The sequence below is a fragment of the Rana temporaria genome, chromosome 6 (assembly GCF_905171775.1).
Source record: "Rana temporaria chromosome 6, aRanTem1.1, whole genome shotgun sequence".
NCBI lineage: Eukaryota > Metazoa > Chordata > Amphibia > Anura > Ranidae > Rana > Rana temporaria.
In genome coordinates, this window is record NC_053494.1 from 132,046,947 (window position 1) to 132,191,125 (window position 144,179).

Below are 144,179 nucleotides of genomic sequence, written 5' to 3' on the forward strand. Positions count from 1 at the left end.
AGTAATGCATCCTTAGTTATCTGTAAAAGCCAAGCTTGGCTATCTCCCCTGATGCCCTTCAAGCTTTTCTATCAGTTAGCAAAGAACAACTTTCTCATAAAAAAAGAAGACGCTGGAAGAGACCAAGAACAATATGACAAGGAATGGTGAATTATGGATTTAACCTCAGCTTCCTTTAAAACTACTGCTTTTTCCATATGGGATTTTAACGGACAGTTACCTTTATTTATGCATTTTATTAACCAAATGCTCAGTTTGTACCACCCAGGTTTATAACAGGTGTACATTAAAGCAACCCTAATCAGATAAACATTCTAATTAAAGGTATACAGTATGTATACCAATTAGTCAGGCTGGCTTAAATTTTTTTATTTCACTCCCCTTTCAGAAATAGACTTTATATTTTTAAGCACCCCAACATCTTTTAAGGAGTGGTGGAGGCTGTGCACTCAAGAGAGATCCAGCTGTCTCCCTTGTCAGTCCTGATATCAGCCAATTTTCTGTCAAGGGAAGCAAGGGGACAAGGGGTGAAGGAATTTGACTACCTTTACTCAACGTGTTGTTCTGGTATGGTATTGGCTGGGAGCAAAATAAAAATAAATGGATGTTTGAAGTCATATTGCATGGTTTAGATTCGTGTAGGATCACATCTGATTGCTAGGGTATTGAGAGTCTTAGGCCCCGTACACATGACCAAACATGTATGCTGAAACTGGTCCGCGGGCCAGTTTCAGCATACATGTTCGGTCGTGTGTGGGCGCGAGCGGGCCGAATTCCAGCAAACATTTGCCCGCCGGGCCTTTTCCCAGCAGACAAATATTCCTGGACGTGTTTTAAAACCGTCCGCTGGAATCCTGCCCGCTCGGACATGTACGGTCGTCAGTACAGACCTACCGTACATGTCCAGGCGCCCGCCGTCCCTCGCATGCGTCGAATGACTTCGACGCATGCGTGGAAGCCTTTAAATGGCAGGCCCGCCCACGTCTCCGCGTCATCGCCGCGTCATCGTCGCGGCGACGACGCGGACACGCCCCGCGTATTGTTTACGCGCGGACTTCTGTACGATGGTGTATACAACCATCGTACAGAAGCCCTCTGGCAGACATGTACGGTGAAAACGGTCCGACGGACCGCTTTCACCGTACATGTTTGTTCGTGTGTACCCGGCCTTATAGGAATTTTTAATTTTATTTAGATAATTTTCATTTGTACACATGTGGGTCATGAATGAAAAGGTGCGTAAAATGTAAATTCTCTCATTTAACAACCAACTAGATGGCCATCGTATCTTAACATATAAACATACTCCTAGTACAGTATCCTTAATGTATCCATCCTGTGCAGCTATAGTAAGCATAGCAGACTGCTGGAATGAATCAGAATGAATGCATATTTTTTTTTCCGTTTATAGTTTTTAGAAAAGGGGTTAATTTCAGGAAGTTCAAGACAAACATAAAGGCTACAGGACCAATTTTTATGTGGTTGTATTATACACACAAATATAATATTTAGGTTCACTATGTTTAGGGGTGGCTGTCAAGCCTTTTTCCCAACTGAAAAAGCCACAAACAAAAAAAGCAAATGAAAGGCGCTTCCAGACCACATGAAAGAAGAATAACTTGATAGCAGCATATGGAATGGCAAGATAGACTAAGAGCAAAAGTTTATACACAAAAGTAGAGGATTAAAAGTTATTTTTTTAACCAGTTTTGGTAAGCAGAGTCTGTGGTTATGTTCTCTCATAATGTGATACAGGAAAAATGCAGACGTTAGAATGAACATAAAGGTCAGTTCTCTATGCTGCATGAGTTTGTTGTTTTATCACAAAATATTTATTATCTGAACAATAATTTCACAAAAATATTATTTCTAAATGAAATAGCTAGCCACTGAAAGTCTTAATTTCCTATGAATCATTATTTTTTGTCTTTAAAACAGAGCCATGCAGAGCAATTTCTTGTGTTGGATATATTGGGTATGGATATTGCAATCAGGCCTCGTACACACGACCGGTCCATCTGATGAGAATAGTTTGACGGACCGTTTTCATCGGTTCACTGAAGCAGACTGATGGTCTGATGTGCGTACACACCATCAGTTAAAAAAACCGACCGGGTCAGAACGCGGTGACGTAAAACAGTGATCATCAACCCTGTCCTGCAGGGCCCACTAACAGGCCAGGTTTTATGTATTACCTTGGGGAGATGCAGTCTAGAATACTGCAATCACTGAGGAGCAAATGATATCAGCTGTGATGTATTTCAGTTATCTTGCAAACTGGCCTGTTAGCGGGCCCTGCAGGACAGGGTTGATGACCACTGACGTAAAAAAAACGATGTGCTGAAAAAAACAAAGTTCAATGCTTTCAAGTATGTGTTGACTTGATTCTGAGCATGCACAGGTTTTGAACCGATGCTTTTGTATACTAACCATCGGTTCGATTTTAAAGCAAGTTCTTTCATTTTTGTCCGAAGGACAACAGACCAATGGGCCGTACACACGGTCGGTTTGGACCGATGAAACTGAACTTCAGTCCGTTTTCATCAGTTTGCACCGGTCGTGTGTACACAGCCTTAGTGTTTCCACCAGGAAGTTTATCCTCAATTATTTTTCCTTGAGAGAAGCCGGTAGGTGAGAAAAAATCTTGACAAAGTGAGAGGAGATCTGACTGTTACTAAGCTGTTTTAGTGACAACTTTACTCACCTTACTTGCAGAGTCCAAAAGTACATTCAGAGACTTCTCTCCTGGAATAACAACAATAATGAAAGGTAGATAATTCTATCTTAGAAAGTTTCTTGTATTCAATAAAAAAAAGCTGTTTCAATTTCTTGTTAAGAAAGGAACTGCCCTGCTGTAATGAAAGGTATTGGACTTCATTTGAGTCATCTTTGACCAAGGAAGCAGAGGGCATGCCTGAACTGGAGCCCCATACCATAAATCCCTGCTAGAAAATGTCTCCTTTTAAAATGGATGTAAAGGCAGAAGTTTTTATTTTATTTTAATGCATTAAGATAAAATAAACTTTTAATGTGCAGCAGCCCCCCTAATACTTACCTGAGCCCCATCTCAATCCAGCGATGTTGCACAAGAGACTCAGATGCCCGGGACTCTCCCTCCTGAGCTGAGACAGCAGTGAAGGGCCATTGGCTCTTGCTGCTGTCAATCAAAGTCAATGAGCCAATGAGGAGAGAGAGGGGTGGGGCCGGGCCATGGCTCCATGTCTAAAGGCACACAGGGAGCTGTGGCTGGGCTTGGGTGCCCTCATAGCTGCTTGCTGTGGGGGCACTCAACAGGAGGCAGGGGCCAGGAGTGCTAAAGAGGGACCTGAGAAGTGGAGGATCTGAGCTGCTCTGTGCAATACCATTGCACAGGGCAGGTAAGTATAACAGAGAATTTAGTATTACTTTGGCTGAATGGTAATACCCATGGAGGTTTCAGCTTCATTCCTGACTTGGACTGTTATATTTAGGGGATACTCTTCATGACTGTAGCGAGTTGAAAACAAGTAAATATACACTTTTTGACACGGTTTAGTTAGCATATGTAGCAGGAGGGAGTAGGGGATATTTTAAAGGCTAGTTAGTGCTAGGCAGTAATTCTACCTTAAGTGAATGTAAACCCTCTTTTTTACCCAGTGAAGTGAATAGCCTCAGATGATACATTTAGCTAGATTCAGGATGGCGAGCGCATACTTGCGGCGGCGTAGCTTAAGGCATTTAAGCTACACCGCCGTAAGTTAGGGAGGCAAGTACATGATTCACAATGTACTTGCCTGCTAAGTTACGGCTGCGTAGCCTAAAGCGGGTGGGTGTAAGGGCGCCTAATTCAAATTTGTCTGAGGGGGCATGTTTTATGATAATGAGGCTTGACCCGACGTGTTCGCCTTTTTTTTTTAACTGCACAAATGCGCCGGGCGCCTACATTTCCCAGTGTGCATTGCGGCTAAGTCCGCCGCACGGGCCTATTGATTTTGACGTGGATGTAAACAACGTAAATCCTTATTCATGGACGACTTACGCAAACAACGTAAAATTTTCGAATTTCGAATCGGGAACGGCGGCCATACTTTACTATTCCATCTATTTGATGGAATAACTTTAGGCCGCTAATGCGTTACGTAAACGGCGTATTTGTACTGCGTTGGCCAGGCGTACGTTCGTGAATAGGCGTATCTACTGATTTACATATTCTATTCGACCGCAATGGAAGCGCCACCTATCGGTCAGCCTAAAAATTACACTTTAGGATACGAGGGTGTAAGACACTTACGCCGCTCGTATCTGAGCCTAATTTAAGCATATCTGGTAACAGAATACGCTTAAGTTGGCGCCGAAGCAAATTCAGACTTAGGCTGACGTATCTACTGATACGCCAGCCTAAGTCTCTCTGAATCTGGCTAATATAGATTAAACAAATCTTCCTATATAAGTTTTACATGTATATCTGCAGTCTTTCCCTTTCTATATTCTTTAGAACGTGCACATTGTTTTACAAATATTCTTCCTGTTTCAGCAGTGGGTAGGGAGTCTGGGCTTACACTGTGTGTGAGCTGATTGGAGAAAAGGGACCCCCCCCCCACATAAGCAGAGGAACAAAGAAACGTGCATAACTGTATTGTGAATAGACAAGCTATCTGCTTATCTATTTCAAAGCACCTTCTCCAACACATTTCCTCCAGTTGCTGTTATCTCGTGTGTCGGAGAACTTGCCAGAAATTATCACGCTAATAACAGAGGAACGGAGCAGCATAACGATTTGGGACTTGGAGCTTTGGAGAGAGATAAGTAAACAGTACAGATACACGTGCCTAGGTCAGATTTCATGAATGGGGTTTACAACCATTTTATAAAATAAGTATTTTTAGACAACATATTTGATGCAATATTTATAAGGTAGCTGAAAAGTCTTTGTATATGCTATGCTTTTTTTCTAAATATGTAAATACTGTCTTCAACATGAAGCCTTGATTAATCATTTTATCATTCTTTAGCCAAACTGATATAGCAGTTGTCAAAAGTTGCACTATATGGGCCAGATCCACAAAGAAGTTACGTCGGCGTATCTATTGATGCGCCACGTAACTTCTAGGATGCTCTTCCTCTAAATCCAGGCTCGGTTCCCGTCTGTAACCCGGAAATTGCGATGCCTACAATATGCTCCCTCACCTCCTTTCCCCTCTGTCTTTTTTCAGGGGTGGTGAGCAATCACCTCAGGAATGGGGGGAGGGTGGGTGCCTTCTACGCATCGGCGCCACACCTCCTGACTCACACATGACGTCACTAGTGGCGTCATGACGTGGGTCACGTGTTCTTCCATCTTAGCTGGTCCAGCTGGGGCATATGGGCTGTCTCCACACGCGGATTCCCCCGTGTGTTGGAGTCCCTCCCCACCGTGGCCACGCCTATGTGACGCTGGTACAAATCAGCGTGCACTTGTGCGGGTCAGCCGCATCCTGTCTTCTCCTACGCAGTCAGAGTGTTATACCTTCCAGTACAGGTATATCCTGCCGATACAGTCCAGTCTCTATTAGTTTGGCATGCAGGTAAGCCTTACCAGGCCCCCCAATCTCCCTCTTTAACAGCCAGTTTCTACACTGTTTTATTGTGCTTGAGCAATTAAGGATTGTCGTTCCCAATTGTTTATTTTTTGTGTTCATTACCTTACCCTCTGGCCATTTGGATATTATATACATGGTCATTTATTTTACCTGACTATTTAGATACCCCTATATCTTTATTATTTCCAAAATTGCTCATCCAATAACCAATTGTATCCCCCATATCTTGCCAGGATACTATGATATACTTATCATGTACTCTCCATTTTTTAGACACCCTTCAGGCATTCATGACTGGCGAAACACCATATCCAACTTTGTATTGTGGCACTCTTGGCTTGCGTTTTTGGAGGGGGTGAGGCTATGCGCCCCGCCAGCACACTGCTCTTTTGTACATCAGCTCCCGGGACAGGCAATCCTTTGGTCCAGGCTCTTTACTTGATACACCCCATTGCAGTTTTTCCATGTAAGTAATTTAGGTGGGGCTCTTCTGCCCTTTCCTATTATTATCCGTTACTACTATACTTACCTTATTCCAATTTTATTATAGACATCTCTGATTATCTGCCCCTGATGAGTGGTTTACACGAAACGCGTCGGGCAATTAAGGATATAGTATATAGAAGGGTGCAAACGAAACGGCCTAAAGTTGCACTTCCGGCGCCAAAGGACTAAGTAACTCAACCCGAGTGTGTTAGAGATGGAGACAAACAGATGTGGATAGTAAAAGCAAAGTATGCTGTGAAAAAGTTATGCCAGTGGTGTCAGATGGCACAAACTATGTGAGCAGCTATTTTTTAAAAAGGTAAAAACCTTTTGCAAGTATATAACTAGTAGAATCAATAAACGTGAACAGGTGTTCAAACTGATAAAAACAGCGCTAATATGTGGACAATCATCCAAATAAATAAATAAAGTGCTAAAACCTGAATGGTACTGATGGTGTGGAGGGTGATCTATAGCTGGTATAAGTGCACCTGGCACCAGATACTGCACCAATAATGTGGATAGGTCCCAAAGAATTAATGGGATATGTGCTTACCACAAAACAAACCTTCAGATCAAACTGGTACTATAAGGGTTAACACTCGAGCAGGGTCATATGTGGAGACAAAAAAACAATAGCATAATCATAGTACAGTATTGTCTACACAACAGCCCATTTGCCAAGTTGGATGACAAGTCTCTAGTGTATGCCCGTACAGTGATTATGAATAATAAAAACCAATACAAAACGAGTTCACCGCCTCTCACTGGCGTCCTCCCGTCCACAGGGGCCGCGCTGGTGCTGCGGATGCGATGGTAAGCCGTGTCCTGGATACGATTGGATGGCGGTGGAACGCACGTAGACTTCCTGTGTAGCGCTTTGTAGCCACGACCTGATGCGTTTCGTCACTTCCGACTTCAACTGAGGGCGTGGCTACGTGGCGCCGTCAATATCTCTTTATACCCATGTAGCTGTCGGCTATTGGATGAGTCATCACTGCCTGTTGGATCTGATTGGTGCTACTTAATCCGGATATCAGGCAGGACATCAGCCGAGCTACTAATGGGTTCAAAAGAGTGTATATCAAGGGAGTCTAAAATTATAAACTTTAATGCGATCAATGTAATCATATCTAACCTTATAGGGTAAAAAGAGATCAATAACCTCATTATTAAAAAACGTATTATTCACTATTTTTGTTTTAATAAAGCGGTATAGTAAAGTAGTACTGTGAGTTTGTTCTTTTTAAAAACCAAGCAAAATTGGAATATGTCAGCAAAGAAACTGACACGGAGCGAGTACTAAAAGTCAAATTGATAAGTGGTTAATTTAGCAATTCAATGTAAAGATAAAATTGTTATTTCCTTTATTATGGAACAACAAAGAAAGGAATATGAGGTTGGGGATGTCCAATCGCTAAAAGTGGGCGTGTCTAACAGCCCAAATTTTACATCACGGCAATAGCACTGGCAAATAGCGTAGAGCTTACTAGCGATATTTTAACGGGTGGACAGTACTTGTAAGTGCTAGCGAAAACAGGACATAAGACATCAAGTCAGTGCTATAGTGACGTTTGATGACACACGGGAATGTGCATCAATGATTGGGAGCATACTTAGGTGTACATGTACCATGCTGAATTGGTGTTCCCAAACTAATCATATCTATAGAAACAGCGGTTATTTTTTCTCATATCTTCAAAAACATGGATTTTCACAGAGGGTAGCTTCAAATGTATATCCAAGGAGGTTGCTTAATGACCCGGTTAGTCTTGTCGGGCGTGTATGGGTCATACATTTGTGTATAAGCATAAAGAGACATGTACACATATATATTTCTATAGATGAGTACTTAGAGGGGGTAGATATAAATATAGATAAATAAATAAATATATATATAGGTATGGGCATATGGTATGTATAAATATATAAGAAATATATATATATAAAGATATAAAAATATATATATATAAAAAATAAATACACATAAAAAATATATATATGTAAAAAATATATATATAAAAAATAGAGACATATATACGTATAAGAGAAGGGGTGGTGAGGAGATAATGGGACTTAAGCAATAATAGAAATATTAAAAATATTAAAAATATTAAAAATATTATTAAAGAAGCCACTCAATTAAATATAATAAAATACATATAAATATGTATAAAACTTCCTTGCTTAAAAAATATATATATAGATAAAAGGATAAAAAATCAATATATATTTTTCATTGAACTCTGCGCAAGGGGGAGTGGATGTGAGAGGGAGGAGGCTTATGTGGTCGTACTTAAACCATGCAGCATATAGAAGGGAATGTCACACTGTAGAAAAAGGAAGAAGGAGCCAATATCAATGATCACTGATGAAGCAGTTTATGTCCAATTCTATGTTTAACCCCTTTGGAGCCAGAGTCCCTACTGAATATATCCATTCCGTCTCACGTTTGGATAACTCCCTGACTTGATTACAGCCCCTCCAGGGTGGTTCGAGGTGGTCAACACCCCAAAATTTCAAGCCGGTAGGGTTCTGATTGTGGTGTAACTTAAAATGGAGTGAGACATTGTGATCTTTATATCCTATTTTGATATTGGCAATATGTTCGGCTAAACGGATTTTTAGCTTTCTCTTTGTTCTTCCAATATACATCAGGTGACAGGGACATTCGAGCATGTAAACGACATAGGTAGTATTACATGTAATAAAAGATTTTATTGGAAACTGGATATTATTAGACGTGGAGGTAAATGTGTCAATATGGTTCTTTGGTCTGGCAGCTTCTTTGCATGGAAGGCATTTTTTACAAGGAAAAAAGCCGTCTTTGTCCCAAAAAGTTGGGGTTTTTTTTGGGGGATCCAGGATCTTTTTTACTATTTTATCTCCAAAACTTACAGCTTTCCTGTATATGAACCCAGGTTTACTTGGTAGTACTGTGTTTAGTGTTTTGTCGAGAAACAAAATGTGCCAGTGATTTTTGAAAATAAGCTCAACTTCTTTATATTGACTATGGAATCCCGAAATAAAACTCCATTCGTGTACATTCTTCTTGTTTTGTGGTTGTCTTGTGGTGAGGTAAGAGTCCCGGGGTAAGAGTGCTAATTCTTCAATGACTTTGTCCAGGTCTCTGTTCGTGTATCCTTTTTCTAAGAACTTCCCTTTAAGTATGAGGGCCTGTGAACTGAAGTCTATGTCATTGCTACAATTGCGTCTAACTCGCATTAGTTGTCCCTTTGGAATGTTCCTCAACCACATTGGATGGTGGCCACTTTGGATGGGCAAGTAGCTGTTAGAGTCTGTCGGCTTAAAGTATACTTTTGTACCCAATTTATTCCCATCTCTAAAAATATTAAGGTCCAAAAAATGTATACTTTGTATGTTATATTCACTGGTCAAGTTTATGTTGTAATTATTTGAATTCAGATCCTTTAAAAACTCTTCTAATGTAAAAATGGAACCTGTCCAGATAAAAATTATCTATATTTATATCTACCCCCTCTAAGTACTCATCTATAGAAATATATATGTGTACATGTCTCTTTATGCTTATACACAAATGTATGACCCATACACGCCCGACAAGACTAACCGGGTCATTAAGCAACCTCCTTGGATATACATTTGAAGCTACCCTCTGTGAAAATCCATGTTTTTGAAGATATGAGAAAAAATAACCGCTGTTTCTATAGATATGATTAGTTTGGGAACACCAATTCAGCATGGTACATGTACACCTAAGTATGCTCCCAATCATTGATGCACATTCCCGTGTGTCATCAAACGTCACTATAGCACTGACTTGATGTCTTATGTCCTGTTTTCGCTAGCACTTACAAGTACTGTCCACCTGTGAAAATATTGCTAGTAAGCTCTACGCTATTTGCCAGTGCTATTGCCGTGATGTAAAATTTGGGCTGTTAGACACGCCCACTTTTAGCGATTGGACATCCCCAACCTCATATTCCTTTCTTTGTTGTTCCATAATAAAGGAAATAACAATTTTATAGTTACATTGAATTGCTAAATTAACCACTTATCAATTTGACTTTTAGTACTCGCTCCGTGTCAGTTTCTTTGCTGACATATTCCAATTTTGCTTGGTTTTTAAAAAGAACAAACTCACAGTACTACTTTACTATACCGCTTTATTAAAACAAAAATAGTGAATAATACGTTTTTTAATAATGAGGTTATTGATCTCTTTTTACCCTATAAGGTTAGATATGATTACATTGATCGCATTAAAGTTTATAATTTTAGACTCCCTTGATATACACTCTTTTGAACCCATTAGTAGCTCGGCTGATGTCCTGCCTGATATCCGGATTAAGTAGCACCAATCAGATCCAACAGGCAGTGATGACTCATCCAATAGCCGACAGCTACATGGGTATAAAGAGATATTGACGGCGCCACGTAGCCACGCCCTCAGTTGAAGTCGGAAGTGACGAAACGCGTCAGGGCGTGGCTACACAGCGCTACACAGGAAGTCTACGTGCGTTCCACCGCCATCCAATCGTATCCAGGACACGGCTTACCATCGCATCCGCAGCACCAGCGCGGCCCCTGTGGACGGGAGGACGCCAGTGAGAGGCGGTGAACTCGTTTTGTATTGGTTTTTATTATTCATAATCACTGTACGGGCATACACTAGAGACTTGTCATCCAACTTGGCAAATGGGCTGTTGTGTAGACAATACTGTACTATGATTATGCTATTGTTTTTTTGTCTCCACATATGACCCTGCTCGAGTGTTAACCCTTATAGTACCAGTTTGATCTGAAGGTTTGTTTTGTGGTAAGCACATATCCCATTAATTCTTTGGGACCTATCCACATTATTGGTGCAGTATCTGGTGCCAGGTGCACTTATACCAGCTATAGATCACCCTCCACACCATCAGTACCATTCAGGTTTTAGCACTTTATTTATTTATTTGGATGATTGTCCACATATTAGCGCTGTTTTTATCAGTTTGAACACCTGTTCACGTTTATTGATTCTACTAGTTATAATTAAGGATATAGACATGTGATTATAACATATCAACAATTCAGAACAATTATATCTACATATTTTGGTTTCACTGTCCCATATTCCTTCCCTCTGCATGTGCTGTCCTATTTTGCTATTTTTTATAACCCATGTACATATTATTATCTCTGTAACTGTATTTATATATCTACTGTGACCACTACGTGGCGCTAGGTTGCCATAAACTTGATGTACCTCTGTTGCCGATTTTTGCATATGCACATTACCATGTGGCTGTAAATCTTATGAAATTATATTTATTGTTATGTTTTTTCTACCAGTAGTTCTTGTCACTGATATATGCTGTATACTTTACTATGATTAATAAACTTGTAATTTTTTACCCTATACCCCCACCTTGTCCATGGCCTCAATCAAAGTCCCAAACTTCCTTTATTTCTCCAAATGAACCCAGGATGGAGTCACAATACAAATGTCTCATATAAAGTCCCAACTTTTTCCCCCCCAACTTTTAATCTATTTGAGGGATGGAGGTCAATGGACAGGATTGGCAGTGTTCCCCTGCCACCCACGTGGGAGGTACACAATAAACTTGTGTCCAAATGTTTAGCAGCACAATTGCTTTGTGCAACAATATGGATTTGGTTGGTTGTTCCTCTAAATCCAGGTCCGGTTCCCGTCTGTAACCCGGGAGTTGCGATGCCTACAATGTGCTCCCTCACCTCCTTTCCCCTCTGTCTTTTTTCAGGGGCGGTGAGCAATCACCTCAGGAATGGGGGGAGGGTTGGTGCCTTCTACGCATCGGCGCCACACCTCCTGACTCACACGTGACGTCACTAGTGGCGTCATGACGTGGGTCATGTGTTCTTCCATCTTAGCTGGTCCAGCTGGGGCATATAAGCGGTCTCCACACGCGGATTCCCCCGTGTGTTGGAGTCCCTCCCCACCGTGGCCAGGCCTATGTGACGCTGGTAAAAATCAGCGTGCACTTGTGCGAGTCAGCCGCATCCTGTCTTTTCCTACGCAGTCCGAGTGTTATACCTTCCAGTACAGGTGTATCCTGACGATACAGTCCAGTCTCTATTAGTTTGGCATGCAGGTAAGCCTTACTAGGCCCCCCAATCTCCCTCTTCAACAGCCAGTTTCTACCCTGTTTTATTGTGCTTGAGCAATTAAGGATTGTCGTTCCCAATTGTTTATTTTTTGGGTTCATTACCTTACCCTCTGGCCATTTGGATATTATATACATGGTCATTTATTTTACCCGACTATTTAGATACCCCCATATCTTTATTATTTCCAAAATTGCTCATCCAATAAACAATTGTATCCCCCATATCTTGCCAGGATACTTTGATATACTTATCATCTACTCTCCATTTTTTAGACACCCTTCAGGCATTCATGACTGGCGAAACACCATATCCAACTTTGTATTGTGGCACTCTGGGCTTGCGTTTTTGGAGGGGGTGAGGCTATGCGCCCCGCCAGCACACTGCTCTTTTGTACATCAGCTCCCGGGACAGGCAATCCTTTGGTCCAGGCTCTTTACTTGATACACCCCATTGCAGTTTTTCCATGTAAGTAATTTAGGTGGGGCTCTTCTGCCCTTTCCTATTATTATCCGTTACTACTATACTTACCTTATTCCAATTTTATTATAGACATCTCTGATTATCTGCCCCTGATGAGTGGTTTACACGAAACGCGTCGGGAAAATTAAGGATACAGACATGTGATTATAACATAGCAACAATTCAGAACAATTATATCTACATATTTTAGTTTCACTGTCCCATATTCCTTCCCTCTGCAAGTGCTGTCCTATTTTGCTATTTTTTATAACCCATGTACGGTACATATTATTATCTCTGTAACTGTATTTATATATCTACTGTGACCACTACGTGGCGCTAGGTTGCCATAAACTTGATGTACCTCTGTTGCCGATTTTTGCATATGCACATTACCATGTGGCTGTAAATCTTATGAAATTATATTTGTTGTTATGTTTTTTCTACCAGTAGTTCTTGATACTGATATATGCTGTATACTTTACTATGATTAATAAACTTGTAATTTTTTACCCTATACCCCCACCTTGTCCATGGCCTTAATCAAAGTCCCAAACTTCCTTTATTTCTCCAAATGAACCCGGGATGGAGTCACAATTAGTGTTGCTCACGAATATTCGTATTCGCGATATATTTCGAATTTTGCGGTGAATATTCGCTATTCCGGATATTCACATTTTTTCAATTTTATTTTTAAAACAGATCACATCCTATCGACGTCTAAAAGCATTGCTGGTATGATTAGAGACCCTGGGCCGAGTAGCTAAGCTGAGGCGATCCTTTTATGTTGCCGAATATAAAAAAAAAAAATTGCGAAATTTCGCTAATGCGAATGCGAAAATGATTGCGAATTTTCGATAACTGTGGTAGGAGAACTCTGATTGTCTCTGATGCAAAAGGGGGGGGCTTTGTGTATGTTTATGTTATGAATATTTGTATGTTTGATATTATTTTTTTTTGTAATAAGGAAAAAATTGCGCATACCTTAAAAAAAGGGGAGAATACAGCAGCAACTCAAAAATGTTATACAACATAAATTAATACAAGACAGAAAATGGAGTCGCTCTACAAGAATAAAAAATATGTCTAGTGACAAGACATGTGGGCAAATTATAAAATAAGCAAGCGCAAATAACTTGTGAAATACACAGTGAAACAAATATATAAAGAAATATAGTCCCAATAATAGAAAAATAATCTTTCATAAAAATTTCTTTGATATGTGAAGTGAAAAAAAGTCCAAAGCATGCAGCATGAACGTGTTCAATCTTCAAGGTGTTTGATTGACAAACGGCTGTGACAGATGGATAGAGTAAAGAATCACCACCAATGCAAAACACTTTTTATTTTCTATTGTAAAATATCACGAATATTCTGAGCCAATCAGAGTGCTCCTTCCGCATTTGCCGAATATTCGCAATTATTTTGTATTGTAAAATATCACGAATATTCTGAGCCAATCAGAGTGCTCCTTCCGCATTTGTCGAAATTTCGCAATTATTTTGTATTGTAAAATATCACGAATATTCTGAGCCAATCAGAGTGCTCCTTCCGAAATTTCGCCATCAATATCGCATTCGCATTTTGCGAAATTTCGATACAATATCACGAATATTCTGAGCCAATCAGAGTGCAAAATATCACAAATATTCTGAGCCAATCAGAGTGCTCCTTCCGCTGTTGTCGAAATTTCGCAATTATTTTTGCACTCGCAATAGCGAAATTTCGCAAAAATTTCATTTCGATAAAATATCACGAATATTCGAATTTAGCGAATATTTCTCGAATATTCGGCTATATATTCGTGATATATCGCGAAATCGAATATGGCGTATTCTGCTCAACACTAGTCACAATACGAATGTCTCATATAAAGTCCCAACTTTTATTCTAGGATGCTCCGGCATATCTTTGTTTTGTATCCACAAAACAAGATACGCCAGTATGGGGGCTAGATCTGACTGACGTACGTCTTAGTACGCCGTCGGATCTTAGGTGTATATTTACGCTGGCCGCTGGGTGGCGCTTCCGCTGATTTCCACGTAGAATATGCAAGTTAGCTAGATACGCCGATTCTCAGAACGTACGTCCCCCCGGCGCATTTTATTTCGTCTTTTCCGTAAGGCTTTTTCCGGCATATAGTTACCCCTGCTCTATGAGGCGTACGCAATGTTAAGTATGGACGTCAGGCCAGCATCAAATTTTCCGTTGTTTACGTCGTTTGCGTAAAACATTCGCGAAAAGGGCTTTGCGTAAATTACGTTCACGTCGTCTAGGCATTGAGCGGGCGTAAATTAATTTAAAAATTCGACGTGATACTGAGCATGCGCGCGCATGCGCCGTACGAAAAAACTTCATTTATGTGGGGTCATGCTTATTTTACATAAAACACGCCCCCCTGTTCCTCATTTGATTTAGGCGCGCTTACGCCGGCAGATTTACGCTACGCCGCCGTAACTTTAGAGGCAAGTGCTTTGTGAATACAGTACTTGCCTCTCAAAGTTGTGGCGGCGTATCGTTACTACGATACGCTATGCCCATTTAAAGGTACGCCTATCTACATGGATCTGGCCCTCTGACTACAGATCTCAGGACAAGCTGTAAAGATATAATTTTACACAGAATCCATCATGAACTGGAACACAGAGGTTTTGGTTTTGATTAAATGTTCTTTATAATCATTGGAAATATTCAAATGAAGCTTTACTGGATTCTCCAAAAAAAACGACTACAACATTTAATAAGTGAAGCAACCATTGGGATGCTGTACACTAAGCAGGACAAGACTGTAATAAATACTTTACAGCAGCAAGCTAAGTGCTTTGTTGGCAGATTGTCTTGCTCTATGTTGTCAACCAACATCATTTTAGTCAGGAATAGCTATGGATAATTACTTGCATGATTTCTGCATTACTTAGATATGTATCCAAACTGAATCACTAATGTCATGTTCAAGCTTCTGCTTGGATGGGATAAATAGCGCATTAAAAGCACATTAGAACTTTGAACAATGAAAATGAATGGAAGTGTTCACATCAGTGCTGTATTGACATTTTACCCCATTTATTGACCTATTTGCATTGTGCAAATGTGCTCTGCATTGTCACACTATAAAGTTTTCTGATGTATTCCTTGTCTACCTCTAACTTGCTATAGTGTTCAAGGCAGGCAGCAGTTTAATTCAGCAAGGAGTAAATAGGCATCTCTTTATACCATCTTCTCTGATTGGTATATGGTTCAATCAGTCTCGACCGGAGAAATCGCCTAGTGATCTTAGAATGCATCAAATAAAGGAGGCAAGAAAAGAATACTTTCCATTTCATGGCTTTTGTACAGTCTATTTCATTGGAGAGATCCATGGGAGAGGCGAGGTTTTCCTATGCAAAATAGGGGATGTAGTAAAGAAAGACCCGCCACAGGCTACCCTTGAACCAGTTTCTGTTTATACAACCTCAAGTGCTTGTAGCAATATTTCTCTTCAAATGACAACTTGATTCATACATTCATGTAAAGAGTTCACAGCCTTGCTGCTTTCCACATGGGTAAATCACAGACAAAGTGTAATAAAAAAAGAGCTCACTGGCATCATGCAGCCTATAAAAAAGATTTATTATATAAAATCAAATTGCACTCACAAACATTACAGTGTAAGTCACAGCATTATATACAATAAAATTTACATTGCTGCCACAGTGTACCAGGAACCATTAGGAGCACACAGCCTGGTCTGCTCTTCACCTACAGTCACTATGTTTAGTTGCTGCGGCAATGTGCGCCTACCATTGAACAAGAGGTCTTATTATAAAGGTCAGTCTATTGATCCTTAAAGTATAAGTTCACCTTTTCAGAAAAAAAGAATACCTTCTTGCAGGTAAAAAATGTGCATTTATTATTTTTTTGTTGCAGAAGCCTGTAAAACATTGAACCAGCGATTAGCAGACCGCTAGTGCCATGCAGGTCTCCTGCAGACCTGTTAGTGTATAGGCTTGCTCATACCTCGTACAAGGAAGCGGATACATGCTAACAGCGCCATGGTAGTTTATTGAAAACTACAGGCCAACAGCCGCAAGGGCTGCAAGACCTTGTAGTTTTCCACTGTGAATGAGGTTTTTTTAATAGCTAGCGGGTGGAGAAGATCCCTCTAAAGCTGGCAGAAAGCGGGAGAGCCTTAGCGGGAGATGCTGGGTCTAGTGCATTCATAACATGTTACATATTACACCCTGAATATGGGTGAAATGTGAATTATCATTTAACTACTTACCGACCACCGCACGAACATTTACGTTGGCAGAATGGCACAGGCAGGCAAATGGGCATACATGTAAGTTCCTTTAAATTTGGCCGGGAGCTCCATGATCGTGCCCACGGGACCAGCGGGCTCGATGTCCGCCAGTGTCCCACAATCGGGTCACGGAGCTGAAGAACGGGGAGATGTCAGTGTAAACACAACATCTCCCCGTTTTTCCTAGGGAGGACTTCTCTTTTTACCTGAAGTTGGGCTTTAACCACTTCAGCCTAGGAATGAAGTGGTTAAAGCCCAACTTCGGGTAAAAAGAAAAGTTTTCCTCTGCAGTGGGGCTGTGCTTGCGCTGCAAGGGTTAACTGCCTAATTTTGTCTAGGGGGTTGGAGATATACTTACCTTATCCTCCAATTCTCCTCGCACAAAACTGGTCCCTGTGACTCTTGGCCTGCTGTGGTCTAGCAGTCTTGTGCGGTGGACTGTTCCTAACATCATCAAGCCCTTAGACCTGCTCTGGATGTCAGTTGCAGCTTTGGAGCGTTTTGGAGCGTCGTTTGCTGGTGGAGTGGAGGAGCAGCTTTCTCCTCTCCCCTGGACAAAATAAACAGGCTACCTTTGCAGTGGACAGCTGAAAACTTTTTTTTTGGCTAAGTGTTGGTCTTTAAACTCAACTCAAACTTTTTCCCTTCAACTTCATTTAATTAAAGGGAATTTGTAGTTGTTTGTTACGAAATATTTTTGTTTATTATGGTTAAGATTTGGCAAATTTTTTAAATTGAATTTATTGTTTTGCTGGGTAAGTGTTAAAGCCCAATTGATAAAGATTAAGTTCACTTTTTCCAGAAAAAAAGCCTATGTAGTTAAGAAGGCTCCCATAGGTGTTCAAAAACTGTACAGCTTTGTAAAATGTTAATAGATCTAATCAGATTCTAATGCGCAGTGTATGATCAGTATAAAGTGATTGTAAAGCTTTTTTTTTTTTAAATAACAAACATGTTGTACTTAGACACCTCCTCTGTGGGTTTTGCACAGAGCGGTGCTAATTCTCCTTTTCTGGGGTCCCCCCACGGCCCTCCCGGCTCCTCCTCTTCTTGAGTGCCCTCACAGAGAGCTGCATTCGATGGGGGCACTCATGCGGGGGCACTCCTGAGTCCTGCCAATGGCTCCTGCTGCTATCAATCTATCCAATGAGGACCCCGAGACAGAGGCTGGAGCTGCTGTGCTCGTCCCCGTCACTGGAACGGTCGGGTTCAGGTAAGAAAAAGGGGGGGGGGGTGCTGCAGTACAAAAGCTTTTCACTTTAATACATAGATTGCATTAAAGGGACACTAAAAGTTATTTTTTTTAAATAACAAACATGTCATACTTACCTCCACTGTGCAGTTTGTTTTGCACAGAGTGGCCCCGAGCGTCCCAGAGCGGCTGTCTCGGCTCCTCCCTGCAAAGAGCTAACCCCCTCTGGGAAGCTCTCTCCCGAGGGGCTTAGCTTGCGGGCACGCTCCCGTGTAATACACTCTGCGTGCATAGCCGCTGAGTGTTTGACTCTGCCCTACACCCCTGGCGGCCGCGTCACTGGATTTAACTGACAGCAGCCGGAGCCAATGGCTGTGCTGCTATCAATCTATCCAATGAAGGGCCAACAAGACCTGGGGAAAGCAACGCAGGATCGTGCCCACAGAGATTAGGGGCTTAGGTAAGTAAACTGGGGGCTCGGGGGGGGCCAGAGAGTCCAAGGTGTTTTTTCACCTTAATGCATAGGATGCATTAAGGTGAAAAAACACAGAGCTTTACAACCCCTTTAAGGTGAAAAAAAACTTGAGGGTTTACAACCCCTTTAAAGTGAATGTATAACTAAACGTTTAAGAGATTTCCTCTCACACATGACAAAAAGCAAAGTAAAGGAAAAGGGTTTAACAACTTCCCTACTCTACAAAAAACTAAAAATATACTTACACTTTAACCACTTTAGCCCCGGAAGGATTTACCCCCCTTAATGACCAGGCCATTTCTTGCGATACGGCACTGCTTCGCTTTAACTGACAGTCATCGCACAGTCATCCGACGCTTTACCCAAACAAAATTTATGTCCCCCCCCCCCCCCACAAATAGACCTTTCTTTTGGTGGTATTTGATCACTTCTGTGGTTTTTATTTTTTGCGCTATAAACAAATAATAAATATCCAAAACAAATTTAAAAAAAGCTAATTTCTTCATCAGTTTAGGCCAATATGTATTCTTCTACATATTTTTGGTAAAAAAAATGCAATAAGCGTATATTGATTGGTTTGTGCAAAAGTTATAGAATCTACAAAATAGGGGATACATTTATGGCATTTTATTACAATTTATTTTTTTACTAATAATGGCCATGATCAGTGATTTTTAGCGGGACTGCGACATTGCTGTGGACAGATCGGACACTTTTGACACTTGTTTGGGACCAGTGACATTATTACAGTGATCAGAGATTAAAATAGCCACTGATCACTGCATAAATGACATTGGCAGGGAAGGGGTTAAAACTGGAGGGCGATCAAGGGTTTAAGTGTTCCCTAGTGAGGTGTTTCTAACTGGGGGGGGTCAAATAACTGGGAAAAGAGAGAGATCACTGTTCCTGATCACTAGCAACAGACTATGTCTCTCTACTCCCCTATCAGAACAGAAATTTGGTTGTTTACATTGACAGATTCCCATTCTGGCTCTCTGTGGATCGATTGACTAGTAGAAATCGTGGCAGCCGGCCACACGCATTGGCTCCGGCGATGCACCGCACGCCTGCTATAGCAATTAAAGGGACTGACGTACACCTACAGAGATTTGCGCAGCCAAGCCAACCTGCCACAGTATAACTGTGGCGACTGGTCTGCAAGCGGTTAATAAACAGGAATCTGAGAAGTTTAACTAGTCAGCAACCATATAAATCTGAAATATCACTTGCGGTGGCACTGGCTTAAAGTGACTGTAAACCCTCACATATACCTAGTGAAGTAAACAGTCTCAGGTGATACACAGGTGATACACAGAGATGAAACAAATTATCCTACTTAAGTTTTACTTGTATATCTGCTGTCTTCCCCTTTCTACACTTTTAGAAAAGTGCAGATCGTGTTAAAAATCTTTCTTCGTTATTCAGCAGTACTTGGGATTGGTGGAGAGACTTTATTTGCACTGTGGGAGAGCTGTTTGGAGGAAAGGGGCATGCCCCCCCCTCCACATAGGCAGAGGAATGAAGCGGGCATGCAGAGCTATATTCTGAATAGTCAAGCTCCCTGCTTATCTCCCTCTAAGATCCCTCCCCGACACAAATTTTTAGCTAACGTTATCTCTTGTGTCGGAGAATTTGTCAGAAGTGACAGAAGCACCAAAGAGAAACGGCACTTAAAGCTTTGGAGAGAGATAAGTTACATTACAGCTATATGTGCTTATATCAAATTACAACCACTTTAGTGGAAAAAAAATACTCTTTTGACAAAATTCCCTCTTATCCAACAGATTCTGGATTTTTAAATATTGGGCTATATACTCAACTAGGGATGAGCTTCACGTTGGAGTCGAACCCATGTTCGAGTCGAACCCATGTTCGACTCGAGGGCAAGACACTGCTGTCTCTTAGCATTATTCCAAAAGTTCTTTGGTGTGGGCCTTTTTTGAGACACCGCTGCTATTTGCAACATATGTCTCAAGCGTATCTCGCGTGGCCAAAACATCACCTGCTTGGGCACCACATGCTTGACCAGACATATGTCGACCTGCCATGCAGTTCGTTGTCAAGCGAACACCAAAGAACAAAGCGGACCTCTCCTTGCTCCTCATCAGCTGGGATCTCCAACCCACTATACCCTCAGTCCTCTCTGAAGCCTGCAATGATAGGACTGAAGGTGTAGAATTAGGTGTGTCACAGCCAAGTACTTGCGGGCAATCTACTATCGGTACACCGACGTCAGATTGTACCAGGCAAATTTCCCTGCCCCAGCTGCTGCAGCACCGAAAGAAGTTCTCTCCCAGTCATCCACATGCCCAGCGGTTGAATGCTAGCTTAGCTAAATTGCTAGCACTTCAATTGCTGCCTTTTCAGTTGGTAGATTCTGCCCCCTTCCGTGAGTTTGTGGAATGTGCGGAAACTCAGTGGCAAGTTTCCAAACACCACTTTTTCTCACGGAAGGCGATTCCGAAACATTGCCATAAAGGAAAACTTATACCTGGATGTTGATTACAGGCTTTATACCTACCATCATCTGGTGAGAGTTTAGCACATAAGTGGTGGTGGAATCACACAGGGGGTGAATAAGTCACGGAAGTCCAGACAAGAAAATTGGCACCGCATACATATATTTATTTTTTAGAAAAGTTATTTTGGGAGTTTCTTTGGAATTTTTTGATATTTGGAACATTGGACTATATATATATTTTTTGGTTTTGTATGGTTTTGGTTTAATTACCCACGACTGTATAATACGGGGCACATTTTGAGCATGTTGGTGTTATTGTATATTTAAATGGTTCATATTTAATTATTGATGTTTATGAAAGATTGAAAGTGTTATATGCACATAGGGGCTAAAATTAAATTTTGCATGGTATCAGCGCAGTAGTATATGTACAACATATACAAACACATATCACCAATATTATTACACCTCCTGGAGGTGTTTACAGGAACTGCAGCAGATATAAAAAAAAATCGAAAGATATCAGTTAGTATTCTAGAATACCCATGACTAAGTCACGTGACGAGTGACAATACATGTGGGGGAGAAGCCTACAGTGACAGACCATCGGGTGTCTATCCCGAGTGAGGAGTCCACTTAAACTGAGCGGCAACATACCCTGTCTATAACATAAGCAAGTATACGTGAGTGCACTAAGTGCAGCCTTTATCCACATCTATATGGTGCAATATTGCGCTATGTTTCCTTTTCCTCCTCTTTTGCATGTGACTGAATGAAACTGGAAACATCTGATCGATTGCTGGAGGTTGTTGTAACCTGATCACATTGAAGTGAGATCTTGGCAATTAGGGAAGGATCACTGCAGACTGGCTGATTTAATCATCAGGACTTTTTCATGATCTACTCACATATATTAAGAGTTTCTTCACCAGGTTTTTTTGCTTGATTGTATATGTACGATTCACATTGCACATGAGTTAATACAAGCGCATCAGTATTTATTCACATGCAGCAGAGGGCCATCAATGAGTATCTGTGCCAATATGGCAGCAGGACAGGGTCAGGGGAGCTTGGTTTTTTCCCCACGCCAGTGGGCCATGATCAGGGATGCATGCACTGTCCTGTCACCATTTGAGGAGGCCATGAGGATGGTGAGCAGTGACAGTGCATGCATCAGTGACACTGTCCCTCTTATCCATCTGTTGGAGCACACACTGCGTGGAATAATGGACAGGGCCCTTGAGGCAGAACAGAGGAAGGAAGAGGAGGACTTCCTTACCTCTCAAGGCCCCTTTTATCCAGACAGTGTTCCTGCTTGCCCTCCTATCACACAGGAAGAGGATGAGGAGGAGGATGAGGAGGATTGTGTCAGCATGGAGGTGGAGCCTAGCACTGAGCATCAGCAGCAGTCTTCAAGGGACCAATTAGAGTCCCAAGAAACCCACTGACTTGTAAGTGGCTGGTACGAGGTGGCTGCGGACTCCACACTGAATGCCTCAGCAAACCTACCCTGTATGGCCTCCCTGATCCTGCAAAGCCTGCGGAAGGATCCTCGTATTCGTGCTATCAAGGAGAGGGATCATTACAAGAGTAAGGTTTCGGACCTTATCTTGCCGGCGCAGAGGGAGCAGAAGATGAAACATTTTCGGAGGCCTTGCAGAAAGGTCTGTGCAACGCTTTCCCAGAGTCTGGGAGGATACAAAATCCTGGTCCTGGACAACGTGTTGCTGAGGCTTCGGTCAGTCACAGAAGGAGCGGTGAGAAGGTGGCCGTCTGACCGATACGTTCAGGCAATTTTTTTGTCCGCAGCCCCAAGGTATTACCGGCTCCAGCAACCATCGCCAGCGTCTGTTTTACATGGTGCGGGAATACCTAGGGGCAAGATCAGACTTGGACACCTTACCCACTGAAAATCCTCTGGCTTACTGGGTCTTGAGGATGGATCACTGGCCAGACCTTGCACAGTATGCAATTGAGCTACTGGCCTGTCCTGCATCCAGCGTTCTTTCGGAAATGCACATTCATTGCTGCTGGAGGCTTTGTAACCGATAATAGGGTGCGCCTTTCTACCGACTCGATCGATCGACTGACCTTCATAAAAATGGGCTTGGATCACCACCAGCTACCAAGCACTTGATGCTGATGTAACAGATTATTTTTTTTTGAAATGTCAGATCCCTTCAAGACTGCCTATGCTGATGCTGAGTGACTATCCTGTTATGTTGAGTGACTATCCTTTTCCCTCTCAATGTTCATGCTGATAGCTTGTAAGAACATTTTTGGTTCTGGGCACCGCCACCAGTCGCTAAGGCCCAATTTTTCTGCCCCTGTTTAACAGGGGCGTGTAATTACAATTTTTTATGCAATACTTTGCAGCGGGCTCATTCCTGCGCTCCAGAGTATCTGTGAGGGGTTGCAGTGTTGTGGCACCAGTGGCTAAGGCCCAATTTTTCTGCCCCTGTTTAACAGAGGCATGTAATTACAATTGTTGATGCAATACTTTGCAGCGGGCTCATTCCTGCGCTCCAACTAGAGTATCTGTAAGGGGTTGCAGTGTTGTGGCACCAGCACCAGTGCCTAAGGCCCAATTTCTCTGCCCCTGTTTAACAGGGGCATGTAATTACAATTTTTGATGCAATATTTTGCAGCGGGCTCATTCCTGTGCTCCAACTAGAGTATCTGTAAGGGGTTTCAGTGTTGTGGCACCAGCACCAGTGCCTAAGGCTCAATTTTTCTGCCCCTGTTCAACAGGGACATGTAATTACAATTCTTGATCTAATATTTCACAGCAGGGCCCATTCCTGCGCCCACCAAGAGTAACTGTGAGGGCTTACAGTGTTGTGGCCCCAGCACCACCACCACCACCACCAACAAAGGCCCAATTTTTCTGCCCCTGTTCAACAGGGGCATGTAATTGCAATTATTGTGCAATCTTCTGAACAGATGTGCACAGACTGCAAAACAAATGTTACTGTCACGTACCTGGTACAGAGCAGAGCCTGGCGTGCAGGGAATGGCAACTCTTGCTCCTCTGACTCTGGAACCCCTGGTAGAGCAGACAGGGAGCGCTAGAGTTCAGAGTCGCACAAGCGCCAGGAAGGTGCCGTGAAGGTCTGCGGTGGTCTCCTGAAGAGAGGAACTGCAGAGATGCTGGAGGGTAAGACAGCAGACAACAGGAGCTTGGTGCAGATGGCTGGAACAGGCAGCAGGTGGGAGGTGTGCTGTAGTACAGATGCTGGCAGAGTCAGGCAGGCCGGGTCAAACACAGGCGGGCAGATCAGGTACAGAGGGGAAGCCAAAGCAGAGTCGAAGTCCAAGCCGGATCAGTAACAGGCGGGCAGCAGACCGTTTGGAAGGAGGAGGCGGAAGCGAAGTCAGACAAGCCAAGGGTCAGGGCAGGCGGAGAACAGCAGGGTCAATGGTAAGCCAAGGTCACAGGAAACAGGAGCCAATCAGGTAACAGGTATCAGGTAGGGTAAACAGGAACGCTGTTGACTGAGCAGCAAGGGGCTATGAGGAGAGCCCCATTAAATAGCCTAAGTGGCGCCAAAATGGCGTCAGCACGTGCCTGTGCGCCGCTACTGCTATTGCGCGTGCCCGTGCGTGCCGACGTGCCGCGAACGCGCGCTCCCGTGCGTGCTAATGCGCTATTGCCGCTATTGCGCGCCGGTGCGCGATTAGCGCCACCTAGTGGTCTACCAAGTCCATGACATTGCCCCCCTCCAATGGGCAGCCTCCGGATGCCCAACTGAGACATCTTGAGTGGATGAGCGTTCTTGAAGGACCGAATCAAGCTCTTAGCGTGGATGTTACGTTCAGGTTCCCAGGAGTTTTCCTCAGGGCCGTAGCCCTTCCATTTCACCAGGAACTGAACCTGATTGCGCCTTTTTCTGCAGTCAAGGATAGACTCAATCTCGAATTCTTCCTCACCGTTAACCAAGACCGGTTCGGGTGGATCAGTGCTTCGCCCAGGAAAGGGGTTAGCGACGTCAGGCTTCAGGAGGGTGACATGAAAGACCGGATGGATGCGGAAAGACTCTGGTAATTCGAGTTCATAGGCCACACTATTGATCTTCCTTCTGATTGGAAATGGCCCCATAAACTTAGGCCCCAGTTTCTTAGATGGACAGGCAAGTCTCAAGTTCACAGTAGACAACCATACCAGATCCCCAGGTTCCAGGTTGAGTTCTCCTCTTCGCCTTTTATCAAATACCTCCTTATTATGCTCCTGAGTCTTTGCCATAGTTTCCTGGAGAAGCCTGTTGTTAGCGCTGAAGAAGTCTAATGTCTCTTGGACGGTGGGCACCGTACATTCCGGGACACGATTAGACAAAAATAGCGGGTGGTAGCCGTAATTTGCAAGAAAGGGGATTGTTTGGTAGCAGAGTGAATTGAATTATTATATGCAAATTCAGCCAGTGGAAGTAGAGAGACCCAATCTTCCTGGGAGAACGAAGAGAAACAGCGTAGGTATTGTTCTAAAGTTTGGTTTGTCCTCTCAGTTTGGCCATTTGATTGTGGGTGATAAGCAGATGAGAACGACAGCTCAATCTTGAGGGACTCGCAGAGCGCTCTCCAGAACCTGGAAGTAAACTGTACTCCACGATCTGACACGATATTTGCGGGGATGCCGTGTAACCGCACAATTTCCTTAATGAAGATTTTAGGAGTTTCGGGAGCAGAAGGTGTACCCCTCATGGGCAGAAAGTGTGCCATCTTGGATAGTCTGTCCACTGTCACAAAAATGGTGGTGAAACCCTCAGAAGGAGGGAGCTCAACAATAAAATCCATGGAGATCATTCTCCATGGTCTCTCTGGTACGGGCAAAGGCTTCAACAGTCCCCAGGCTCTGGATTTGCTCCCTTTACTTCGGATGCACGTGGTGCACGACTCCACATAACTCTTACAGTCTTTCATAAGCTGGGGCCACCAAAACGTGCGCTGCAAGAGTTTCCCGAGGTCTTCTGTACCCCAAAATGGCCAGCCAGCTCATGATCATGACAGAGACTCAGGACACTGACCCGTAAGACTTCCGGCACAAAAATCCTGTCCTCATGCCACAACAAACCATCTCTGAGTTGCAAATTTGTATCTGAAGAGGAGGCCATTTCTGCAGAGGCCTGTTTGATCCGTGACAATAGGTCATCCTGAAGCAACAGAAAATTTCCCGAAGATAAGATGGTGTCCGGAGGAGCAGGGTTTTCAGAATCGCAGTACATCCGGGAAAGAGCATCGGACTTGGTATTCTTCGACCCTGGCCTGTACGTTATTTGGAAAGTGAACCTGGTAAAAAAAAGCGCCCATCTGGCTTGACGTGGTCTTAGTCTCTTGGCTACTCTCAGGTATTCTAAGTTCTTGTGATCTGTATAGATCAAAATTGGGTGCGCTGCACCTTCCAATAAGTACCGCCACTCCTCCAGCGCTGCCTTGATCGCTAAAAGTTCTCGGTCACCCACGTCATAGTTCCGTTCCGCGTCAGATAGTTTGCGGGAAAAAAAAGCAACCGGGTGCAGAAGGGCCTTTGGCCCCTGTCTTTGGGAAAGCACTGCCCCGACTGCCGTCTCCGAAGCGTCCACCTCCAAGATATAGGGCAGGCTGGCATCTGGGTGTCTAAGGACCGGTGCAGACGTAAACAGTTTCTTCAACGCCTCAAAAGCTCCTTGGGCTTCAGGGGACCAACGGAACCGGACAGTTTGTTTGGTTAGGCCAGTTATGGGGGCGATGATGTTGGAAAACCCCCTAATGAACTTTCTGTAGAAATTGGCAAACCCGATAAAGCATTGGATGCCCTTTTTATCTGTGGGCGCAGGCCACTCAAGGATTGCCGTAACCTTCTGCGGGTCCATCTCGATGCCGTTGACAGAAATAACAAGTCCCAGGAACTGTATGCTTTCACATTCAAACTCACATTTTTCAGGCTTGGCGTATAATCCGTGTATTCGGAGTCGCTTAAGTACGCTTTTGACGTGTTCCCGATGTTTGACAACAGAAGGGGAAAAAATGAGGATGTCATCAAGGTAGACCACGACAAAGAGGTCAAGGTAGTCTTTAAAGATGTCATTCACGAAGTGCTGGAATGTGGCAGGCGCGTTGCAGAGCCCGAAGGGCATCACCAAGTATTCAAAGTGGCCGAAGCGGGTGCGGAAGGCAGTCTTCCATTCGTCGCCGTCCCGTATTCGTACCAAGTTATAGGCCCCCCGCAAGTCCAGTTTCGTGAAGATGACCGCTGCTCCCAGTCTTTGGAACAGTTCCGGCACCAGCGGGAGAGGGTATCGATTCTTTATTGTTACCTTATTAAGCTCGCGGTAATCCACGCAGGGGCGGAGAGAATGGTCCTTCTTCTCGACGAAGAAAATTCCTGCCCCTGCTGGTGAGGTAGAGGGGCGGATAAACCCCTTCTTGAGGTTATCGTTGACATAAGTCTTTAGATTTCCAAGTTCTAGTTCAGTTAGGGGGAAAATTCTTCCGAAAGGGATTTCGGCCCCAGGGAGGAGCTCAATCGGGCAGTCGTATGGCCGGTGAGGGGGAAGGGTGTCAGCCCCCTTTTTGCTGAAGACGTCCAGGAACTCGTGGTACACCTCGGGGACGGATTGGCGGATTTCAATGTCGGAGTCCATGCAAAGCAAAGAGGGGGGAGATGAGATTGCCTGCAAGCAGTGTTGTTGGCAGTAGGTGGAACAGAAGCAAATCTCACCGGTAGTCCAGTTTATCTGAGGGTTGTGAGCCTGGAGCCAGGGTATGCCCAGGATTATAGGGAACAGAGGGGATTCAATAACATCCAGGCATAAAAGTTCTCGATGACTGTCCGAGATGGTAGTGGCGATGGGCAAGGTTTCTTGGGTGACTGGCCCGGATTTCAAGATAGACCCATCGGCCAAATGTACAGACAGTCCAACAGCCCTTGGGCGCAACGGAATATGGTGATGAGTGGCAAAGGCAGAGTCCAGGAAACAGCTGCAGGCCCCGGAATCAAGTATGGCGCTGGTCCGTATATCCCTTCCTGGAAGCTGCAATAAAACGGGGACAGCCAGATGAGCAGATTTGTTGAAGACAATGGGTGAGGGGATAGATGACATGACGGTGCACTTACGGAATTTTGCTGGGCAGGTCCTCTCGTAGTGGCCGGACTCTCCGCAGTAGAGGCAAAGGTTGTTTGTCCGGCGTCAAAGTCGTTCCTCAGCAGTGAGGGAAGGGCGGATCAAACCCAGCTGCATGGGTTCTGGAATGTCTCTAGAGGCAGTGGTCAGGGCTGGAGGAATCGGGTTAGGGTACGCGGGTACCCGGGGCAGCATCCATGTTGGGCGATTCAGACCGGTGGCACGTTCAGTCCTGCGTTCCCTCAAGCGTCTGTCAATCTGGATGGTTAGGTTGATAAGAGCCTCCAAAGTGTCAGGGACCCCTACGCGTGCGAGTTCATCCTTAAGTGCTTCGGAGAGGCCCAAGCGGAACTGATAGCAAAGGGCCGAATTGTTCCAGTTAGTGTCCGCACTCCACCTTCTGAACTCGGCTACATAATCCTCAACGGGTCTGCGACCTTGCAGGAGGGCATGCAAAGCGGCTTCAGCGGTAGCGGCCTGATGAGGGTCTTCATACAACAAGCACATAGCCTGAAAGAACGTGTCCAACCGGTCAAGAGATAAGTCCTTTTGCTCCATCAGACGGTGGGCCCACGCCTGCGGTTCACCCGATAGGAGGGCCATAACAAAACCTACTTTGGTAGCTTCTAGTGAGAAAGTTCGTGGCTGAAGCGCAAAGTAGAGCTCACAAGCATTCCGGAACGCTAAACTTGCTTCGTTCTCCTGCAAATCTTTCAGGCATGGGCACTTTAGGTTCAGGAGGCAGCATAATAACTGAAGGTGACGTGGATGCGCCAGACGAAGAAGAAGTGGATGGAGTAGACAGTTCCTGGACACGATTTTCAAGTCGGGTATAGCCTTCCTGCAGGGCCCTGACTGCTTGGGTAAGACCATCCAGATGGCGACAAAGTTCCGTCATAGGGTCCATTCCCTGCGCAGGCTCAGACATGGCTGCTCAGTACTGTCACGTACCTGGTACAGAGCAGAGCCTGGCGTGCAGGGAATGGCAACTCTTGCTCCTCTGACTCCGGAACCCCTGGTAGAGCAGACAGGGAGCGCTAGAGTTCAGAGTCGCACAAGCGCCAGGAAGGTGCCGTGCAGGTCTGCGGTGGTCTCCTGAAGACTCCACAGATGCTGTGCAGGAACTGCAGAGATGCTGGAGGGTAAGACAGCAGACAACAGGAGCTTGGTGCAGATGGCTGGAACAGGCAGCAGGTGGGAGGTGCGCTGTAGTACAGATGCTGGCAGAGTCAGGCAGGCCGGGTCAAACACAGGCGGGCGGATCAGGTACAGAGGGGAAGCCAAAGCAGAGTCGAAGTCCAAGCCAGATCAGTAACAGGCGGGCAGCAGACCGTTTGGAAGGAGGAGGCGGAAGCGAAGTCAGACAAGCCAAGGGTCAGGGCAGGCGGAGAACAGCAGGGTCAATGGTAAGCCAAGGTCACAGGAAACAGGAGCCAATCAGGTAACAGGTATCAGGTAGGGTAAACAGGAACGCTGTTGACTGAGCAGCAAGGGGCTATGGGGAGAGCCCCATTAAATAGCCTAAGTGGCGCCAAAATGGCGTCAGCACGTGCCCGCGCGCCGCTATTGCCAAAATTACAAACAGATTCTACTTAACAACAAACCTACAGTCCCTGTCTTGTTTGCACTGCCTGTATACTGCTGTTCAAAGTATATAGGGCCAAAGGAGCTGGTAATGACCTGAGGTGAGGGGGAGAAACCCATGCCATTTTTCTCAATGATTTTCATCCATATTGCAGGGACCAGACATTACATAAAAGCCACAAGCAGTTTTAAATTATTTTTTCCTATTGTAATGTAATTTTGTGCAGGCAGGAACAGTTCTAAACACGCGCCACTTCACAGGCATACTATAGGTTGTTTTTAAAACGTATTTTTGCATTTATACACGTCCCCTGGGGCAAGACCCGGGTCCCCAGACCCGTTTTAAGACAATAACTTGCATATTAGCCTTTAAAATTAGCACTTTGATTTCGAACGTTCGAGTCCCATAGACTTCAATGGGGTTCTAAAGTTTGCGCGAACGTTCGGTCCGTTCGAAGGTTCTGGTGCGAACCGAACGGGGGGGCTGTTCGGCTCATCCCTATACTCAACCAATCATTGTTGCTTTGGGTTTTTGCTGATAAGAATCAGACTAATTAACTTGAGCTTTCCATGTTAATGATGAAATGGGCACTATTTAAGTTTTGCTTTTTGGTAGTAAACATATGAAAATGAAAACAGTACAGAAAATCAATGCCATTTTATTAGCTGCCACATCTTTTTCACTGGAATGTTGGATACTGGCACATCACCAGACCTTCAGTTTTCTCTATGGCCTTTGTTTACTTTTTTAGAGTCTCAGTGAAAAAAATCATTATCCAATTGATGTGGTTTAATCTAGGCAGCTGAAGGGGTAACATGAATTTATGAAGCAGAGATGGGGGTGTGGGGAGATGTAACCACAAAAAGAACCATAATGGAGACCTTCTGGCTGGGTTAATATATTCTGCTCTGGCATAATACTCTCCAAGCCATTACTAATACATACAGTAGTAGGCTGGGAACTCATAAATGCAATAACCACAAAATATGCCTGGTGTCCACCCTTAACCCAAACCCAGCTGATAATATATTCCTTGGAGACATACGCTGTTTCAAAACGGTGATATTTTATTGCTCATTGTGGAGGAGTATAATGTAATCGTCATGCTGGATCCCGTACTCTATCCTTCACTAAATATGATAATGATAATGCCTGCTGACATTGATAAGCAAGATTAAAAGATTGCTGACACACTTAATCAACAGATATCAAGGTTTGAGAGTATACATCTTGTGAGGTCAAAAAGGTCAATAGATATGATCAGTAATGTCTTACCATTCAGTCACCACAGTCATTTTATGTACATAGAGGAAATATGTAAGCCAATATTTTATTTGTATAATACACCAGCGCAAACAAATAAAGGTGTAGTGAGTGTTCTGGTGCTGACACAAAACAAGGGTTTACACCTCCACCCTTTATGGCTGTATCAAATTAAAAAAAATGGTGCCGCATAAAACCTCCTCCAGTCACTATACCTCCTATGGTATAATAATGTGTATTTTTTGGCGTATTACACTCACTTTTTTACCCTGAAAATAGGGAGTAAACTGTGCCTGCGTGTTATACGCAGGGTGCCGTGGAAAGTTTTTTTTCCCTGAAACTTCCCTCTTAAAGTTAGGGTGCGTGTTATACGCCTGTGCGTGTTATACGCCGATAAATACGGTATGTATATGAATCCTGATGTGCAAAGCAATATGTCACTATACACAGTGCAATCATGTGCGCCAATATCTTTTATGCAACCATACACAGAAAAATAAAAAAAAATTAATACAATTGCCAAACAAACTACTAAAGCAATAATTAACTTTGAAAAATGTTGTCTCTGTGCAAAAAAAGTTTATGTTAAAGAAGTTGATTCATAAATGTATATTTTCTCTAGTGTTTCCAGTCTCTAGTGTACTTTCACTGTATCTATGTCTGATAATATATTGGATAAAATAATTTTCACTAGTGAGAAATTTAATAATCCATGTGCTGAGTTGCTGATACATGTAGTGCTTCTCTCCTACCAACAACTTCACACCGCTCTCACCATGTGAGATGGACCCAATGTTAATCGGGTATAAACATTTATTCTCATAATATTCCTCTGTAGATCTCCTTAATTTGCAATTCAGGTGGTTAGATGTCAATTCATTGCTATCCTTCCTCATCCAGGCATATCCTCACATTCAATTTAAAAGAAAACCAACTTGTCTGTGCCTTTAGGCTTGCAGCCTCTATTTTCTCCTATGTGCCACCAACAAAATGTAATTTCGCTGACTTTCTGTAGCTGCATGACGTCATCGGCTCCTCTACCTTCCTACGTGTTACATCATTATGTCACATGTATTTCAGCTTTTTTAATTTGGTATGTAAATCAATATTGTAATAAATAAATATGCATCGTGTATTGTACTTTGTTATGAAGTCTTTATCAGATATCTAAAGTCTCCTCAACCCCTTTACTATCGCCCAACACATATGTAAAGTGACAAAAGGGTGGGCTTTAAGGCCCAAATGCTGCACATATACATAGCTGGGTGGCTGATTCGTTTAGAGTGTGCTCACTGGGTGTTCTCATCACAAAGACCGAGCTGCCCAAGACAGCTTTTGGTCCAGGGTAAAGATTGGTAACCTGGGCTGGTGGGAAGAGGTAACCTTTAAAAAAACACAATATAAACAAAGGTGTATTTTGGGTTAAAAAAATTTAAGATTTTCATTGGCAATCAAAATGATTCCTGTAACTACTGTAAATACTAGGAAAACCTCAGGCTTAGGTCTTCTAAATATAACAAAAATACTAATATGCTTCACTACTAGACCAAATGAAATGTTGGTTTACCTCCCCAGAAAACAAATTATGGATTACCATATTCTTCAAAAAAATAATCATACTGAACCTTCATAGCGTTAAAGCAACACTGATAGAATGGACACATATCCTATTCAAAATAAATTATACTGTTGCACATACCAAAGTTGCAATGCCGACAAGAGTTTTCAATTATTGTAATATTTGAAAGTCAGTAAGAGAATGATTTAATAAAGGCTACCTACCACGTTAAGAATGTAGCGATTAGTAAAATAAAAGAATGTACTCGACTGAAAGATCTTGATCCTAATGAGTATACTGATATCCCCACTGAAATATGGCAGTACTTTACACTCCAAAAATACCAGATGAAAAAAGGGATTACTTTATTCTAGAACCTTCTAGCATCTCCTCCTCCATTGTTCCTTTTTCTAAATTTCACAAAGGAACAATGGAAGAATGCTTTATTAATTACTAGTAAAGCTTCCTCCTGCACTGATCATTGGGATAATTCACAAAAAATCCTAAACAGGTGGTATTTGACCACTTACAAAATATCAAAGGTTTACCCAGCTACATCCCCCATATGTTGGAGGTGCATTGAGCAAATAGGTAACCTTTATCATACCTTATGATCATATAAAAATACCTACTCAGGCCCGGATTCTCAGTGGAGATACGACGGCGTATCTCCAGATACGCCGTGGTATCTCTGCGTTGCGCCGTCGTATCAATGTGCCTGATTCTTAGAATCAGTTACGCATAGATATCTGTTAGATCCGACAAGCGTAAGTCTCTTACGCCGTCGGATCGTAACTGCATTTTTACGCTGGCCGCTTGGTGGCGCTTCCGTCGAATTCCGTGTTGAGTATGCAAATTAGCTAGATGCGCGAATTCCCGAACTTACGCCCGGCCGACGCAGTAAAGTTACGCCGTTTATGTTAGGCTTTTCCCGGCGTATAGTTGCCCCTGCTATATGGTGGCATAAGTGCGGCGTAACAATGTTAAGTATGGCCGTCGTTCCCGCGTCGAAATTGGAAAAAGTTACGTCGTTTGCGTAAGTCGTCCGTGAATGGGGCTGGAGGTCATTTACGTTCACGTCGAAACCAATGACGTCCTTGCGGCGTACTTTGGAGCAATGCACACTGGGAAATTCCACGGACTCCGCATGCGCTGTTCGGGAAAAACGTCAATCGCGTCAGGTCACAGTACATTTATATAAAACACACCCCCTTGATCCAAATTTGAACTATGCGGGCTTACGCCGGCCGATTGACGCTACGCCGCCGCAACTTACGGAGCAAGTGCTTTGAGAATACAGCACTTGCCTGTCTAAGTTGCGGAGGCGTAACGTAAAGTGGATACTTTACACCCGCACAAAATTATGCCGCTGGACGAGAATCTGGCCCTCAGTTTTTGGAAATCAATTTTCTCATTTATAGATGCCCTAACTGGTGGCTTAAAAGAACTATCCCCCAAAATGACAGTATTTGGCATAAATCTTAAGATTTTTCCATTAATGTGGATGTAAATCCTCCATACACCCAGTGAAGTGAACAACCTCAGATGATATACAGGGATGAACCAAATCTTCCTACATAGGTTTTATCTGATGTCTTCACATTTATATACTGTTTAGAAAGTGCAGATCGTGTTAGGAAATTTTCTCTTCCTGATGCAGCTTTTACATAGTTACATAGTTAATCTGGTTGAAAAAAGACACAAGTATATCCAGTTCATACCAAAACACAAACAAATTGAAAACACAATCCTATACCCACAGTTCATCCAGATGAAGGCAAAAAAAAAAAAAAGCCTGAGCTCAAAATATGCCTGTAATCGTCCTAATGAGGATAACATTGAGCTGCTTCCACAGGCAGAACACAAAACTCCTGTAGAACCAGCGATTTTTAAGCAAATGTGCATGGACCCTTACTTTGAAGAAATTCACTACCAAGTTCACACCAAATTCACTATATGGACCACTTATGTATTTTTACATGTTGATTATATTGTCCTTAATCTCCTCTTCTCAAGAGAGTGAAATTTAGATCAGATAATCTTTCCTTATAGCTAAGCTCCTCTATGCCTCTCAGTTTGGTTGCTCTTCTCTGCACTTTCCCCAGTTCCCCAATATCCTTTTTATCATCTGGTGCCCAAAACTGAACTGCATATTCTAGATGAGGTCTTACCGATGAGATCTATATCTGGGGCAAAATGATCTATCTCTCTCTGCAGACTATACCAATTTTAATACAAGAAATTATTTAAAAAAAAAAATCAAAAAGGAAAGAAAGAATTTTGCTCACTTTTGGAGACCACAGCTTGGCATTGACTGTTATTATAAATCTTATAACGCACCAGAACACTCAAGTCTGTCTCGACTGTAATGCCCTGTACACACGATCGGTCCATCCGATGAGAACGGTCTGATGGACCGTTTTCATCGGTTAACCGATGAAGCTGACTGATGGTCAGTCGTGCCTACACACCATCAGTTAAAAAAACGATCGTGTCAGAACGCTGTGACGTAAAACACAACGATGTGCTGAAAAAAACGAAGTTCAATGCTTCCAAGCATGCGTCGACTTGATTCTGAGCATGCGTGGATTTTTAACCGATGGTTGTGCCTACTAACGATCATTTTTTTCTATCAGTTAGGTTTCCATCGGTTAAATTTAAAACAAGATTGCTTTTTTTTAACCTATGGATAAATAACCGATGGGGCCCACAAACGATCGGTTTGGTCTGATGAAAACGGTCCATAAGACCGTTTTCATCGGTTTGACCGATCGTGTGTATGCGGCATTAGCCAACGTTGAAGGATATTGTAGTCCGTCGACAAGCCTGACTGACAATAAAGGCTAAAAGTAACTGGTAGATTTGATGCGTGGGTCAATGCGACGGTCATCCAGCGGTGGGAGGTCCCCTTTTATATGAAGATGAGGCTGTGGCGGCTGCAACTCCCACATTATTGCAGATGAACGGTCTCCCCGGACCGTTCTCATCGGATGGACTGATCACGTGTACGCGGCCTCAGTGCCGTGAGGGCGTCAATAGACATCCTCTCATGATCACACTGCTTGCACACCCACTGTGGCATGTGGCTGGCATGCTCTGTAATCGTTGAGTCCTTCAGACTCGGCTGATCACAGAACAGGGTAAAGGGCCAATCACAGCAGCCCTTTACCACTTGCTAAAAGGGCCAATGACAATGGCCCTTTAACGATTGATCAGCTGTCAGCCAATGACAGCTGATCACAGAAGTAAACAGAATCTAGTAATCGTCTTTATTTCTCATCACAATCAGCACAAGGAGAGTAGAAGAAAGCCAGTAACTGGTTTCTGTTACAGCAACATCGGTCCCAATCTGTGTCCGCCAGTGCTGCTAATCAGTGCTAACCAGTTCCACCTATCAGTGCCCATCAGTGCCCCCTACCAGTTCCCACCAGTGTTTCCAATCAGCGCCCATCAGTGCTGCTTAACAATGTCTATCAGTGCCTATTAGTGCCACCTATCAGTGCTCAACAGTGCCATCTATCAGTGCCCATCAGTGCCAACTCTCAGTGCCCTTTAGTGCGGCCTATCAGAGCTCATCGGTGCCACCTATTAGTGCCTATCAGTGCCGCCTATCAGTGCAGGCTCATCAGTGCCTCCTCATCAGTGTCCACCAGTGCCACCTCATCATTGCCCACCAGTGCCACCTATCAGTGTCCATCATTTCTGCCTCATTGGTGCCTATTAGTGCACATCAGTGCAGCTTCATCAGTGCACATCAGTAAAGAAGAAAAAATACCTGTTTTCAAAATTTCAACAAACTATGAAAAAAAAAAATTTCTCCAAAGTCTTTTTTGTTTCTTTATAAAAAAAAAAAAAAAAAAAACACAGTGGTGATTAAATACCACCAAAAGAAAGCTCTGTTTGTGTGAAAAACATGATGAACATTTTGTTTGGGTACAGCATGAACGCACAATTGTCATTCAAATTGTGACAGCGCTGAAAGCTAAAAATTGGCCTAAGCAGAAAGGGGGTATAAGTACCCAGTAAGCAAGTGGATACATGTATTGCCCATAGGATTATAATTTGCAGTGTGCTCACATACAGTCATTATGAGGACAAAGAGACAACAGTAGGCAGATGTAGCAATGGACACAGAGAACAATTCCTTTGAAGTGATGGAAGAGGTGCAATGAGAGGGGTGAAAAGGGGGAAGAATTGCAGGCCTTTGGTTAATGACGGGTATCATTCATTAGCTGTTACCACCAAGCTTTTTGTTGTTCAGTAATGTTGTCTCCCATGTATCAAAATGACTAGATTTAGCACACTTCATGCACTGTACACTAGGGCACTATTGTGCTATCTGCAACACATATATGAAAGAAGACCCAGACTGCTAAGCCCTTTGTGTTTCCAGTAGCTTACACCCATGGAACAGTGCCATCCAGTAAAACAAAGTAGCTGCTGTGCCTTTACACCTTTACGAGCTGCCCCTGGATGACATCCTGTTTTGCTGATGTTGCGCCTCTTTTACTTTCCACCTCTACATTCTTGGACACCCTCCTCATTACTCAGGCTCACTTGGCAGTATGCTGCAGAAACATTGCCTATATTTGGTTCTCCCTGCCTGTTGTGCCCTCCCTTAATGCTAATTATGCTTTTTTCCCTCAACATCTGATAAAATAAATTGCTGGATATTCTCCTGCATCAAGTAAATGATGTTGTGTTCAAATAATTCAGCCGACTTCCCAATGGCAGTTTGCGGTTCAAAGGCAAGATTAGAAGTTTAAGAGGAAGAAGAAGGCTGGTGCTGAAGATACAGCACTAGTCTATTCCTTAGAGAAGGAGGCGGATGATAGAAGCTTAGTTATTCACTCCACCACCTCCTTTGTGTCTTGAGCTGTACAGCACAACCACTAACAGAAAAGAATGGCAGGCATGTTCTGCCTGTCTAAGGTGCAGCCATGCCAATGCTTTTGCCTGCAGATGGACAACCAGCTCACCCTCTACTAGTTGCACATGAAGAACTTGCCTCTCACTTTAGGCTTTTCCAGGCAATGGGAGATTGCCTAATTTTATTATATATTTTTTTGCAGCAACTAAAACACTGAGCTACAGCTAAACAAAAAAATATTTAAAAAAAACCTCCATAAAAAGAAAGGGAATAGGTCCTTGCATTCCTGTGCGGAATTTATATGGGCTTAATCACGACCCAGACTGATTTTTGACGGACTAACCCTACCCAAATTAAAAGGTGGCTTAGTGTCACAAACTATGGTGAATGAGAGTGAACCAGAAATGCGGTAAGTGAAAGATTTCAATACACCTCCCTATGTTATGTGAGATTTCAGCATTGGACCCCAGGCGTCACTCCAATCTGAGAACAGGAGTTTGGGGGTTCACTACATCATCTCTCTCACATATAGGAATGCGTTGAGCTACCAGGGTTGGAGACATTACAACATGCCTCCCATCGCATCGTGTTGAAAGAATACAATGCAGGTGAAGTTTTCCAATGCACTTCCCTATGTAGGTGATTATCAGTACGGGACCCCAGGCGTCACTCCAAACTGAGAACAGGAGTTTGGGGGTTCTCTACATCATATCACCTTACATAGAAGAATGCATTAGGCCACTAAGGGAGCAGGTATATAAAATACGCTGTGCGCTTAGCATAAAAAAGTTAAAGCGAACTTGTTCAGTAATTTAAGGCCTGAGGCCAATTCCATTTAACAACGAATGTCAAGCACACAATTTGAATTGGACAAAAAAGAACTTTGCGCTATGGAAAGATGATATAAAGAAAAATAAAATAAAGCTGCTCCCAAAAAAGTGCAAAGTGCAATCTTTAAATGTTGAAAGGTGTATGGAAATACAGGGGGCGCTAGTAAGTCTAATTGGCTATCCTATACCAATATAAAGTGCAAACCGTTAATTTGACAAATGTGCCACATATTAATTAGAAATAGCAGTAATAATGTGCAAATGCTGACCAGTGCAAAAAAGATCTTATAGAGTACTATGGTGAACAATAAGTGAATAATTCATCAAAAAAGAGTCTATATAAAAATAGTAATCCAACTTCAATTATGTGCACCTTCATATCACCCAGTGGAAAGTGAGTATAGAGCCTACTCACCAGACCACCATGACCCCTTTAATTACAAAGCAGGACAATAAGCGCAGTGGTAAAATAATCAGGAATCTTGCTGCTGTATCAATATGGCTGGGAATCTTATATATATCCACCAGAAAAGCATATTAAAAATAGATAAACAAGAGACCATAGCATAAAACTGTTTAATAATGAAAGTAAAAATACAAGATGCCAAATGGCCACTTACATTTGTTGGTGCCTAATCCTGGCACTTGGAATAAAACCTGTATCACCAGGCATGAAGTGTAGCTTCTGCTAATGGGTCTAGCGTGCGTTTCACCGCCGTGGTGTGCGAAACCAGAAGTGGCTGGAAGTGATGTGACAGGGTTGCGCCTCGACGTACGTTTTGTTCCTAGAACATCATCAGGAAGCTTCCCCAGGTATTGTACTTTATACAACACAAAATACATCCCCCGAACAGGGCTAAGGACCCTATTCGCCCCCCATCAACCTGAATAATATACCTTGCCTAGTGGACTCTATAGTCGACCTACCTATTCTCCAATGAGGTCCCCCTTACGAAGAATAAAAACCCTACCCAAGCAGCTTCCCTAAAGGACTCCCTACTCCTTCACCTTTGAGAGTCTTAGGCCCCTTTCACACTGAGGCAGGAGCCACGGTGGCGGTATAGCGCTGCCATACCATCGTAGTTGCCGCGGGATTCGGCCGCTAGCGGTGCGGTATTAACCCCCACTAGCGGCCGATAAAGGGTTAATACCGCCTGCAATGCGCCTCTGCAGAGGCGCATTGTGGGCGGTATTACCGCGGTTTCCCATTGTTTTAAATGGGCAGGAGCGGTGAAGGAGTGGTATACATACCGCTCCTCTCATCGCTCCAAAGATGCTGCTTGCAGGAGATTTTTTTCTCTCCTGCCAGTGCATCGCCTCAGTGTGAAAGCCCTCCGGCTTTCACATTGAGGTTGCTGGGCAGGAGTTTTTCAGGCGGTATAGTAATGATGAGATACTCAAAGTAGGGTTGAATATGCCGCAGTGGAAGAGAAACAAAAAAAGAGTTCCATAGTGCAGGCGTATAAAAATAAAGGGGATTTATTGATAACAATAAAATACAGACTCTCGTATTTGAACAAGAGGTGACAAAAAATCCTTGCAAGGAGATAAAACAAAAAGCTCAGTTTTGGCGTCAGTCCGCCTGTGGGGAAGAGAAAACGCGCATTCGCAATGCGTGTGCGTGTGTCACCGTATACATATGCTCAGTGTAATGTTTCTCAAAAATTTAAAAAAATCGGGAGAAAATGGATGGATGCTATGTGCCCTATCCATGTTTAATAATCAAAGCTGTGTATGTATAGAGCCCAGTGGGATGGTCTGTGATAAACTGATGCATTATTGATGCAACATACTGGTGCGTTAAAAATAAATGTTACTTTGTAGTGATTTGCCATATTTGTTGGTGCTAAAGTGTACAGTATGTACAAATTTTTCATATTTGGTATTGTGCTGCCCCCTGAGGCAAGGTTTTTCTTTTTTTTCTTTTGGCTTTTATTTTGTTTTGTTTTTCGGTTGTTATTAGAAAATCTTTTCCATAAATAAAATCTAATGAAAAAAAAAAGAAAAAAAACAACAACAGAAATTGTGCATGAGACAAGAGGTAGCCTCCGATGACATCAGATTTGACAAAACACGTAGGGCAGAGCTTACGCTCACGACGTAACCATGCTCATCAAAATCAGAAAGTGGCTGGATCGATTCTGGGGTGTTATATTAAGCGCTTGTATAGTTTAACATTGTGAGAGGCCACATATATATATATATATATATATATATATATATATATATATATATATATATATATATATATATATATATATATATATATATATTTTATTAAAACAATTATACAGTTTTACACTATGAGAGTTTCCCTGATTCTCTTTTATGGTATGGTTGACTACTCTTGGCTACTTGATGGGATACTACAGTATGCTGACCGTGTATGAAGATTTGGAAGCAATATCAGGTTCCCCACAGGTGATGCATTAAACCACATGTACATATGACTTTTATAAAGGGTCATGTTGTTCTGGTAAGAGTCCTCTTAACCTCAGGTGGCGGTACATATTAGTGTTGCAAGCAACCAGATTAAAGGATTTCTTTCATCTTCACGTTGGCTGATTTGGATATATTGGGACAGTCATTCAAAATTTTTCTTTTCACATTCATTGTATTATGACACAATATTTGGTTGCATGTTTTTTGTTATTATAATAAGTGTGGCAATGTGAATTTATATATATGTTCACAATTTATACAATTGTTTTTGCCAGCTGCTGACATTGGATCTGCCAGCACAATATCTGTTTTTCTATAATAAGAGAGGTAGCCCTAACAAGGTCAGTGAATTTGGAAGTGTACACCCCACACTCTGTACCCCACACTGAAATACACTGTAATGTAGCAGTGGTAATACAGTGCCTTGAAAAACTATTCATACCCCTTTACATTTTCCACATTTTGTCATGTTACAACCAAAAACGTAAATTCATTCTATTGGGATTTCTATGTGATAGACCAACACAAAGTGGCACATAACTGTGAAGTGGAAGTAAAATAATAAATGGTTTTCAACACTTTTTACAAATAAATATCCGAAAAGTGTGGCATGCATTTGTATTCATCCCCCTTTACTCTGATACCCCTAACTAAAATCTAGTGGAACCACTTGCCATCAGAAGTCACATAATTAGTAAATCCACCTGTGTGTAATTTAATCTCAGTAAAAATACAGCTGTTCTGTGAAGCCCTCAGAGGTTTGTTAGAGGACCTTAGTGAACAAACAGCATCATTGAGGCAAATGAATACACCATACAGGTCAGGGATCAAGTTGTGGAGATTTTAAAGCAGGGTTAGGTTATAAACAAATATCCCAAGCTTTGAAGATCTCACAGGGCACTGTTCAGTTCATCATCCAAAAATGGAAAGAGTATATCACAACCTCAAACCTAACAAGACATGGCCATCCACCTAAACTGACAGGCTGGGCAAGGAGATCATTAATCAGAGAAGTATCTAGGAGGCCCATGGTAACTCTAGAGTAGCTACAGAGATCCACATCTAGGTGGGAGAATCTGTCCACAGGACAACTATTAGTCGTACACTCCACAAATCTGGCCTTTATGGAAAATGGCAAGAAGAAAGCCATTGTTGAAAGAAAACAATAAGAAGTCCCGTTTTCAGTTTGCGAGAAGTCATGTGGGAAGCACAGAAAACATGTGGAAGATGGTGCTCTGGTCAGATGAGAAAATTTGCCTTTTTGGCCTAAAACCAAAACGCTATTTGTGGCGGAAAACTAACACCACACATCACCCTGAACACACCATCCCCAACGTGAAACATGGGGGTGGCAGCATCATGTTGTGAGGATGCTTTTCTTCAGGGACAGGGAAGCTGATCAGAGTTGATGGGAAGATGGATGGAGCCAAATACAGGAAAATCTTAGAAGAAAACCTGTTAGAGTCTGTAAAAGACTTGAGACTGGGACGGAGGTTCACCTTCAAGCCGGACAATGACCCTAAACATACATTTTCCAAGCCCTTTTTTTTGCCATACCCTGCCACCTAACCACAGTTCACAGTTCATGTAATGATTTGTGGGGGGTCGTGTTTGGCGCTCAGATGAACTACGAACAAGAAAAACCCAGACAAGACAAACCTGAACCTCATCCTGATTATCAAAAGGTTGTTGATGCCCATAGAAAATATCCTTAAAACAATAAAATTGTACATATATATATATATATATATATATATATATATATATATATATATATATATATATTTTAAGCTAAGCTTAAAATGTTGCATTTAAATTTTGCCAATGACCAGCAGCATGAAAAGCTATTTTTCTTACACTGGTATGAGAAGCTGTTCAAGAGTTTATTCAGCTGTGTCTGTGTGTAGTTTGATGGTAAGAGTGCAGAGATTGAAAGTTACATATTACCATCTGGCAGGAAAAAAGTCTTGTTTTTATACAAATCTCTTTACCACTTCCAAAAACGATGTCACAAAGCTTGGTGCCATCAGGAATGCCATCGCTAACCACAAAAAGCATTCACTATTATTTCTTGTTCGTATCCCACTAAACCCATTCAGGACGAAACTGTAAATTTAGAAAAAATGAAGGTATTTAATGATATATTTCAGCCTCATCTCTGTCTTTATGTTTTCTTTAATTTCTTCTTTTCTTCCTTATGTTTGTTTTTTCACTAATGCTAGAACCTTGTCTAGCATCCCCTTTGTCAAATCAGTTATTATATTGCCATAAATTATATATTACAGCACAGGGCAGATTGGAGAGGCGGAATAAGTGACATTCTCATCTGAGAAGAAAATAACAAGCGGGCATAGTGTGGGCACAGTACATGCTATTAACCCTTTAAATGCAGAGAGGTTTCTAAGTTACCAAAGTATAATAATACTATAATAACAAAGGAATAATATTCAAGTAAAGCATTTGTTTTTTTGTTTTTGTTTTTGCTAATAAAATTCATAGGCTTACAGTAATAGCACAACCCGGTCCACTTCAAATTCCTGGCACCATCTGAAGTTGTACAGAGATTTTGAAAGAAGAGAGTTGTGGTAACGCATGGTAAATATACGTGTTATGCTGCATGTTATTGCAGTCATATTCATTTTGAATGGCACCTCAATGCGCTTAGGCACGCCCAGTTTTTTTGTGCCATGTGATGTGTTTTTATGTGCCATGTTTAAATACTATATGTTAAGCATGCATTACAACAGCTCAGTTTGTATAAATGGGCCCTTAGGGCCAGATTCACAGAAAACTCCGGCGGCGTAACGTATTGTGTTTACGTTACACCGCCGCAAGTTTTCAGCGCAAGTGCCTGATTCACCAAGCACTTGCGTGTAAACCTACGGCGGTGTATCGTAAAGACGTCCGGCGCAAGCCGCTCATTTCAAATGGGGCGTGTAACATTTAAATTAGGCGCACTACCGCGCCGGACGTACTGCGCATGCTCCGTTTTGAAATTCCCGCCGTGCTTTGCGCGAAGTGACGTCATTTTTTTGAACGGCGACGTGCGTAACGTACTTCCGTATTCCCGGACGTCTTACACAAATAAAAAAAAAATTGAAATTCGACCCGGGAACGACGGCCATACTTTAACATGGCTCATCTAAAGTTAAGCCATGTTAAAGCAGCCTTAACTTTGCAACGGAAAAAAATTACTAGCGGCGACGTAACGAACGCGAAAACCTTTGTTTTCCAGCGTCGGTTATGCAAATGAGGTTTTACGGCGGTAAAACCTAATTTGCATACCCGACGCTGGAAAACGACGCAAACTCCACCCAGCGGCGGCCAAAGTATTGCATCCTAAGATCCGACGGTGTAAGTCAATTACACCTGTCGGATCTTAGGGCTATCTATGCGTAACTGATTCTATGAATCAGTCGCATAGATACACTCAGAGATACGACGGCGTATCAGGAGATACGCCGTCGTATCTCTTCTGTGAATCTAGCCCTTAGTTTCTACAAGCATCTTGGCTTAGGAATTTTGAATAGAAAATATAAAACAGTTTATTTTATACACTGTGCTCACTTATCTGTTCACCTATTTATTCTTTATATATAAGAAAATATCTGCAAATGTTCCAATATAGTATACTGTATAATGATTGTTAAAGTTAGTAAGACTTATTTTAACAATGTGACCAGGAAGTTGTACAGTGGAACCTTGGTTTACGAGTAACACAGTTAAAAAGCGTTTTGAATAACGAGCAACTTTTTTTTTTTAAATCCTGACTCGGTTTGCGAGACAACGCAAAACAAGCAGAATTCATCCTAATTGGGTGTGCAGTACCGCATTTGGCCAGAGGTGCGGGGACGCCGGTGACACTTGGAATAGTTTGGTGCCACTCGGAAAAACACAAAAAAATACACAGTTTGAGTGTTTCGGAACCAAGGGTTTCCGAGATCAGCCAAGCTGTCCCCAAATATTTCCGAGGCTCTCCGGTGTCCCCCCACCTCTGGCCACATGCGGTTTTGCATGCCATAGAAGTCAATGCGGAACAAATTATCTTTGTTTCCATTGACTTCTATGGAGAAACTCACTTTGATATGTGAGTGCTTTGGATTACAAGCATTCTCCTGGAAAGAATTATGCTCGTAATCCAAGGTTCCACTGTATTTTAATATCATCTCTAGAGGGAAAAGTAGAGTTAAGTCAAGTACAGGGGTGGCGCCCTTGTGATGCTGGATGAATGAGATTTGGTGGGTTAGTCTGCAAGAGTTCTCTCTTTCTATGCCCCATTGCATACAATTTAATTTAGCATGTGGTAAACAGAACAAAGCTATCACAGCACACAGACAGATATACTGTATATAGACTGGTGTTCCTAACATGACAATGCTTGGATCAGGCACACATTTTTCTAATATATATATATATATATATATATATATATATATATATATATTTTAATAGTAACTTTTCTGTCATGGTCTTAAACGCTACGAGATCCCAGGGAACTCAGAGAAAAACTTTTGCCATGCAGAAAAAAGATGAAAAACGTTGTAATAATTGCTTTATCTCGGAATTACCATTTTATTGCAAGATTGATGTTTCAAATAGAAAACCCTGAACAGTTTTGTACAGTTTATAGGGGAAAAGTAGGAGATCTGCCAAGCATAGAGGTAAAGGGGAAAGACATTTTTTTTTCATGCACTTTCGACAATGCAGACAATTAATACAATGGTGGTAGGTTATAATACAGGCAGAATAGGCATCTTCCTGAGGTCCCAGACCCCAGGTGGTGGGAAAAAAGGGTGGGACCATCAATTTCTGAACGTCAGTACTTTTAATACTTTTAATATTAAGTATTTTTCAGATTTGCAAGTGTTTAGAAGGTGGTCAACAAATTAGGAAAGACAGCCTCTATTTTGTGTGCAATAAATATTTATTTTAAGACTATTAAAGGACCATACGCAAAAAGTATACACACACAATTTACTTGATAGCATTGTTTCTGCATTGTGTCACCATCATATGAGTCATTTTCAGAGCATACTGTATTCAAAATCCTGCAGAAAATGCCTACTATCCCCCATCAGAAGCTATATAAATGTATGGATGATCCCAGCAAAGCAATCACATTGCTAAACTGGATGTTTGAATGCAAAGTGTTGCTGTAAAGAAAACAATACTAACCTCTCCTGTCTGTACCATCGAATACTGCTCTGGTAAAAATAAATCATCCCCTGAAGTCTATTCAGAAATGGACATTTGCAGAAAAGTTGCTCTTTTGGTACTTCACTACTCTCAGTGGTTTCTCTCACTGAACCCTATGTCACTACTGTGTCCTCTAGTGATGTAGGGGGTCACTGGAAGTAACCATTGAGCTCAGTGTGGGATCAGGAATCTGAAAGTGGCGTCTGCAGGATCTTCAGGCACCGATATCTCTTCAGTAGTGGTATTGAAGAGATATTGGTGTCTGAAGATCCTGCAGAAAGAGAAATTGGTGGCACAGACATAAAATGGGCTGCTATAAAGTTATTTTTTTTTCTTTTAGGGTCAGTTCACACTCTGCCCCTCCAGTGTTCATTGGAACGCCAGGCTGTGTGTGTTTGGGGGGTGGGGGTTAGGTTGCAGCTCGCTCTAGCTTGAGAAGCTGATCCAGCTGCAGGTCGGGCATCTGGGTGGATCCACCCATTATTGTCAGGATCCTTCCAGGGCCTGGACTGGCTCTGCTATTGTGGGTCATAGGAGTGCAGAAAAAAAGTGCATTCATGTGACCAAGAAAAGAAGTATGGCCAAAAAAGCTTTGACCATATTTCTCTTTGAAACACACAACAAACTAAATAACATAATAAAGTTATAAAGAAAACAATAAGAAAATATCTATTTCTGTGCTGGTATACTTAGAAGCTTTTTTGTGCACTCAATAATTAAGGTAACTCATGACTAGAACAGGCATTATTATAAATTCCTGGGACTTGTTTTCCACTAAATACTTGGGAAAATTAGAGAACTATATTATGGCAAGACATAAAAACACTAACCAGGCTGGCCAGTGCTATTTCTGTCTTATGTGAAACCTCAGTGAATATTTCAGTCTTTGGTTTTCACAATGTCTTTTTTTTTCTAATTTTATTTAGTGACTCATCACTTTATTGGTAAATCAGTGCTTCCTTTTGAATATCTGCTGTTAGCAAACAAATTCTTATTTTATTATTTTATGGCAGTGAGTGAATTTACTTTAAGTCTAACTACATAAATACTAGTTAAAAACAGCTATGTAAATTGAGACTTGTTAAATTTGTAAATGTATAGTATATGCATGAAGAACTGTTCATTCTGCAGATAATTGTATAATTGATAAATTTTTATAGTCTGGATTTCTTAATTGCTTGAATCTGTATGCATCGATTAGCACTACAGGTACATGGTAATATTTTTAGAGGGGGGCAGCTTAAAGCTAAAGAGATCATGATCTAGACAAAAAACAGCAGAGTGAACTGTAGACAAAAAATAATTAGGCTAGCCACAGCCTATAAGAGGCAGGCAGATATCCAGAAATGTTTAGAACATGTGAAGGGTTGTGGATCATTGTGTGTTAAGTAACCCTGCGCTGCCAGTAAGTGATGTAGCTGCTAACACGGCTAGTTGAAAAAAAGCAAAAAAGATATGTGATGTGTAAGTGTAGCGCTAAAAACAATACAATAAATGAAAAAATAATTGTATCCAAAATGGCATAAATAGTGATTACTCACTGTATGCAAACAGTGTATAAATAATACATAGTGATCTCTCACTGTGAAAAAACTGGTAAACAACATGTGAAAAAAAGTCCATAAACAAATTATTAGTGACCATAAATAAATAAAAAGTCCACCACGTGTCACACAAATGTCTGGAACTCAGACTTGGAAGTGATGCTTAGAATAAACGGGACTTCTTGTGTATAACGTATTAACCCTCCACCAATAGGATTGCAGGCTTACCAAAACATGTGGACTTAAAGAAATTGTAATCTCTTAGGCCTCGTACACATGACCGGACAGTCCACTGAAAACGGTCCGCCGGACTGTTTTCAGCAGACATGTCCGGTCGGAGATTTCTGTCTGATGGTTGTACACACCATCAGACAGAAATAAGAGAGACAATTCGCGCGGACAGACAGCGCGGTGATGTGTCTGCGCCGTCGCCGCGACGATGACGCGGCGACATGCACAACGCTGAAAGGTCAATGCTTCCACGCATGCGAGGGATGGCGGCCGGTTGGACATGTACGGTGAGTCTGTACAGACGACCGAACATGTCCGACGGACAGGATTCCAGCGGGCATGTTTCTTAGCATGCTAAGAAACATTTGTACGCTCCAAAACGGTCAGGGTGGACAAATGTGCGCTGGAAACCTGTCCGCTCGGCTGTACAGACGACCGAACATGTCTGCTGAAACTGGTCCGTGGACCAGTTTCAGCAGACATGTTCGGTCGTGTGTACGGGGCCTTATGAGTCAAACGGGCATAAAGAGGATATAAACGACAGGGGCATCCTTGAAGGCAATGGATCGATCACCCGATCATCAACAGAGGTGGATCGACAAAATGTAAGATAAGCAGTAGCGACAGTTGCACACAACCTCAGTGTGGTTCCATAATGGAAGGATATGGAGAAGGAGAGAGGAGGCAACATCATAACCCCATATGGAATAATAACATTTAATAAGCAATTGCACTTACATGGAGTTGAAGAAGGCAGCGCATGTATGTATACACAGATGACGTGTACTAACACGAAACGCGTCGGGAGGACTCCACTGCCGCCCCATTTGTATACATACATGCGCTGCATTCTTCAACTCCATGTAAGTGCAATTTCTTATTAAATTGTATTATTCCAAATGGGATTACGCTATGTTGCCTCCTCTCTCCTTCTCCATATCCTTCCATTATTGAACCACACTGAGGACAAGTTGTGTGCAACTGTCGCTACTGTTTATTTTACATTTTGTCGACCTGCCTCTGTTGATGATCGGGTGATTGATCCATTGCCTTCAAGGACGCCCCTGTTTATATCATCTTTATGCCTGTTTGACTCATAAGAGATTAAAAGTCACGTTTATTCCAAGCATCACTTCCAAGTCTGAGTTCCAGACATTTGTGTGACACGTGGTGGACTTTTTATTTATTTATGGTCACTAATAATTTGTTTATGGACTCATTTTTTTTCACATTTTGTTTACCATTTTTTTCAGTGAGAGATCACTATGTATTTGCGTTGCTAAGTAATTTTTTGGGAATTTGTTAATGATAGCAAGGAAGTCAGTAAAATAGATCTCCTGTAGCTAGCAACAATATGCCCCCTCCAGGAACCATAGATCTGTCCAGCAACAATAGGCTCCCAACAGCCAGCATCAATCCCCCCCCAACAATAAACTCAACAGTAGATTCCTCCCAGAAATAATTGTCCCTCAGCAACATAGGACCCCTCTCAGCAACAATATTACCCCCATCAGCAACAATAGACCTCCCCAGCAACAATAGACCCCAACGCAAAAAAAGATCCCCTCCAGCAACAAAAGATTTCCCACCAGCATCAATAGACCCTCCAGTGCACCCCCAGCACCCCTTGCCATTACATACATTCAGTGCTGGAGGTGTTGAGGTATTCCCGCTAAAAAAAGACCTAAGCAGAAGCAGATTGTTCTTTAAATGTTATAGCTATTGATAAGATTATTTACATCTAGCTAATTACATTCATGAATAAATACTTTTTTTTTTACATAAGTTTGCTTTTTATCTTAATTATCACCAAAGTTGTATTACAACAATCAAAATGCAATATATACCAAAAACAGTAAACTTCAGTATTCATTTTGTTAAGTGGTTTTACTCCATTCCTAAAAGACCAGTTTAATAAAACTTGAATCAAATGTTGTGACAAATTTACATTCTTTCTGTAAACAACTTCTGTACTTAAATAATATGTAAACTGCTTTTTAGAGGACATTCATTTTCCCATTATTCACCTAACATTTAATAATGTGAAATTGCTTAACAACATTTAGCACACATTCCAATCTCGGTGCACAGCATCAATTTACAAATTATTTTCATACTGCGTTGGAGGCGGAACAATGCAGGGGCTTGCTATCCCAAGGCCACTCAATATTCTTATTAGATCTTCCTCCGACAACCTCCTCTTTACAGGGCAGCTTCGTAAGCAATAATAATAATTAAGAAGATAATAGCAGCAATATTTCCATGCACTCTAAACCTCCAAAGTAAAAAACATATTTTTTCATCAGATAATGTATGTTCTTGTTTTGTTAGAGCTGAAAGGAATGCAGATCTATGGAGGGATAGCGTCCAATCTGTGTCCCTAATACAAAACAAAGCACGATGACCCAGCATTAAATGTATCTTTGATGTCGCACCTGTTTCCATAGAAACATATTAGGATGTCACACCTCAGTCTGTTTTCGCATTGAGGTGAAGGCCATTTAAAAGATAAAATAAGTAGACTAATGGGAGAAAACTGAAAGCATGTTAAAGGTAAATAAGACAATTTGAATATATAATCAAAAGTTAATCTTCACACGAATGCCTTGTTAGAGGCCTTGTGTTCTTGTAAAGAGCTGGGCTGATTATTAAGTCCAGCTAAGTGCTCACCTGAAGGTATTGAAATGAAATATTTTAAATTTTTTGCTCCTGTTGTTTGTCACATAGCAGAATTCCATTTTCTGTTTGTATTCATTTAATTCCCATTTGTACTAAGTAGGTGACCGTGATGGTGTCACTGGTCACTGCACGCATAGAATTCTTGCAGACAAAGCAAGCTTAAGGAGCTTTGTTCATTACAAGATGTTTTCTTCTTACACCTAGTCCCCCAATACAATGGAAAATGAGTACATTGGGGAAATTTTTTTTTTTACTATTGCACATATTTTCGAGAAAAGTCTATACCTAGGTAACAATAGGTAGGGGATAGTTGGGGCTTAGCAGAAGCACAACAAAAGCATACTTTTTATATTTGTATACTCATACAAATTTAGGATACAGAATTTACATGAGTAGCATGTACTTACACTTACAATCTCAGTGAAGTACACAGGAAAAACATCAACCTTACACCAACTGACTTGAAAAACGTTGTTTCTACAGGAGTTTTGTGTTCTGCCTGTAGGAGCATCTCAATGTTATCCTATGTGTCCATGCACATTAGGACGTTAAGAGGCATATTTTGAGTTTAACGTTTAGAGACAGAAAAAAATAACTTCTGGTTCGCGTTTCTGATTGGAGCTTGGAGGCAGAAAAAAATTAAAACTCTCTTAAACTCGTCTAAACTTTGTATAAAAAATGCTCTATATGAGCGTTTTTTACTCCCGAGAGAACAGACATTTTTTAAGGCCAGTTTGCATTGAGCCGAAAGAAAGAATTATACTTAAATTGTCAAAGAATGATGACAAGGACACTATTTCCAGGGACTGACTCTGTCCTTGTGCATACAGTCCCCTAATAATCACATCTTTGTCTGTTTTCATAACTTCTTCCAACAAAACACCTTGAAAACATAAAACTAGAAAGGACACAAGTTAGTATTGTGCACCAAGACAACTGGTTTCAACCAGTATAAACCCAGAATATTCAGTCTTAAATATATAATAACTTTACAGACATTTATATTAAGTTCGTGGGAATGCCCTGTTTGGGGGAATAAGTATAGGTATATAATATAGGCATATAATGAACACTGTAAATAAAGGAACAGCAAAACAATGTTTTTTTTGCTGAACAAATGTAGAAACAAACATGGGGTACATAATATCTAGTTCTATTTATTCTCAGTTGCGCAATACCAAAATCATAAAATTCATACAAGAGAAGGAATAGGTGAACCCATCAGATAACATGCTATCAAAAATACAGGTTTCATTTCTGAATTAAGTTATATAGAGTACTCTTAACTTGTATTATTTTATTTTCATTCATCTTGCTTTGATTACAGCATGCCCTATTCTTTTGTAGTTGAGCTGTTTTTGTTCTTCTATATAAGAAGACAAATGATAAAAACTTTGTAACTGTAATCCATTTTAGACTGAAAGATCCTAACTAAAGCATGTTTTTTTGTGGCTTAATTTACCTTTGTATTGTCTAACATCAGTGTGCAAAAGATACGACCATTTGGAGTTTAATGTATCTATTGCCTATGCATTTATGGGACTGTTCATACAAAAAAGTTTTTATACCCCTTGACATTTTCCAAATTTTGTCATTTACAACTAAAATCATAATTGTATTTTATTTTATTGGGATTTTATGTGATAGACAAACACAAAGTGGCACATAATTGTGAAGCAGGAAGAAAATTATAAATGGTTTTCATTTTTTTTTACAAATAAATATGTGAAAGTGTGGCGTGCATTTGTATTCAGCCCCCCAGAGTTAATACTTTGTAGTAGGGTTGTCCCGATACCACTTTTTTAGGACCGAGTACGAGTACCGATACTTTTTTTCAAGTAGTCGCCGATACCGAATACCGATACTTTTTTTTAAATGTGTCCCCAAATGCAGCGATGTCCCCCCACATATGCAGCCATTGTCTCCCCCCATGCAGCCATTGTCACCCCCCATGCAGCCATTGTCTCCCCCCATGCAGCAATGTATCCCCCCATCCAGCCATTGTCACCCCCCATCCAGCAATGTATTCCCCCATGCAGCCATTGTCACCCCCCATGCAGCCATTGTCTCCCCCATGCAGCAATGTATCCCCCCATCCAGCCATTGTCACCCCCCATCCAGCAATGTATTCCCCCATGCAGCCATTGTCACCCCCCATGCAGCCATTGTCACCCCCCATCCAGCCATTGTCTCCCCCCATCCAGCGTCTCCCCCCATGCAGCCATTGTCTCCCCCCATCCAGCCATTGTCACCCCCCATCCAGCCATTGTCACCCCCCATGCAGCCATTGTCACCCCCCATGCAGCCATTGTCACCCCCCATGCAGCCATTGTCTCCCCCCATCCAGCGTCTCCCCCCATGCAGCCATTGTCACCCCCCCATCCAGCCATTGTCACCCCCCATCCAGCCATTGTCACCCCCCATCCAGCCATGTCTCCCCCCATGCAGCCATTGTCTCCCCCCATCCAGCGTCTCCCCCCATGCAGCCATTGTCTCCCCCCATGCAGCCATTGTCTCCCCCCATCCAGCGTCTCCCCCCATCCATTGTCTCCCCCCATCCAGCGTCTCCCCCCATCCAGCGTCTCCCCCCATGTATCCAGCGTCTCCCCCCCATGTATCCAGCGTCTCCCCCCATCCAGCGTCTCCCCCCCATGTATCCAGCGTCTCTCCCCCATGTATCCATGTCCCACTTACCTGCATCCTCGCTGCCGCCAACTGTGTCATACGCCGGGAACATTACAACTTTGAATCGCTGTAATGATTGGCGCTGCGTATAGACACTCCCCCTCGCTCGGGATTGGACAGTTCACCCGAGCGAGGGGGAGTGTCTATGCGCGGCGCCAATCATTACAGCTATTCAAAGCTGTAATGTTCCCGGCGTATGACACAGTCGGCGGCAGCGGGGATGCGGCGAATGGCGGCGGGATGCGGCGTCACGGCGACGGCGGCGGCGGAGGGGGAGGGGGGGGGAAGTATTCTATTTGGGTATCGGGGGTATTTGCGGGAGTACGAGTACTCCCGCAAATACTCGGAATCGGTCCGGATACCGATACTAGTATCGGTATCGGGACAACCCTACTTTGTAGAACCACCTTTCGCTGCAATTACAGCTGCAAGTCTTTTTGGGGATGTCTCTACCAGCTTTGCACATCTAGAGGGTGATGTGCAGTGGTAGTTTTCCGCCACACATTGCGGGGTAGATTCACAAAGACTTACGACAGGCGTATCAGTAGATACGCCGTCGTAAATCCGAATCACCGCCGTCGTATATTTAAGCGTATTCTCAAACTGAGATACTCTTAAATATTGCTAAGATACGACCGGCGTAGGTCTCCTACGCCGTCGTATCTTAACTGCATATTTACGCTGGCCGCATGGGGCGTGTACGCTGATTTACGCCTAGAATATGTAAATCAGCTAGATATGCCTATTCACGAACATACGCCCGGCCGTTGCAGTAAAGATACGCCGTTTACGTAAGGGGTTTTCAGGCGTAAAGATAAACCACCAAAAACATGGCGGAACCGCGTCAAATTTTTCAAATTTTACGTTGTTTGCGTAACTCGTCCGTGAATGAGGCTGGCCGTAATTTACGTTCACGTCGAAAGCATGACGATTTGCCGACGTCATTTGGAGCATGCGCACTGGGATACATCCACGGACGGCGCATGCGCCGTTCGTTAAAAACGTCAAATACGAGGGGGTCACTAGTATTTTACATAGAACACGCCCCCAACCAGCCTATTTTGAATTAGGCGGGCTTACGCCGGCCCTGTTACACTGCGCCGCCGTAAGTTACAGCGCAAGTTCTTTGTGAATACAGGACCTGCGGCACAAACTTACGGCAGCGTAGTGTATCTGAGATACGCTACGCCGGCTGAAATCTACGTGAATCTAGCCCTACATATTTATTTTATGCCAAAAAGTTCATTTTTGGTCTCATCTGACCAGAGCACCTTGTTTCACATGTTTGCTGTTTCCCCCACATGGCTTCTTGCAAACTACAAATGGAACTTTCTTTCAACAATGGCTTTTTTCCCATTCCTCTTATGTAGCACTACCCCTGAAGGAGCTACTGGTTTGTTTTGGGTGGCATGTTACCTCATGGCTCCTCCGCCGTCTAGGGGTGCATGGTGAATGTTGCAGTAACGGAATATCTACGACAGGTGTCTTTTTCTGTGCTCTTTATTACCCAGCCGGGTAAAAACAATAAAATGTTGTGGTGATAGAAGAGTTGAAGTAAAAGGAGAAATAGCAGATTCAGGCGAAGCAATAGGGAAATAGTCCTGCTTCCAAAAACACTTAGGCCTCATACACACGGACGGACACCTAGCGGCCAGCGTAAATATGCACCCCAAGATACGACGGCATAGGAGACTTACGCCGCTCGTATCTTGGCCAAATCTATGCGTAACTGATTCTATGAATCAGGCGCATAGATACGACGGCGGCCATTCTGACTTACGACGGCGTATCTGGAGATACGCCGTCGTAAGTCTTTGTGAATCTGGGAATAGCGTACCTGGATAGGCCTCTCTCACTGACCTGGCAGCCAGAGTATCACTCGAAACTTAGAGGAAAAGTCTCTGCCACAGACCCTCCTTAGGATTGAGGTAGCGGAGGTAATCCTCCTTAACAGACTTTGGCCTGGATCTCCTTCAGGTAGTTTACAGGTTACCGACTGACAGGTGACCAATGTCCAGCCTTTCAGTAATCAGTTCCCTTGATCCCCGGTGGATTTTCGAGACCCTATTGGATTGCCAGCCTCTCTTGGCTCTCCTCAGATGGACTCCCCACCAAACAGCTTCCTCTCACTGGGAACACGCTTGGGATCTTCTCAGGATTGGGGACCCACAGCTTTAAATATTCCGTACCAACATGGTCCCGGAACCAGGAACACCGCGTGGCATGTGCACCCAGGCCTGGAAGACCATTTTGTCGGGGCGCCGTGATGCAGTCACCCTAAAGGTGGGTGCTGCACTTGAAGAAGAACCCAGACCAATGGCGTCTGTCCCATAAATACCCTCCCCCAGCATGCACAGCGAGGAGAAACCCTCCTGATAGGCTGCTGGGAAAAAGCACCTCAACCTCGACTCCACTACTGCCACCTATCGTCCTGGGGTGGGAATAGCACCCCAGGAACAACAGAATAAGCCCACAGTACAGCCAAGCTGAGACAGAGACCCAATTTGAACAGATTAACTGGATCAGAGCCAGCTAACTCTCTCATACCCCTCTAAATTTAACAAAGCACTGGTACTTGGAAGTAACCAGGCACTACACTTATATAAAGGCCATATTTGTGGAGTGGATGACTAACAGTGATTCTTCCACCTGAGCTGTGGATCTCTGTTTGCTTGTCTGATTAATGTTCCCTTTGCCGGCCTGTCAGTTTAGGTGGATGGCCAGGTCTTGGTAGGTTTGCAGTTGTGCCATACTCTTTTCATTTTCAGATGATGGATTGACCAGTGCTCCGTGAGATGTTCAAAGCTTTGTATATTTTTTTATAACCTAACCCTACTATAAACTTCTCCACAACTTTCTCCCTGACCTGTCTGGTGTGTTCCTTGGCCTTCATGATGCTGTTTGTTCACTAAGGTTCTCTAACAAACCTCTGAGGGCTTCACAGATCAGCTGTATTTATACTGAGATTAAATTACACACGGATGGACTCTATTTACAAATTAGGTGATTTGTGAAGGCAATCGGTTCCATTAGATTTTAGTTAGGGGGATCAGAGTAAAGGGGGCTGATTACAAATTCCACACTTTTCACATATTTATTTGTAAAAAATTGTGAAAACCATTTATCATTTTCCTTCCACTTCACAATTATGTGCCACTTTGTATTGGTCTATCACATAAAATGCCAAAAAAATAAATTTATGTTTTTGGTTGTAACATGAAAAAATGTGGAAAATTCCAAGATGTAGGAATTACTTATTCAATGCACCATATATCACATGACATAGAAATGTATTTGAAGTATCATATGGCCAAATTTAAAGTTACACTTATGTTAACAGTCTTACTTGGGAATATACTGATTGATAGGAGGACCAAGATGTTTATCCTACTCTGCGAATACAAGCTGCTTTGGGCTGGTCATGTCACTGCAAGCTGACATTTTGCCACATAAACTCAGCAACAGCAAGCTTAGGAAGGATGTTGATTGGTCAGCTATTCTTGATGACATTTTTGAAACTCTAAATTACCGGAATTTGAAAGAAAGTATTCCACTATGTGCCAAAAATATTTTCCTCTATCACTGCTGCCACCTTGAAAACATTAAATAACTTAATAAAATCAAATTAAAATAAAAAAAATCTGAACTTGAGGCTGTGCTATGATTTTCCTTCATCAAAATATAAATACCAATTCATACGAATACGAATAATTAACATAAATAACACCTTGTGTTCCCACTCGTGCAAACAAAAAAAATAAAGTCCAGATTAACCACTTGGCTTTTGGAAGGTTTACCCCCATTCATGACCAGGCCATGAAATCGAGGCGACAATAAAATCTCTGCCCAACGGGAAGAGTCCCGGTCCTGATGGATACACAAAGGCATACTATAGTACTTTCCTCCCCTTATTAATCGTCTTCTTGTGTAGTTACTTTAATTCTTTAGCTAAAGGAAATCCGATCCCCCTGAAGCTTTATTAGCCCACATTAAAAATCTTTCAATAAAAAGGCAAAGATCCTACTTTAGCGCAGAACTACGTTCAATATCACAATTGAACGTGGATGTAAATATTTTACCCCACATTGTACATCCCGACCAAATGGGCTTTATTTCAGGCTGAGAGGCACGCGCTAATTCCCTCAAGGCTATCCTACTCGTCCATTGGGCACGCTCTAGCTCAGCGTGGGGTGCTTAACTCGTCCTCTCCATGGACACGGAGAAGGCCTTTGACCGGGTGAACTGGTCCTTCTTAAGAGCGGTTTTGGAAACCCAGGGACTAGGCCCCTACATACTGACCTCTATCTTTGCCTTCTATTCCACCCCCTTGTGCCCAGGTCAAGGTGAATGGACTCTTCTCCTCCCGATAACCGATCAGGAATGGCATGAAACAGGGGTGCCCCTTTCGCCCCTCCTGTTCGCCCTCACTCTGGAACCACTGCTATGTAAGATACGGGCTAACCTGGACATTAAAGGGCTGACAGTTGGAAACATGGAACACAAATTATCGGCCTATGCAGACAATATACTGTTCCACTTAACGGAACCCCTGATCTCATTGCCGAAACCTCATGAAGGAACTTCATCAGTTTGGGGCACTCTCCAATTTTAAAATGAATTATTATAAATCAGAGATCTTGACAATAGTACTATCCCCTTCGCTTGTGGATAGCCTACGAGCGGCGTTCCCTTTTACGTGGGCTAAGTCCTCCATATAATACCTGAGTATTCAACTCACTGATCGCTTTGAGACTCTTTACCATAGTAACTACCCCTCTCTACTGGCAGCGGTTCACAATGATCTCAAACACTGGACCAAAACTGCCTTTACCTGGTTAGAGCGGGTGAACATTATTAAGATGAATATCCTCCCGCAAGTGCTCTTCTATTTGCAGATGTGCTGGTGCCTCTGCCAAGCACCTTTTCCTCAGCAATCACGGGCATGTTTTCTGAATTTGTGTGGAATGCAAAGAGACCCCACATAGCTATGCGAGTGCTGAAACGCTCAAAGAGGACGGAGGTTTAGGCATACTGGATATTAGGAGGTATTATAGGGCTATCGTTCTCCAGCAGATATTAAACTGATGTTTTCATACTCGATCCAGGCTCAGGGTGTCCCTGGAAAAATGCTTGGCAGGTAGAGACCTAGCTTATGCTCTGTGGCTGACTAAGGAACACAGGGGGTTGTCAGACGCTACCTCTCCCTTAATGGCTTAGGCTCTTAAGGTCTGGGACAGGATCAACAATTTATACTCACTGACCCCCCCTGTGTCCCGCTGGGGGGCTTTCGCTGGGTTCACCTAGGAGAAGAAATAGCATTCTTTAAGAAGTGGGCAGACGATCCGAACACAAGCTGTGGAGAATACCTGGAGAATGGTAGAGTCCCTACCCTTGAGTCCTTTAGGGCCTGCCATGGCAGCTTCCCTATGGATTTCTGGTGACATAAACAACTTTTTTGCTACGCAAGGTCAACCCATTAGAGACACCTCTAAGCATACACCCTTTGAGCTTCTCTTTGTTGCGGATGAACCTATCCCTCATATGATCTCCGAGTTATATCAACTATTGGTCTCAGCTGTTTCATGGACTAAGCCGGTTTATATTAGGGAATAGGAATGAGACTTAGGGATGGAGTTCTCTGGGGTGCAGATGGCTTACTTGTATCAGGTAACACATTCCAGCTCCATTGGGTCAAGAACTCAAGAAACTAATTATAAGATATTGACACACTGGTACAGGGTGCTGGCTGTCCTGTCCCGAATCTACCCCTCCATATCCGACCGCTGTTGGAGAGGCTGTGGCCACTGTGGTACATTACTACACTTGTGGTGAGAATGCCCGAAAGTCAGACCCTTCTAGGAAGAAATTACAACACAGATAAAGGACATATTGGTCATTGACATACCCTTTCTCTCCTTTGAACGTCCTCTTCCATATTTCTCCTATACTGGTGAGCCAATATAGGAAGAGCTTCTTGCCGCACTTCCTGAATGCTGCTTAACACAGGAAGGCAGTCTACTGGAAGCAGACTCATGTGCCTAGCCGAGAGGAATGGATTTGGAAGGTAAGGGAGATTAGGGAAGCAGAGGAATGGGTGGCAACCTGCAATGGCACTAGGGAACATTTCAAAACTATTTGGGCCCCTTGGCTAAAACACACCTCTGACCCGGAGTATATCTCTTCCAGCCTGGATGTCACATTATTGGAGCTTGCTGAGCCCTCCCTTCAGGAATGTCTAGGTCAGCATAGCTTACCCTCTTAGGTCTTTACCCTAGACCCGGCAGGATCACCATTTTCCATACACTTTACTCTCTTTTGCGGAGCTGATCTTTGGATGTGAGCAACTACCCGCATTTGTTAGTAGGCACATGGAGGCATGCCAGGAGGAGAGGGCTCAGCCTTCTCTTCCTTCCCTTTTCTCTAATTGTTCATGTCTTTTATTTTTTGGTTTATATGTTATGTTTTGGATTCGCACATGTTTGCCTAGACGAGGCTATCTGGCGGTGATTAGTTATTTTACTAACACTAGGTTCACTTCTTACAAAGGTTGGCGCTCCCTCTCCTTTCTGTAATGGAGACAGGGCTCATAATTGCGCAATGCCTTCCTCCTGCTTGTCCATGTACTAGATACTGTCTGGAGAGGGTCAGATAGAGGTTCTTAGAATACCCTCTCTTCACTGAGGACATGCAGCATAAGGCCTCTGTTGTACCCAGAAACCTAGAATTGCTACTCACTCCCAGATGTTATACATACCCACCTAAACACACACCTATTAGCCTAGGTAGCCTCTGGGCCAGCCAGGTAGTTTATCCCCTTAAGGGAAAGGTCAGTTTTGTATTGGTAAGGTGTTCACGACCTACTGCTGCTTGTATTAACCTGTGTAATTCATTCCTGCCTTCCAATATGTTACGAAAATCATTATGTGTATCCTCTTTATTTTTATTTTTTGTTTGTCATAGATAAAGATTACATAAAAAAAAAAAGGCTATAACTAAAACTTAATCGAAATTTGACATCAAAATTAATACTAGTTTTATATCACAACGGCTAAATCTGTGTCTGTAGTGTGTGTTTAAACCTTAATATCATAAATAATAACATGTTATTCGATTTTCATTCCAGGAGTATATAATGAGTTTTGAAATTCTAGAGAAATGCTTAAATATTGTATTACAATTTAAAAAAAAAACATAAGATTTTACTCAACTAAAATGTACTGGAGATTTTAGTAGACTAAAATGTACTGGAGATTAGTCGACTAAAATGTACTGGAGATTTTAGTAGACTTAAACAAGACTAAAATTTAAAAAATTTGGATGACTAAAATACAACTAAAACTAAAATGTAATTTAAGTCAATAGACTATGACTAAAACTAAATTGAAATTTGACGTCATTATTAACACTGCCTGTGATCTTGTGCATTTTTCCCTAAGAACAATAATAATAATGAACAACCGTTATTTTATTAATCTGTGTTTTGGTATTATAGTCCATATTCTTTATACAGAATGGCTAAATCATAGCAACGACAAAGACAAACTAAAATAATACCAACTACTGATATTCTAATGCAGGTTATACAGTTATAATTATTAGTTGCCATAGAGTTGAACGCTTCTCTTTATTATAATTATTATTATTATTATAATACAGTATTTATATAACGGCAACAGTTTACGTAGTGCTTTTCTTTTATTACAGGTTTTAGAAACAAGCTATTTGAATGTTCTCAAGTCAACATTCATTTTACCTGGCTATATTAAATAACCGTTTTAGCTGTTGTCATAAATGGCAATATGCACGTCAATGAAGAACACATCTATGAATGGTTTGAACTAAAATGGTCTGAACTCTTCAACAGGCTGTTGGCCCCTCTGGCATAATGTGGGTTAAGAAGTCTGCTAGAAGGAATTGTGCATCTTTAATTTGACTGTTAATTATACATTGAGCAATGTTGTGAATCGTGTTCTTCAAACCCAAGCACAGAAAAAGAGAGCAGATGCTCATTGCCAGGTTGGATTCGCTGGGGAATTGAACAGAGCATATTGGTTTATAATTAATGTAATTTTGTTGGATTATCTTTTGTGAAGAAGCTAAAGTAAACAATGTTGCAGTATTGTGACAAAACAGCAAGACACTGGAAGAGTCTGATGTATGAATACAAGTCTAGAACAATAAGGAGAACTCATTTAGCAAAGCACCAGCCAGAAAAGTATACATTATTACTCAGCTTGGCCCAGGAACCTGCTTTCTGGGGCCCTCTTCTTATCCCTAACCTTTTCTGTCTGGTCTGCTCAAGATAGAATATATATACCTTATTTTTTGGTTATCTGCTAACATTAAAAATAACCAAGAGCAGTTGTCTGAATCTTCCAAACTTTCAGGGTGAATTCATACAATTCACAATACTGCATTGTAAATGCCTGTCACTGCAAGAATACACAGAAAACAATTGCAGCACACTGTACAGAATTACATGGCACTGTATAGCGACATGAATGAAGTGTACTTTTGTACACTTCAAATAAAGTTTGTACAAAATAAAAAAGGGAGCTGTGTGTGATGCGCTGAATCGTGCACCACACTGCCCTCTACCACAGTCTACCAAGGAGAGGTAAAGTTCTCCAGCAGCTGTTTGTTCTTGTGTGATCCAACCCTTATGCCGCGTACACACGATCATTTTTTTGACGTTTTTCGGCATGTAGAAAAAACGTAGTTTTTTCCAACTTCATCATTAAAATGACGTTGCCCACACACAATCATTTTTAAAAAATGCTCTAGCAAAGCGCGGTGACGTACAACACGTACGACGGCACTATAAAGGGTAAGTTCCATGCGCATGATGCCACCCTTGGGGCTGCTTTAGCTGATTTCCTGATAGTAAAAGACGATTCGCGCTTTTCTGTTTGTTACAGCGTGATGAATGTGCTTACTCTAATACGAATGGTAGTTTTACCAGAACGAGCGCTCCCGTCTCATAACTTGCTTCTGAGCATGCTTGGGTTTTTAACGTCGTTTTAGCCTACGCACGGTCATTTTTTACAACCCGAAAAACGACATTTAAAACGTCGTTAAAAAATGCAGCATGTTCGAAAAAATAAATTGTCATTTTTTAGAACCCGAAAAATGATGTGAAGCCCACACACAATCATTTTAAATTAATTTTTTTTTAAACTTTGTAATATTTCTAGCCTTTTTGTGCCAGTATACTTTACATGTCAAAATCTGATGACACTGGGCCAGATTCATGAACAATGGTGCAGATTTGCACCGGCGTGGTGCATCATTTTTAGACTACACCGGTCCAGCGCGGAGAGGCAGTTAGGTGATTCAAGAAACTTTTTTTGTCTACGATGCCCCAGCGGGGCGGATTTTAGACGGCGTAAGGCGGGGTAAGGCCAACTGGGAGTCACCCTATGCTAATGAAGTGCCGACCGTGGCGCAGGGGTCACGCCGGGGCGCATCTTAGACCGCACATGCTCAGTGACATCCAGGGGTAAATGCCCCAATCAGCACATGCTCAGAACTGCGCCCCGGCGTGATCCCTGAGCTACGCCGACCCACTACCAAAGCCCAGTCCATGAATCAGCCCAGACTTCCGCCCTGCAGGTGCAAATGTACTGAAGCTTTTTTTTTCTAAGCTAGGTCGTTTGCATTGTGGTGGGGCAGTTATGGCTGATGAGGAATCCTCAGGTGGGCGGATGACCAATTTCAGCCCAGAGGAGAGGGCTGTAATTATTGAGGGCCTCTCCCAACATGGGGACCGCTTTTATGTGTTGTCCAGCAAGTGTTGTTGCTCAGTTCGTTTGTAACGCTGCTGCTTTAGCTGCTCTCCAGCTGACCTGTGCAAGTCTGGTGCAAAGTTACCCCTGCTTTTATGAGGTGTAACTTTGCACCGGAAATTTCAGCTCCGCTCACCGGGAGTAGCCTGCGCCGGTCAAGCTTAAGTTGATGAATCGGCCCAAAAACCTCATTTGCATATTTAAAACACAAAAACCATGGCCGCGCCAGATCCGACCAGCGTAAATCTGCGCCAACGCTGCGCCGGCGTGGAAAGGTTACACCGAGGCGATGAAGTCTATTTGGAGGCGTAATCTGGTTCTCTGGGTAAGGCGCAGCGATCCGCCGGCGCAAATCTGCACTTACGCCGTGCATCTACCAAAAAAACGGTGTAAGTGCTTCATGAATCTGGCCCAATGAGTGTATATTGGTAACTAAATACAAGTGGCAGGAAAAGTCTGAATTATTAAGTGAGGATTATGTAATACTCCTTGAATTGACAGCAACTATCAAAGAATAGAGAAGGCCCAAAAAATACACTTCAGTGTAAATCTATCTACACAACGGACATTAAAAATGGCATCCTTTGTGGTAGGAAGATCATAACCATGGACAGAAAGCACTCAGAATTATGAGGAGAAATTTCTTTATGTATTTTGTTGCATAGTGGACAGAACCGTAAAAATGATAATCATCAGTGACAGCAGGTGCTCCTATTTTTTATTTTTTTTGGGGGGGGGGGGCAAACAAATCAACCCTCGCCAGGTCCATACTTACCCCATCCAGGTCGCGGGTGTCTTCCTGGCTTCGGCGGCTTCTCCTCCCAGCCAGTCCGGCCTTAAGACCCATTTCCTGTCCTGATTGGCTGGGAGATGAAGCAGGAGGGCAATACGAATGCGTGCACTCACCCACTGTATCTATTACATGAAGCGCCATACCGGTACGGCGCTTGGCGCAATAGAGCCGACCTGCCGACGTATATCCGCAGAAGCTGGTCAGCAAGTGGTTAAAATGTAATGTGCTATTATTATAGGCTGAGGATAGAATTGTGTTGCTGATTTAGAAAAGGCCAGCAGAGGGTGCCAAAGAGATAGTGTGAATGAATGTAATATGTGGAACTGCATAGCAAAGGGAAAGGATTGATGGGCGCCAGTGTCTCTCAGCCAATACAGCTTGCAGGGGGCAGGGGCTTTAACAGACAGGCAGAGCTCTGAAGAAAGCGAAAGTTCAGGTGGGTAAACGTCCTCCCTTTTCATTCTGTTTTCGTTTGTTGATGAAAATTTAAATTTGTTTTTGTCAATTGACGTGATTACATTTTTTTTTAAAAAAAATGTTTCGTTCTTGTCCCTGAAAACATGCAGCTGATGAAAACTAAGATGAAAATATTTTCCACAACAGATTTAAAACTGAGTATTCGCTCATATACTTTTTGTAACTCACTGTACCTACAGTATCTCACAAAAGAGAGCACGTGCACTCAACTTCTTTGGTCGACCATGGTGAGGCCTGTTCTGAGTGGAACCTGTCCTGTGTTAAACCACTGTATGGTTCTTGCCTCCTTGCTGCAGCTCAGTTTCAGAGTCTTGGCAATCTTTTTATAGCCTAGGCCATCTTTATGTAGAGCAACAATTCTTTTTTTCAGATCCTCAGAGAGTTCTTTGCCATGTGGTGCCATGATGAACTTCCAGTGACCAGTATGAGAGAGTGAGAGCGATAACACCAAATTTAACAAACCTGCTCCCCATTTACACCTGAGACCTTGTAACACTAACGAGTCACATGACACCGGAGGGAAAATGGCTAATTTGGCCCAATTTTGTTATTTTCACTTAGGGGTGTACTCACTTTTGTTGCCAGCGGTTTAGACATTAATGGCTGTGTGTTGCGTTATTTTGAGGGGACAGCAAATTTACACTGTTATACACGATGTAAACTCACTTATTTACATTGTAGTAAATGTCATTTCTTTAGTGTTGTCAAATGAAAAGATACAGTATAATAAAATATTTACAAAAATGGGAGGGGGTGTACTCACTTTTGTGAGATACTGTATATGCATGCATGTATTTTGTTGCTGTAATTCAACAGTGGAGTATAACAGTGTAATGCCGCATACACACCATCACTTTATGTGATGAAAAAAAACGACACTTTCTGTGAAGTAAAAAATGACGTTTTTGAAACTTCAATTTTCAAAGACGAAGTTGCCTACACACCATCGTTTTCTCACAATGATCTTGCAAAGTGAGGTTACATTCTCACCACGTTTTACCATTGAAGCTTGCTTCTGGGCATGCGTGGATGAAAAAACGTCTTAGAAAACGACGTTTTTTGCTACACATGGTCAATTTCTGTGAAGTAAAAAGTGCACTTTTGAAAAACGACACATAAAATTGAAGCATGCTTCAATTTTTTTTGGTCGTTTTTTACAAGACATAAAACGACGTTTTCCCCCACACACAGTCAATTAAAGTGACGTTTTTAAAAACGTCATTTTTTTTCATCACATAAAGTGATGGTGTGTACGCGGCATAACAGTGTACAGTATATTGCTAATTCAAATTACTTCAAATTAATTCAAATTAACGTATTTATCGGCATATAACACACACTTTTTTACCCTGAAAACAGAGGGTAAATGGTGCCTTTTGGAAAGGCTGGTGTCTGTGGCCGGGTTTGAGGACATGGCATTGACATGGATGGCCTCATTCCTACAGAATAGGACTCAAAGGGTAAGACTAGGGACGTATTATTCAACTAACAGTTCCTTGTCCTGCGGGGTTCCTCAGGGTTCGGCGTTATCGCCGATATTATTTAATATCTACATAAGGCCGCTGTTGTATATTATTCGGCGCCATAATCTTAGCTTTCATGTTTATGCAGATGATACGCAGATTTATTTTAAGCTGCCTAAAAAGGAGGAAGTACAGGTGGATTTGGCATCGTGCCTGGAGGAGATACAGTCCTGGATGGGAGCCAATTATTTAAAGCTTAATGGCTCAAAAACAGAGGGTATTGTTATTAGCAATCAGAGCAAAACCAGTCTGAATGATTTTCCTTCTTGGCCGGTTTCGTTTATGCCATCCCCTACCCCGGATACCCAGGTTCGGGACTTGGGAATCATTTTGGATTCCAAATTGTCATTAAAATTGCAGGTGAATCAGGTGGTGAGCTTATGCTATTACCAACTGAAACTTCTGCGTTCTACACTGCATTTTATTGACGAGGTGGACAAAGTCCACCTGATTAATGCTTTTATTGGTAGTCGGCTGGACTACTGTAATGCGCTATACATGGGGTGTCCAAAAACCCTTCTGCATAAGTTTCAGCTGATCCAAAATGCCGCAGCTAGGTTATTAACTGGTGTGGGTCGTCGGGAGCATATTACACCATCTCTGAAAGCCCTGCATTGGCTACCGGTTGTTGAACGGGTTTTGTTCAAAGTGGGTTGCATCGTCCACAAAGCTATCCATAAGATAGGCCCAGGGTATCTACAAGAAAAATGTACCTGTTATGTTCCCAACAGAGTGTTGAGATCTGCTAATCAGGCTAATTTGACTGTCCCCAGGTTTAGAAGAACTAGATGTGGGGGGAGGACACTGGATGTGCAGGGATCAATATTCTGTAATTCTCTACCTCTATATATAAGATGTGAAAAGGATTTATTCAAATTTAGGAAGTTTTTAAAAACTTTTTTATTTTCTCAAGTGTATGGCCCTAATTAGGGTAAGATATTAGTACTTCAGTTTTTAAATGTTTAGTATGTGGTTTTATATCATTATCGTACAGTAATAAGAGATTTTGGTTGTATTTGTATATGTCGGTTCTATGAGCGCATCGAGGCCTTTGGGTAATGACTGCGCTCCCAATAAGCATTTTTATAAATAAATAAATAAATAAATACGCCGATATCTGTTTTTTTTTTTTTTTTACCAACAGGGGGGGGGATCGGGCCGTCCACCCAGAGTACCACCTATTGGGAGGGTGTCAGGCCGTCCGCCCCGCCTCTCCATCTCTCCTGGCCATGGGACAGCGTTGGCAGTAAACGTTGAAGTTCAGAAAACAATACTGCTATACACCATCATATACCTCTCCTCCTGTGTAACTTTCAATGTAAGCCTCTGAATCCCTTAATCAACGCTGCTCGTTGTGGCTGCTCTCCTCCTCCCGCTCTGCCATCTCCTAGTGTGTAGCTTTTGATTGGAGGAGGAGAGCGGTCACGTGACGTCAAAGAAAGAGAGGAGAACAGTCACATGACTGGGTTCACGAGATAGTCGCATCAATGGAGGTAATCTAAAGCTTTGCTTTACAATGAGAGTTACACAGAATGAGCGGTGTATGAGAAGGGGCTGATAGACTGACAGTGTGAAGTTTTCTTAACTTTTAAAGTATGCTGGTAGCGCTGTCCCTGTCCCAGTGCTGGGAGTGCAGGGGGGGAAGGGGGTGTCTTTATAATGAAAGGAGGCTGTGTTCTATGCAGGTGGTCCGTGTTCTATGCAAGTGGTCTGTGTTCTATGCAAGGGGTCCGTGTTCTATGCAGGTGGTCCGTGTTCTATGCAGGTGGTTCGTGTTCTATGCAGGGGTCCGTGTTCTATGCAGGTGGTCAATGTTCTATGCAGGTGGTTCGTGTTCTATGCAGGGGTCCGTGTTCTATGCAGGTGGTCCGTGTTCTATGCAGGTGGTCAATGTTCTATGCAGGTGGTTCGTGTTCTATGCAGGGGTCCGTGTTCTATGCAGGGGGTCCGTGTATTATGTGTAAAGTTTTATTATGTGTAAAGTTTTTTTCCTGAAATTTCCCTCTTAAAGTTAAGGTGCGTGTTATACGCCTATGCGTGTTATACGCTGATAAATACGGTAATTGCTAAAGCATTTTTGTTATGTGGTGTGTTTTCTCTATATATTTAAAATTATTGTACTAACAGATTTATACACTGTGGAAAGTTTTAAGCACCCTAAATATTAATCTAATATAGATTAATCAAATCTATAATCCCTGAGTGGTGTAGTTAACAGTGGTGTGCAGTCCTGTATTGCTAATTAAATTATTTGATTGTCTATTGGCCTTAAAAAAGACCATCATTTAGTATCATGATGTTCCCCATCTAGAATTCAATGGGGACCTATGCAAAGTTTGGGCTTGATGGACCTCAAGCAAAATTAAGTGTACCCCCTGCAAATTGAACACGATCAGTTGTCTGCAAAGGGCAGACAGTATCAAAAAGTGCAAAGAGAAGTATTAGTTTCAACAGCTGTGCAGATCAGGACCAAGATTGATGTTTGGCCCATTAAATAAGCAGTGGATACCTTTGCCAGGAGCATGGTTTATTTTGAGATACAGGTCTTTATTTTAAAACTTCACAGCATTTGGATACGTGACTTGCATAAGCTCTAAACTACTTAAAGTGTGTCAAGGTAGCCAGTAATGTTCCAGTCATCTTAGTGATTGCTCTACACAAGTAACAACAATGCAATGTTGGATTTTGAAGAACAGTTACTAAAGAAAAGTACACAGCACAAAGAATTTCAATGACAGTAAATAAAATAACAATTGATTCATGGTACAATACAGCATTTGTATAAGTAATATAAAGCTGTTTTAATATTGTATATAGCAATATTAAAGAAAAAAATTATAAAAATAGAAAGGTTAAATGAGTAAAAATTGTCAGAAAAGAAGGATAGTTTATCCCTATAAGTGTCATTTGTTCTAGCCACAGAGAGTTTGGCAATGGTAGTGTTCAGAGCTCCCAAAGCCAAAAATAAATGAAAATGCTGAATACTATTGTATAAGCTGAAAAAAGAAGACATTTGATGCCAATGTGCTAATCAGTGTAATAACTCACCATGATTGTGGGCCATTGGAGGAGAAAAAGCACATCAGTACTGCTGCCTATGAATAGGTAGCTACAGTATGTCCCCAGAACTTGCGGGCAAGGAGATACAGTATGTATAGATAAGTACAAATATTTCACATACACTACCTAATAGCCTCGTATTCTATTTTTTACTAAATTGTTTCTTATGCCGCGTATACACAGTCGGAATTTCCAACAACAAATTTTCGATGTGAGCTTTTCAAATGTTCAATGTGAGCCGGTTCTCAAGTTTTCGGACAACAAAAGTTCTTGTCGGAAATTCCGACCGTGTGTGCACAATTCAACGCACAAAAATCCTACGCATGCTCAGAATCATTGAACTTCATTTTTGTCGGCTTGTTGTAGTGTTGTACGTCACTGCGTTCTCGACGTTCGGAATTTCCGACAACATTTGTGTGACCATGTGTATGTTAGACAAGTTTGAGCGAACATCCGTCGGAAAAAAATCCACATTTTTGTTGTCGGAATGTCTGATTGTGTGTACGCGGCATTACTGTGCATTTTTCTGGCTCCTTGTAATATCCTTCATGAGCTCCTGAACACCTCCTTGCAAGGAAAGGCTTGCCAATAGATGAGATGACTACTCTGGGCGGACTTCTGTGCACTTTTGTGAGCGCAAGAATTGGGTACTGACTAATGCATACGCACATGCTCGCGTTCTCAGGATCAGTGCTGGTTTGTCTTCAGCCCCCTCTGTATCCTGTATGCTGATTCCAGTTGTTGACCTGGCTTGTCTTGATCACTCTCTGAGTGAGTTGACCCAAGACCTTCGCTTTTTCATTGGCTCCTGCTTCTGTACCCATTCCACCCTGCCTGTGTATGGCTCAGCCTGCCTGACTCTGCTACTCTGCCTGCTGTCATCGGTTTCCCACATACCACCCTGCTGTTTCAGCTGACCTACTATCTGCTACCAGAAAACCTCTTAGCTGCCCACTGTTACCCGTGCCAGCCTGCCTTAGTCTGCTGCCTACCAGCTTTATTTCTTAATGGAGCCTTTTCACCAGGGATGTGCAGTCAGGGGAGACAGGTGAGTTAGAGCCTCACCTGCCATGAACAATAAAAAAAAACAATCAAGCCTAAAATTTGGGGCTCCTGGGACCTATGGTTCCAGAGATACAGGGCTCCTTGTGCAGCCTATCACAAGCTACATACAGAGCAGCCAGTTTAAATTCAAGCTGGCACACTCTATTTGAGTTTGAGCTCACAGTGCCTCTCCTCACTTCTTGTCAGAGGCACTGAGCGCAATGGACAGATTGGAGCCTTGGACCAATGGTATCATTGGCCACAGCTGTCCAATTAAAAAGCTGAAGTGGAGGCACACCTCTCACTGCAGTGTCATAGAAGGGGGCATGTGTCCAAAAGACACATGCTCCCTTCCAGCCCAGCCCTCTTAACTACAAGAAATAAACATGGGTTTATGGGTATAACATGTATCCCATGTTTTTCTCACACAGTTAAGATGGAAAATAAGAATCTTCTACTGCTGAAAAGGTACTGTTTATTCAAGCTAAATCATATATTATTATACAATATGTTATAACAAAATAATTTATTTGTTATCTATTTACTGGGGAATTACTGGTTTAAAGTTAAAACTTCAAACTTCAGTAATTTGTCTGTTGAGCCACCTGTTTGAGTACAGTTTTTGAAAACATAGTAAATTATCTCAAAAAACTAATTTATAATAAATATTTGTAGATTACTTACTTATGGTAATTAACTCCTTTCCACCTGACACTTCTCTCCTACATGTAAAAATCATATTTTTTTTGCTAGAAAATTACTCAGAACCCCCAAACATTTTATATATTGTTTTATTAAATACCCTAGGGAATAAAATGGTGGTTATTGCAACTTGTTATGTTACATGGTAGTTGTGCAGAAATTTTTCAAACATGTTTTTTTGGAAAGAAACTGTTTGGCCCCGTACACACGACCGAACATGTCTGCTGAAACTGGTCCGCGGACCAGTTTCAACAGACATGTTCGGTCGTGTGTACGGCCGAGCGGACAGGTTTCCAGCGTACATTTGTCCGCCAGAACGTTTTCGAGCGGACAAATGTTTCTAAACATGTTTAGAAACATGCCCGCTGGAATCCTGTCCGTCGGACATGTTCGGTCGTCTGTACAGACTTACCGTACATGTCCGAGCGGCCGCCATCCCTCGCATGCGTCGAATGACTTCGACGCATGCGTGGAAGCATTGAACTTCCAGGGCCGCGCACGTCGCCGCGTCATCGTCGCGGCGACGGCGCGGCCTCATCACCGCGTATCGTGTACGCGCGGATTTCTGTATGATGGTGTGTACAGCCATCATACAGAAATCCCCGGGCGGGCATGTCCGCTGAAAACGGTCATTGGACATGTTTGCCCGTGTCCTTTGATGCAGAAAAAAAAACAGATACCCATCATGTTACGCTTTAAAATTGCGTACACACGTGGAATGGCGCCAAACTTCAGTTCTTACAAATCTCCTTAGGCGACGCTTTAATTTCTTTTACAGGTTACATATTTAGAGTTACAGAGGAGGTTTAGTGCTAGAATTATTGCTCTCAATCTAACGATTGTGGTGTATGTATCTGGCTCTAATACTAGCCAGTCCCTCACCAGCCACTGACCTCACTGCACGTCCCTGTTTCTGATTACTTCAGCTGCCCAGCGTGGAAACCCACCCTGCTGCTAGCAAAACTTACAGGCGCTCATGCTACTTTGCTACTTTGTACTCCTGCGCCTTCTGTCTACACCATCAGGGGCCCGAGTCAGAGATGAAAGAGAGGCCTTCCTCATTTTATCAGGCTCTGTTACCAGGAATTTGGTACTCCTTTTCCTTTTCACTTCCATTTGTTTGGAACACGCTGTGCACATTAGTTGTAGTCATGCGCACTGCTCAATGCACACTACAAATCTCATAGTCCATAAATTCTATTTTGGGAATGAGCAAGAAGGGGTGACTACATTAATAAAAATTTGGTGGGACCATAGAGAATGAACTTAGCCACCCTCTAACAGGAACTCGGATCACAGCAACAAAAAAAATATGGGGATTTGGAGTAGGCTGTGAGCGGTAGAAGGTACTTTTATGAGTTAGGCATTTTTAACCACTTGCTGACCGCCGCACGACTATTTACGTCGACAGAATGGCACGGGCAGGCAGATTGGCGTAAAGGTACGTCCCTTTAAATCTGACGCCCAGCGGGCGCACGCCTGCCACGTGCCTCGCAAGTGCGGCCGTGGGTCCCGGGAACTCAATGTTTCCGGGAGACTTGTGATTGTGGTCGGCAAGGGCAGAACAGGGGGATGCCTTTGTAAACAAGGCATTCCCCTATTCTGCCTAGTGACACTGTCACTGATGACCGTTCCCCATGATCAGGAATGGTCATCAGTGACGTGTCACATGTAGCTACGCCCCCTAGCAGTAGGAATCACTCTCTAGGGCACACTTAACCCCCGCAGCGCCACCTAGTGGTTAACCCCTTCACTGCCAGTGTCATTTTAACAGTAATCAGTGCATTTTTATAGCACTGATTGCTGTAAAAATGACAATGGTGTCAAAAGTGTCAGATGTGTCTGCCATAATGTGGCAGTCACGATAAAAATCGCTGTTTGCCACCATAACTAGTAAAAAAAAATATTAATAAAAATGCCATAAAACAATCCCCTATTTTGTAGAAGCTATAACTTTTGCGCAAATCAATAAATGCTTTTTGCGATTTTTATTTACCAAAAATATGCAAAAGAATACGTATTGGCCTAAACTGTGGGGAAAAAAATGATATAGTTTTGGGGGATATTTATTATAGCAAAAAGTAAAAAATATTGATTTTTTTTTTCAAAATTGTTGCTCTTTTTTGGTTTATAGCGCAAAAAAAAAAAAAAATTGGAGAGGTGATCAAATACCACCAAAGAAAGCTCTATTTGTGGGAAAAAGGACATCAATTTTGTTTGGGAACCACTAGTTGGTAGTGCATTAAGATGCTTTCCAGACTATGATGTCCACTGCTGCCTCCTAGCCAGCACTGGGAATATTCCGAGACAAGGTCAAATATTGAATACATTTGTGGGATGAAGGCCTCATTGCAAATTTCTGAATAACTAGATCTCTCCATGTGTAGTCACCTTTAAGGTCACTTCCTGTTCTTCTGTCTGTAACTACACACAGTAATGCAAGGCTTTCTCCCTGGTGTGGAATATCGTGCTCGTCCCCTCCCTTGGGCTACAGGAGAGTCAGGACACCCACTAACGCACAGCTCCTTTCTCTATCTGCAACGTAGAGAGCATCCTGACTCTCCTGTAGTCCAACTGAGGGGGCGAGCATGACACTCCACACCAGGAAGAAAGCCTTGCATTACTGTGTGGAGTTACAGACAGAAGAATAGGAAGTGAGGAATTCTCAGAAGAAATAAGGACATTTAAAAGCAAAATCAAAGGATGAGGTAAGTGAAGGAGGACTGCACTAAGGTGAAGGAAGCTATTTAGGAAAAAAAATTGTACCTTTACAACCCATTTAACTGAAGCCGGCAATCTGAATATAAAGATCAAATACTGGATTCTATAAATTTTAACCTTAGTAACATAGAGCCAGATTCAGATAGGAGATACGACGGCGTATCTCCTGATACGTCATCGTATCTCTAAGGCCGGCCGGTCTTCTCTATGGGACTGATTCAGAGAATCAGTTACGCATAGATATCCCTAAGATCCGACAGGTGTAACTGTGTTACACCGTCGGATCTTAGGCTGCAATTCCAGGCCTACCGCTAGGTGGCGCTTCCGTATCTTTTACGCGTCAAATATGCAAATGAGTAGTTACGCCGATTCAGAAACGAACGACCGCCCGGCGCATTTTTTTTACGTCGTTTGCATTCAGGTTTTTCCGGCGGAAAGTTACCCCTGCTATATGAGGGGTATGTGCGGCGTATCCTATGTTAAGTATGGCCGTCGTTCCCGCGCCGAGTTTTGAATTTTTTTCGGCGTTTGCGTAAGTCGTTCGGAATAAGAGTACGGCCGGACGTAGTTTACGTTAACATCGAAACCAATGACGACGTCATTTGGAGCAATGCACGCTGGAAAATTTTGCGGACTGCGCATGCGCAGTTCGTTCGGTGCGGGGAGGCGCCTGATTTTAATATTATACGCCCCCTACCCGCCAAATTGGAATTCGGCCGGGGGATTTACGCTACTCCACCGCAACTTTACAGGCAAGTGCTTTCTGAATAAAGCACTTGCCTCAAAAACTTGCGGCGGCGTAACGTAAATCAGATCTAAAGATCCGCTAACCTATCTGAATCCGGCCCACAATCTTTTACATCTTAGGTAAGCAGCAGAGTCTATATTTCCAAAAGGGCCATGAAAATCCAACAAGTGAAAAATATGGTTTGAAGTTCTGAAAGGATTCGAAAGATCCTGAACTTTATGCAACATAGGATGATATTAGGCATCCCTTCTAATGCTCCAACATGACCCTGTTCCCATCATTGTGCCATTTCTGTCTGCCTAACAGACACTAACTACTTCCAAAGTGTTTTGTTCAGTGTTAGCTTCCCTTTCACTCCAGAGAATGGGTGGAAATTCGTTCCAATCTAATCTAATAAAGGCACAAATGTTTACCGAAAATGTAATCAAGTCATAATTATTATTTGGTTTTATTTATTTGCTGCTAAAGGGATTCCCAAGCAGGCACAGGCTGATTATATAAAAAAGCAAAAAACTTCTCTTGGAGAGACACATGTCTATTGTTTACCGGATGCGTAATCAAGACAGCAACTTTTGTTTTCACCCGTGTGCCTTTCCCAAGGATTTGCAGCTGAAACTACTTAATAAAAAAGAAAGAGACTATATGTGTGTATAAAGCTGTATAATTTGTATTGAACATGTATTTTTTATGTATATCATATATACAATTTAAACAATTAGGGTTGATTGATTAATAGTTTAATTAAACTTGTTTTGTTTTTTGTTTGTTTTTTATCCCTATTGTGATATGCATTATGGTTTCAAAGAATAGCTATTACGTTGTGTAGATTCAAATAAAAGATTGGATGATAGAAAGATAGAAAGTCAGTGCTTTGATTTAATGGTACATCTGAGAAACCTATGTGTTTGTTCACCTTGATAAGGCAAACAATACAGACATACAAAACAAAATAGAAGCTCTTGGTGTTTAATTTTTACAGATTTACAAGAAGACTTATTAGCCTGAAATCTTCATCAACTTGATCACATTGATTGGTGGACACTTAATTGTGGTCAGATTGGACGGGTTATATCATCCATCTCTATATTAGTCATACATACATATTTTTAAATTATTTTACCTTGCATGATGTAGTTTTCATAGTAACTATGTTTGCTCCCTTTTCATTTTCTATATTATATAGTGCCAACATATTACCCAGCATTCTACCAAGTATCTTTTTAAATCCAATTACCCGTATATACTCAAGTATAAGCCAACCCGAAAATATAAGCTGAGACACTTAATTTTACCACAAACAATAGGAAAACTTATTGATTTGAGTATAAGCCTAGGGTGGGAAATGCAGCAGCAGCTGTAAGTGGAAAAAAGGGTCAACAATGCCCATCTGCAGCCTCACTGTGCCCATTTGCAGCCTCACTGTGCCCATCTGCAGCCTCACTGTGCTCACTGTGCCCATTTTCAGCCTCACTGTGCCCATTTTCAGCCTCACTGTACCCATCTGCATCCTCACTGTGCCCATCTGCAGCTTTACTGTGCCCATTTTCAGCCTCACTGTGCCCATCTGAAGCCTGACTGTGCCCATTTGCAGCTTTACTGTGCCCATTTGCAGCCTCACTGTGCCCATTTGCAGCCTCACTGTGCCCCTTTTCAGCCTCAATGTGTCCATTTGCAGCCTCACTGTGCCCATTTGCAGCCTTACTGTGCCTCACTGTGTCCACCTGCAGCCTCACTGTGCCCATTTGCAGCCTCACTGTGCCCATTTGCAGCCTCACTGTGCCCATCTGATCTCCCATGTATCTTTGATCTCCATGCTGTTGTAGTCGGCGGCCATCCACTGTAACAAAGCCCTGCCTCCTCCTCATCCATGGTATATAAAACACTAAACCCTGATCCCAGCATTGTATCAGTGTTCCGTCAAAAAATGTGCTGAAAAACTTGTCTTATATTCGAGTATATACAGTAGATCAGTCCATGTTTCCCAAGGGAGTTTACAATCTAATGTCCCTACCATACTCAAACACATAAAGGGCATTTATGGGAAAACACTCATAATCTTACAGGATTGTGGAAGGAAACGTTCAAAGACATAGGAAGAACAAATAGTTCTAAACAGATAAGGGTTGATTTACTAAAACTGAAGAGTGCAAAATCTGAAACAGCTGTGCATGGTAGCCAATCAGCTTCTAACTTTAGTTTGTTCAATTAAGCTTTGACATAAAACCGTGGAAGCTGATTGGTTTCTATGCACAGCTGCACCTGTGGTTGCAGGAAAAAAAAAAGCTTGATTCCCATAACAACACAGTCAGTGTTGATGTGGGAATCCTTCCTGCAGAGCTATTGTGTTCTCCTAGTGGTGAGTGTAGAAACCGGGCCAGCCTGGAGAACATTCAGTGATTATTGACAGCAGCTATAGCCACTGGCAATAATCTAATGAAAGATCCGACAGTCTGTTTGTACCCATGTTGATCGATCGATCAACTTGGGTAAAATCAGCCTGCCCATACATGGTTTGAATCTTGGCTGGTCCCTGCTGAACTGGCCAAGATTCTAACTGTCTATTGCCAGGTTTACTCTAGCCAGCCTAGTGGGCTGCCCCTGTTAGGGTCTGTATCAACAGGCTTTTCTTCACTTCAGAAAGCTTGAGATAACACATGGCTCTACCTCTCACATTATCACACTGGAAGAAGGGCTTAACCTTTTGCGACAAAGGGATGTTATCCTAAAAGTTCCTCCTGCTGCATACCGGTGACATTTCCCTTCTAAGGCAACTCTGGTTGGCAAACTGACGGCCAACTGTGTGACACTTAATACACTGTCGGGCTGGCTCGTTATATCTATTATGCACAGCAAGCTTATTTTATTACTAGCGGAAACTTTAACGTGGTGGTGAACCCTTCCTTGGACTCCACCTGAAAAGTCAGAGGGCATCGTCCTCTTCTCATCCAGACACTCTTCCTACTCATGAATATAGTACTACTCAATACATGACATCAAATGGTCTGACCATGCAGAAATTTCTCTGGTCATAGAGGAGAAGGATGCCTGCCCCCCCAATATATGTTTGGTCCTGCAACAATGCAGTCATTCAGAGTTCTGCTAATAAACAGCAGCTATCTCATTATATCTGCGACTATTTTCATAAAAATGACTTCCCTAATATGGGTATCTTTCCCTTATGGAATGCATATAGGGCTTATATGTAAGGGCTTGTTCTACAGATGTGTGTGAAAGCTAAACGCCTATATAATTGTAAACTTTCCTACCTACTTCAATGGATTTATGCACTTGAGGTTAAAAACAAGAATTCTCCTACTGAATCCATCTCAGCCTGGTTAAATTGTGATATGAGCTCTGGACCTTGTTATTAGACATGTGCCGAACGAAAAAAATTGTTTGGTTTTGTTTCGATATGTTATTTACGTAAATTCATTTAATTTGCTTTCAGAATTCACTCCGTTTATTCGAATTTGAATCAATTAGAATTTTTCAAATTCTATTTTGAACTGCAATCAAGTTCGAATCAAATTCCATTTGAATTCCATTCGAATTGTATTCAAATTTAGAAAAAGTGGTAAATCCGCGCTTAGGTAAAAAACAGATAGAGGTTGCAGCCCCCCTGAAAACTCCCTAAGGAGAATAAAGTATGAAAGGCAAAGAGGGGTAGTGGCGCTACCTCCCACTATGGTACCCTATATATACCCTATGGTATATCTGCTCACACTTATTATAGTTATTACTAGGCTCCACTGCATCATTGGTTAACTTAGAGACATTTGCACTTAACACTTTTAGTAGTGTCTACTGGTCTACAGATACAGCCTGTCTTCACCTAGACCCTTTGGTCTTCATAGTGGGAGGTAGCGCCACTACCCCTCTTTGCTTTTCATACTGTATTCAAATTTATTTCCATGCAAAATCAAATTTATTCTATTCAAAATTATAATTTTGGAAGATGGTTATATACTTGTTATTCCATTGTATTCTATTGTTTTTTTCTGTTCTGTTCTTTTAGTTTCTATTCTATTCTTTTATTTTCTATTATACTCTATTCTTTTCTATTCTATTCAAAATGTAATTTATTCTATTATTCTACTCTGTTCTTTTCAAATCTTTGCTATTTTATTCTATTCTTGTCTTGTATTTTCTATCCTATTCTAATGTATTCTTTTCTATTCAAATATAAATTTATTTTATTCAAATTTTAGGAAAAGGTTATATATTTTTCTATTCCTCATGTTTTTTTGCGGGAAGAATAGGGAGACTAGTCAGGATCGAGGGAAAGATGAATGCAGCAATGTACAGGGACATCCTTTATGAAAACCTGCTCCAGAGCGTTCTGGACCTCAGACTGGGGCAAAGGATCACCTACCAATGGGACAATGACCCTAAACACACAGCCAAGGTAACAAAGGAGTGGCTATGGGACAACCCCGTGGATGTCCTTGAGTGGCCCAGTCAGAGCCCATACTTGAACCTGATAGAACATCTTTGGAGAGATCTGAAAATGGCTGTGCACCGACGCTCCCCATCCAACCTGATGGAGCTTGAGAAGTCCTGCAAAGAAGAATGGGAGAAACCATCCTAAAACAGGTGTGCCAAGCTTGTAGCATAAAGTAATAAAATAAAGTAAAGGCCTCCAGTTATCCCCTGATGAAGTTACGTGACTGTAACGAACACGTTCGGCAGCGCAGGGCACCGGAAGTGATATTGGACGAGTTTGCGACTCGTTTTTGATATGCCTGTCTGGAACTTCACATTGTGAGTGCCTGTTTTTATTATTACTGCTGATTCCAATAAATGTTTTAAATACTACACTATCGAGCATCCCTCTTTACATTCCCCCATGCCCCAATGTGAGGCTATCTGATACAGGTACACCAGGGACACTTAAAGGGGACTTTGATGCCAAAGTAAAGATACATACCAGCGGAGCCTGAGATGTCAGGAGCCACCAGGAGATTGAAAGACACACTCATACGCTGTTACCTTTACAGCGGTAAGGTAAGGGGACACCCTACCCTAAGTTGCACGGAGAACCAGCAACCACCTATCGGTAGCACTTCATACCAGAGATTGACTACTAGCACCAGTACCTTCACCCTGATCACTGTGCACACACAGCCATCCAGCTTGCACCGTATGGACATTATCTGCACTGCGTTTTTTTTTTGTTTTTTTTTAATTCATTTTGATTTCATTTTATGGAATTTTAGTGTGAATATATTTATTTATAGTTGCACATGTCACATGATGATGCCATTTTAAAGATGTTATGAGTTTATTCTCACATCTATTTTGTGGTACACTTTTTACAGTATTTAGACACTTTATCATTTCATTGTTTATACCAGTGATGGCGAACCTTTTTGAGCTTGAGTGCCCAAACCGCGACGCAAAAACCAACTTATTTCTTTCAAAGTGCCAACACAGAATTAAACCTACCAGCGGCTCTGTACAGAGGATGGGACTGATCATCCCTCTGAATGAGTCCTAAGGGACCAAAAAGGTACGATTCTGCTTAGAAAAAGAAGGGTGTTTTTTTAAAGGAATGCATTCCGCTTAGAATGCAGGGATCAGGAGTGTGTTATGCTCAGAATGCTGGGATCAGGAGTGCGTTATGCTCAGAATGCTGGGATCAGGTGTGCGTTTACGCTCAGAATGCAGGTATGCATTTGCTGGGCATTGGGTATACCCAGTCATACATTCCATGGCAATATGGTTACTGCACGATTGTTTGGGTATGTGGATGCATAACGGTGCCTAGATGTTTTTTTTAAGATAACGTTGTCTTTTTAGAGCCGGTTCACACATGGGCGACCTGGGATCCGACTTGAAGTTGCCCCAAGTCGTCAGAAGTCGTGTGGTTGAGAAAATCAATGGAAGTGAATGGGGCCGTCTTAATACGCACTACTGAAGTCGCTCCGACTTCAGAAAAGGTTCCTGTACTACTTCAATCCGACTTCTAGGCAACTTGTAGGAAACTTGTACTCATTGATTTCAATGGAAGTTGCCTCAGAAGTCTGATCACTGTCTTAACTGAAGCAACAATACAGGAAGATAACATACATTTCTCAGGCAAACCCCTCCCTCCCACAGAGCTGATTGTTGTTTGATTGGCCACGGGAAAGCCTCCTGTCCTGGAGGCGACTTGAAGTTGCCTTGTACTGTCCTGGAGGCAACTTGAAGTTGCCTTGTAAGTTGCCTGATGATTCATACTCAAGTCGTGTCCAAGTTGCCTCCCAAAGTCGTGCTGGAAGTCGTGTTGCCCCTGTGTGAATGGGCTCTTAGATGGTTGTATGTGGAAAAGCATCTTTTTGTATTTGACCTGTTTTAATTAATACATTTTTGTCATTTAATTTTTCATCATTTTTGTGTTCTATTTTTTTTATTGCTATATCCCTGTGGCTCTATTTTGTGGCATCTTGACCGTTCTTGTATGCAGCTTTTTGGCCACTGAGCCCCACTTCCTTTTGGATAGTGAGTTGATGAGCTCTCAGTAATATTTGCATACCACAGTGTGGTTCCCAGTTTTCTATGTTTTGTGCATATACACCTCTCACCTGTCTCCAGTGTTCCCGATCTGGCAGCTCATTCCGACCCGCACATCACCCCTGATCGATCCCAGCCACGTGGGAGCCAGGTTCTCTTAGGCACGCCCACCCCAGACATGTCACTGCTGGCCCCAGAGATTTGTGGGAGCTGTAGTTTGATGGGTGCGGTGTGGACGAGACGATGTCTATGATCGGATTTGTGTGTGCGCGCATACGCACGTCACCCCTGGCCGTTTCTACTTTGTCACGCCCACTCTGACACGTTGCCTGATAGCCTAGGGACCTGTGGGAGTTGTAGTTTGCAGTGCCGTGTGGACCGATTTCAGTGTTTAAATGTATTTCTCCACTTTGCCTGGCGTGCCCACAGGGAGGGCTTGGTGTGCCACGGGTTCGCCATCACTGGTTTATACTGTCACAGCTGATTATTTAAATTTTATTATTGCTATTTTGACCATTCATTTATTGCCTTTCAAGTGTACCTGTCACATGAGCACATTTGGACAGTTTGCACTTATTTATGCACAGTGCAGCACTACTTCTACATTTAAGCTCGTAGCATCATACTCAAAAAGACTTGAAGTTGTAATTGGTGCCAAAGGTGCTTCAAAAAAGTATTGTGCAATGGCTGTGAATACTTATGTACATGTGATTTTTTTCATTTTTTATTTTTAATAAATTTGAAAAGTATTGCTAGTTGACTCATGGAAACCCTTTGATTAGTCACCTCTTGCCATTACTGTCAGGGCATCGCTTTTTTGAGCCTGTAAAGGCTTGGCTAGTTTCTGGCACAAGACCTTTCAAATACAGTAATATCTAAAATTACTGGAGTATTGACTAATCCTAATCCAGCTTTAGCACTATTAAATTTGGGTATTGAACAGTTCCCTAGGCAGTACCACACAATAGTAAAACATGTGTTTCTGGCTGCTAAATCGTTTCTTACCAGATTATAGAGGAAGGACTTGGCACCCAATGTCTCTGAACTTATTGTCTTGCTGAAACTACATTATGAATATGAAAAATCACTTGCCATTAGAGCTGAATCTCTTTTTAGATTTAAAAAAGCATGGAAATTCTGGGTTGACTGGATGTCTTCTTGATGCCAAATGACAATGTGTCTGTTTACATTTTGTTGTATCTGGCTATTGTACATTGAGACACATGTAGGGTTTTTGTCAGGTTCACTTAAGAGCTCCTGCTCCTCATTCCAGCATATGGCTTTTGGCTGTTGCATTCTGCCTGTTTGTGTCCACCTGCTGGGTGACGGATGTGGTCAGTCACCTGCGATAACTAAGTCAAACGCTCTGTTCTTTGCTTGTGATAGTGAATGATACCTGTTATTCCGAATCAAGCTCCCTGTATGTCTACCTTGCTTCACTAGTTTGGATTTCCTATTGTATGACTTCGGACCAGATTATTGGACTATTCCCGTAACTCAGCCTGCCTTTTACCTGGCCTGTCATTGAACCACTCTACAGCCCCGTACACAGGACCGGTTTTCCTGCCAGGAAAACTGCCAAAAGAGCTTTTGGCTGGGAAAACCAAACGTGTGTATGCTTCCTCGCAGTTTTCCTGACAGGAAAACAGCCGGGAATCCCGTCGGGAAAATAGAGAACCTGCTCTCTATTTTACCGTCGGGATTCCCAGCGTTTTTTTCCCACCAGATCTACTACTTTCCTATGGGAAACACTGCGAGGCAGTGACGATGGAGCATACACATGGCCGTTTTCCTGCCGGGTTCTCGCCTTTCCCTTCGGTTTTCTCGGCCGAGGAATCCAAGCGTGTGCACAGGGCTTACTAGTCTGCTAACTGCAAGTAGTCTGTTTGTTTGCTCAGTTCACATCTGCCCTGGTGTGGTGGCTAGACACTATAGCATTGTTTATATGTCCTGGAGGCAAACGAGTAACAGTAGGCTTTCTTGCCTTAAGGGAAAGAAGGTTGCTATAGGTGAAGCACACAGTAGCTAGCTATAGTGTCTGACCACCTGTGTTGCGGTAGACGTGACAGGTTTTTGCTCCAATTGCTGTGGACTTTTCTTATGTCACTAATTTTGGCATTTGTACATTTTGTACTTATGTTGTATGCGTGTTTGTTTCACCCTGCAATTTTTCATAAACTCAATAAAAATTATTGTTAAAAAAAACAATTAAAAAAAATAAAAATTGCCTCCCATTAATTAGGATGAGCTTCTCTGCAACACATTTGAGTAATATTTATTGCTGAAATCTGCCTGCTGTCTTCCGCCTTCAAAAATGTTGGTCTATCCAAAAAGTCCAAAAATATGTATTGAAATGACTTAAAGTGATTGTAAAGCTAAGTTTTTTGTTTTTTTTAATAACAACATTTTATACTTACCTCCACGGTGCAGTTTGTTTTGCACAGAGTGGCGCCGATCCTCGACTTCTGGGGTCCCTCGACAGCTCTCATGGCTCCTCCTCACATCGTATAACCCCCTAGGAAACGCTTTCTCCCACTTTCTTCCACGGGCTATTACCATTTCCCACATGGTTTGGGTTGACCTGTCTCAATGTGTGACTGGCGAGCCTTCTGAAAACATTAACCCCTTCTTATCCAGACATCATTTTGGTACCGTTCATTTTTAATACAATGTATTTGCATAGCCACATGCTTTTTACCATTTTCTGCCGTCTGTACCAGCACTAACAGCCTCTTGTAGTTGCTGGTTAATTGTCTATAGTGCAATAAACAAACTTTAAATGTATTCCATGGTTTACAAAATATATATATATATATTGGCTCCTACCCATAGAGCACTGCTTTCTTGTTTTTTAATAATTGGCAACTCACCTAGCTTGAAAAAGAGGCATCAGCTTCAAAACATGTTGCCACCCCCCAACATTACTTCTTGTCCTCGTCTGTGCTCCATCGATCCACACAAGCTGCTTCCTTTCCTGAGGCTGCCTGGTCACCCCGCCTACCACACTCCACTCCTTGCAACAACAGCTCCATTATGGGATCTTGGATGCCTTCTCCTCCCAGCTGCAGATGCACAAATGACTGTAATGCATGATATCATCCCCATCTGGGAATCCTTTTGAGAACCATGATAAGCATAATGTGTCTTACTTATGTGAGTTGCTAATGATCTTCCTTTAACAAACGTTTACATACCTACTATACTTAGTCTATGCACTTTGCTAATTTTGTCTGTTTGCCACTTAGAGATCTCTTCAGTCTCTTAGACGTTCTCCATTAAGTGTGCTGGATTGGATTCCTCAGCGGTTCATAAAGCCATAGGAGTTATCCTGAAGATTTGGACCACGCAATACTTTCCATCTATTTAGTTTGTCTCAGCCTAGGCTGCAGCCATCATGCCATTTTGACAATTTTTATCCATGGAAAGAAATAACCTCTTTTTCTTTTTCCTTCTTTTCTAGAAGATGCATTCAGCTTGTTGTTTGGGTGACATATAGCATTAGCAACCTGCCCAAACATGCTAAAAACTGTGGGGCTAATCTGTTAACATGTACCACTTTGATTCATTCTTGAAAAGAAAAAGGAACATGTGTTCTTATTTCTAGCTGCAATACACTTGCATTCAATCTCCAAAAGGGAATCCTTGCCAAAAAGGATTACAAGCTTAGCAGCAAATCTGTCATGTTTTCTTAATTCAGTCTGTGCTAATGTAATCTGCTTACCCCAGTGCCGATCCGCCCTATAGGCTCACTATGCAAGCCGCTTAGGGCCCTGCAAAGCTGCGGAGGGCCCCCCAAATTACTAGAGGCCCCGCCTGGTGAGAAGTCACCCATCACACCACCTCTCAACTCGCTGGCTGCATGGAAGAAGAGGCAAGAATTCAACACCCCCCCCCGCTTCTTGTCATTTCCGACAGCAGAACACCCCCTCCCTCCGCTTCTCAAATTTAATCTTTAATGCGACATGTCACTGTCGGCAGCACCCCCTTCTCAACTTTAATGTGACATGCAATTTTGCTTAGGGCCCCAGGGAGGTCAGGATCGGCACTGGCTTACCCTCTCCCTCAGAAATCGAGACCCATTTCAATGAAGGCTTGAAAGGTGTGGTGCAATTCTGTTCAATGTTTGTTCTCTCAATTGTACCTACTTTTTTGTTCCAGATGTAAAAGTAATATACTCCCTTTTTTAGTCTCTTAAATATGCCACAAATGTTGTTTAACTTCCAGGTGCAATGTGCTTGCTCTCTACTTTTTTTTCTGTCCAGATGCTATATGTCTACTCATTCACTTAGAAATTGCAGCCTTGACCATACAGGCCTAAAGTAGTTGTAAACCTCTGACATGAAAAATGACCAAAGCACGTCTATCTACCGTGTGTACTAGCCTTAATCCAAAGCACCAAGTGTTGTTCCTCTCTGACTCCTCTGCTACCTGCATGAGTCACTAAAAAGACTCAAAGCCAGTGGTTCTCAATCTCCTAGTGCCGTGACCCCTTGATAAAATTTCCCAAGTTGTGGGGACCCCTAACAGTAAAATTATTTTCACAGCAGGGGTTGAAAGCACCCAAGACAAGACAAGTAATTTGCGCCCGTAACCCGTGGACATTTAGCGCTCCCTTAGTGCTTTCCACTCGTACAGTATTAAAACCCCTTATAGTACATTTTAGGATGTACCTCTCTCAACTTTCTTTCCCTTTCATCTTTCTCTATCATAATTCCTTGTTTTTTTTACCCCATCACTCCCTCTAACTGTCTTTCTTGCTCTCTCTTTTTTTTCCTTTCTCTCTCCTTTTTCTTTATTCCTCCCCCTCTTATTATCTCCCTTCCTGGGAGAACAGTGCAGGCTTCAGGAACAGTCCAGGATTTGGTGACCCCTGGCAAATCATCATTTGACTCCCAGGTTGAGAACCACTTTTCTAAGCCAACACAACAGTCTAGAGAGAAACAGCCCACCCCCCTCCAGCACACAGCAGGTGACTTATCTCTTCCTCTTACATTGTTGACCTGGGGCCCAGTCTAACTGGCAACATATTCTCCAGCCACTGTGCCATATATTGGCTGTTGTCTCAGGGCACTGTAATTTGTTTAGTTCACCTTAACAACTGCCTCATCTGTGGAATGTGGGTTTGTGGTTTTGATGTGTTTTAGTGTACTCTGGGTTGTCGTTTTGTTAAACTTTGAACACAATACAGGGCAAGTACTGAAAAAAGGACCACAAACAACTATTTCACTTGTTTTGCTAGGGTTTGGCTATTTGAAGCATTAACTTTATATTTTTGTAAAGTATATAGTTTGCAAGAGAGCAATATTGGCCCTGCTACTGTCAGTGCTCAATTATGGTCTAACACTGTTATACCAAAATATTATTGTCTTTTTAAAAAAAAAAAAAAGAATAAAGTTTTTTTTTTTGTGGAAATCAGCTATATTAGGCTCCTGCTGTATGTACGTCAATGAATAATGTAAAAGCAAGCTAAATTATTAGACATACAATTTATGTGATGCCTCAATAGGATGTCACTGATGCTATCCTCGAGAACTGTAATTTTCTGTGAAACCACATACATGATTAAGGCATTATCTAAATATGTTATTTGAAGGATTTTTGTATTTTCCATGTTGCATGTTTATGTGGCAGGAAAAAACTCTCTCCCCACTGAACAAAAAATTAAAAACCATTATTTTCAATCAAGTATGTCCCATAGGCCACTGTCCAATTTCCCATGCCCTTTGTCTGACAATTCCTTGCCAAGTAGCCAATAAAATGGGCATTATAGATTTCTAAGATTTACGCCCTTTTGGCTTCAATGGGGTTTGAATCCCAGGTACAATCAACTCATCCTTAACCTAGAACAACACTAGGGTTATATGGGCTTTTAGGGTAACAGGCCTGGGAGACACAATCTGAGTGTTTTGGAACAGCCAGCAGCCAAGAGCATTTAAATCCACAAAGACCAGAAGGCTAATATAGTAGTTGCACACAAAAAGTTTTTCTGCTTTATGTACCTTTTTTCTTTAGTTTTCCTGAAGGCAGTGGTGACATACACACAGATGCCTGTAGTGCCACACAGTGCATGCACAAGATGAAGCGAAAGTGTGAAGAAAAAATCACAAGGATATAGGTCAGTATGATTGCTTAGTTCCGGGTTAATGGGCACTGTATATTGTGAGTGTAACATTTGGATTTTATGGCATATAATCATTGTGCGTAAATAAATACTGCATTATGAGAAAAAAAAATTGGGGCTGTGTCCTATCCTGAAAGAGATGAATGGTGGCAAGTTGGTGAAGGGCCAATAAAATGTAAGGCGACCTGGAACCAAGCCATTAGAGGGAATATCTATTTATTCAGAAAGTGTTGTTACCTTCCGTAATAAAACGTCATATGTTTTTGGCAAGTGCATATGTGTGGAGCACATGGTGGAGCAAATTTTTGAATTAAAGAAGAAAGTGTAAGGATACAGTAAGAATGTTATTTTAATAGCACGGTGCTGGAGAGTTCACATTTATTACATGTGAATATATAGATTAGTTTTGTCTGGTGTTGATGAAAATGTGAAGTATCTTACCTTTTCCATACTTTATTAATACATAAGGATTGCAGTTAGTACAGAGAAACTGATCCTTCAGATACCAACTGCCTACATGTGCATCCTGCTTTGTAAAGAAGGTGAACAACTTTGACCATTGGCGCTATTCCTCTGGTTGAGGCTGGGTTCACACTACTACACTACTTTCATCCTACTTTGCTCTGTGTTCAATGTTTCCCTATGAGAGCGTCTTGTAGCGTCCTACACAAGTCGGTCCGACTTTGAAAATGCTCCCTGTACTACTTTTGGTCCTACATTGATCCTACTTCAGGCCCATTGAATATCATTGAAGTCGGACCAAAGTAGTATCCTGTTCATGAAAGTAGGATGGATGTAGGACCAATGTAGGATAAATGTAGGACCAATGTAGCAGAGCAAAGTAGGATGAAAGTAGTGTAGTAGTGTGAACCCAGCCTTAGCCTAGGTTCACATGGGAGTAATTTGTAATGCGATTTGAGATATCAAATCGCATGACAAGTCACAGCCTATTGGTGGCAATGGCACTGTTCCAATCGGTGTGACATCGATTTTGCGGTGCCGATTTGCAAAAGTAGTTCCTGCACTACTTTTGTCGATTTTAGATGGGACTTCAATAGACATCTGTGTATGAAGCCACATAGATGTCTATCACGTAGCACCTAAACTCTAGACTCTTCCTTTGGTTGTATGTGCATGATCTGCCTACTATTTAATATCAATGTCAGCCCAAGTTAGAGCAATAATTACACCAGGGCTCGACGAAATCCGGGCGCTAGGTCGCAATTGCGGCAAGAAATTGTGAACTGGCACCCGCACCCGCCGGTAATTGAGGTGGGACCCTGTGTCTCCGTGCGCCCCCGACTCCCTCGCTGCGATCGCCAGAAATTGAGGCCGCGGCTTTGCGGCCTTGTGAAGTCCCAAGCTTCCTTCTGTGCAATACTTTCTGTCACGCCGTCTTACAAGCACACTTTTTTGGGGAAAAAATACACTTTTTTTAATTAAAAAATAAGACAACAGTAAAGTTATCCCAATTTTTTTTCTATTGTGAAAGACAATGTTACGCCGAGTAAATTAATACCCAACATGTCACGCTTCAAAATTGCGTCTGCTCGTGGAATGCCGACAAAGTTTTACCCTTTAAAATCTCCATAGGTGACGTTTAAAAAATTCTACAGGTTGCATGTTTTGAGTTACAGAGGAGGTCTATAGCTAGAATCATTGTTCTCGCTCTAACGATCACGGCGATACCTCACATGTGTGGTTTAAATACCATTTACATATGCGGGCGCGGCTCGCGTATGTGCTCGCTTCTGCGTGCGAGCTTGTCCGGACGGGCGCCTTTTCTGGCTCCTAACTTTTTTAGCTGGCTCCTAGATTCCGAACAAATTTTTCAAACCCTTGAATTACACTACTGTTTACATTTCCTGGGTTTGAAAGATGATGCAATGTGCAGTCATGCAAAAAGAAAAAGCAGGCTTACCTTTAAAGGCAATCAAGCTCTTCCTGAAGCTGTGATCCTATTGGCCTATTTATTGTTTACAATTTTCTGAACAAAGAGCTCAATATCTTCAAGAGCATGGCATTGTGTGGCAGCAAACATTTCTCTTACTGACAAAATCAAGGTGGACTGCTGGTTTTGATAGCAAAAGTTGAGATTTGACATGCTTTTTTTTTTTTTGCAGAAAGCCTGTCAAGCATATGTTGCCAAATCTTTATGCTTAATGTCATAGACCTAATGGCCCAGATTCAGAAAGTTGAGCGCATCTTTCTGCGGGCGTAACGTATCTCCGATACGTTACGTCGCTGTAACTTTGGGCGCAAGTTCCGTATGCAGAAAGAACTTGCGCCCTTAGTTACGGCGGCATAACGTATGTGTCTAATTCAAATGGGGATGTTGTGGGTGTGTTTTATTTAAATTTAAGTTGACCCCGTGTTTTTTACGTTTTTTTGAACGGTGAATGCGCCGTCCGTGAAATATCCCAGTGTTGCTCCAATGTACGTCGCAAGGACGTATTGGATTCGACGTGAACATAAATTATGTCCAGCCCTATTCGCGAACGACTTACGCAAACGACGCAAAATTTTCAAAACTCTGCGCGGGAACGACGTCCATACTTAACATTAGCTACGCCTCATATAGCAGGGGTAACTATACGCCGAAAAAAGCCAACGTAAACGACGTTAAAAAATGCGCCGGCGGGACGTACGTTTCTGAATCGGCGTAAATACCTAATTAGCATATTCCTCGCATAACTATACGGAAGCGCCACCTAGCGGCCAGCGTAAATATGCAGCCTAAGATACGACAGTGTAAGACACTTACGCCGGTCGGATCTTAGGGAAATCTATGCGTAACTGATTCTCTGAATCAGGCGCATAGATACGACGGCCCGCACTCTGAGATACGACGGCGTACCTGGAGATACGCCGTCGTATCTCACTTCTGAATCCGGGCCACTGTCGTATCTCTGAATCCGGGCCAATATGTCCATATTAGATCAATGATGTCACAAGCATCCCCACCCCAATTATGTACATCAGCTGTGGGACAGGGAATCAACTACCTGAAGGTCATTGGCCCAGCAATGACAGCTAACTTCTGAGTTCAGACCAATCCCAAGCAAAGACTCAACTGCAACAAGAACAGCTGCAGGCAATGACATGCTTGGTTCTGAAGACCGCAATCTGGGACAACAATGGTCATACTCTCTTAGCAGTGCTGTTCATTAGAGCACTGTGCAGGGGGGGCAGTTGTGTTGTTGGCTATTCAAACTGGTGTACTCAGTGTGAGAACAGTGGTTCAGATCTCCAAGTTACTGCCAGTGCACGGTAGCCTATTTACTAAAACTGGAGCATGCAAAATATGATGCAGCTCAGAAACCAATCAGCTTCCAGGTTTAATTGTCAAAGCTTGAATTGAACAATCTGGAGTAAGTAGCTGATTGGCTACCATGCACAGCTGCACCAGATTTTGAGTGCTCCAGAACATCAATTTAGAGTCACTGTCACAGGTCAGCTAGTCATTACTCAATGCCCACTATCTTAGTTATGTGCATAAGTGTCTGTTTGCATGTCTTTGCTGTTTGGTATTCCAGACTAAGGAAACAAACTCCATAAAAAGCAAAATGTGCCTGTATTATTTAGAAATTCTCTATAACCTCTTGGGTTACATGGGAAATGCTTGAATTATAATTAGGCATACCGTAATTACAGGTTTTGGTCATTTCCATGTGTTCAATTGGATTTAGAATAACAGCTGCAGTAAATATTATTTCTTAAAAATATTTTTATTTTATTTTATTGTAGAAATTTAGAGAGATGTCTCCACTCCAAGCATGGATGATCCCTCACTTCTGGAACTCCAGGTAGTCACCAAAGGGAGCCCAACCATCCAGTAGGAAAACAGGAAGTCACACACACTGATAATGCCATCCAACTTTATTTAAGCCAAACAAAACACACTGCAGCCCTGCCTAGCCCTGCTCTGCCTGGGACTTACCCTATTCATTGTTTTACTGAATATGGGCTTAATCACACAGAACTAGGATCAAAACAAACAAAAAAAGGCTGCAAAATATAGATGTGAGAAAAAAGCAGGCACATAGACTGATAAAGGGAGGGAAAATATTTTATAAAAAACATGTACCATGTTGTGAACTGTATGCTACGGTTATAATGCAATGTGTTTGAAATAAACTCAGTTAAGTTTGTTGGAAATATTTTTCACACTAAACTGAAATTTTGTGCTTTATTGCATTTGTATTATAACACATAAAAGCAATATGATAAAGTTTAGAAAAGAACTGTGTAGATTTTCGGTTCTGGGCACTAGGTGGAGGTAGAAACCCTAAAACCATACTGATATATTACAGTTCCCAGATATTAAGGTTAGATCTTTATTCCTGTACTCACCTGAACTAACAAATACGTTTGTAATAGGTTCCTATTTATAACAGTTTTTTTGTTTGTTAATTTTCGCTATAATACAACCAAGATATCTATATATATATATATATATATATATATATATATATATATATATATATATATATACAAGGAGATGCTGTATCCAAACTGAAGTAAAAAAAAATTACTCATTGATCGGTAAACCATCACAAAATGTACATATTAGTTAATATTATATTATTAGCATATATCGTAAATAATTTTGCATCAGTTTGGATACCACATCTTTTTTTTCTTAATATGATTTTGGTGGAATATTGGGAGCCTGTCTTGGGTGTGGAAGTCTGATGTTCAATATTACAAGTGATAAGTAACAAGCATGACTCACATTTTTCTATAGTCTGTTGTTTTCAATGATAAAACACTGGAGTTGGAGATTTTCTTTAAATACGTTTAAATAAAAAGGACTAAAAGGAAGTACGTACGGTATCTCACAAACCTCATATTTTTGTAAATATTTTATTATGTGACAAAACGGAAGAAATTACACTTTGCTACAATGTAAAGTAGTGAGTGTACAGCTTGTATAACAGTGTCAATTTGATGACCTCTCAAAATAACTCACACACAGCCATTAATGTCTAAACCACTGGCAACAAAAGTGAGTACACCCCTAAGTGAAAATGTTTAAATTAGCCATTTTCCCTCCGGTGTCATGTGACTCGTTAGTGTTACAAGGTCCCAGGTGTAAATGGGAAGCAGGTGTGTTAAATTTCGTGTTGTTGCTTTCACGCTCTTATACTGGTCACGGGAAGTTCAACATGGCACCTCATGGCAAAGAACTCTCCGAGTAGCTGAAAAAAAAATTGTTGCTCTACATAAAGATGGCCTAAGCTATAAGAAGATTGCCAAGACCCAGAAACTGAGCTTCAGCACGGTGGCCAAGACCATACAATGGTTTAACAGGACAGGTTCCACTCAGAACAGGCCTCACCATGGTCCACCAAAGAAGTTGAGTGCACATGCTCAGGGTCATAGCCAGAGGTAATCTTTGGGAAATAGACGTATGAGTCCTGCCAGCAATGCTTCAGAGGTTAAAAGCATGGGGGTCAGTCTGTCAGTGCTCAGACCATATGCTGCACACTGCATCAAATTGGTCTGCATGGCTGTCTTTCAAGAAGGAAGCCTCTTCTAAAGATGATGCACAAGAAAGCCCGCAAACAGTTTGCTGAAAACAAGCAGACTAAGAACATTGATTACTGGGACCATGTTGTGTGGTCTGATGAGACCAAGATAAACTTATTTGGTTCAGATGGGGTAAAGCTTGTGTGGCGGCAACCTACCTGGTTGTCACCACACACGCTTTACACCATCTGAACCAAAATAGGAGTACAAAGACAAGCGTGTTTTGCCTACAGTCAAGCATGGTGGTGGCAGCTGAATGAGTGCTTCCGGCACTGGGGAGCTACAGTTCATTGAGGAAACTTTGAATGCCAACACGTGCTGTGACATACTGAAGCAGAGCATGATCCCCCTCCCTTCGGAGACTGGGCCACAGGGCAGTATTCCTACATGATAACGACCCCAAACACACCTCCAAGACGACCGTTGCCTGTAAAGGTGATGGACTGACCAAGCATGTCTCTAGACCTAAACCCTATTGAGCATCTGTGGGGCATCCTCAACGGGATGAAGGAGGAGTGCAAGGTCTCTAACATCCACCAGCTCTGTGATGTCATCATGGAGGAGTGGAAGAGGACTCCAGTGGCAACATGTGAAGCTTTGGTGAACTCCATGCCCAAGTCGTTTTAAACAATGTCGTTTTTTGGGTTGTAAAAAATGATCGTGTATGGGCTAAAACGATGTTAAAAACCCTTACATGCTCAGAAGCAAGTTATGAGACAGGAGCGCTCGTTCTGGTAAAACTACCGTTCATAATGGAGTAAGCACATTCATTACGCTGTAACAGACAAAAAAGTGCGAATCGTCTTTTACTAACACGGAATCAGCAGCCCAAAGGCGAATGGAACTTCCCCTTTATAGTGCCGTTGTACATCACCACGCTTTGCTAGATCATTTTTTAAAAACGATGGTGTGTGGGCAACGTCGTTTTAATGATGAAGTTGGAAAAACGTTGTTTTTTTCAACATGCTGAAAAACAACATTTTTTTTCATGCTGAAAAATGAGGCATAAGGCCTCATACACACAGTTTGATTGTTGGACGACCGAGTGTCTGATTTTGGTCAAAAGTGCGTGTGCAGGATTTTTTTTCGACAAACACGAACATAGTTATGTAGAGAGTATAGAGAGGAATTACATTTCTCAAGCGCCACCCTTTGGGCCTCTTCTGCTAATTTCATGTTGGTAGAAGTTTGGTAAGCGTTGATTCATGATTTTCAGATCGTACAAAACAAATGCCTTTTAAATTACGTTTGGCATAACTACATCAGTATCACCAGCAAAGCAGCTTCATTAGTATCCCATTAAAGAAGATGACAATTTTGACATTTCATCAATTGCCAAGTCACAAATGTTAATTCTAGATTACGAACAGTAGTTTACAAGACCAAACTCTTCCCAGTCGTTCCTTGATTCCGAGCATGCATATTTGTACTTTCGACTTTTGTGTGACGGATTTCTGTACTGACCATTCGAAAATCAGACTTTGTGTTCACATCAGACAAAAATGTTATAGCCTGCACATCCAGCTTTTGTCTGATGTAAAAGTCAAATCGTCTGTCGAATGCACTATACTAACGATCTGAAAATCCACAGGCGGCTCGTCTTACGAATTTTCGTGTGTATGAGGTCTTATGCCGCGTACACACGATCATTATTCGGGTTGTAAAAAACAACGTTTTTCAGGCTCTTGAAAAAACAACGTTTTTTTCAACTTTATCATTAAAACATCCTTGCCTACACATGATCGTTAAAAAAAAATGCTCTAGCAAATCGCAGTGACGTACAACACGTACGACGGCACTAAAAAGGGGAAGTTCCATGCGGATAACGCCACCCTTGGGGCTGCTTTAGCTGATTCCGTGTTAGTAAAAGACGATTCACGCTTCTCTGTCTGTTACAGCGTGATGAATGTGCTTACTCCATTACTAACGGTAGTTTAACCAGAACGAGCGCTCCCGTCTCATAACTTGCTTCTGAGCATGCGCGGGTCTTTCACGTCGTTAAAGCCCACACACGATTATTTTTTACAACCCGAAAAACGACATTGTTTAAAACGTTGTGAAAAAATAGAGCATGTTCGAAAAAAAAAAATTGCCCGTTTTTCAGAACCCGAAAAATGCTCTGAAGCCCACACACAATCATTTTAAATTACATTTTTAAAAAACTTCGTTTTTTTACAACCCGAAAAATGATCGTGTGTACGCGGCATTAGTCTTTTGTTTGTAGTACTAAACTATCTCTCTTTAGATCATCAAATCCCTTAAATTATTCCTGTTACTCTGAGCTTAGTATATTTAAAGATCAGCTCTACTTTAGTTGGGTATAGGATTTTATATCTTCAATTGCATATTTTGTATTTTTTGTATCCACGACCATGTGTAATAATCTATGTATTTTTTCCTTATAAATTCAAATGATATTTTTATACTTAATTGTCTTGCTGGTAGTGCCCTAAAAATCCCACCCCTAGGGGCTCTCTTTCCATTGTAGGTATTTTAAGAAACTTTGTTGCAAATTCCTACCTTTTGTTATTCCGAAAAAATAGCTGTATGTGTCCATGTGGAAAGTAAATCTAATGGAAGTGATGTTATAATTATTAATCAGCTGCTGCACTTGCAGAGTTCTATTGATGAAAGTGTTAAGTTTTGCTTCCCTTTAGGTGTGATTTCCCTTTGAGGGTATCTCATCTAAAATCCCATTTTTGTTGCAGGGGATGCCCAAATTCTGACCTGTATCTTAGTGCAGACTTCTGGGAAAATTAGTATGCCAATCACACAAGTAGGAAATTACAAATCTGGCGCGCATTTTGTATTCTGTTCTTATATTGCATTGCATTTTACAGAAAATTATAGCACTGCAGACTGAAAATGAAAGATGAATTTTTAATATCACTGAGTTACAATCTGACAGGTGTAACAATTGTATGTTCTATATTTTTTTATTTTATTTGCTATTTCTTTCCCCTAAAGTGAAATTACCCTTTAGGACATAGTCTTTGATAGGTATCAATGAATTGCTTGAGAGTACCCTCTAGTTGCAGTACCTCAAGAAAGGTTGAGAAAGGCATGGTATGCAATCAACAGTTTTAGACCATAACTGACATTAAGCAGCAGTTCTTCTTTATCAGCTTCATAATTCTGGTGAACCTTCCAAGTTGGTTTAACCAAGTGTTCACCTTGTCTGCTTATTTCCTGATTGGGAAAAAAATGATGTCTCATGCTGTGTTTCAGCCTCCACAGAAATTGTAATGTCTTGCTGTGACATTGTGTTGACAATGAAAAAGTTGTCAGTCTCTGCTTAGCTCTGTCTCTGTTTGTACAGCACAGACTTTTCTGTCTCATTGGTTTGAGAAGGTATTATAAGCAGAAATCAGAATTGAATGTAGCAATGTAGGTAGCTTCTACCAAATACATGTATGATACACACATTGACATATAACAATCCCATTACAAAAATACTGGAATATTGTATTGCTCTCTTGTAGGCTGTAGACTGCTGTGATTAACTTGCAGGCATGTAAAGTAGGGTGCCCACGTGTCCCGGATTGCCCGGGACTGTCCCTTAATTGGCATCTGTGTCCCTGTTCCCGGATGCCTTCATTCCAGGACAATACAATGTCCCGGAATGAAGCACTGGGTAAAGTCATGATGAATTCGGCAGAGTCTGAGCCGCGGCAGTGCTGTCTGCGGCATGCAGAACCACCTCCACCTGACTTTCATTGTGCTCACTGGTTGCTACAGCCGCTTGGCGTGTAGCAACCAGTGACATCACGGCTGCAGTGCACCCCCTCTGTGTTCAGAACTGAAAGCGCGGGAGGATTTCACTTCCTCCTCTGCGCTTCTGCTCTGTCTGCCTCCTGGGACCCAAAGCAGCTGAGCTCCGAGGCTGCCCCCTGACACACCAGAGAGGGACAGTCTCACAGGCTGCATCTGATCTGAGAGGGAGAGCAGCAGCATCATCTGAGAACAACAGAGAGTGGTGGCCCCGGGGAGCAGCAGGAGGCTGACTGGAAGGAACAGCACGAGAGGAAGTGAGAGAAGACCTGAGCAGCAGTGACATCCTCCCAGAGCCTGCACACCTTCTCCCAACGTCTGCTCCAGCTGTGCCTGTCATCAAGGCTGACAGAGAGGACAAGGATGGTCTGGAGGTAGGTGCATCACACACACACCTACCCACAGCCAGGGGCTGGGACAGGGGGTACAGGAAGGACTGCAGGCCAGCTTAGGGGGTCAATTTCACTCACCACCCCCCCCCCCCTCTCTCTCTTCCATCCCCCTCTCTCTCCCACCCCTTCTCTCTCTCTCTCCCACCCCCTCTCTCTCTCTCTCTCTCTCTCCCACCCCTTCTCTCTCTCTCTCCCCCACCCCTTCTCTCTCTCTCTCTCCCACCCCTTCTCTCTCTCTCTCTCTCTCTCCCACCCCTTCTCTCTCTCTCCCACCCCCTCTCTCTCTCTCTCTCTCCCACCCCTTCTCTCTCTCTCTCTCTCCCCCACCCCTTCTCTCTCTCTCTCTCCCCCACCCCTTCTCTCTCTCTCTCTCCCACCCCTTCTCTCTCTCTCTCTCTCTCTCTCCCACCCCTTCTCTCTCTCTCCCACCCCCTCTCTCTCTCTCTCTCTCTCCCACCCCTTCTCTCTCTCTCTCTCTCCCACCCCTTCTCTCTCTCTCTCCCACCCCTTCTCTCTCTCTCTCCCACCCCTTCTCTCTCTCCCTCCCACCCCTTCTCTCTCTCTCTCTCCCACCCCTTCTCTCTCTCTCTCTCTCTCTCCCACCCCTTCTCTCTCTCTCTCCCACCCCTTCTCTCTCTCTCTCTCTCTCTCCCACCCCTTCTCTCTCTCTCCCACCCCTTCTCTCTCTCTCCCACCCCTTCTCTCTCTCTCTCTCTCTCTCTCTCTCCCACCCCTTCTCTCTCTCCCACCCCTTCTCTCTCTCTCTCTCTCTCTCTCTCTCTCCCACCCCTTCTCTCTCTCTCTCCCACCCCTTCTCTCTCTCTCTCCCCTTCTCTCTCTCTCTCCCTCACCCCTTCTCTCTCTCTCTCTCTCTCTCCCCCACCCCTTCTCTCTCTCTCTCTCTCTCTCTCCCCCACCCCTTCTCTCTCTCCCTCACCCCTTCTCTCTCTCTCTCCCACCCCTTCTCTCTCTCTCTCCCACCCCTTCTCTCTCTCTCCCACCCCTTCTCTCTCTCCCTCACCCCTTCTCTCTCTCCCTCACCCCTTCTCTCTCTCACCCCTTCTCTCTCTCCCTCACCCCTTCTCTCTCTCTCTCTCCCCTTCTCTCTCTCCCTCACCCCTTCTCTCTCTCTCTCCCCTTCTCTCTCTCTCTCTCTCCCTCCTCTCTCTCTCTCCCTCACCCCTTCTCTCTCTCTCTCTCCCACCCCTTCTCTCTCTCCCTCACCCCTTCTCTCTCTCTCTCCCCTTCTCTCTCTCTCGCTCTCTCCCACCCCTTCTCTCTCTCTCTCCCCTTCTCTCTCTCCCTCACCCCTTCTCTCTCTCTCCCCTTCTCTCTCTCCCTCACCCCTTCTCTCTCTCTCTCTCTCCCACCCCTTCTCTCTCTCTCCCACCCCTTCTCTCTCTCCCTCACCCCTTCTCTCTCTCTCTCCCGCACCCCTTCTCTCTCTCTCTCCCGCACCCCTTCTCTCTCTCTCCCGCACCCCTTCTCTCTCTCCCGCACCCCTTCTCTCTCTCGCGCACCCCTTCTCTCTCTCTCTCCCGCACCCCTTCTCTCTCTCCCGCACCCCTTCTCTCTCCCGCACCCCTTCTCTCTCCCGCACCCCTTCTCTCTCTCTCTCTCTCTCTCCCACCCCTTCTCTCTCTCTCTCACCTTCTCTCTCTCCCTCACCCCTTCTCTCTCTCTCTCTCCCCTTCTCTCTCTCCCTCACCCCTTCTCTCTCTCCCTCACCCCTTCTCTCTCTCCCTCACCCCTTCTCTCTCTCCCTCACCCCTTCTCTCTCTCGCGCACCCCTTCTCTCTCTCTCCCGCACCCCTTCTCTCTCTCTCCCGCACCCCTTCTCTCTCTCTCTCTCTCTCTCTCTCTCCCACCCCTTCTCTCTCTCTCCCTCACCCCTTCTCTCTCTCTCCCTCACCCCTTCTCTCTCTCTCTCTCTCTCTTTCTCCCACCCCTTCTCTCTCTCTCTCTCTCCCTCACCCCTTCTCTCTCTCTCCCTCACCCCTTCTCTCTCTCTCTCTCTCCCACCCCTTCTCTCTCTCTCTCTCCCCTTCTCTCTCTCTCTCTCCCACCCCTTCTCTCTCTCTCTCCCCTTCTCTCTCTCCCTCACCCATTCTCTCTCACCCCTTCTCTCTCTCCCTCACCCCTTCTCTCTCTCCCACCCCTTCTCTCTCTCTCTCCCACCCCTTCTCTCTCTCTCGCGCACCCATTCTCTCTCTCTCCCACCCCTTCTCTCTCTCTCTCCCGTACCCATTCTCTCTCTCTCCCGCACCCCTTCTCTCTCTCTCCCACCCTTTCTCTCTCTCTCCCACCCCTTCTCTCTCTCTCCCCCGCACCCCTTCTCTCTCTCTCTCTCCCACCCCTTCTCTCTCTCTCTCTCCCACCCCTTCTCTCTCTCTCTCTCTCCCACCCCTTCTCTCTCTCTCTCCCCCACCCCTTCTCTCTCTCTCTCTCTCTCCCACCCCTTCTCTCTCTCTCTCTCTCTCTCTCCCACCCCTTCTCTCTCTCTCTCTCCCACCCCTTCTCTCTCTCTCTCTCTCCCACCCCTTCTCTCTCTCTCTCTCTCCCACCCCTTCTCTCTCTCCCACCCCTTCTCTCTCTCTCTCTCTCCCACCCCTTCTCTCTCTCTCTCCCCCACCCCTTCTCTCTATCTCTCCCCCACCCCTTCTCTCTCTCCCACCCCTTCTCTCTCTCTCTCTTTCACCCCTTCTCTCTCTCTCTCCCACCCCTTCTCCCACCCTCACCAAGCCCCTCTCCCCTCCCAAATGGACACTAACAGGTGACAGCAAGTGAGAGTTAGTGATCCCATTCCTTCCCAAGCACTGCCACTTAACCCATGCCCCCAGCACTGCCAGTCTGCCACTGACCTCATCCTCCTAATGAAGGACTACAGGTCCCAGCATTAGTCCCTTAGAGCTGAGGATCTGACATGCTCCCCCAATGGACGGGGTAGGAATCGGGTAGGTCAGTGTAATGATCAGGTAGGTCAGTGTAGGAATCAGGTTAGTGTAGTGGTCAGGTATTTCAATGCAGCAATCAATTGGGTCAGTGTAGGGATCAGGAAGGTCAGTGTAGTGGTCAGGTAGGTCAGTGTAGTAGTCGGGTAGGTCAGTGTAGTAGTGGGGTAGGTCAGTGTATGTACAGTTTTTACCCCAGATCCCTTGTGTCATTTGTATTTCTTTTGTGGTATAAAGTACAGGGTTTTATATACAACTTTAGTGCCTTAGATATAAACAGCATTTGATGCTTAAATAGGTAAGGGGCGGGGCCTCTCGGCCACGTCATATGGCGGCACTGCCTCCTTGTGATGTCACCGACCGCTGCTTGCTGGGGGGGGGGTGTCCCTGAATGGCTGTATGGAAATGTGGTCACCCTAATGTAAAGCCTTGTATGACAATGGCTGTACTTTCCTAAGCTGCTTTATATATTACATTATACGATATTACATTTCACAGTGTTACATTTCCAGACATATAGATGATTTTTGACTGTAGCTAGAAAAGATTTTTTGACTGTTCTGCTTCAGCAATCTAAGAAGCATGATCTCTATAACTGATCCAGTTGTGGTGAGATAGCTTAACTTACAGTCTCAGCAGCTTGGCAGACAGTGACTTGATCCAAATGACAACTTGCAGATCGTACACTGATGGGCAGCACTGATGGGCACTGATGGACGGCACTAATAGGAGGCACTGATGAGGAGGCACTGACATGCATCAATGATGGGAACTGACAGGCAGCACTGATGGGCACTGATTGGCATAAATTATGGGCACTGATTGGCACCATTGATGGGCTAACTGGTGGGCCTTACTGGTGGGCACAGGTGGGTATCACTTGTGGGCATCACTGGGGGGCACTGGCAGGCATGACTAATGGGACTATGCTAGTAATCACTGCACTGATTATCAGTGCAGACCCCCCTGTCAGGAGAGCCACTTATTGGCTCTCCTCTACTCATGCCCTGTCAGCAGTGAATAGAGGAATGCCTATAACCCGCACTGCCTATTTACACTGTGATCAGCTGTGATTGGATAGGTCATAGGCTCTTCACCGTGATCAGAGATGTAGTGGGTCTAGGTGACACATCGCACCACTAATCGACGCACACCATGGCTTGTTCTAAAAAAATGTCACATGACGTCCAGTCAGGACAATGAAGCCCCTGCCCGGCCTATAGCATAATGATGGCCGGGGCGGGGCTCCATTGTCCTGACTGGACAAGGTGTTAAAGGCAAACAAACCACAATTCATGTGCAAGATGATATCGAAAGAGAATGACTCTGGCTCCAACTTCTGAGGCATCTTCTTGTAAAGTAAATGGGAGAGCTAGATCTAAGAGCCTTTTCACACTGTGCCGCCCCGAGCGTCGGCGGTAAAACGCTGCTATTTTTAGTTGCGCTTTACCGTTGGATTTGTGGTGCATTTTGGCCACCAACAGGGAGCTTTTGAACCCTGCTAGCGGCCGAAAAAGTGTTTGACCGGTGGTACGGCGGCACTGCCCATTGATTTCAATGGGCAGGAGGGAATTAGGAGCTCCTAATGCGCTCCAAAGAAGCTGCTGCCCTGCCAGCGCACCACTTTAGTGTGAAAGCCCTCTGGCTTTCACACTGGATTGAATGGAGCCGCTGTTTTAGGGCGCTTTGTAGGCGCTATTTTTAACGCTATAGCTCCTGCAAAAAGCCCTCAGTGTGAAAGGGGTCTAAGTGAGGGAGTACTGGAGCAGAAACATAAGCTTTTTCAGAGTTTTGAGGGTGAATACAGCTTATTGACTTCAACTAGAAGTACAGGGTCCTCTTTCAGTCAAATGTGGAATAGGTGCAATAATCATAGAATTTCCTGTAAAAAAAAATAGATTTTTTTTGAAGCACTGTATCACCAGTAAACCAGTAAATCAGCTTAGGAAGAATTTGCTCCCCATTTTTTGCGATTCGGCACTGCGTCGCTTTAACTAACAATTGCGCGGTCGTGCGACGCTGTACCCAAACAAAGTTACACACACACACGTCCCTGTTCTGCCTCTTGTGCCCGCGTTCGCTCGCGGCCGGCGGTCATCGCGATTGCTGGTCACGAGCATCAGCACCCCCGTGATGCAGCGGGTGCGCGTGCGCCTGCTATCCCGCTTAAAGCGTCTGACATACAGCTACGACGGTTCGCGGGATCGTGCCCACCTGCCGCCGTATAACGACGGTAGCTGGTCGGCAAGTGGTTAAAGGGTCACTAAAGGATTTTTTTTTAGCTAAATAGCTTCCTTTACCTTACTGTAGTCCTGGTTTCATGTCCTCATTGTTCGTTTTTGCTTTGATGTTGCTGTAATTCCTCTCTTTTCTGGACACTTCCTGGTTGTCTGTTTCCTGATCACCACAGTACTGGGAGATTTCTCTCTGTGGTCACTAATCAAGGAGGTGTGATTACTGTGTGTCTAAAACCCCTCAGCACCAATCCAGTTTCATTTTACAAACCATCACTGCCCTCTATTGGCTCTCTGGATCTGTACATCAGAGAGACAGGAAACAACAGCAAAAACAAAACTAGAACTGCAGGTACATTATATGATTGATTTTTATCTATTTTTAAAAGGAATCAGTTAACTATTATGGGCTAGATTCAGATAGCCCTGCGTAATGTTGTGCAGGCGTAACGTATCACCGATACGTTGCGCCGCCGTAAATTAGGGCGCAAGTTCCGTATTTAGAAAGAATGTGCGCCCTAAGTTACGGCGGCGTAACGTATGTGGGCCGGCGTAAGCCCGCCTAATTCAAATGGGGATGATGTGGGCGTGTTATATAAATGAATGGTGACCCCAAGTATTTTACGTTTTTTACGAACGGCGCATGCGCCGTTCGTGAAAGAATCCCAGTGCGCATGCTTGAGATTCCGCCGCAAATCGTCATTGCTTTCGACGTGAACGTAAATTACGTCCAGCCTTATTCGCGAACGACTTACGCAAACGACGTAAAATTTGAAGAGACAAGCTCCATTCCAGCATATGCGATCCAGTGATTTCTGCTTGACTAGATCCGTTAGGATCTTCCATTCTGGTAAGGGTCAGCAAGCTATAGTGATCATTGGACCCAGAGTTTTTCCTCACGTTTGCAGCAGTGTGCCAACACTCAGATTCGACACATTGTTGGACTATTAGTTTTTTATTTCAATTTAGTAATTTGTTTTACACTTTTGGATACTTATTGGATTCATACTCAGCCTTCATATTGATTTAGATGGCATATGAAGGCCTTTTCACTCTTTAGCGCTACTCCACCGTTTGTTCATGATTTGTATGTTTGTATAACATTTTTGAGTCAGCTGCTTTTATTTTTATTTTAATTTTTGGTAAGCGCACTTTATCACTTCTTTTATACCCTGTTGTATTCCCCAAACTTTGTGTGCCAGATCATCGGTGCATGTTGCATGCTGCACAACTTCGCAGTGAGAAGGGGCCTGGAGATTAACATATGTGATGACCTGACCCCCCAACCAGACATTCCCCCCCTGACCGAGGGTACCCCCTCTTCTGAGGGAACAGCAGCCAGGAGACGCCTCGCAGAAGGCATCTTTGCACAGTAAACACACACATTAAACATGGCACAATGAGAATGCATGCATGCACACCACTGTGGTCCCTAGCACACACACCCCACATCCTCATCGAATTGGATTAGACCGAAGTACCCCGCATGGTACTAGGGAGCAGCAACGCCCCGCCAAGGCTCCAATTATGTCACTGTGCATTCATACAACATTCACATGGACCTGGGATCACTTCTCCCTGATCCTGGGGATCCCTACTCCACCAAAAATGAGGGTGACACCCTTTTTTCATCAGGAATGTCACCCCCACATTCATACATCATTCACACAAATATAACAAATCATAATCACAGTAGAATTAAAAAAAAAAAAATCAAAAGTACACCCAAAATTAACAGCGGCGTGAGCTACGCCTGGGCCGGCCACGGCCAACCAGGGGAGACTCATGGGGGGAGAGCAGGGGAAGGAGGAGCCTCCCCTGGTGTCTGTACAACTGCTGGCCTGCCCTCCAAGGCCACGGCTATCCTGTTCAAGCACACAGTGAGGGCTGCCGTATTGGCCTGGACAGCCTGGGTATTGGCGTGGACAGCCTGGGTCAGGGCACTCACCTCCAGGGCCACGCCTGCTGTGGCGGTCTGCAGGTCACAAGAACAAGTTATGACCGCCAACGAGTTTGTGCTCAATTCAGTGACCGAGTCTTTTATGGAGCCCAGGCTGTCCTCCATCTGGGCCAAAGTCCGGGTGACCTGACCCAGATGTTGGGTCTGACGGGCCTGGTCCCTCTGCAGATTTGCAGGCAGGAACTCGGCCACCCCCCTGGTCTTCTGGGTGGCCTTCCTGCCTGCAGCTGAGGCTTGTGGCCTGGGAGGAGGGGAGGGGCTACCCCTGATGGAGGCCTGACTGCTGCCAGCCTCAGGGGGAGCCACATCCAAAAGGCCAAGGATTTCCCTGGCAAGGTCCATCCGATCAACCTCAACCCCCCCCTCATCCTCCTCCCCCTCAACCTCCTCCCCCTCAACCTCCTCCTGAGGTGAGGTGTGGCCACTCCCCTGCCCTGGGGACTCCTGCCTTTCTTGGGGCTCTTCAGCAGCCTGTTGTCCGGGGGATGGAGCAGACTGGCCTGATGGCCCAGCAACCTCCTGGCCATCTGTGGATGACACAAAACATACACAGGTTGGAGGATCCACACACTTGACACATATTCCCTCCCCCCCCACACATGCTACTCGCCAGATAGAGAAAAAACAAAAATAATTACCTGCCCTTACGGCCTCATCGGAGTCAAAGCCAGGCAGGCCCACCACTTGCTGGCTGTGGAAGCACAGGGCCACTGCACGCTCCTCATCTGTCCACCTGACGGTGCAAGGTGGGCCCCCGCCAGTGCCCCTGGCATGAGCATTTATCTTGGCCAGCTTGTCACGGACCAGTTTTCTCAGATCATTGATCTTCTTTGCGATCCCACTGGTGGTCCTCGTCTCACCCCCCGCATTGATCTCATTAGTAATCTGCTGAAGGATCGCCCTCTTCCTGGCCGGGGGGATGTCCCGGCTCTCAGGGCCATGCATATATCGCCCATATCGGGTGATCGCCCTAGCAAGGATTTGCTTTTCATGCACCGAGAAGTTGAGCTTTCTCCTCTTTGGAGCCATCTCACCACACAGCACTCAGCACCAAACAGACACAAAAATCAGACAGAACAAACAAACACAAAAAGACACAGAACAAACAAACACAAAAAGACACAGAACAAACAAACACAAAAAGACACAGAACAAACAAACAAACACAAAAATCAGACAGCAAAAACCAGACACCAAAATCAAACCGCACAAACAGACAGCTAATACAAATTCAAAAAAACACACAGAAAAAACAGACACAAAAAACACTCAGAAAAAACAAACACCTACTACAATCTCCTACTTCAATAAATCTTTACTCTAAGGCCGGGTACTCACGACCAAAAATGTTCGCTGGAAAGTGTCCGACGGGCTGTTTCCGGCGTACAAGGCTGTTTTGTCTTTTGGCCCGCTGGCTTGTACACACCAGCGGACCATATTTCCCGGCGGACCAGAACGCGTGCACGTAAACCACGTTTGACGTCACTATAAAGGGAAAGGCCAAAGTCAATGGCGACGCCCTCTGTTCCGCTTTTGCTAGTTACGGCTTTGCTCGTGTTAGTGAAGGTTTGGTTAGAGCTGATTCGCGCTTCTCGGTCTCCGTGCTTTAGCAGGTCGTATTTTCTGGTTCAGTGCGTGTGCTTGTGGGTACGTAGTTGGCATTCGGGTACAGGCGTGCAGTTCGTTCTGCTTTGCAGTTTCGTACTGTGCGATCGTATCTGTGTGTCGTGCGTTCTTTGCAGGTACCGCTGGATTTGATTGTGCTTTCTGTTGGAGTGTGTTCTTGACTGACCAGCCGGCCGGTTTGAAGCCATGATGGAGCAGCAGCGTCAATTTTCGCGAGTTGGTGCTGTTTATGGGATGGCTGCTGGATATGTTCATTATTCCAGTACTTTGGCCAGAAACAGGGGGCGGAGGCGTTTCTGGACCAAGAATTGGTTGCACCAGCGTGACCAGTTCTCACATATGTCTCTGCTTAGGGAAATCCAGGAGAATAATCCTAATGACTATAGGAATTTTCTCCGCATGACGGACCCCGTATTCAACAGTCTGCTGGATGTTCTGTCCCCCTATATCACGAGGCAGGACACTGTGATGCGCCAAGCCATCACGGCCGAGCAGAGGCTTATTGCCACGTTGCGGTACCTGGCGACTGGGAGGAGCCTGCAGGACCTCAAGTTCTCGACAGGCATCTCTCCGCAGGCGCTTGGGGTCATCATACCGGACACGTGTGCTGCCATCATCAAAGTTCTGCAGGAGGAGTATATTAAGGTAAGTTCCCTCATTTTAACCTCACAATGTGTCTTTAATAATGTGGGCAACTAACTATTTATTTTCTTTCCCAGATATGCTGTGTGTTTAACTAACGTTACCTTTTCTCCCTATGCATGTTGATATAAGCTTTACATGTAATTTTTCTTTTGGCCTACCTGCATATTTGGACCTTACCCAATATTAACCTGTCCAGCATGCTATCTTAGGGCCAACCCCCACCTTGCCTCTTTTAATTTTTTTTTTATATTTTTAAACAGTTTAAACACCCCCCACCCCCCCTTAAAAGTGTTTTTGTCCCCATCAGAGGGCTGTGGAGTCTCTTATTAATTAAGTGGGCCTATCTATTTGTGCCCCCGAAATTCTCCCTTCACAATTTGAAAATGCTATTTGAAAAATGTAAAGTTGCACAAGGATGCTTGTAGGATTATGTTTGCTATGTTTATGTGCCAAAGTACTAAATCTCTTTTTTTGTTTGTCCCCACAGCTACCCTCCACACCACAGGAATGGCAGTCTGTGGCTTCCCAATTTGCCCAGCGGTGGGATTTTCCTAACTGCGGTGGAGCAATAGATGGGAAACACGTCCGCATTGTGCCCCCACCCCACTCGGGGTCCTACTATTATAACTACAAGGGTTATCATAGTATTGTGTTGATGGCGGTGGTGTCGGCACAGTATGAGTTTCTATATGTGGACGTGGGGAAGAACGGCCGGATGTCAGATGGGGGAGTGTTCTCACGGACTGATTTCTATGATCGTCTCCAAACTGGTGGTCTGGCATTGCCACCAGGTGAAGATAATGTGGAAGGACTTCCGTTTGTGTTCCTAGCGGACGAGGCTTTCGGGCTTGGACCTCACCTAATGCGGCCTTTTCCCCAGAGGACCCTCACCTTAGAGAGGAAGGTGTTCAATTTTCGGTTGTCCAGGGCTCGGAGGGTAGTCGAGAATGCCTTTGGGATCCTCACCAACCGGTTCCGCCTGTTCCTGACATCGATACATTTGGCGGAATATAAATTGAACACCATTATATTTGCCTGCTGCATTTTGCACAATTTTGTACGCAGGCACTCCCAGTCGTACCTACCCCCCATGGGCTCTGAGGCAGGACTACTCTCAGATAACATTCCTGGGCTGGACACTGGTCGCGCTGGCTTGGCCCCCCTATCTGCTCGTGAGGTACGCGACAAATATGTTGAGTACTTCATGGGTGGGGGGGCCATTGCTATGCCAGATCATATTTCATTCTAATTCGGCCCCCAAAAGAAAGGAATATTCTCATAACTAATAAATAATTAGACCATTGGACTTTATACAGTTGTTTGTCATTACTGCTTTTTCTCTTTTTTTCTGTCTTCCTGGTTCTCACCAAAAATAGTGCACTTCTAGTGACAATTTTACTTACTCAGATTTATTAAATAACCACATTTGCACATTATTCACTCATCTACAAACTGGGTATTCAGTCTAGAAATAAGAAGCCACTCATTTTTCATCTTTTGATGTCACCAAATTTTTGTTTTATTTTAGTCCTTATTCCCAAAAAAATGCTTCATTTTTGGATTACAACATTTTTTGTGCTATTTTGTGGTGTACATTTTTGGTATAAATTTTTTATTTGTTTTTCTTTATTTATTTACATTGATTAGCAAGAATACTGATAGAAACACAATGTAATAATTATTTCTGTGAAAATCTACCAAAGAATTTGCTGGCTTGTCTCTATCTATCTATCTATCTATCTATCTATCTATCTATCTATCTATCTATCTATCTATCTATCTATCTATCTCTATATATATATATATATATATATATATATATATATATATAGATATATACACACTTCAAAACGTCTATTTTTTATAGTTTTTCCTAAAAATCAAGGTTTTATTTTGTTTGGTTTTCAGTAACCAAGATGTATTATTTTTTTCATATTTTTGGGGTGTTTTTCTAAAAATATTCCCAAAATGTTTTTTTGGAGAATATTTTTTGGTTATTTTAAAGAAATTTATTAACAGTTTAACATTTTTGGGTAGTGTTTTTCTCCCAAAACTTTTTTTGCTTAGGATTTTTTATTGTATCTTTTTTTTGTTTTTTTTTTAACCCAACAAAAATGATTTTTTTTTTTTTTGAAAAATAAAGCTATTTATATATATTTTTTGGGGTCCTTATTTTATTTTTTGGAGCAAAAGATTTTTGTTTGTTTCTGAGATTTAGTGTACTTTTTTATTTTGGTGATATTTATTGTTCGTTTTGTGATCTGAAACTGTAAACATTTACAACCAAAACAAGATCAACACCACAAAAATATATATTTTCAAAACAGCAGTCAGTCATGGATGGTGTGCTTTCACACTGGAACACGCCAAAATTTCGAAATGCACACATTCAGTGTGAATTCGCCAAATGTCATTGGTTAAACAGACAAATGGCCACATGTGCTATCTGACATCATGGGTGATCAATGTCTGTGTTTTGTGGGAGCAAACCCTTCTTCCTCTCAACTACTTGAGGATCGAGGAGGGGTTTGTACCCACAAAGCACAGACAATAGATATTCTGTGATGGCAGATAGCACATATTGGCACACTGTGTGTGCATTTAGAAATTTTGGCGTATTGTAAAGTACAAAAATTAAAAAGGGGTTGGGGGGGGGGGGGGGGGGGGGGGGGTGATTCAGTCTTTGACACGGCCCATCATGTCAATGATATTTTTGAAATTCTGTTCGATGACTATCATCCTTTGGCGCATGTTGTCCATTTCCGTGCTGCACTCTGAAATGACATTTCGAACATTCTGCTCCATGACGACCATCCTTTCCCGCATGTTGTCCATTTCCGTGCTGCACTCCATTACCTGCTGTACAATTATTGAAGCACTTGCACGTGAAAAATGTGCTACACCATCTTCATCCCCTAAAATCAAACAAATTGGCATTCAAAATATGTAAAGAGTTTCCGGCCTATCTGCATATCTTTGGCCCTATTAATGTTGGGGTGACACTGACCTGATGGTCTGATCATTTCAACATCCTCAATTTCACAATCTTCTATGACTCCTCCTTCTTCCACCACCTCAGCCTCATCCTCCACGACTCCTCCTTCTTCCACCACCTCCCCCTCATCATCCACGACTCCTCCATCTTCTTCCAGAACTCCTTCTTTATCCATCAATACCCCTTCAAAATCACTCATTTCTGCTTCGTCCAGTTCCGCCTCATCTTCACCGAATTCTAAATCCAAAGTTAAGTCTTCCTCCTCTCTTCCTTCCACATCCTCCTCTCTTCCTTCCACATCCTCCTCTCTTCCTTCCACATCCTCCTCCACATGTGGAGGTGTTTGATTTTGGTGTTGTCTGGCCCTCTCTGCCTCCTCCAATTGCTGGCGTCTTCTTTCCCCTATAAGAAATAATAAAAAACAAAAGGTATACTAATCAGCACACTGATATTGTATAGCATAAATCGCACACATTGCATAGACGATAAATTTTTGAGGATTTTTGTTTGTTTCTTCTTTCAGCAATCCTACATTTTTGGCGGAGTTCTAGGCCAAGCTCTGATCCTGCCCCTTTTTTGATAAGAAGTGACACACATGGATGTCCCCCCAAAACATAAATTCTCGTCGACCCTCCAAATAAATATCCTTTGTTTGTTGAGACACAGGTGCTTTGCATTTCCAGATGTGAAAACATATGCTTTATTCGCATTTTTGAGAATAAATCTTGTTTGCCTGTCACATTCACTCAATTGAATTTCTGGGATTTTGCTTTTCAACAATGTTTGCAAACAAAGTTTGGGGCCAGTCAGCCATGTCCAGGTGTGTTGTTCCTGGACTAACCTCGCATTTCTGCGAAACAATGTCATATTACGCATGTTACTATTTCACAATATTTGGTAAAGGTTGTTATTTGACATAAACACAATACAGTATCTACACGTGTTCAAAAGTACAAGCAGGCCAAGGAGGCAGATGTCAAAAACTACATGTCAACACATTCTTGCAGACATTCCCCCCCCCCCCCTTAAATAATATGGACTTACTTTTCCGCAGAATTTTGAGGATCTTCTTCATGTGATGTGGCTCCCTCAATTTCAAGTCGGACCAACGCTTCCTGAGTTGCTCCTTGGACCTGGTGACACCAAACATTCTCCTCATTCTCCTTGCCACCTTGTCCATTATGTGTGACTTTCTACGGTTAGGTGTTTTGTAGGGCCCACATTCACCATCATAATCCTTCCTCCTCATGATGTAAACCAACTCCACCATTTCTTTGAACGCCATATTAGTGGCTTTATATCTTTTTGGCCTGGATCGGGACGGTCCTGCCTCTGTCCCTTCACTTGCGCCATGAGAGCTCCGTGCCCGCTCGTGTGACATCGCCATCTTTCCTTCCCACAGAGATTAGGGGCGTGGAAACGAGGAAATGTCCCATCATGGGCGGAGATGAGGGCGGGGATTCATGCATATGCGGAGTGTCGCGAATGCAAACAACGTGTTGACGTAGGTTACGCGGAGAATATTCGCGCGATTCCAGAACCTACACAGTTAACGCCATATTTACATTTTCAATTGATTAGGGGCATGGCAAAGGTGACGAGGGCGGCGTTTCATACATACGCGGAGTGGATAAAAGGCGCATGACGTGATTACGTAGGTTACGCGGTAATTCATCGAGCGTGTCAAACGAGGAATTTGAGAGAGGAAGGTAAGAAATTTAAACATGGGATCAGCAGCGGGCTATAAAATGGAGAGCCATGGGATGGGGGTTTGGTCTGTTGGTTGCACAGTTTTAGTAAGCTATTATGTCTCTTGGATACCAGAATGTGATTTTAGTAGCCAAATGCTTTTGTAGACATCACAAAATATAGATGCCAAAAATGCTCTACCTCATTCCAATTTATGTAGGGTGTATTCAGATCAGGCCAAGTATTGTTCTGTGTTGGTTGGACAGAGGTCATTAGGAAGTGTCTTTCATGTAATCAATGCTGAGGGGCAGGATATCTACACATGCAATAGTGCCTTGATGAATGCTGTCAGTTTTAATGATTGGGTATGGTTCTAGATTTCTATTATTTCCTGCAATGGAACCAAAGGGGCGGCATGTATTAAAACAATGTTAGCTACAACCAATGGGGCAGAGCTGGCCAGCATTTTGTAAACAAGAGACACTGTGTTTGTATTTCTATATAGGTCCTACTTTTTTCGCTACATATTCTATCAATGTAAATGCTGAGCCTTTTTTTAATCGTATTTTTGGTTTCTTTTTCTTTTTGTAATCTAGACTAAAATTAGAACAATCCAAATTTAACAATGGATCTACTGCAGACCCAAGAGATTATCCAGCACTTGCTGGATAAATTTAGAGAAATGCCCATCCTGTGGGATTCCAAGCAGGACAATTACCACAACAAGGACATACGAGCGGCAGCACTTGAACAGCTAGCAGCATACATGAGAACATGGGTGCCAGAATGCAGTGCCAACATGGTGAAGGATAAACTTGCCAACCTCAGGGGCACATATAGGAGAGCGTACAAAGCTCACCAAAAGCAGCTAAGACCACCAAAGGAACCCAAGCTATGGTATTTCAGCCAGATGTCTTTTTTGCGGGATCAACTGGAAGGCAGGCCATCTATGTCAAGTCTGACTCCCAGCCTTCCCTCCACGCTACCTTCCAGCGGGACTTCCCCAGATCACCACAGCCCTGCAGAGTCGGATGAAGAGGGCCTGGCTGACAGAGAGGCAGATCTGCGCCTCTACGATGATGAGGTATAGTCGTTTCATAACTATTTATGGAATAATATTAATTATTGTTTGATTCTTGACTTGATATTGTTTAATAAAAGACAAGCTGGGAATAAAAAATCAAAAGTCGTGGGCAAACAAATAGGTGTCAGGGATGACAACTGCAGGGGTCAGAGGGTGAGTCTGTTTTCAAGTTTAAATTAGCCCCAAAAAAGGATATTCAAGCATGAAAATGTGAGTGATTATATTTATAAATATATTACATGTCCCTTTTTTTTACACAGGAAGAAGAGACCAGCCAGGAGGTGGCAGATCCTCTCCTCACTGACAGCCAGGCCGAATGGGTCAGTGGCAGCCAGGAGGAGGCCGGGCCCAGTGGCGTTCAGCAGCTCCCCAGGACAACCACCACCAGCCAGGCTCCTCCCCTCCATATTAGGCCACCAGGCCGAAAGAAGAAATTGGGGGCAGTGGAGGAAGCCAGCCTCCAAATGATTAGGGAGGCGAGTGCCATCATGAGGGCCCCCCTCAACCCCACTGAGGCCTACAGTGCCTCCCTGGCACACGATCTGAACAAAGGCACGGAGGAGCAGAAGCAACTGGCAAAGGGCGTGATCAACCAGGCCCTTTGGTGGATGGAGAGGGAGCTGCTGACCAAAGACACTGGGCTATGTGACCCGGCCCGGCTTGCTGAACACCATACTCCTGCTGCCACATCATCCTCACCTGCAAGGGGCCAGGGAAGACCCGCTGGAAGGCAGCCTGGAAGGAAGGTTGCAAGGAAGAGGAGACGTTGATTCCCTGCCTTCCATTTGATCCCCCACAAATGGCATCTTGTTTGGACTACCACAGCTTGGGTTCCTTTGGTGTTATGTGCTGCTGCTTCAGATTTTAGTTTGTGTGCCTCCTGAGGTTTGCTAGTTTAGCCTTCACCATGTTTGAAATGCAAGTTTGCATGTATTTTGCTAGCTGTTCAAGTGCTGCCATTCTGTTTTATTTCCTTTTTAACATTTGCCAAAATAAATGGCTTTTTGTTTAATTTTAAAACGTGCCTATTGTTTGTAATACTGTGGGGATTATTTTAGGCATCAAATATTCCAAAAAAACAAATGTTTCATATAAATAATTCACTAAGTCATGTGGGGGGGGGGGGGGGGGCATTTGGTGTGCCAACATGGTAGACAATTGAAACAACCTTAAAAATAATCAAGTAAAATATCCAAACAAAAGCAAAATCTAAAAAATTAGCTAGCAAAAAATTTAAAATGGTGACATAACTATAAACACATCAAAAAAGTGGAAAAGATAAACATTAAACCAAAAAATTTCAAATATATACATGTGGAGGACCACAAAAAATATGATACGTCGGGCCTATAAAAGATAGCTAAAATCTTACTACATCCCAGGCAACAAATGTCACTTTTCAGTATGGAACAACTCAGTTGAAATAACATGAGCTAAATAACAGGTTATTTCTAGCAAGAGAAGAATGAATAAAACGACGGCATCAACTGTTGTTTATTGTGTCGTTTGCTTCAGTGTTCTATTGCTAGAATTAATCTTTCTATTGACGAATGTGCCATATCCCAAACAAACGTGAGTTTTACCTGAACGAGCGCTCCCGTGGCCTCATTTAGTCTGAGCATGCGCGGGGTTTTTGTACGTTGCTTTTGTGTACTCACCACCAAACATGTCCGTTCGGACAGGATTTCAGCGGATGGTTTTAAAACAAGTTTGGAAATAAATGTCTGCTGAAAAATGGCCCGGCGGGCAAATGTACGGTGAAATTCTGTACGCTCGTAACTACACACGACCGAACATGTCTGCTGAAACTGGCCCGCGGACCAGTTTCAGCAGACATGTTTGGTCGTGTGTACGGGGCCTTACACTACTACACTAACCAACAAACAGCCACAGACAGCAGAACAAAAGCACCTTACTTCAGGAAGGGGAACACAGGGATGTACTTTTGCAATGGAAGGGCATTTGTCTGGGGCTATTTATACACAGGGCGTATCTCACTAAGTATGCTTGGCCTATTTTCTATCTCACTGATTGCGCCGGGCCGAGTTCTGAGCATGCCCAGTGAGGTGCATATTCATGCGCGCATGCGCAGTATGGCCGGCCCTTCATTTGCATGGGGTCACGGCTCATTTCAATGGAGCACGCCCACTTCCTTCCCACTTTCAATTACCCCGCCTTACGCCTTGGAATTTACGTTACGCTGGTGCAAATTTGGGCGCAAATACTCTGTGGATACGGCACTTACGTCACAAAATTCAGCCGCCGTGACGTAAATGACATGCGTTACGACAAACTAAATATGCGCCGCTCTACGTGAATCTGGCCCCATAAGCCTTCAATAGACAGATTTAACCTTAATCAATTCGGATTTTCAGATGAATGCATTTTTTAACAAAACAAAATAAATAAAAGCAAATTTTGGAAGTAACTAAATTAGATAATTTTTCGGACGAAACCGAAATTCCAAAAACAAAATATTTCAGTGTGCACATGTCTAATTGGTATATGGTTACCCCTTTTAGTGGGAAGTTGGTGCTTTGTCTGTTCTTTTGGTTATTTTTAAAAGTGTCAGTGACCATAACACTTTGGCCCAGATTCAGAGAGACTTACGACGGCGTATCTCCAGATACGCCGTCGTAAGTCCGAATGAGTGCCGTCGTATGTATACGCCTGATTCATAGAATCAGTTACGCATACATTCTGCCAAGATACGAGCGGCGTAAGTCTCCTACGCCGTCGTATCTTGGGTGCATATTTACGCTGGCCTCTAGGTGGTGCTTCCGTTGATTTCGGCTTAGAATATGCAAATGAGCTAGATACGCCGATTCACGAACGTACGTGCGCCCGTCGCATTTAGTTACGCTGTTTACGTAAGACATACGCCGGTGTAAAGATAAAGCATGTCTCTAAGTGGCGTAGCTCATGCAAAGTATGGACGTCTTTTGCATAAGTCGTACGCGAATAGGGCTGTGCGTAAGTTACGTTCACGTCGCAGGCAGTGTTCGACGTATCTTAGGCATTCTATCCGACGCATGCGCATTGGGATACGTCCACGGACGGCGCATGCGCCGTTCGTTCAAAACGTCAATCACGTCGGGTCACGTTTCATTAGCATAAAACACGCCCACCTCTTCACAATTTGAATAAGGCGCGCTTACGCCGGCACATTTACGCTATGCCGCCATAACTTAGGACGCACGTGCTTTGTGAATACAGCACTTGCCTCTCTAAGTTGCGGCGGCGTAGCGTAAATACGATACGCTACGCCCGCCCCCACACTTACGCCGCCCTACGTGAATCTAGGCCTTTGTATGCAAAAGGTTCCAGCTTAATGACTCACTTTGTAGTGAAGCAAGGATAAACATGACAGGAGCATGTACCATGAAAATCAATGAAAGCTCCCACGTTCTATCCTGACAAAATACCTTTAAATGATGCTTTGCAAACATTGTTTATTTCCTTTAAAACTTTTTTATAGTGACAAAGACTCTGTGATGTTTAAAGTGAAGTGTTGTAGTAAAAAATGCTTATTTCTATACATTGTAAATAATATATCTTGTTTCTATAGCACCAATTAATTCAAAGACATGGAATACTGAATCACATATACAGTAACTGTAATACTTATGTAGACATGTAATTACTGTTGTCATAGTGATTGTCTTATTGTAATCTTATCTGTTCTTTCTTCTACTCTTCTAACATCCTTGTTAAAGGACCACTTTTTCTAGTAAATGTATGTGGTCAACACATGTTTAGGTGGAAACTCCTCACCCTGCACACGTGGGGGGCCAACTTTTCCTCTCCTCTCGTGTTCGCACACGTCAATGCCTGCAACCAGGTGGCGTGCGGTCACGTGAAAGTCAACATCAAGGGGAACCCTGGCTTAGCGTTAAAGGGTCACTAAAGGAAAAACATTTTTTGGCTGAAATGACTGTTTACAGGGTATAGAGACATAATAGTTAACGGATTCCTTTTAAAAATGATTAAAAATAGATAAAAACCAATCATATAATGTACCTAGAGTTTAGTTTAGTTTTTGCTGTTGTTTCCTGGTTCTCTGATGTACAGAGCCAGAGAGCCAATAGAGGGCAGTGAAGGTTTTGCAAAACGAAACTGGATTGGTGCTGAGGGGTTTTAGACACACCTCCTTGATTAGTCACCACAGTGAGAAATCTCCCAGTACTGTGGTGATCAGGAAACAGACAACCAGGAAGTGTCCAGAACAGAGAGGAATTACAGCAACATAAAAGCAAAAACGAACAATGAAACATGAAACCAGGACTGCAGTAAGGTAAAGGAAGCTATTTAGCTAAAAAAAAATCCTTTAGTGACCCTTTAAGCCGTATCCTGTGTGCAGCTGTGTAACATACAGAGTTCAGTGTTCTGTCCCATGTTACTCCACAACTTATGCCACGTACACACGACCGGTTTTCCCATTGGATAAAAAAACAATGGTTTTCCCAACAAAATTCTGGCCAAGCTTGACTTGCGTACACACGGTCAGACCAAATTTCGCCCGTCCAAAGTGCGGTGACGTACAACACTTACACTATAAACTGGAAGTTCAATTTCAACGGCGCCACCATTTGGGCTGCTTTTGCTAAACCTTGTGTTAGTAAAAGTTTGATGAGAGACAATTCACGCTTTTTAGCCTTGTGCTTTTCAGTCGGTTACAGCGTGACAAATGTGCTATCTCCATTATGAACGCTAGTTTTACCAGAACGAGTGCTCCCGTCTCATACTTGATTCCGAGCATGCACATTTGTTTTCCCGTCGGAAAAGCATATAGATGAATGGTTTTCCCGCTAGGATTTTTTCCTGATGGGAAAAAAGCGATCCTGCTCTTTTTTTTCTGTCAGTTTTCCCATCGGAAAAACTGCGATGGAGCATACACCCAGCCAAAAGCTGTCATCGCAGTTTTTACGATGGGAAAACCAGTCGTGTGTACGAGGCCTTAGCCTGAATAATGTTTTAATTAGGAGGGACACTGCTGAGTCCATGGAAAAGTGGAACTCTTGCGCTATCCGCACTAAACGCTAGGGGGCACTGCTGCAATCACCTACAGGTCTGCCTTAAACAGAAAAAATACAAAAGTGGAAAAGTGGTGGTGAAGCGCTGTGAAACTAAAACTAAGACAGGGGACTAGGGACAGAAAACTAAACTTGGTATGCCGACCCTGATATAACAGGTGCAATACTAAAACTAAAATGAAAGAAGTGAATGATGCAAAGACAACTCGGTTTGCCAAAGTAAATGAACCAGTTAAACAGAAAAAATGAAATTGCTTTTCCCTCTCAGTATTAATGAGGCTGCATATTTGAAGATATACTTTGGTACTCTGAGCTATCCGTGCTATAGCTCCAAGGTGAGCATTTAGTACCACCTGAGGTGATCGCACCGAAGTCTGCCTAGCATTTCACACTGGATTTCTGGGTCACGACTGTTATCACTCTCCATAGACTTTTTTTCATGTGTGCTGTTTATATGCATTATGGTCTTGGACATTTTCATGTTTGTGATTTTTATTGCTTGATCTATTATACTATTGTGTAATTTGATCGGTACAATAGAGCACAGCATTATATTGTATTTTATGTCACATAGAGTTTGCTTTATAATTTAATTTTTTTCTGTTTAACTGTTCATTTAGCCTGTTATACTTTGGCAAACCGAGTTGTCTTTGCATCATTCACTTCTTTCATTTTAGTTTTAGTATTGCACCTGTTATATCAGGGTCGGCATATCAAGTTAAGTTTTCTGTCCCTAGTTCCCTGTCTTAGTTTTAGTTTCACAGCGCTTCACCACCACTTTTCCACTGCTAAGTCCATGCCCTCTCCACCAGTCCAGTATATCTCTGCCAACTCACTCTCAGTGACAGAATGTGGTCCCATCGTGCACATAGCACAGACCTCATGCGTGCACTTAACCTCTTTAGCCCCGGAGGAATTTACCCCCTTCCTGACCAGAGCACTTTTTGCGATATGCCTCTGCGCCGCTTTAACTGACAATTGCGTGGTCGTGTGACGTTGCATCCAAACATAATTGACATCCTTTTTTCCCCACAAATAGAGCTTTATTTTGGTGGTTTTTGATCACCTCGTCGATTTTTAAATTTTGTGTTATAAACAAAAAAAGAGCGTCAATTATGAAAAAAAGCAATATTTTTTACCTTTTGCTATACTAAATATCCCCCAAAAATATATAAAACATTTTTTTTCCTCAGTTTAAGCCGATATGTATTCTTCTACATATTTTTGGCAAAAAAATAGGGGATAGATTTATAGCATTTTTTTAATCACAGTGGAACCTCGGATTCCAGGTAACATGGTTAACGAGTGTTTTGCAATATGAGCACTGTATTTTAAAATATCCTACCGCTATTGGCCTGAGGTGGGGGGGGCGCCGGAGCCGAACGGCACTGGTCACAGGCGATCTGGCCTGTTAAACTACTGTATGGTCTTGGCCACCATGCTGCAGCTCAGTTTCAGGGTCTTGGCAATCTTCTTATAGCCTAGGCCATCTTTCTGTAGAGCAACAATTCTTTTTTTCAGATCCTCAGAGAGTTCTTGCCATGAGGTGCCATGTTGAACTTCCAGTGTGAGAGAGTGAAAGCAATAACACCAAATTGAACACACCTGTTCCCCATTCACAGCTGAGACTTTGTAACACTAACACATCACATGACACCGGGGAGGGAAAATGGCTAATTGGGAAAAAAAATTACATTTTGTCTTAGAGGTGTACATGATCCAGCTCATCAAACCCTCTCTGGGTCTGTGCTGCTGTGCTATGGATTACCACCCTATACCTCGGTGCTACTCTCCGTTTGCCTAAATGTAAGTTTGAATATTTTGTGTACAATAAATTCTGACACTTTTTACTGATCCAACACTTTTGTATTTTTTCAAGACTTTGGATCTGGAGGGGAGGAAGCCAGCCAATCAGAGAACAGGAGCCAGAGAGCGTGAAAAGAGCGGAGCAGGGCAGCTCAGACAAGCTTTATAAATTCTTGACTGGTGTAGAGAAGAGAAAACTGCAATCAGCGCTGTTGTAGAATTTCTGGCTGTTTGCAGAGCAGACAGACAGATTTCTTGTCTCTAATAGTAACACATTTCATCTTGGTGAAATAAGCCATCTTTAAACTAAATAAGTTCACTCACCATGCATTCTCTGCCCATTCATTCAAGTCAAGAGACCATCACACCATGCTTGTTTTCATCTCGACATCCTCGCCAGACACCCTTGCCGACGCCCTCACAGGCAGTTTTATTAAAGACCCAGCAGGAAGTGATGTCACAACATGTGACCTCCTCCATAGGAAGTGAGCTCACAGGGTGTGATCTCCACCCAGCAGATGCCCATATACGGATTTAACAACACAGGATAACCCTTCTAACAGGGATAATTAGATACATATAATACATGAATTCAATATAATACAACAACACCACAATACAATTACGATACAGTAATAATACAGTTCCTGATGAGGGGAGCCTATATAACAGCTGTATGCTCATGCCACCACATTTATGTTGATCAGACACAGAGACGACAAAAGCACACATCCACTAAACCAATAGTGTGCCTGCAGAGTGGACGCATCGCACAGGCGAATATCTGTGCATGACACAGGGGCCCTTTCGCCGGCCGACACCCCCACTGCACAAACACCCTTCTCCAAATCAGGAAGTGTATCTCAACCAGTCTCAGACTGCCCCAGTCAGCTCTGTAGAGCGGGTTGCGGAAGTACTAAGACTGGGTGCCATTATGACAATACATATTAAATACATCTTCAAATTTCCACAACAGTTTTTTGTCATATTGCTCCCACTTGTCCTTCGAATCTTGATAGTCTTCTTTCGCCTAGAAACTAATCAGTCCTTACAGTCCATAAAAAAGGAAAACACGGCTTGTCATGTGGACTCAGGAGACATGACTTATAAGGAGGGCACAACTTGGTGAGCTGTAGTAATCGCAGATTGGTCTGGGGTCCTCTGTGTCTTGTACGTGGGTCCGGATTCGGGGCGTCTCATCAAAGAAGATGTGGTCATCTGCTCGGGCTCTGGTCACGCGTCCAATCAGGCAACAGGAGCGCTCATCACGACATAGAAAGAATAGAAATAAAAACGACATGAGTATATATATTCCCACTTCCATTAACCACGATTCGCTGTAAAATAAAAATGAAATCCCCTCAGATTCCCAGACCCTTCAAAGGACTCCAAACCTTCACTTAGCTATAGCTCTGGCTTTGCCTTGCAGGGACCCAAACCTTATCCATATGGGCCTAAACTCCAATTCCCAGTATCCCCGATCCAGGTATAACAATCTTTACTTATGAATTCCCAGAAACCGCCCTTGGACCGTGATAACTTCCTTGTAGCTTCAACAGTTACATGAAACATTCCATCCTCAATAGGTTAGAATTGTTCAATCGTATCATAAGCTCAAGCCCCCTACCTTGTACATGCAGGAAACCATGCTCAGACCTGGTCTGGGTTGGTGAACAATTCCCTTCTAGCTGTCCCTGCCATTCCTAATTTCTCTTGCGTCATCAGATCCTTGCGATCGGCCGCGATATAGGATGCTGAGACAGCTTCACCACCATGCATGAACCTCTTGCATTGGGGGAATTACCTTATAAGCTGTAGATCCGCATAAACGCCAACTAAAGTTACACACTTGTGGGCTACCTAGTTGTCCTGATACCCAACCGACAAGAGGCAGAGCCATAAAAACGATAACCAATTTTACCCTCTAAAAACATATCATTAAATTCCATTGACAAGTGTCTGTTTGGAGTCTTCACTAGTTTGTCAATAATCCTCATACCAATAATAACATCATAAATAGCATGTACCACTGTCATCGCTGGGGACTAAAGCTTGGTGGAGACTCAGAACAGACCCTGCAATCGGTCCCGTTCACTTACTTAATTAGTCATAGAATACACTTTAAATAATAACTTGGGATGTATTTCATCGTTACCCTTGCTAAAATTTACTAAACAAACAAATACAAAATAAACAAAGATACTACTCGTTTCTTTGATGTGGTTGAGCCGCTTCTTGCAGTGGCTGGCGTGGTCTCATCCATCAAGCTTCTTTACAAACGACCTGGTTGGGAAAAATGAAAACCAATTACCGTGTCAGGGTCCAGGAGAGACTCCTGAACCGTTTGAAGTTCATGTTACAGTGATCGCACCCACCCCATCACCTGAGAATAGACGTGACAGCTGATGAGGGGAGTACGAGCCTGGTTTTGGTTGACCTCCAAACAAACCTTATGACAATAACCCAGACCTCGGGACTGTGTTCACTGCACAATCTGTGCGTGGCTCACCATCTCCTGTAATCGCTTACCATCTCCTGTAATACCTAGAGCCATTGACAGGTTCTTAGCATCTAAGATGGGAACCTACTTCACCAGACTGCTGCTCGCCGATTCAAATTCTATCAAAGAAAGACAGTCTTGGCACAAACTTGATTAGAACTAGAAAGATTAGTGTTATTAGTTCGAAAAACTGTCATGCCGCGTACACACGGTCGTTTTTTGTGATGAAAAAAAACAACATTTTTAAAAACGTCATTTAAAATGACTGTGTGTGGGGAAAACGTCATTTTATGTCTTCTGAAAAACGACAAAAAAAAATTTGAGCATACTTCAATTTTTTATGTCGTTTTTCAAAACGTCGTTTTTTGTGTCATAAAAAATGACCGTGTGTAGGTAAAACGACGTTTAAAACGACTTTTTTAAACCCGCGCATGCTCAGAAGCAAGTTAATAATGGAACAGAGTGCCGCCGTACGTGCTGAACGTAACCGCGCTTTGCTAGAGCTTGTTGAAAAAATGATGGTGTGTATGCTACGTCGTTTTTTAAAATGACGTTTTTTCATGCAAAAAAATTACGTTTTTTTTTCATCACAAAAAACTACTGTGTGTACGCGGCATCACTTTTACATTTATTTATCCCCCCCTTTTCTTCTTCATTACAGACTGGAGGAAGAAATGCGTGGTGCAGGAAAAAAGAAACAATGAAATAGCCTATGATACATTCACCTCCTTAGACTCGTATTTATCCATGTGTACAGCTGTCTACATACACCTGCTCTCTATGTACAAACACTTCCAGAAACTCCTTGGACCTGAAAAATACTTATAAGCAGAAATCATTACTCCATCCTTCATATTTATCCTGCAGAGAATGGCAAACAAAAATGACATTCCTGTAAATTGTCAATGACATTCTTTCAAAACCGATTCAAACAAAACCCTCTGTAACCCTTACTTTTTCCGTTCCTACAAAAATACAACAGCCGCGACGCATCGGCGGATCGCCGCGGTAAATTCGAACATATTCACGTTACTACATACAAACATTCAGATACAAATGTGGGGGAGATATTCATAGTTTCCAAAACAAAAATTAAAAATACAAAAACCAGCCGGAATTCTGCCTTCACTTTCAGCAATAGAAGAAAATACAATGGGAAAAATATGAGAACAGCTCGAGAGCCTTGCATAGACCGGCTATACAATGTTCTCCTCTGAGGATCACCAAAGTGTGTACCACACCTCCATCCACACTCATCATTACAGATTTCTGAAGCCACATCTGAACTACATCCAAGGTATCTTTATTCTGAGGTCTCGTACTTCCAGCCAGAATACCCTCCAAAGGAGTACACCTTACTGTACCCTCTGACCACCTATGTCATTCTGTAAGGGGTCTCATGTCGGGAGCCCCAAACCCAGACCTCATGTGCGGTGCAGCTGTCTGACTGGTGCACTGCATGGGCGGCACATTTGCCTATGACGATTCAAATCGCTTTTTTTGGTGATCTCTGCGTCCAGAGTACCATGCGCTTTATTTTCGGAGCGGATATGGCTTGCGCCTCAATCACCAAACCGACCCCCGGAATTACCGATTATCGTACACGGCCTCACCGGGGCTGTTAGAATACCACTCCTCACATTTATGCTAATACAATCGCGCACAGGAATTCCGATTATTATACACGGCCCGACCTATCTCACGATATAAAGCCTCCTAAATGTGTTCATCAGACACCTACAACGCACCATGAAATCCTCCACTTTTCAAAACAATTTTATGGCTTCTTTCTACCTGCATCTAGATGTTACAACAGTAATGGTGATACCCCCCTGTTTGCTCTCACATACCCAAAACTGTATTTACAGTATAAAACTTAAATTAACCTTTAAAACACTCTTTTAAACGCCAAAATATTTTCTATTGTCCTTTCAGGACACAAATCTCATTGCTCATCTTCCAGAAGACTCCAAAACTCCTCCCACCAACTTCCTGTTGTATGCTCAGCTCTCAAACCCGAAAAACTGGTTTATTTACATAATGACAGGAAGAGGGAGGGGAGGGGGAAGCTTAGCTTCATTGCCTTGTCTCAACACATCAAAAAAATCCATGGACTACATATATATCCCCTGAAAGTCAAACCACAAGTTTTAAAACCTAAATATTATTCAGTAGTGAACAAAGAGCCAAAACTGAATCTCCTGCATTTTTTCTTTTTAAAACAAAAAAGGGAAAATAATCACTCCCCATACGGCAGAATGGGAGTTGATCCCTGTAACGGAATGACCCGTGACAAACAGAGACTTTGGAAGGATGAGGGGTACTCCTGTACCGGCGTCACCAAAGGACAGGGGACATTACTGATAGCTCATATTGCAGGAGATATTGCAAAGTGTTGGTTTATTCTATGACTCATCTCTCTGTGTAGACTGTTGACATGCTAATTGAGTCTGGTCCAGGATCTCTCATTATGTATGCTAAATACTGTTTTGTGTGTGGAATGGAACTTGTCAAGCTGTATGAGGAGACATAATGTCTGTCTAAAGATGTGGTTTGAGGGGAATTCAGTGTGTGATGGTGTTTTGTTTGAATTCTGTTAATGAAGGAATGTGACTTCTCAGATGCAGTGATTAGGTCATGATAATTATAGACCGGCGCCGAGAAGTCTGGAATGTTTAGCAATTAGCCATCTGAAGGTGTATTGAAGCCCCCCCCCCCAGGGTGTGATGTGTGGGTGGAGAGTTTGATTGTTCTGTATATAAACTTGAGAGCTAACCATTAAAGTTGTCTTGCATTTGAAACCAGAACACAGAGCAAGTCTCGTTATTCTGGGAAATGGGATGTCTGATGTCTCTTGGATGGTTGGAGTGTCCAATAAGCTTTAGTAGTTGATGGAAGGTCGTAAACGGTGGTGACCGTTACAATCCCCCTAACCCAACGATCTTCAAAAACAATGAATTGCCCCCAGGGAAACTCCCAAACATTCAAACACAAAAACGCACACAGCTGTGCACAAAAACACAGTCAAAACCAGTCCCACAATCCATCAAATTTCAGTGCAAAGCAGTCTTTTCACCCAAAAACGAAATTCTACACAAAAGTCTCCACTCTTACACTGCAAAGTCAGCCGGTAGGTTAGTCAGATCCTGTATATAAACTAGCCCTAGCATGTGTCCGCAAGCGCTACTCAAAAGATAGTGCTTAAACTGCATCTCAAAATGGCCGACAACAAGCCAAGCCACAATGGCGCCATTTACGATTGCAGAAAAACAATTTAACTGCGCCTCCAAATCACCTTTTTACCACAGGACAGACCGTACTACACACACAAAGGAAAACAAAAATGTTGTCTACCAGATCCCAACGCAGAAAAGACTGCGCTACTCAATTCGCCCCAAACATCGAAATCTGCCCCAAGGGCTGCGAAATTCCACTGCACAGTCACATGGTATCACACCCAAAGCAAACAGACTGTGCCTTCTCCTATAGGACGACCCACAGGCCAAACAAATTGTTCCCGCCAAAACTTCCCTACTCTTTCTCCACAAAGACAGAAACATGGAACATCAAAAATGAACACTTAAAAACATTTTAAAAACAACCAATCTTCACACATTTTAGACTCCTTCAAATCTGACCTTTTGCCAACTAAAACAGCACATTCAAAAAATGTTAGTTATATGAAACACAACATAAAATAAAAACACTCATTTCTCAAAGTTCATGTACACGTAAACCTGTTCTGCTACATTGTACACTCAAGAAACACACAGATTTAACACCACTAGTCGCCCCTCCCCGAGCCGCATGGCACACCAAACAGTCGCCCCTCCCCCGAGCCTCATGGCAAGAGAAGCCATCTTACACAATGGAACATGCCTGGCTACACAAAGGTAGCTTTTTCAAGCAGTTTCAATCTGGTCAAACAATTCAATTACACTCATACAGCACACAGACATTCACACATAAACATTCCAGATTCAGTCTACACACACACATAACTCATACATCTCTCACATAACAGACATACAAATCAAACTTCCAGTCCATGACAAAATCATACATACACATACGATCAAATCCACAGACACACACACAGTCACACACAATCAGAAATCACACATATACACATCCAATCGATTTCACAAATGCACACAATCACACACGGTCACACTTCAAGCATTATTTCAAAAAGATGAAAACGTTGTTCTTTTTCAAAGCATAGCCTTCCCAATGCGTCAGAACGTACCCCAAATCCCCCCATCTGATGTCAGGGAAAGCTATGATCAATGATCAATCCAATGCTGGTCCGCCATTAACTGTTGTAGAATTTCTGGCTGTTTGCAGAGCAGACAGACATATTTCTTGTCTCTTATAGTAACACATTCCATCTTAGTGAAATAAGCCATCTTTAAACTAAATAAGTTCACTCACTATGCATTCTCTGCCCATCCATTCAAGTCAAGAAACCATCACACCATGCTTGTTTTCATCTCGACATCCTCACCAGACTCCCTTGCCGACGCCCTCACAGGCAGTTTTTTTAAAGACCCAGCAGGAAGTGATGTCACAACAGGAGGGAGCCTTAAAGAAACCATCACTCCAGATTTATAAAACAAACTGAACTGGACCAAGACCAGATAGACATCGATAAAGGACTGTTTCTATATGTAATCAAAAGCGCATTTGATTACTCACTAAGGTGAGAGAACTGGGAGAACGCAGGTGTCACAATGGGCAGAAGTACACCATTTGTTATTTATGTTGTCACACAGCCACCATAGAAATTAACTGTGCACGCTATAACGTATTTTGGATATGAACTATTATGCACCACTTTCAACACATTATAGACAGTACTAAAGATATATCATTTTTGTGATATCAATTTTGTATTTGAAATCAAGCATTTTGATGTTATGTATGTATTTTTATATCACTGAGTCTGCGCAACACCAATTTTATTAACATTTTACTATTTTACTACAATTTGTGGGAACGCAGTGGGGGTTTGCGTCAATTTTATTCGTAGGTATTTGAGTTTCTTTGTTTGTTTATACATTCAAACAACTACACACTAATGCCCCGTACACGCGATCAGTTCATGTGATATCAATTTTGTATTTGAAATCAAGCATTTTGATGTTATGTATGTATTTGTATGTATTTTTATATCACTGAGTCTGCGCAACACCAATTTTATTAACATTTTACTATTTTACTACAATTTGTGGGAACGCAGTGGGGGTTTGCGTCAATTTTATTCGTAGGTATTTGAGTTTCTTTGTTTGTTTATACATTCAAACAACTACACACTAATGCCCCGTACACGCGATCAGTTCATCTGATGAAAACGGTCCGATGGACCGTTTTCATCGGATGAACCGATCGTGTGTGGGCCCCATCGTTTTTTTTCCCATCGGTGAAAAAACGTAGAACCTGTTTTAAAATTATCTGATGGTTAAAAAAACGATAGAAAAAAACGATCGTCTGTGGGCAAGTCCATCGGTTAAAAATCCACGCATTCTCAGAATCAAGTCGACGCATGCTCGGAAGCATTGAACTTCATTTTCCTCAGCATGTCGTAGTGTTTTACGTCACCGCGTTCTGACACAAACAGATTTTTAACTGATGGTGTGTAGGCAAGACTGATGAAAGTCAGCTTCATCGGATATCTGATGAAAAAATCTATCGGTCAATTTTCATCGGATGAACCGATCATGTGTACGTGGCATTAGAAGATTGTATATATTTTGCACAGAAGTAGCGCAGATGTATACCCCCACTACCAAGATTATGAATCACTACCCCTGCAGAAGCTGCTGATTAGGGATGATGATGGGTCCTCTGTTCTGCCATGACTTTCTTAACCACTCCATCTCCACTGGCACACTCAGTCATACATATCACCACCTGCTAGTTCACTGACCATGTCCTGGTCACTGGAACATATGCCCCAAACTGAACATTTTATAATTGATTTAATTATGCTTGAGTTGAGATGACTGAGCAGTATTTGTTTGTTTAAACCTAATCTGTTACTAAAGATTAAATAGATATTTATTTATTTATTTATTTATTGTTTTTAAATCCAAGTGCCATTCCCAAATATTTATTCAAAAGACTTGTGTGTTGATGCAAATGCATGGTCAAATTCATTAAAGTGATACTAAACATACACTATTTAATTTACATTGTTCGTTTTTTTTTTTTGTATGTCAATATAATGCATAATTATTCTAGTAAAAAAAAAAGAATATCTAAGTAAATTTTTCCTAATCGATATACAGCTGTCACATGATCCAAATCCTTCCCAGCCTGGCTGTAGGCAAACATAAGCAGGAGGAGCTTATAGTCCTCTGATGCTGGTCACATGTTAAAAAAAAAAACAGCCTTTGGAATACGGAGTAAATATAAATATTTAATATCAATACACTGCTTTAAATTGTCACACAAATATATATTTGAAACCAAATCTTTATTATTTTTGACAATATCATGGTGTGGGCTGATTTCTGCTAGTCACAGGCTGTGTCTTGCTCCTCCAGCCTGTGTCTTATGCCGCATACACACCATCACTTTATGTGATGAAAAAAAAACGACATTTTCTGTGAAGTAAAAAACGACGTTTTTGAAACTTCAATTTTCAAAGGCGAAGTTGCCTACACACCATCGTTTTTCTCACAATGTTCTAGCAAAGCGAGGTTACGTTCAACCACGTTTTTCCATTGAAGCTCGCTTCTGGGCATGCGCGGATGAAAAAACGTCGTTTTAAACAACGTTTTTGCTACACACGGTCAATTTCTGTGAAGTAAAAGTTGACGTTTTGAAAAACGACACATAAAATTGAAGCATGCTTCAATTTTTTTTGGTAGTTTTTTAGAAGACATAAAACTACGTTTTCCCCCACATACGGTCAATTAAAGTGACGTTTTTAAAAACGTCATTTTTTTTCATCACAAAAAACGACCGTGTGTACGCGGCATTAGAATAAGAGGAAGGTGAAGCCTCAATTAATATACATGTAATATCCTGCTTCCCGTTGTGTTTAGCTGGTTAGTGGGCATGGATGAGGAGCGAATGGGCTATTGTTTACTACTGTGTATACGCCTACATGTGTATAACCACATTAGCTGCTCAGATGTGAGAGAGGGAAAATGCTTAGCATAGAAACTCACTGAAAACTGAGCATGTGCTGAGTTGCCCCCACAGCTGCAAAATCCCTAGCTGAATTGGGGACATGGACAAAAGATGGAGATAGAGAGCAACAGGATAAACCAGTTTTTTTGCAGAATACAGAAAACTAATCTCATAGTGACTGAGTGAGTATGAACAGCATGTAATACACCATTTATTGATAGTTTTAATGATGTGGGTTTAGTGACACTTTAAGATGACCCTATACACATTATAGTACAATATCTTGTACTGTTATAAACAATGTAATGCAAGGCCTGCCTGCTGGATATAAATATAACTAATTGTTTATGTAGACTCTCACGGCAGAATATTAGCATGCATAAAAAAAAGGGGATATACTCCAGAAATAAAACTTTAACCCTGACACTTTATAAAACTCTGGTAAGGCCACATCTGGAGTATTCCATCCAGTTCTGGCCATCAGTTCTCAGTAGGGATGGGCTGGATGGTTGTTCATAAAACAAACAAATTGGGCCTGGAAGTTCGCCTTCTCTGGAGCACCCCATAATGCATTTAGCAAATCATGGCTCAGGGGCTAAGCCTGCGCCACACACTATATAAGGCTGCTTACACAGCGGCCGTATGAGGTGTTTATGAATGGAGATTAGGTTGGGAATTAAGTGTAGTGTGTGTGCAGTCAGTCAGCCTAATCATTATAACACAGTGTAAGGGAGAGTATATATGACAGTGTAGTGTGGAGTATATAACAGTGTACTGTGGATTATATAGTGCAGTGTAGGGCAGAGTATATAACAGTGTAGGACAGAGAATATATGACAGTGTAGTGTAGAGCATATAACAGTGTAGGCAGAGTATATATAACAGTGTAGTGTAGAGTATATGACAGTGTAGTGTGAAGTATATAACAGTGTACTGTGGTGTATATAACAGTGTAGGGCAGAGTATATATGATAGTGTAGTGTAGAGTATATAACAGTGTAAACAGAGTATGTATGACAGTGTAGTCAGTGGCGTAGTGTGGGGGGTGCAAGGGGGACCATGGCCCCAGGCGCAATATTTTGGTGTGTGTCACCCCCAGCTCTTTCCTAATTTTAATTTCCTGTGTTTCTCTGTGCTCCAGCCGAAATGTTAATACTCAGGCTGGCCCCTGGCACCCTGTGATTGGGTGACTGGGGTCATGTTTGGCGGCGGTGCTGCATGCTGTCCTTGATCGAGGGGGGGGGGGAGAGCGTGGCTGTTCTCCACTTTGCTGCCTTCTCCTCTGACCTCGGCTCTCCTCCAAGTCCTGACCGGATCCCAGATAATTCCCCGTTGTGGCAGGCAGTGTGACAAGCCGCCAAACAGATGGAAGAAAAGCAGGTGAGTGAGACTGAGAGACTCCCTAATGGCTGTTTTCCGCTTCGCTGAGGCCGCTGTTTTCTCCTTTGTGAGTCACGTTGCTGGCCGGGGGGGGGGGGTATATAGTATGTATATAGTGTAGTGGTGTGTATTGTGTAGTGTATAGTGTAGTGGTGTGTATAGTGTAGTGTGTGTATAGTGTAGTGGTGTGTATTGTGTAGTGTATAGTGTAGTGGTGTGGTTAGTGTAGTGTAGTGGTGTGTGTGTGTAGTGTAGTGGTGTGTGTATAGTGTAGTGATGTGTGGGTATAGTGTAGTGGTGTGTACAGCGTAATGGTGCGTATAGCGTAGTGGTGTGTATAGCATAGTGGTGCGTATAGCGTAGTGGTAACAGGTAGTGTATTGGTGTGTGTGTAGGGGGTAGTGTAGTGGTGTGTGTAACAGGTAGTGTAATGGTGTGTGTGTGTGTGTGTGTGTGTGTGTGTGTGTGTAGGGGGTAGTGTAGTGTTGTGTGTGTAGGGGGTAGTGTAGTGGTGTGTGTGTAGGGGGTAGTGTAGTGGTGTGTGTAGGGGGTAGTATAAAGGTGTGGGTAGTGTAGTGGTGTGTGTGTAGGGGGTAGTGTATTGGTGTGTGTGTGTAGGGGGTAGTGTAGTGGTGTGTGTGTAGGGGGTAGTGTAGTGGTGTGTGTAACAGGTAGTGTAGTGATGTGTAGGGGGTAGTGTAGTGGTGTGTGTAGGGGGGTAGTGTAGTGGTGTGTGTGTGTGTGTGTGTGTGTGTGTAGGGGGTAGTGTAGTGGTGTGTGTGTGTGTGTGTGTGTGTAGGGGTAGAGTAGTGGTGTGGGTAGTGTAGTGGTGTGTGTGTTGTGAGTAGTGTAGTGTAGTGTAGTGTAGGAATCAGGTAGGTCAGTACTATTGTAGGAAGGAAAAGGGACTGTCAACCCACGCTACGCCACTGAGTGTAGTGTGGAGTATATATTGGTGTGTACAACACTTCTGTGTCACCACTGATCCCATTTTTTTTTCCATTAATACTTTTTTTTTGCAGTTTCAGGTTCTGTTGCTGCGTTATGAGTACTCTCCCTTCTAGATCTACAAATATTTGAGATATTTGTAAATTGCTATCAAGCGTCTCTACTCCAGCCAGAATAAATGTAGTGCTTGTAGTTGTTCCTTATAATTGAGGGCCTCCAATCCCATATTAATTTTGCTGCCCTTCTTTGGACTCTCTCCAGCTCCAGGACATCCCTTCTGAGGACTAGGGATGGGCCGAACACTCTCCACTACAAACAGGCAAAAAGTTTGAGCGAACATGCAAACCCTATTAAAGCCTATGGGACACGAACATGAAAAACCAAGTGCTCACTTTAAAGGCTTATATGCAAGTTATTGCCATTAAAAGTGTATGGTGACCCGGGTACTGCCCAAGGCATCATGTATCAATGCAAAAAAAGTTTTTAAAACAGTAATTTTTTCAGGAGCAGTGATTTTGATGATGCTTAACCGCTTCCTGACCAACCACCGGAGTTATACTGCGGCAGGATGGCCCCCCTGCGCGAGGCATCGTAGCTGTACATCGACTCTTAAAGACGCATAAGGGGTGGGCGCAGGCCCAAAGCATGTCCTCGGAGCCGATGTGAGTGCCCGGCGGTCGCGATGACCGCTGGGCAACCGCGATTGTTTGTTACAGAACGAGAACAGGGATGTGTGTGTGTAAACACACACACCCCTGTTCTCTCAGGGGCGAATACAAATACAAATATTACAAATGGTTAAACCCAGCATAGGAAAAAATGTTTCAGTCTCATGTGAAAAAATGTTTCAGAGAGGGCCACACAATGAGATTGGAGGAGAAGCAGCTTAACCTCCCTAGCGGTATGATTCTTTCCGATTTTACTTGCTGAAAGCGGTACCATTATTTGCAAGGAAATTTGGTGTTTTATACTGTAGGCCTGTAATTCTTAGGAATAACTCACTTAAATCTGACCAAACAAGAGTCTAGTAGGCAACCCGAGTATGATTTTTTTTTAAAAACAAAATTATAAATGATAATATAATAAATAATTATAAATAATTATAACAAATAATAATATAATTATAATAAAAATTATTCAATAATGTAATCAACTCAAAATGAGTTGCAGAATTGTCGCTGTCATTGCTTTTATTTTTTTATGACGAATTTCCCCACAAATCGCTATCGCACAATTCTGCAAGTGATTATAATTTATTATTTCTGTTTTCTAGCTGCTCTAAAACCATTTTTGACATAAAGGGACACTTTTGGTTGCTATGGACAATCTACAGTTTGCAGGCAGAAAGAACATTGTAGGGCACTGGGCAGACCACTAGGGACAAGGGGGTGTGTATGTTTTACATACAGTACTGTAATCTATAAGATTACAGTATACTGTATGTAAGGTGTTTGTTTACCTTTTTGAATTTGGCGTCGTTCTCCGCCCCCGTGCGTCGTAACGTCGCAGGGAACGGAGATCGGCGGCACACAGAGGCACTGTGTGAATCGAGCAAGGTCCCACTCGCTCACACAGCGCGGTGGCATCGCTGGATCCAGGGACAAGGCAAGTAACTTTGTCTGTGGCTGCAGCGAGGCGAGCCCGAGTCTGACTCGGGGTTACCGATCGCAGCACAAAAATGTAACCCAGAGTCAGACTCGGGAATACCGCTAGGAGGGTTAACCTAAAGCTTTACAGGGGGTTCTTCACTGTCAGGGCGATAAGTATGTCAAACTCTCTTCCACAATTGGTGGTGTCAGCAGGGAGTATTGATATTTTTAAAAGACTCTTGGGCGTGCATCTTAGTGAACAAAATATTTAGGGATATGGTAAACGATTATCGTCACTGACACATGCAAACCAACACAGGTTGGTAAATACAGGGTTATGCAGCGAAGAGGAAAGCTTTGAGAATAATGAAAAAGCTTAAGTTAAAGGTAAACAATAAATTAACACATATAGGTAGATTCAGGTAGAGTTAGGCCGACTTATCAGTAGATAAGTCGACCTAACTCAGTATGCTTAAACAGAGATACGCTTAAACATATCTAAGATAAGACGGCTTTTGCCGTCCTATCTTAGGTTGCAATTTTTCGGATGGCCGCTAGGTGGCGCTTCCATTGCGGTCGGCGTAGAATATGTAAATTAGTTGATACACCGATTCACGAACGTACGCCCGGCCGCCGTAGTAGTTTTATGCCGCTTCCGTAAGGCATTAGCAAGCCTAAAGTTATTCCACCTATTAGGTGGAATAACAATGTTAAAGTATGGCCGCCGTTCCCGCCGCGAGATTCAAATTTTTTACGTCGTTTGCGTAAGTCGTCCGCAAATCGGGATTTACGTCGTTTACGTCCACGTTGAAATCAATAGGCCCGTGCGGCGTACTTAGCTGCAATGCACACTGGGAAATGTAGGCGCCCGGCGCATGCGCATTGGAAAAAAACGTAAAAAAACGTGAGGTCAAGCTATTAGCAGGCAAGTACATTGAGAATCATGTACTTGCCTAGCTAACTTACGGCGGCGTAGCCTAACCACTACAGACCCGCGCTATAGCCGAATGACGGCTTCAGCGCGGATCTGAATATCCAACAGGCCGTCAATTGACGGCCGCCCCTTTGGGCGTTCCCCGCGCGCGCTCCAGAGCGCGCTGCGGGGAAACTCTGTGTTGGCCGTGTCACTTGGACACAGCCAATCACAGATCGCCGCGAACGGCCAATCAGAGTGGCCGTTTGCGATGCGATCTGTGCGGCCAATGAGAGATGATCTCATATGTAAACATATGAGATCATCTCTCATTGCCGGCTCACACAGAGACAGCGTCCTGTCTCTGGAGAGGAGACCGATCTGTGTCCCTTGTACATAGGGACATAGATCGGTCACCCCCCCCCCACCTACAGTTAGAACACTAAGCAGTATACACATTTAACCCCTTCCTCACCCCCTAGTGTTAACCCCTTCAATGCCAGTCACATTTATACAGTAATTAGTGCATATTTATAGCACTGATCGCAGTATAAATGTGAATGGCGCCAAAAATGTTTCAAAAGTGTCCGATGTGTCCGCCATAATGTTGCAGTCCCAATAAAACTCGCAGATCGCCGCCATTTCTAGTAAAAAAAAAATAATAAAAAAATAATAATTCTGTCCCCTATATTGTAGGCGCTATAACTTTTGCGCAAACCAGTCGCTTATTGCGATTTTTTTTTTTTTTACCAAAAATATGTAGAAGAATACGTATCGCCCTAAACTGAGAAAAAAAATGTGTTTTTTTTAAAAAAATTGGGATATTTATTATAGCAACAAGTAAAAAATATTGTATTTTTTTTCAAAATTGTCGCTCTTTTTTGTTTATAGCGCAAAAAATAAAAACCGCACAGGCGATCAAATACCACCAAAAGAAAGCTCTACCTGTGGGAAAAAAAGGACGTCAATTTTGTTTGGGAGCCACGTCGCACGACCGCGCAATTGTTAGTTAAAGCGACGCAGTGCCGGAAGCTGAAATTTCACCTGGGCAGGAGGGGGGTATATGTGCCCAGTAAGCAAGTGGCTAAACAGGCTAAGCTACGCCGCCGCAAGTTTAAGCCTTCGTACCTGAAACTACCTAATAGACTGTAACATTAACAGTACATATTTGCAGACCATCAAATTTTGGGGAAATACCTTCATCATCTTTATGTATGAAAGCTAAATATACCCCTTCCTGGACCATCATGTTTTCATCTTACACTGGGTACAATGAATGGATTTGTTGACAAATAGAAAAGCCCTTTCATTCAATAAAAAAAAATTAAAAATAAAATATAAAAAATAAAGCATTTTTAGCGTATTTTATTGTGATTTTAAGGCTTCTTTAGTTAAAAAACAAACAAAAAACAGAGAGTAAACCATGCATGTAACAGTGCTTAAAGTGCAAAAGTTGTAAATTGGTTCACTTTTTCCCACTAAACAACCTCAAATAACAGACAAATACAGTATTGTGATGGAGCTAAATAAAATGTCTATGTTATCTTTCTCTTTTATCCACTCAAATATTGCTTTCCTTTCTTTTATTATTTTATTTATTTTCTTTCTTGTTGCGATGTGTTGCGATGTGTATGTGTATGTATATATATATATATATATATATATATATATATATATATATGCAGTGCCGATCCTGACCTCCCTGGAACCCTAAGCAAAATTACATGTCACATTAAACTTGAGAAGTGGGGGGGCTGCCGAAAATGACATGTCACATTGAAGTTAAGAAAGGGGGGGGGTTGCGCTGCCAACAGTAAAAGTTGAGGAGCGGGGGGAGGGGGTGTTCTGCTGTCGGTAATGACACCTTACATTAAAGTGAGAGGCTGGGGGTGCTGACTTCTTACCTCTTCTCCCATGCAGCCAGCGAGTTGAGAAGCGGGGTGAGCGGCTGAAAATGACTTCTCACCAGGTGGGGCCTCTAGTAATTTGGGGGGCCCTAAGCGGCTTGCATAGTGAGCCTATAGGGCGGATCGGCCCTGTATATATGTGTGTGTGTACTTCAGTATTCGCTTAAGAAACATTAGTATTATTATGCTTGAATAAAAGTGAAGTGAAGATGAAAAACAGATGTCTTTTAACTACTACTCCTAACCAACTTCTACCCCTCCCATCAAGCAAAGGGAAAATGGCGCTGAGCTGTGGAATGCAGCCAAGAATAGACGTCACAAGAGAACACCATATGTGGATGAACCAATCAGATGCACCCATATGTGATGACTTTGCTTATGTCACTTTGGCTATAAAAGCTGTAACCTTAATAAAGGGTGTCCTGTTGGAGTTGATGATGGAGACTGAAGCAGTGTGATATTTCTTCTGCATGCATGTACTTACATCATCATGAATTTGGCTCAGCGGCAGAATAGAACATGTATCCTGGAATTGGACCAGGGAAAAATCTATTACAGTATGTCATAAACATGTGAAAAATAAGCCAAAGGGCACACAAAAAAATAAAAAATTTGGCAGTATTTATTTTGTTAATTTTTTTTATTATATTATGCGGGATCATATATACAATGATGTGAAAAAGTATTTGTCACACTTAAATGGCTCAGATCATCAAAAAAAATGATTACACAAAGATAACCAGAGTAAATACAAAATGCAGTTTTTAAATGATGGTTTCATTTATTTAGGCAAAAAAACTGTCCAAACCTGCCTGGCTTGTGCAGCCCTTGGTGGAAACAACTGCACCCAATTATTTGCGATAACTGGCAATGAGTCTTTCACATTGCTATGGAGCAATTTTGGCCCACTCTTCTTTGCAGAATTGTTTTATTTCAGCCACATTGTAAGGCTTTCCAGCATGAACGACCTGTATAAGGTCATGATACAGCATCTCAATTGGATTTAAGTCTGTGCTTTGACTAGGCCACTCCAAAACCTAAATTTTGCTTTGTTTGAACCATTTGGAGGTGGGCTTGCTGTTGCGTTTTAGATCATTGTCCTGCTGAATAACCCAGGTGCACTTGAGGTCACAAACTGATGGCCGGACATTCTCCTTTAGGATTTTCTGGTAGAATTCATTGTTCCATCAATTATAGTAAGTCGCCCAGGTCCTGAAGCTGCAAAGCAGACTCAGACCATCACACTACCACCACTACCATGTCTGACTGTTGGTATGATGTTCTTGTTATAAAATTATGCATTAGTTTTATGCCAGTTGTAATGGGATGCACACCTTCCAAAAAGTTACATTTTTGTCTCATCAGTCTACAGAATATTTGCCTAATAGTCTTGGGAATAATCAAGATGTTTTTTGGTAAATGTGAGATGAGCTTTTGTGTTCTTTTTGGTCATCAGTGGCTTTGGAACTCTTCCATGGATGCCATTTTTGCCAAGTCTCTTTCTTATTGTGGGCCTAGCTCTGAGGAAGGGGGTGCACCCCAATATGCGTTAGCTGTACCCTGTGTTCTGTGCATGTCCATGCACTGTGTTTATGGCCTTTTGTCAGTTGCATTTTGTGAGTACCCACTTTTACACATTTTTCTTTTTTATTATTAAATAATCACTGGTAATGCACTAGGTGTGCGCGCCTTTCATTTCTGTTTTTCTTTTATGAACACTGATCTTACCTGAGGCAAGGGAGGACTGCAGTTCTTTAGATGTTGTTCTGTGTTCTTTTATGACCTCCTGGATGAGTCGTCATCATGCTCTTGGAGTAATTTTTGTAGGCCGGCCACTCCTGGGAAGGTTCACCACTGTTCCAAGTTATCTCCATTTGTGGATAATGGCTCTCCCCGTGGTCCACCAGAGTTCCAAAGCCTTAGAAATGGCTTTAAAACCCTTTCTAGACCGATACATGTACATTCCTTTTTTCCTAATCTGTTCTTAATTTTTTTTTTTATTGTGGCATGATGTGTGGCTTTTTGTAATCTGTTTGTGTGCTTCGCTTTGTCAAACAGGTTCTATTTATCTGATTTCTTGATTCAACAGGTCTGGCAGTAATTAGGCCTGGGTGTGGCAAATTAAATTTAACTCAGCTTTCCAAAAAATTGTGGTTAATCACTGTTCATTCATGATTCAGCATGGGATGAGGCAATTACTTTTTCACAACACTGTATATATATATATATATTTATATATATATATATATATATATATATATATATATATATATATATATATATATATATATATATATATATATATATATATACAGAGAGAGAGAGAGAGGAAAGGACATTCCATTTATGTATGATTTCTCTCTTGGCATAATATAACAAATAAGAGATTTAGAGTTTTGTACATCTAGGTCTTTGTTCATCATCTTAAATACCCAATAACGCCAAAGTGGGTAAAATCGAGATGGTCAGCTGCAGACGGAAGTTAATTAACTCAAACACCTCCATCCAAAACCAAACCACCCTTGGACAGCTCCAAAACATGTGGACGTATGTGCCAGTACCTGTCAAACAACGGGGACAGTTCGAAGATCTTCAAGGGTAAATTCTATGTAACCTCTGAGGGGTATAGGAAACATGTGTAAGAATTTGGTCTGAATTAACCTGTCTCTGGAGGAAATGATCAATCTTGTGCAGTCTTCAACAGTCCTCCCAGTCCTCTCTCTCAAGGTTAGCCAGATCCGCTCTCCACACCTCCCATATGCTATCTATCCTAGAGGAGTCTACACTCAATAGGGACAGATAGAGAGAGAATAAAGATTTGGACAAGGACACCTGGGCAATGAGTTCCTCAATAGGGTCCATGGCAGAAGGTCATAAAATGGGGCCAGAGCCACGTGGCGCAGTTGAAGGCAGCGAAAGTACATCCAATGAGGTAGTACACATTTTTGCCGAAGGTCAGGAAAAAAAAGGAACCCGAGGAAAGTATGCCTTGCAGGGTTTTCAAGCCATAATGGCCCAAAACTGGAGGGTTGGGTAAAAGATGGAAATGGGAAAGATTGGAATTATCCCAAAGAAGGCAATGTGGTCGCATAAATCTCCTCTGTGCCACTGCCCAAACCCACAATGTCGTTTTAGTGGGGTGCGAAAGGCTGGAATATGCCCAAACTCCTCTATACATCAGATTGCTAAGCTCTTACACAGAAGGCTTTTTGCCTTTATGCATATAATGCATGAAGGTAAAAAAAACTTCAGCATTTAGAACCACTTAAGTGACGGAGAGAACGATAGATAATCTTTCCTAGGAGCTCAAATAATGCATTCAATGCAAAAACAGCATGTCCACTATGAATGTTAATTGAGGCTATATGATCGTCCATTGCTGCCTGTCATTCAGGAGCTATGGAGTGTTTCACATTATACATGCAGTCCTGCATGGAATGCATTTGTGACTTCCAAAAGAGGATCCTTCGGTTGGCTTGTATAGTGATTCCAAGAGTTGTCCCTTTAAAGTGAACAGGACACTTGTATTTTTGTACAAGGTTGAAAGTTGATTATGACAGTCATGCAACTAGGTATTTCAGGTCCGAAATGGTCAGCTTTACTGTAAGTGATATGAAGGGGAGTTTGGGCTGATACTTCAAAATTTAAGACATTTGGGTTACTTCCCAACCTCAGGCTAAAATTAGAACCATTAACTCTGTAAATGAACATAACTGACCAGTCTTATTTTTCTCGCAGTCAGTAAATTGGTGATGACTGTCCATGTTTTAGAAGATGAGTGGTAGCAGTGCATGACATCAAGTAGGATATGTTTCGTTTTATATTAGGAAATAATAATACCAGTGGAAAATAGTGAAAAATCAAATAGAGAGTCTACACCAAGCACTATACTTATAAAGCAATCTTATAACCTTTCACCTCCTCCCAAAGGAGTTATGACTACAATCCAAAGCAAGGTCATTTATAAATTATACTCATGGAAATGCTCACGTATAAATCATTGACAATGAGTTTAACATTTAATACTTAATGAAATGGGAGACTATTGACGTGCAAAATATCAATGTATGACTAGGTGAACTAAACCAATTGAAAACACAGCTCACATTCCATTTCATGTATGAAGGCTACAGTCAACCATATAAAGAATAAAAATATAGTAGAAATCTACAACTAGATGTCCTGCAACTAAATACAGTGTTTCCGTCCATCCCTTTGTTTGAATTCCATTTATGTGGTGTGAAAACGTTCCTATGTTTTCCATCACTGTAAAACACATATTCATGTTCTAAAAACCCCCACAAAAACAACAATCCATATTTACATGGTTTCCATCTACACTTGATTACTCAATTGAAGTAACATTAGAACATACCTTTATAAAACAACGCTTAAAACCAAACCAATTTTAAATTCAGAATCATACCATTTGAAGACCAAGCCTTTTCTTGCACTTTTTGTTTACAAGTTTAATTCAGTACACCATATTTGCTAGAAAATTACTTATAACTCCCAAAGATCATATATTCTTTTTAGCAGAGACCCTAGGGAAAAGCATAGCGATCAATGCAAAATTTTATGTCACACAGTATTTGCACAGCGGTTTTTCAAATGCAATTTTTTGGAAAAAAATACACTTTAATAATTGAAAAAACAAAACACAATATACATACCCCAATATTTTTGTAAAATATGAAAGATGATTTTATGCCCAGTAAATATATACCTAACATGGAACCCTTTAAAATTTCTGGCTGTCAAGGCTGTCAACATCCCTTGTAATATAAAACAGGTCCTCTTTATGGAGAAATCTGGGGTCAAGGCTGTCAACATCCCTTGTAATATAAAACAGGTCCTCTTTATGGAGAAATCTGGGGTCAAAAAGACCATAAAGCTCTTATTTAACTTTTAAAGCAAAATATAAAAGAAACGTTTTTTTTTATCTTTTGCTTTAAAAAAATGTTTACCTATGCTCTAGACCAGGGATATGCAATTAGCGGACCTCCAGCTGTTGCAAAACTACAATTTCCATCATGCCTCTGCCTCTGGGTGTCATGCTTGTGGCTGTCAGAGTCTTGCTATGCCTCATGGAATTTGTAGTTCTACAACAGCTGTAGGTCTGCTAATTGCATATACCCGCTCTAGACTCTAGACTGGAAGTGACATCATGATGTTTCTCTGGTCCTCAAAGGCCATAGAGGCTATCAGAGATGATCTGGTCTCTGTTTGACTCTGTGACCAGCCGACCGCTTTGTGGGATTGTTTCTTGAGAAACCCTGGAGAGTGGCAGGAGGGGGGCAGATGTCCCCCCTGCTGCTTCTGAAAGTGATCCAGCATCTAAAGAGAAAAAAATATATATAGCTTCAGCCAAAACCCTGTTAAACCACTTGCAATTCGAAACGTATATATAGTGTACGTATTGCGGTCGGCAAGTGGTTAAGGAAAGAACACCAAGGTCTTGGACCCAACTGTATTTTAAATTGATTTCAGTTCTCAGAAGTCTTGACCATACTCTCTTGGATTAGTTACTTTGTAGTGGATATTTCCTCTTGCAAGAATTTTCTCTTAGCTCAGTAACTGTCGTGAAAAATGTTGCTCTATTTTTGCTTGCACATGATTGGATAACTTAAGTCAGCAGAGCTTCACTTCAATTACTGAGCTAAGGGAAATGTATTTTGTAATGTAACTAAGATAGTATAGGAAATAAAATGAAGGAACTCCACAGATTTTCAAATTGCCATATTTATGGCGAGATATTTTAGTGTCCTTCCAGTATGATAATTCGGCCCACAGCATTTAATATACCTGATATGTGCCTGCTGTACCATATGAAAAAAATACCCTGCTTTCTTCAAGTCTGTTGAATGATCAGACTTGTCCTGACATGCCCACCCTTGACAGCCATTCACTGGGAAGCTCAGTGTGCTGTTGCTTCTCCGCCCCAACTCTTATGCAGCTGAGCACAGGGGGAGCAGAGGGAATGTGATCGCTTATAAAAAATGGGGGGGGGGGGTATTTATAATTTACCACAGGCAAGAAAGCTCAGCAGAAATGTTTATAAAGAACCATGCTTAAACCAAAATCGGTGGACTCTGTACTCACAACCTTCTTTTCAATACACCAGTACATGCCACTTGACCCCACCTGAAAATGCAGTAGCTGTATTACTACCCAAAACACATTTTTCTACTGTCATTATAAAGGTCAGAAAATCAAGAGTACCTGTATATAACTTTCTGTCACTCTAAAATATTTATTGGCCTCCCTCTTGACTGAATATTTCAGATCATCATGAAGATCAAGATTCATTCAATTGCCTAAATTTTTTTTGGATATGGGCATTGTCCTTCTTTGAAGCATTCCTGTCCCTGTAATGTCACTCATTTGAGAGAGACGTGGGAGGTCTCTCAACCTTGGTTTTGTAGGATGAGCTGCTTATTATCTTAACTTCTATATAGTAGAGTCCACACCCTCAAAATGTTTTATTTGGCTTCAAAATAAAAAAAAACAGAGGTTCCATATTACAAAACAAATCATTAAAAAAAAAAACACCAGCATGCAGATGATCTGGTCATGACAAAGGGAGACAGTTAAGGACTGCTGACCTTGGTACAGGGAAACTGCCAGAAGTTGTGCCATAGATATTGCCAGCGGCTTCTCCATATATAAAAAATGGCGGACACTTCATAATGCAGACAGATAGCTAGAGACTGCAATACACAGAGACTAAAGAGACTATTCCATACAAACTTCCTCTAGAGACTTTGATAGAGGCTGTACTATACACAGATGTTGCCGAAGACTGTTATTTTTGGGATAGTGTGAGAAGATGTTTTTTCAATGTTGTATGATCATTCACTAAGAGCAGTCAAATTCAGGAAAAGGTAATTATTAAGATATCACTGTTTATGTGAGTGACTGTCAATAACAAGAATTACTCTCTTGAAAGGGATGTATTTCTTAAAAGAAAAGCTGTACATCTAATCAGTACATGTACCACTATATGAATCACTTAATTTAAATAGACTTTAAAAAGTAACCTTTTAGGATAGAAGTATAGCAGGTGCTATTGTGCCTGACCGGGAGGGGCATGCATTTAAAGGCTAAGTTCACCTTTGTAATGTGTAACATGTTACAGATCCTTCCCCTTGACCCCCCCCTTCCTGTGACAGCAGGTAGGGGTACTTCTCCAAGCACCCTCTGTCAATTTTTGAAAACAACACAACTGTGTGAGGCTCTGCCCACATGGCTGCATCATTCATTCACATATTCCTATGAATAAACAACATATGTGTACTGTCTTCCCTGTGGGAGTCAGACTTATAGTTTTAATGGGCTTTGGGGCTTCCCTCAGCTTTCAAACAGAGGTACAGGCTAAAAGCCAGAGGGCAGTGTTGCCAACAGCATCCCCCCCCCAAATGAAATTAACTGAAAGGGCACCCAAGCTTTACTGCAGACATGATACAAGAGATGTTAAGAGACTGCAGACATGATACAAAAGATGGTCAGAGACTGTGGACATGATACAAGAGATGGTCAGAGACTGCACATATGATACAGGAGATGGTTAGAGGATGCGGAGGACATGATACAGGAGATGATGCAGGAGATGGTTAGAGGCGGAGGAGGACATGATACAGGAGATAGTTAAAATCCCAGCAGTGTCTGCCACCTCCTGTTGGTCTGATGTAACTGTCTGCTGGCCTATCTGTGCCTCCTCAAGTCCATCCATAGAAGCATCAGTTCCAATGTCCTTCTCCAGCAGTCCCATAGAAGCAGCCTGTGCTCACAGTGGCAGAGTGCATTGATGCGAGGGTCGGCAGATGACTCCGGGAGGCATACTGCCTACTGCTGCCATTCATAAATGGTACCAAGCTATGGTGGCACCGTGACGTCACTTCATATGCGCCAGTCTGAGAACTGTTGAAAAAGGCCAAGTTTGACGGAGACTGTCCATCATCAACATACATCCTAAGTGTCTACTTTAAATTTAGCATCACATATATTCTTCCTGAATGGAACATGGGAGTTACTATGTATCATCTTTGAGCAAATAATAATACACTTATAGACTTCATCAAGAATAGGTTTGTATTACATTGTATATTTATATACTTTCAATTAAATTATTAAATCAGGAATATGCTTTCATTAGCACTTTTGACATGAAACTAATCAATCACTATATTTTATTTTGTTTGCTTTCAATTTACTTGAGCTTTCTTAATGTATCCTGTGAAATATTTTGATATTGAATTTGTTTCACCTAGTTTTATTTGGCTCATGGCATGAACTAAGTTTACTTTTTACAATTAGCAAACTCTAATTCAAGCTGAAATTAGGCATAACCCACATGTAGTCTTCTTTGGAATTAATGTTGCTGAAAATATTGTTCCTGCAGGTTTAAGAGTCATTTTTAAATCTACTTTTACGATGACATTTAATTTGCCTCAAATTGTTATGCCTATCCGAATGTCTGCTCAATAGGTGCAATTAAGTTAATATTTAAGAAAAGAGAAGACATCTGTTCAAAGCTAATTGTGAAAATTAATAACACAAGAAGTAGCTAAATGTAAGAATTTAGACTATTTTTCTCTTGGCTGAATTATTAACCTTTTTATCTGTATACAACAAAATCACAATTGGGTAAATCTTGTACAAATTATTGGGGCAGCAGATACCAATCAAACCCAAAGACAGATCTCAACACACATGTAGAGTAGAAGGCATTAGAAACAACATGTATCTCATGCTTTACTTTATATGTGATATATATATATATATATATAAAAAAATCTAAGCTACAGAACAATATGGTTCCTTGCAGTGAGATGTGTGCCCTGCAGGGGTAGGGTCAAAAGCTCAAAGGAATTTCTGTTTATTAAATAAACCTCAAAATACATTTTATTGAAATTATTATTTTTTAAACACGGTCTACTTGGCATAAAGGGTTATTTAAAAGCATACAAAGTTTCACTGAAATATCTATTTTTTTTATAAGTGGATGATGGGGTTTTCAATTAACTTTTCTTTGAAAAAGATTGTGCACGTGAAGTTATAAAGGATTACTTGATAAAAAAAATGTTTTAGTTATATTGTAACAATGTGCAATACTTCATCAGAACAATCACACTCTATTATTCTATTTGAAATAATCTTCAGGAATCTAAAACATTCAGAGCTAGGTAGTGTTTCAGACAGTGAAATGCCCTAGTGTAAATTTTAAAGTATGTTTTTTTAAAAGAACACCCCCATATAATCCATGTCCTCCGCTCTGTGCAAATAAAGAAACATATATAATTACATTAGCACAGTTTTCAGGAGCATTGTACTGTAAGTGGTGTGTGCCATTTTGCCAGATTATCCTGCATTTAAGGGAAGTGAATGATGCTGGAAGGGTGTCAATTATCTTAAAAGAGGACTGCCACTGGATCACAGAGTAGTAAGTCTGTGGGAGACAGCCCTGAAAAGGAGGTAAGTATTCCCGCAAAAACTGAATTTTTATTTTGTTCTGGTGCCGGGCTACAGAAATTAAAAAAATATATATATATATAAAAAAATGGGGTCAGTGTTAGTCTTAGCATATCATATCTTTGTGTAATGGAGACTAG